This window comes from Ciconia boyciana, chromosome 1 (genome assembly GCF_034638445.1).
Source record: "Ciconia boyciana chromosome 1, ASM3463844v1, whole genome shotgun sequence".
Lineage (NCBI taxonomy): Eukaryota > Metazoa > Chordata > Aves > Ciconiiformes > Ciconiidae > Ciconia > Ciconia boyciana.
The window spans coordinates 37,132,219-37,276,397 of NC_132934.1; the positions used below are offsets into that span (position 1 = coordinate 37,132,219).

General features: G+C 38.5%; 1 protein-coding gene across 1 annotated transcript; it reads right to left on the reverse strand.

The window, feature by feature from the left end:
• Nucleotides 1-4,563: 4,563 nt before the first annotated feature.
• On the reverse strand, nt 4,564-84,111 carry TAFA2 (TAFA chemokine like family member 2). Its single transcript, XM_072850610.1, is given in 6 exon segments — nt 4,564-4,657; nt 7,066-7,109; nt 7,111-7,179; nt 50,224-50,348; nt 51,397-51,549; nt 84,003-84,111. Coding segments are annotated over 6 exon segments (591 nt in total). The 5' UTR covers nt 84,109-84,111.
• Nucleotides 84,112-144,179: the final 60,068 nt, after the last annotated feature.

The following is a 144,179-nucleotide window of genomic DNA, read 5'->3' on the forward strand; positions in this document are numbered from 1 at the left end:
TTTAATTAGGGAAACTAAATTAAAATGAGAAATCTGGATTCTCAGTATAATTGTAATCAGCTGTGCTTAAGAAAGATACATTCAAACTAGAACTGTTGCTGAGCGTGGTCACTAGGATGATGAGGGAAAAGGAGATTTGTTTAGCCTAGCCTAACAGAGGCTATAATGATATGCATTAGCAGAACAGAAGGATAACAAATGAGTATAAAGTGACTGACTAAATTTAGGGCGGAAAGAAAAAAAAAGCCTATCACAAAGTAGAGTGCTATAGCAGAAAACTGTAGAGCTAATTAAATCTACCACGTGGTAGACTGCAATAGCAGGAACTTTTGAATTAATTTTCCTGCATCCGGAGACAATTCCTCTTATTATTTTTCCTAAAGGTGATATCCACCTGGCACTCAAAAGGAACTCCTAAACCTGCAAATCTTCACCAAATGGATTACGTGGATGAAGGGCTTTTAGGTCTTATATATTTCAGAATTTTTCTGTATTCACAGGATTAGGAAATGCATTCAACATAATCATTTGTGAGGTGATGTTATATCATTCCTGAATTGTCTTTGGAAGGTTTTGTTTAGGTAGGTGAGTTCATACAACCCTGAGACTGAGAAAAATTCCTTGGACAAAAGAAGCAGTCATGAGGAGTCATGTAAAAATCATAGGAGGAGATAATTTAGTTAAGCCTAATTTAGTTTCTGCTTCAAAACTCATGTCTGAGCGTGCTTTATGACTCCTCTGCTACTTAAATGTATGGTGTGTTACTATAAATATGAGAGCATTTCAAAAAATGTTCATTTATGGCTAACTGTTTTAGTGGCTTAGTGAAAGTCAAGTGGATTATTTTTGCAATATGTTCCCCCCTATTAAGCCTTCTGTCCCAGCCTGACAAGAACCAAGAGCGTCCCAGAAGAGTGCACTCTAAACTGTAGTTTAGGGAAGTCACTAACACTGTGTTGCTTTCTTTTATTAGCCACCTTCACTAGCTAAAAACATTAGCAAGGAACTTGGGTTTTGTTCTTGGCTGCAATTCTGTGACAAGTGTTTCCAATCTAGGGTATTAATTTTTGACCTGCTAAACCAGAAGGATTCCCCTGGTGGCAAAAGGGGAAATTCAGCCTGACATCTATGAAGCTTCATTTAGTTCTGTCCTAAATGTTGTCCAGACAGAAGTTAGGAAGGTCAAGAGAAATCCAGAAAGCAGAGAAATGTATTATTTCCTCAGTTAAAATCTGTATGGTGAGCTCAACAGGCAGCAGTAAACCTTCCTCTGTGCTCTGGTTTTAATCAAGGATTGTCAGTGATCCTAGTTTCAGAGGTAGCCTGGGGTGTAACTGGCTGCTTTTGAGGAGTAAATGTACCACCTGTGGCCCTCTACTTTAGGCTTCAGGGCATTATGGATGAAGACGGTGGTAACACTGAGGTTTGCTAGATGCTTTTTAATCACCCTTGTGCATACAGATACCACGGAGCTTGCTAAGATATCACAGCCCCATGTGCAGGTTGAGCTACACGAGTTACATCTGTTTAGCTTCTCCCATAATAAGTTGTCTGCTTCTATCAACTGCCTTGGAAAGTTCGTAGCAGAAATTTTGAAATCACACAATAAATTGTTAGAACTGAAAGCAAAACTGGCACAGTCTCCACTTGGGCTAATAGCCCCAAATAATTGATCCATCACCCAGACAGGGAAGAAACATCAGAAACCAGTCTCCAAGAGAAACTTCTGTTAGCCAGATGCCCTTCCCAAGATTTAGGGACTGTTATCTAGTCTCTTTCCAGCTGTGTAATGTTTTCCTGTTTTAGAGTCTCCCTCTCAGTTTGATGCCATTCACTGTTACAGTGAGTTAGTGCTTCTTATTAACTCTGCGTTGATTGATATGAGCTTTGTATAACCCATTACAGGAGACAATTTATTTGTATAAGAATTATGGTAGTAATATATGAAGTAGTAAACAGAAGAGTAGCCATCTTATTCCTGGATGATTTTCATGGCCAAAGGCAAGATGAGAAGTGGTAACAAACTCCTCAGTAAATGAGGATTCAGGGTTTTTCATCCTCTTTTTAGTGAATATTTTAGAAATGCATTTTGCTGCTGCCAAAAACTGCAGCATGTGCTAAAATTTCTAGCTCCATTGCTGCAGAAAGTAGAGAATAACATAGAAAATATCCTTAAAAATTGCCCATGACATGACACAGTATTTCCATCTCACCCTGAGTCAGCATGTGTAGGTCTGCTGCAAGCAGTCAGACTTTTGGGGGGGGTTTCCATATCCACACATATAGCTGCTAATAATATTCTAACCTCTGATTTCTTAATTATTACACCATTCACCAACTCAGTATTAAGACCCTGTTAACATATTATAAGATATTAATAGACCTTTTATTAGCAATTATATTTCAGGATTGCTTTTCATATAAATGCCCTATTACTAAGTGTATGTCATCTCATTGATTCTACTCCAATGTACCGAATGCAGTAGTTAAAAACGGCTAATAACTCACTCACGTAATGTTACAGGTACATTTGGTACTTTTCTCTCCTCTGATTATAGACATATCAGCTCATTAAACACTAGTGTCAGAACACTAGCTGAGCCCTGCCTTTTAACAAACTACCAGTGTGAAACTAGAGGCTAAGCCCTTCTCTTTTAATGAATCAGCAGTACTGCCTTCATAATCGGGGGAGGCTGGGAAGAGATGGAAGGAGAGCACACAGTGTTTCAACCAGCATTTATAGCTACAGAGGTGGTGTTTTTTCATGTCTGATTTCAAGTATTTTTTAAAATGTCCTCTTGTGCCCTTTTCTGGTTGCTTCTTTTATTAAAAATGTTGATGTTCGTTATCAGAAAGGTTGCTGTACTTGTGTAGATGCCACATTGAACAGAATTACTCCAAACAATCATTTAGAAACTGAATAGTACTACAGACATAACGGCAAACTAGTATAACTGGTAAACATGCATATACTAAATAATATATAAATATGTACAACAATGTATCTTATAAATCAGACTCTAATTTGGAACCATTAGAGGTCAGGGAGACGTTTGTTTCTACAAAGGATATGACAGCATTTCTTGTGGTTGCCTTGATGAATAAAATCAGACATTTTTTGCTCCCAGTCCGATTGCATACTAACTTGCCGTGGTTTAACCTTAGCCAGCAACTAAGCACCACACAGCCACTCGCTCACTCCCCCCCGGTGGGATGGGGGAGAGAATCAGAAGGGTCAAAGTGAGAAAACTCATGGGCTGAGATAAAGACAGTTTAATAGGGAAAGCAAAAACCGCACATGCAAGCAAAGCAAAACAAGGAATTCATTCACTCCTTCCCATGGGCAGGCAGGTGTTCAGCCATCTCCAGGAAAGCAGGGCTCCATCACACGTAACAGTGACTTGGGAAGACAAATGCCATCACTCTGAACTTCTCCCCCTTCCTTCTTCTTCCCCCAGCTCTATATGCTGAGCATGACGCCATATGGTGTGGGGTATCCCTTTGGTCAGTTGGGGTCAGCTGTCCCAGCTGTGTCCCCTCCCAGCTTCTTGTGCACCCCCAGCCTCCTCGCTGGTGGGGTGGGGTGAGGAGCAGCAAAGGCCTTGACTGTGTGTAAGCACTGCTCAGCAGTAACGAAAACATGCCTGTATTATCAACACTGTTTTCAGCACAAATCCATACAAGAAGAAAATTAACTCTATCCCAGCCAAAACCAGCACAAACTGTAAATTGTTTCACAGCTCTGATGGGTTTTCTCTCTTGAAGCTTTTAAGGGATAAAAAGGCTTTATCTTCACCCAGAATTGAGCCTGCAGCATCTGGAAGGTCCTCTACACTTACCGTAGGAAGCTTAGCCCTCCATCTATTGACATGGAAGTCCTTTCTTTCTGGGTTTATCAGTGATCAGAAGGAAAAACAGATGCAGAACTAAACACAGAGTGAAATACTTGTCCCTTAGATATTCCCTGGTGGAACTCTCCACCCAAAACATGGATCAGGTCACAGGGCTCCTCCTCCCTCTGCAAAAGCACACAAGAAAACAGTCACTGCAGAGACAGTTGTTTTACACAGTCCTCCCTAGGCACAGAGGACTCTTGAGCCTGTGCGCTCCCCTGTTCCACTTGCTCATGGTTTCTCTTTTCTTTTCCCTTCCCTTAATTCTGATTTTCTTACTGGTATGTTGGGGTAGAACTGCTTGATCTCACCACAGCTCATTAACCCTGTGTTTACCAGTAGCATGTCTGCATAACTGTTCACATGGCACCATTGAAAGGTATAAGAAACATTTCAGCAGATATATATGCAGTAGCAATATGGTAGTGCCCATCTGACTCTTGGCTGATTTTCATGGCCAAAGGCAAGATGAGAAGTAATAACTAATTCTACAGTAGATGAGGATTTAAGGTTTCTCATCTTTTCTTTGCTGAATATTTAGATAAAATGCATTTTATAGCTGCCAAAAAAATTATAGCACATGCCACAATTTGCAGTTCCATTACCCAAGATAAATTAATACAGTATGACAAAGTGATTCAACAGACTTGCTTTGTTATTATTACCTGTTTCAGAACTCCCAAATAAAATCAGTCAGCTGCAATGTATGCTGTGTCTCCCAGAGCTCCATTAGTTCTCTTGGTACCTTAAACATAAATAACTGCTGGAAAGGGAAAGGTTATATTAATGCCTCTAAATATCGTACCAAATAATTAAGTTGTCTAAAACAGAGGTAACAAACTTATTTTAGGACCCTCCCTATACTAGCAATTTGGTAATACTAGTAGTTAATAAAACACATGTCCTCAAGGGCTATTAAATTAGTTTACAAATGACAGTCCAGGAAATAGCATTATTTGCATTTTAAACTGAGGAAATTGAGGAATAGAAATGCTATTAGACCAAACATAAATGGTGAATCACATATAAGACACAAAAGAACAGAAATGGTGACACAGATTCATTTAACAGCACTTAACTAGGCCAAGCTAGGAGGATAGTCACACCACATTCCCTTCATTGAGATAGAGAGTAGCCCAGTAAATACAATTTTGCCATTATTGACAAAAGGCCACAGGCTTTTTATTGCCCTTACAGTGCTGGGTCTGAGGACTTGCCAGGCCTTGTCTTGGCATGGATTAGCCATGGCATCAATTGTCTAGGAGCGAGATAACTGTTGCCAAAATTTGCTTTAGCTTAGTTTTAGTTCATAATAACTAGTAGTTATTCTATGTGGATTGAACAATCTAGGACTCTAGATCAAAAATTGGAAGGATGATCTGAGGTCTCAGACTGTAAATACCAATGACGATAATCAACAAGCGGTCACTATACAAGTGCAGCCTCACGAGTAACGTGACACCAGTTGTAAAGAAAAAAGCAAACAGAAAAACTGAATAATCTGGAAACAATTAAAATAAGCAACGTCTAAGAAGTCTGTGTGAAGAAAACATATAAAAATAAATCCAAGCAGATGCAAGACTGAGGAAGAAACCCATCTCATGAACTTCACACTCCGTCTGACAAAGACCTCAGGAGTCTGATGACTTGTTATAGACCTCCCTTCTCCATTCTTTTTCAGAAGTACTGCAGGGTTAACCTTGGACCCAGAGGGACATTGAAAGGGTGAGCACACCACCAATGAACAAAGGAGAGATACTAGGAAGGCTTAGTATAAAAATGTTAAGAATACTATTGATGAAGATTCTCTGTGTTAGTTTGGACTATTAGACTGTTAAAACATTAACTGGGCTAGCAATAAATTCTTAGCTCTATATATATGATGTTACTGCCTTTTGCTCATAACTGAATTTTGAGCATAGTGAGGCAGAAAGCCTGATCAGATCCTAAGGCAAGTGGACTGCCATAAGCTACATGGTCCTCTCTTAACCCTTCAATTCTATTCCCAGAGTGAACCACTAGAAATTCTCCAGGAGCTCATACCTTCCCTGCCAGCAATAATACCCCTATTTACAGACTCAGTTATGAATTCTTACTCTACATTAAGAGGAAATTACACTGCTTTCAACATATAATAATTATGGTACATTTGAATGCAAAATTCATTTTCTAATATGAATTATCAATAAATAATATCCATTTTCAGAAGGAGGAGCTGAACTCCTGGTCAGTTTCAAAGATAATAATCTGTGAATTGCAAATAACACTTTTCCACAAAAGGGATTTCATCCTTCCTGATAAAGCCTCTACTGCTTTCAGTCTTAAAATAAATGGTATTGTTGCATTCTGCCCACTCTGGAATGGTTGCATTTCAATAAGAGGTGAAATAATATTCTTCCTAATACATATGCCAAAAAAACTACCATATAAATAGAATGTCATTTTTATTATTAGTCCCTTTCCAAACCATTCTTAATAATCCAGAGTTAGCACTTTTCAGCTGACAATCACATTGTAGAGTATCATCTTTCTCTCTTATGCTTGGTATCGCAAAATACCATGGTAGATTAATCCTGTTCAGTAGCAAGATACCCCAGCAGGAAAACTGAAAAAAAAAACCACTCCAGCTTTTTCAAAACCATAGTTCCTGCAACACTAGCTTTCATTTCTTTAGAATTCATGATTTCTCAGTAAGCAAGAGTAAGAGTAGGAAATTATTGACAATGAGCCTAAAACAAAAGCAGACTTAAATAAACTCAGCATTTAAGAAATAAAGTCCCGGGCAAGAGAATAATGGGGAAAATTATTTTTGGGACTGCAACCAGTTCAAAACCAAACAATATTGAAGTTAAACTATTCCAAAAAGGAAATGTGGTAAGACTCCTTTTGGCTCACAGGGAACTCTCTGAGTATTTTGGAATCAAAAAAGGATTGTCCAAAAAAGTATAAACAGAAAAATTGCTTAGGGTGATTAAGAAAGTAGTACAGAAGCACAAACAGACAAAACCAGGAGTGGGTAAGTGTAAATGTGTAAAATCCAGCAGTGGATAAGCTAGCAAAGTATAGTCAAAAAAGAAGACAATATATAAAACATTAGAGGGCATGGAAAAGCCAAGTAAAATGTCTTGAGCTTTTTGGAGAAGGTGAGCTATTATCAGATGACATACATAGTAAAGGCAGAAATGTCCCAGGGTTTTTCATTTCCTTTTTCACATAAAAGGTTAATAGTGATCAGATGCTTCACAAGATTGCTGTTAACAACAAAGGGATGTGAACATAGGCCAGACTAGAATGAGAATACATCAGAGAATATTTAGGTATTCAGGAAAGTTATATATATTCAAGTCACAAGGCTTGAGAAAATTTACCATAGAGCAAAGCAATCTTTGAATTGTTAGTGATTATCTTCTAGACTTCATGGAGAATAGATGAAATCTGAAAGGGATGGAGAAGGATAAATATTGATTTTACCTTTAAGAAAAGGAAAAACAAACACCTGGGGAATTAAAGATCAGAAAACATAACTTTGTTATGTGGAATGATACTGAAGCAAATGATTAAATAATCAATTTATAAGCTCCTAAAAACAATGAAGTAACATTAAGCATCCACTATCCATTTCTTGAAACAAAACCTTTTCAATGACTAACCTGTTTGCCTTTTCTGGCTGTCTGTCCCTCAGTAACAGAGAAGAAGCACGAGCCAAGCTGTGTATGGAACTAGAGAATGTTTTTGGTACAGTCACTCTCAGGAGAAAAAGCAGGAGGAAATGGTCTGCCATGACCACCCCAGGCACTGAAAGAGTTAATGAGAATGATCAGTGTCTGGCATTTTGCTTCTGCCTGAACACAGATGCATAGCAGGTAAAAGAGCCATTTTTAAGGCAATTATCACTAGGTTGCATCACACTGGAAGATCATATCAGGTGGGGATGACAGAAGGCTGCACTACGTGTAATACTAGTCAGTGTTTTCATGAACAATATCAATAGTGGAAAAGCTTCTTATAACATTTGTGGATAATTGAGCTGGGAGGGGCTGCAAGTACTTTGGAGAGTAGGTTTAGAATTCAAAATAATCTTGATAAATTGGTAAAATGGGCTGAGATTAATAGGGCAAAGTTCAATAACAACACCTGTGAAGTACTATAGGAAACTCAAGTGCACACATATAACATGGGAAACAAGTGACTAGGTAGCTACACTGCAAAAAAGGACCTGGAGTATATAAGAACTGGATACAAGTCAACAGTGTGCTGCTGCTGCAAGAAGGTAAATATTTTGGGATGTATTAGTAGGAGTATAGCATATAAGAAACAGAAGGCAACCATCCTGTTGTACAAGGCACTAGAGTGGCATCCACTGGAGTCCAGCTTTCAGCAGCACACTTTCAGAAAGATACAAATAAGCCAAAGAAAATGCAGAAGACATTTTCTGCAGATCTTCTTCTGCAGAAAATGCAGAAGAAACCAGAACCGGTTTAGAAAACACAAACTGTAAAATGAGGTTGAAAGAACAGAGTATTTTTAGGCTAGAAAAGTCAAAAGGGAAGGCAAGATCCAATCCATCATTGCCACTCCGTGGTCTGTCACTATCTTCATGGCTCAGCTGACTCTTCCTGAGTATGCCTCTTTTCCTTGTCAGTTTAAAAAAAAAAAAGAATCTAGACTAAATTCTTCCATATTACCAGCAAACCAATAGCTGGGTGAATTAAAACTGAAACAGCCTATTTACTTTGACAAGCCTTTTGTCCCATCTTTAGACTTCCCCACCTAAATCCTGATTTCTTTCAGCTTTTCCTAATAATCCTGTGCCTGCAGTATGTACATTAATCTGCCTTTGAAAAAGTGCAACTAGACATTACGGACTAGATTTAGTTCAGTGCATGATTTATTAATTGGGACATTTATGAGCAAAAATGGATCTGTCGTTTTTAGGACCAGATACTTGATAATATGCATAATCCTTAAAATATGCAAGATAAAGATAAAAATACAGTCTGTTATCAGGAAGCCATTCTAAATCAGCTCCAAAATCATATCAATGACACTTCTCAGCTGATTTCCACTTCCTTGATGCTCCCATAGTACCATAGTACCTTGCTCCCATAGTACCATAAAAAAATTACCATTTTCACAGAAGAAACTTAGCTCATCTGTGACACTTGAGCACAGCAAAGTTCCTTATAAGACTCGAGGTACATGATAATAACCCTTACTTCTTATCAACTGGCTCAGTAAGTAAAGAATTTCAGCTGGAAGATCAAGCTCCCTTGTTTATGTTGGAAGATGAAGCTGGAGAAATGGTACCACATTACATCATCCTGTATGGCATGACCTAGATGTAGCACTGAACTTTTATTTGAGTAGGGAGAATGTCAAAAAGAACCTTCACTTTCTTGTTCAGGTAAGAATCAAATAAATGTTGGAAAATTTGCAGACCAAACCCCACTAGACATGGACAACCTACAAAACGGACTGTTCAGTCAGATAATGGTGTTTCTCTTCAGAGACTTTAGGGTAAGCTGATATTTCCTCTTCAGTTTTGGTTTTCCATTGCTGGAGAGAGCGTCTCCAGATTTCACAGCATATTTCCCTTGCAGACAAGTCTTCTTTCTCCCTTCCTGACATCTGACTAGGACAGAGTGGTGACCCACTACAACACATGAATAAGAGCTGGAAAGTTACTTTCCAGCTGGAAAGCTTCCAGCTGGAAAGTTTCAGCAGTGAATTTTGTTTTTCTAGTATTTTCTGTTTCCTCTTTGGGCTGCAATCTGACATGACAGCACAAGGTCTTAATTATTTGCTAAGGAATCACAGATAGATGGATAGATGAATAAAAAGAGAAAAGCAGTAAGGTAATTGCTTCTAATGGGAGGGGAGCAGGAGTGGTGATAAAGAAGGCAGAGATTATAAATGCTCCTAAATCAGAGTGTTTCTTTTCTTAGAGATTCTCCTATTGATAATTACCAATGCAGCAAGCTCCACATTTTATGAGAACTTGAAACATACCATCACAATGAAGGAGTGAGAAAGCTCTTGAAACAATGCAGTGTTATCAGCTCCCAAGCTTAAAGCCCGGAGTAAAAGGGAGAGTGTTAGGAGAAATCAGGACGGATCCGGCAGCCCAAGCGAGGTGAGGCTGCTGCAGCTCCACAGCCTGGGTCCAGCCAGTAGCAAGGCTGAGCATGTACTCCCAGTAGGCACACACAAAGCACATGTATGCACTGCCTATATACAAATATATGCAGCTGGCCACGCAGAAAACATGCACAGCACTCCATCTGCTGGAACATACCCACTCACACAGACACACACAGACACAGACACACACACACAAAATCTGGCCAGGTCTCCTATGGTCCCCAGCAGCCAACCCTGCTGTGGTCTCACCCTCTGTGCTCCATTTTGGGTGTGCAGACCAGCTTTTAACCACATAACCTAACAGAGAGAAGGCAGTCAGTGACTGGAAATCACATCCAGAGATGGGAAGGAGGTAGTCAATTAGGCAGGAGAGAAGCCCATTCAGGATTATAAAAGAAGGAAGGTAAATCTGCAGAAAATTGAGGCAAATTCTGAGCTGATGGGAGAGGGTTCTTCAATAAAAGCAGAAGAAAACAGATAAGGATTTATGGACTTGGTTTGGTTTTGAAAAAGAGAAAACATGTATCCCACTGAGAACAGTTATGGATTGAGTACATGCTCATTCACTACTGCTGTATCACAAAGCTGTCAAAACTGCAAATACAACAATGTGCAATACCAAGGACACGTTATTTTTTTTAATAAAAGGTTGCCAAAACACACAGTGGGCAGAAGCTCAAACTAGCATTTGGGAATGTTACTTACTCACCCCAGTGATTTACCCAAATATTTGATTGGGATTGTCAAAAGAACATAAAGAAAAATAAAATTCTCAACCATGACTTGAAAAGAAACTGTGGGACTGTGATATTTATACAACATGGGAGGTGCCCTACAGTTCACAACAAAGAAAGTCTGCCAGATGTTTGCCAATTTATGCGTGCCTCATGCCATGGCCCTTCACAGCATTTTGTATGTAATGGAAGAGAAGCCTGCACAAGAGGAAGGCAAACAAAAGAAAAGAGTAATAGAAATGGACATTTTGAGCAATAGAATAGGGAAAAGATGTCAAGCCCATTTTGTCACAAACTTTCTCTATACTAATGTTCCCTGCATAAAGATACAATAACAACCCTTTTTTATAATTAGACTTCTTATGAAAATACCAGCGAAAGGTTTATTTAACAAGTTGTGTGGCCTCCATCCTTGGAGATTTTTAAGACTAGTCTGGATGAAGCCCTGAGTAATCTGGTCTGATCTCAGAGATGACCCTGCTTTGTGTCAGAGGTTACACCAGAGATCTCCTGAAGTTTCTTCCAGCCTAAATTGTCCTGTGATTCTGTGATCCTAAAAAAAGTTCAGAAATCAGAAAGTTCATTTGCATATCTGAAAGCAGCCAAGGCGGCGGGCAGGTTCTGAAAAGTTTGTAAACATGTCATATCTACGGATGTCTCTTCCACAGGCTATCAGTTACAACTGTGGATAGAGGCATGGCATAGAAGTTTGGGGTGTTTTTACCTCCAGAACTTTTGAGTTCAAACCAAAGAGTCCATTGAGCCTGAACCCAAATTATCTTAGAATGTCATTTTTGTGACAACTGTCAGTATAAATGTCATCAAACTATGACATAAGAAGAGGGTGAGTTTCAGGGAGGAGCCATCAACTCAGAGGAGCTGTCAGCCTCTTTAGCTTGCAGGGATGAGGCAACAGATCTTGGACCTGTACCAATAGCTCCTCTCTTGACAATTGTCTATGAGCAGACTCTTGAAGTACTTGTTTTCTAGGTTGCCATAAGAGTGTTGCTGCAAAGTTCATGTTTGCATTATTTTTTTCAATTCATTGTGACCTTCTGGGATGGACTCTTCTGTCAGCTAAACCTACTTTCCACTGTTCAAGCATCATGAAGAGTATCACTGATAACTGGCAAGAATTATGCCTATGCCAAGGAGCTTTCCATTGGCAGAAAGATGGTGAAGGTGGAATTGCCACCTCCCATGGCATCCTATTTAATGTAATGGATAGGAAGGAAAAGTTCACTGTAACGGTGCTGAAACAGTGCTGAAATGGTGCATAAAGTCAGCTGATAAATATAAACTGGGGATGCTGCTTGGGAACTGTTTAACCAGCAATAGGAAGCAAAAATGAAAAGCTGTAAACACCTCGCTGCACCTGAGCAAAGCTCAGATGTAGTTAAAACTCTGCTTCTGCTGTCCCTGTTTAATTTGCTTAGCTCATACTGCTTGTGAATCGTTCATATTTTTATTTCAAGTTCCTTCAGTCCTACCTTAAAATTTCTGCAAATGAGGAAGAGAATGTAAAAGATACACAATAATGCAAGAATTGGGAGCAATCAGAACAATTACTGACAAAACGATGTCCCTTCCACAAATATAGTGTTATGAGTATTGACAACAACAACAAGAAGACTTACTATGTACAAGATTCTGATTTCTATTCAGGCAAGAAATTGATGTCCTTTAAAAGCAGTCATTCATAACACTAGGGAAAATTCTCACTATGCTGAACATGCAGCAGCTGGTGGGATGCTCAAATGTCATGCTTTCTCTGTGAGGACATGAAACTATTGAAGAGTAAATATGTTAAAAGTAAAATAGAGTTAAGGAGAGTTTGGTGGCATGGGAGATTTACACTTCCTAAATTGTCCTGAGAACAAGGTTGTTCTTTCCTTTTAAATTATGTCCATGTCAATTAAGAGCTACAAAGCAGTTGACAAAGCATTTGTTACTGGTGGACATATATGAACTGGTGGACATATATGAAGAAAGGATAAATAAACTAACTTACTTGGAAAGTCATATAAAAGTTGTGTATAGACTCTTTCTTGTATTATCAGTTGCCATCTCAATAAGATGGTTATAATGATATAGAACTTTCTTACAATGGTATGGTATGTCCTTATGTTTGCCTGTCAATGTGTGATTCTTATTTCCCTTCTTCCAAGAAAGTATATTATATATTACTACATACAGAAGAGTTTTTCGAAGACAAATACAGAATAGGGAGTTAAAAATATTAGCAGATGCACATACAGAACATTAAATACAGCTGGATGTTGATCATGAATCTATTTTCTGCACTGGTTTCCGGACTTTGTATATTAACTTACAATCAGAATCTGCTGCATGTGTTTCAAATCCTGTCAAATTAAACAAATTCACACCTTTCTGGAGGCTAATCTTTAGCTAGTCTAAAATTTATATTTCATACAAGTGGATCAAATAATGGCACATATTTTGTTTGTTGCTCAGATGTAATAATTGTTAATAATTTTAGCTGGTATGTTCCATTAACGTATATTAGATTACATCAGTTCACTTAATCTTGTGGACTGAGGAGATTAAACATTGTTGGGGAAAATGAACCCTCTTTGAGCCTCATTTCTTACGCTTTCATGAAGGGTAAACTGTAGTGGTGATGTAACCATAAAAAAAAAATCCCCATTTTTTTGCTGAGCATTTTAAGCGAAATCTGCCTTAATGCTTTTGGTTATACAAGCTGATTATTAACGGTCCTGGAATCTAAAAAGCTCTGCCAATCCACTAAAGAGCTAAGTAGCATTTAGTGCTAGAAAAATAGTGTCCACAGGTCACATTGTGTGCTTCTGTCCTACAATAAAGGGTCATCTTGAAAGTGAAGACTGAAGACTTCATGATCATTCTACCCTTACCCTTTGTGATAAAGCTGCCAGGAAAAGATGTAAATGATGATGACTTTGAAATATGACTTAGAAATGAGTGAAAGTGAACAGATTTGCAAGATCCACTGGGGAAAAAAATCCCCATGAAATGGAAACCACTTTCTCATTCAGAGACAGACTGCAAGGAATTAGTCTAATTTGTAATGGTTATTAGCTTTATAGTAGGCTTTTCTCTGGCCCAGGAAAGGCTTACTGGAACTACATCCAGCACACAGACAGTGAGCAAAATAATTCTACCGCATCCTCATAAATTTGTCTAAAAAGCACATAGCCCTGAGTACCCATATTCAAATATCCCTACTGATTCTCACTTGTAGCACGAGCACCATGCCACGTTTACTAGTAATGTATGGAACTGTACAAAGAATAGCTACATGATGCACAGTGGGGAAGGACTCGTCTTAGCATGATAGGGATTTTTGTTGCTTAAGCATTCATCAGTTCTGTGTCTCTGCTGTGAAGTCAAAAGCAGGATCCATTGGAAGAGCTTTCTGTAAGCATGCTCCAAGGCTAATCGTACAGAACCACCTTTCAGAGGGGCTGCACCAGCTCTCAGGCACCAAAGAAGCATCTGCATCACCAAGGATAGCAATTTTTCTTGTGGAGGGGGCTCCACATACTGCAGTGTACTCCACAGCACTATCACAGCACCTAGAAAGCACCCTAGAAGCAGTACAGTCCCTGAGTGAATGCAGGCAAGAAAACTCTGGCATCCATGTGAATGCTTACATTTATGGTACACATGGTGACTTAGATCAGTCATTGATTGCAAATGCAAAATACCTTAAAACCTGCTGTATTGATATGTTATCAGGTTTTTAAAGGACTGTGTGTTTAATTTATTTTCATTTCCATGGTGAGGGGACTGCTAGTCTGCACTTAGTATATTGCATCTGATAAATTTTATGGGTTTGACTGTATAAGGGTTGATTTCTTTGTCAAAGAAAGTATCAATTTAAGTGCAAGCCTCTATGCTTTCTACTTCAGGGACATAGAGTGCTATTTAATTGGCTTGTGTAGATTGCTTGCTGATTTTTGATACTTTAATAAAACCCTTTGGCATTGCTGTGGTTTCCCATTTCCTTACGATTAAGCAGAAAGCAAGTCCTTAATACAAATGCAGAGCTTTATTAAACTTACAAATATATGCAATAAAAAAATTCCAGAGCAGTGCAGTCCAACCTGCTGATGACTAACAAGGTATAAAAGTGCTTTTTTAAATTATCAAAAAATGTTTAGTCTTAAAAAAAAAAAAGTGTTAACTAAAAGTAAAGCACAGCTTGTAAATAACATTTTAAAACTTCCTACAGGAAAACTGAATGGCAGCGATCTCTGTTTTCTTCCCTGCAGCTACCTTTTCTCTTATGCACATGTTCAGCTCTTATGCTGAGCTGAACAAGTGGGGATTATTTGTCCTGTTCCTCCCACAGTTACTTGAGCCGTGCATTTCCTAAAATATGTGAATGTAGCTAGTAAATCCCATGTTTGGGTATTTGCTTGTTCCCTGCCTGATGGATTACCAATACTGTACAGCACCTTCCCTGATTCTCTCTGCTCATATTTTGAAACTTTGTGAGGAACCCACAGCTGGGGAAAATCCAATCCATCTGCAAAAACTGACACTTCATGATGTTGCACAGATAGAAAGACCATAGCAAAATCTCAGCCTGAGGTGGAAATGAACTGCGTTTTGTTGTGCCTTTCAGCTGCAGCAAGCTATATAGGTACATTCGGGCCATTTGGATGAGGCCATTTTTTTAGGCCAGAAGGATTAAACTGAGAGGCCTGATTTTGCAGTGTCATGGTGAAGGACTCCCACTCCACCACAAAGTCAGATGGGACAGTCGCATGCCTGTTCGATTGCTTGTGAAGACTGAATGGACCTGCAGATCTGGGAGCACCTGGGAACTGGGACACTGGGAGTTTGCATAGGTGCCACTACCAAATTTAAATCCTGATCAGCCAGAGAGGAGGAAGGGATTGGGCATGCATGCGGCTATGTGCATGCTTTGTGTGTGCTTCAGTAAGTGCTGATAAAGGCACTGGTATCTTGCCTGTGTTGATCTGTGTTGTATTGTGTGTGATATCTGCAGCTTCAAAGTGCATGCCCAGCCTTGCTACAGCCTGGGCCTGGAATCGGGACCAGCAGCGGCCATGTCTGCCAGACTGGAAGGAGAAACCCTTTGTGTCTTAAAGTCCTCAGGACCTAGCTTCCCCTAATATTACTAGAAGCTCAGCTTAAAAATACAAGTTCTTTGTATTTTTACATACAGGCCAGTCTTTCGTGCATACACCAATGGGACGCTGTGATAAGGAGAAACCTGGTGCTGCTGGGAATACTTTAGCATGAGCGTGAGTCACCGTAAGAGGAGTTCCCAATCTACAGGCAAGCTATCTTGTACCAGCTGGTCTGTGTGTGGCCAGAAGTGTTCTTCACTGATGGCGAGGCTGGTCATCTGTCCCTGTAGTGGTTGCCTCATAGTAAGGAACATGGATGTGACTAGAAGTTCTTCCAGTTCTGCTGCTAATATGAGGACTCCTTCCCTTCCTCGCAGAAGAAAAAGCAGTGCAGTCTAGTTTTGTTACAACTGTAAAGCATATGTAGTCAATGAAAGGTTTATTGCAAATAAAATATTATTCCTCTGTTAAAAAAAAAAAACAAAACAAAACAAAAACCAAAAAAACAAAAACAGAGGAGAGCACAGCACAGAGACACATCCCAGGGTAGATTTCAAAAAAGCAGGGCTGCATGTTAGCATATTATTGATGGGAGTACAGCATCGCATGGCACTGCAACTCCCCTGTTACATGGTCCGGACCACAGACCCCATTACACCTACTCCTGCTCAGATCTCCGAAAATTAAATCAGCTCATGCTGCTGGGCAGATTACTGCTCCTGCTCGCACTAGCTCATTGCAAGCTGGCTCAGGCATCTCTGCAGTCTGCTGTGTGGATGCCCCAAAGTGCACACAGATCAGCAGACTCTGCAATATTAAACTCCTCAGCTCACACTCTTAGGCATTCACACAGCATTTTTTGTTGTAACTGTGAATGAAGCATGTTGAAATTCTAAGCCTACAAGCACCAATATTTCAACCAAACTCATTTGTGCACTTAGTGGTTGATCCACAGCCCACTAGAGACAATGGGAAGACTGCCATTAACTTCACATCAGGCTCATAAAAAATGAGGCAGATAACTCCCATTAATGTTAATGAGAGTCATGTATATAAATCACCTAACCGCTGATGGAAAAAGAAACCTTTTTCTGTTCCACTTTTTACACAGCTTCCACAGTCTGTGATGTTCATCCTCCTCCAATAGCATTGTGAAGACAAAAGGTTTTTCAACAGCCACGTCTTTCTAATGCTTTTGCTTTCTGTCAACATGAGTCAAGCTTCATGTAGACAGAATACATTTAATCATACAGTCATGAAATAATTACGTTTTAACATGGTAGCGAACAGACTTAAAATTACAGCAAAATTATTTCCTAGAAGGCAAATTATTATTATTTCTCAATTATTGTTGAGAAAGTACAGTAACAACCCTTGTTTTTCAATTAACTTTAAAAAAAAAAATTCCTAAATTTGCATTTTAACTAACAAAGATAACTATTTCCCTTTTTTTATCCCTCTGCCCCCCAAAAGATGGGGTTTTCACTTCCTTCTATGATTGCTTCATGTTGCCTTTACATCATACAAAATCCCTCGTCCTACAATGAAGACATGCAGAGACATACATATGCAGAATTAGAGAGTGGTGTACAACAGGTCCTATTTGCTTTAGCTTACCTTTCCTCTTTACACAGTGGGTATGTCCTGGGTAGGCAAGATAATATTAAACCACGTGGTGTATCACTAATTCTGGTCTAGTATATTAGTCCCTAGTAGGCTTTTGTATAGTTTAAAAGATTTTTAACACTCATTATTTCTACACCAAAAAAAAGAGCTTTCAGATATTCAGTATTTTCTAACTCTTTGTATTTGTATAAACATATATGTAAAAACTTTAAAATAAATAGAAGTTAATTCTCTCTTTTTTAACTAGAAGGTAAAAATGTAATATGGCATTAACCTCACTAATATTTAAATTTGAGAGGAATTTTAATAGCATTCCAGAGGCTGCATTTTCCTGTACATTTCAATAATGATGGATGGTCAAGACACAGTGCAGGAAAAATGAGCTACCATTAACGACTTGTCCCCAGCAGGAGATATTAGGATTCTAGAAAGCATTGCAAATGGATTTTTAGTTTTCAAGACTAGACTGTAGCTGCTTTGCTCCACCAGGTTTAGTCTTCTTTGGCTGCTTATCCTTAACTCCTTAATGTGGCACATTAATTATAGCCCCTCTTATGTTCCATTCTTTCAGGTCCCTGTGTCTAGAAATGTTGCCACTCAAATAGCAAAGTGCAAGCTTTCCATCATTCTAATAGTTAAATAATGGCAAGGCTATGCAATTGAAACAGCATGAAAGGTCACCTTGACAATACTCTGACTGGTAAAAAGTAGCTTAAGGCATCACAGTTCTTTATTATGAATGAGTCAACTGAGTTTATGACTATTCAGGATATTTTAATAATTTCCAAGTTTGACACAAAGTAAGAAATGTTGGAATTGCTGCAGATGGTCAAATACGTCAAATGTAAAGAGAATATTTACAAAGCATATTTTTGACTATTTTGACCAACAACAAAGTGGGGACAGGTAGGAGTTTGAACCAATGATAAAGTTTTTGGAACAGCTGGCACAGGTAGTCAGTGTGAAATTTAAACCTGAGCAGAAGTCCATAAGAAGCTTAAGTCACCAGCAAGGTTCTCAGAAAGCTCTATTTTCAGGATTTAAGGAGCACAGCCTTGAACCAAGGCTTTGAGAGGAAAAGTTTTATGCCAAATGCCTTTCATAAATTGCCTTTGGTATGTGTTTTATGGCAGGACTAAGAGCAGGACTGAATTTCACATATTTCTCTGTTGGAGGTGGGACCGGGACCATATAACTTCCACAATTATACAGTAATATGATATCTGGTGAAACTGTAAAGGGTATCCAAATTTTTTGTCACCTGCATTTTGTTCTTACCCAAGCCTTTGATGTTTAATATGCCCTTTCATCTAGGTGTTCAAATTAACTGCAGCTTAATTTTCTAAATAATTTGGCTAGAATGCTTAAGACCAGATTTACACAGAGAAAAACTTCATTAAAGACAGTGGAGCTAACCAAGGCGGAAACTGCCTTGTACTTCCTTTTGTGTTTCCTCTCAGAACTGCTAATTCCAGAAATTGATTAGTTTAAGATCTTTATGTCACATGCTTTAACAAAATGTGAGGTAAGATCCAAGCTATATGGACTTGGGCAATAAACACATCATTAAGTGAAGTCCAGTCAGCACTTTAGCTCCCAGTCTTCTTGTTTATCTATATTTCCTTCCAAAGACATAAAAATGGGGAAAATACTTGCTACTTTCCTTATCCATTAGGAACACTAGGTAAAGCCCTGAATTTGAGATGTCCTGGATACTTCATTGCATACATCAATACTTAAGGATCCATCTTTCATGAAGCTATTAATCTTTTATATTAATATTACTACTGCACAAATTTCTGTATAATCAAATTTGAATCAAAGCAGAGGGCTGGATATTCTGAACGATGGAACACAGTCTTACACATAGGAACTATAACTTCCTTCACTGAGCAAGGTCTAGCTGTGTGCCTGGGAGTAACTAAATCAGTACATCTTCAAGGCTCTTTTACTACTTCATCATCTAGTTTCTAATGCTGGTACTGACAGAATGAAAAAACCACAACATGCTAATGAAAGACTTACTTACAACCCAAAGAGCATTTTCCTGCAGTGACTAAAAAGTCACTAACCAATGACACTATTTTAAAAGGTGCCACCAGTAGCTGACAGAGAGGCTAATACATATATAGCACAAATGAATAAATTGTAATAGGATGAACAAATAAGAAGCTGCAAAATAAATCTTTTAAGTGCATTGTTCAGACTGGTGCAAAATAATACATTTTAAACTGTCACCTAATAATAAACATTTTTCTGTAGCTGTCAGAAGAGAACATATAGAACAATCAGGGTTGTCAGTATAAGACAAAAGCATGTATGGTAATGCATGTTTTGCTTCCTGATGAGGCTTGTCAGAGGTACTATTCTGCTCTGAAAGGTGCAGGGCAAGTGGTGCAGCTTGCCAGCAGCATACTGTGCAACTCTGACTTAGAAGAACAGTATAGTAACACAGTCCAATTTCAATAGTAATGGAGGAGGCTTGGATCTGAATTTCTGGAGGCCCTCTCTCAAGACATGACACCAAATCTTGGATTTAGACAGCAATATTTGCCAGCAAATACACACACAGCTCCACTGCAAATGCTACCTAAACAGCCATTTTGTGTCTCCTTTTAGAAAGGCAATGACCTAGATGGAACATCCTGTGGACATATCTGACATTTTTAAGGCCTGTAGAGCCACACTGTAAGAGATGTCCACAGATGTCCGATATTCATTTAGGTATGACATTTGATTCAGCTCTATGCAATGAGATACCCTGTCTGAATTGTTTCTTTAGGAGCTGGGCAACAATGATGTCTGCAGAAGTGTTTCTCTAGGTGACAAGCCATATTTCACCAGCCACTGCAGTGAAGTCAGGGTGTTCCCAGACATGAGTCTAGCCACCTCCCGCCTGTCCACTAGTGCCCACCTCCGCCACTGGGACTCTTTATAGTACCCCAAATGCTCCCTGTTGAAACCAGCTTCATGGTCAGCATTGATTAAAAAATAATAAGAGAAAAAAATTACCTTAAAACAGGAAAGAGTCATAAGTGTAATTAAAAAAGCATCACAAATGTCAGCATATAATATTCTGAATTAATGTATGATTAGCTTATTTTTGCTTTATTTAACTATAAGAAAGGATAAAAAATTAATTATTAATATTCAGTAGTCATTAAGAGAGCTCTACACTGGATATGATCCCCATCCATCAGTCAGCTGAGCTGGATGAAAGAAACTTCTATCTCTTTTTTTTGTGAAACACAAGCAAGGTATTCCTAAAAGTCATAGTATTGACACTGAAATCAGAAACCCACAGCCAAAGGCCTGATCCTGCCAACAGATTTGTATGGGTGGAACTTTGACTTCTGGTCATTCCTATCAGTGAAAAGATCTTTCATATCACAGCTATAGCTTAACTAAATATTTGGAAAAATAATGTAGGAAATACAGAGTTGACCTCAAATTAGCAGCAAAATTCCCACTAGTATCACTAAAGCCAGGCTTTAACCCGTCATCTGTAAGTGGCTTTGAATGCACTGAGATAACAGCTCCATAAATGTCGATTTCCTTATGAAGTGGGAAGAAAGGGTTTGAACTTTCTCCACTAAGTTTTCCGGTGCACAGAGGTCTTTTATAATATAAATTTAAATACACAATCTGTTTTACAATGTTTTCCATCATCTCTCTTCTCCATATGTTCTCCCACTAGGAATCTAATGAGTTCTACATATGAGGGATGACAAGGGAATATGCCTAAGAAATAATTCCAGCAATTATGGCATATGGAGGCTTTGTTTTTGAGTCGCTTTTGCCATGAACATTAGGCAGAGCATCTGGGACCAAATTCTGTCTACCTGCCCATGGACATTAGCAAAATCATCATCTTCCATTTGTAAATTCTGCTGAGGTAATCTGCCATACAGAGAGGACCATTTCATCAGCTTTATGATCAGAGAGCATATTGAAACACAGACCATTTATAGTTAGGAAAAAATGCTTCTATTCAGACAGAAGAGTTTAAGGTGGAAACCATTTTAAGAGAAAATGACAGAGACACATCATCTCTCTCTTTCCCTTCTCTCCAAGAAGAACTACAAAGAACCTGTGTTCAGTTCCAGGCCACTATTTATTAAAAAAATTTTCTCATCGCTACTGAAGTTTTGCAAGGAGTGACTGGATCCCAGGTAAAGAGAAAATGACCAAAGAAAAGTAAAAAGAACAACAAAAAAGAAGAGACCCAAACTCTAAATCAGTAATAGGAAGGATTATATTCTCTACACCCAAATATTGGCAAGGCATCCAGAATTAATCATAAATAGAGAAACAGACTAAAAAAACTCTTTTATATGGAGACATAGTGACTAAACAACTAGCGTACATTTTGCGAGTTCTGGATATCAGATCTAAATACTAAGACATAAGGCTGGAGAATTCAAGTTCAGTTTTTGTCACGTTTGTTATGACAGTAAGAAGAAAAGAGATCAAGAGATTCAACAAATATGCTGATATGGGGTAAACTTGCAACTCCACCTATTCATCATATTCAAGAAAAATGTCTCAGCAATGCGAGTAACATCAGTATTTTTACATGTTGTTTTCCCAGCTGTGCCATTGAAGCAGTGAAAGCGAAGCCATAAATCCCAAACTACAGGGTCTTTAGGTTACCTCAGTGTTATACAGAAAAAAAGAATGGCCCTGCTGTTATAGAGGATCTAAACAGAATTTTACAGTTATGAATATAAACATAATTTAAAGAGCTAACATAGAACTTTTACAGTTAGTGTTACATATGGGCAATATTTCTATTACACAATTTCTTGAACTTAGTTGGGCAATAAACTGGTTTTCAGAACTGAAAAACAGATATACTTCAAGTCTTTCAATCATGGCTAATATTGATGTGATTAGCAATATTTAATCAAGAAAATCTATTATCAAGGAATAACTGGATTTCACTTCCCATTGCCACACAGAATTGGCTGCATAGTAGCCAGGAGGGATTGAAAATGGAGGGAAGGTTCTTTAACCATTAACCTGAATAGGGACAGGCATGTGAACTTTAATGAACTTGCTCATTCAGAATTTTCTGAGCAAAATGCTGAACACTCTCAACTGCAGCTGAAGGCCTTACCCAAACCCCACCGAAATCACCAAGGCACCTTGTCATTTCTGTGGTCTGGCTTTGGAGCAAATCCCAGAGACACATGAGACAGACCTTTCCACCACTCCGGAGAACAGGCCCGGGGTCCTGCTGTCACCACCACAGCCCCAGCTTCGGGAGGCCAACTGTAGCCCAGCGCTCCCATGCAGGATCCACATCCCCAGAACCTATATCTCTGGTGATGAAACCATACTACAATGGTTTTGCGTAGCCTGGCATCCCACTAACAGCAGTCTGAGAAAGAAGAACAGTCATTCCCTTATACAATAGTTGCCAGCTGTCACTGTCAGTGGTCCTCCTGCCAGATGGTCTTAAGTTAGTTTTGGATTAAGAGATGTTGGCAACACTTGTCATCACCTATCAAAACAAAGTTGTGGGAAATTCAGCCTTTTCATATACTACCCCTTGTAATCACCACATAAGCAGTGCAGATGAATACAGTAGATGCAAAACAAACAGACATGGAAGACATTTTTGCTAAAATATTTGCAATGACTGACTGTAAAGTGGTATCAGAAAGTTACACAATGTCTTACAGAAACAAGATCAAAGATGTAATTTGGAAATGTTTTCTTACCCTATAAAAGAATAAACAGAAAAGTTTCTCAGGATACAAACTATGTTATAAAGATTAACAAAGTTATTAGGTAATTCTCATTCAGTTTAATATCACTGAAATCATAAGCAATCACTTAATACCATCAGATTGTCCAGGTGTGACATGTTTGATACAGAGCTATCTAACTATTGGCAAAAATAAACCAGAGATTAAGGCAACACTTCTATTACAAACCAAAACTGTGATCCTTTTCCTTGCCAATATATTGGTTAACAACAGATGTGTAAAATTCAAGGCATGAAGGAGGAGGCAGTAAATCAACAGAAAAGGATGCCAATCACATCCTTCTGTTTTGTTGTTATAGACATCCATGCATTACCTGAAAACTATAAAAGCCAGCTGTACAATCATAATGAGCAAAAAACCGCTGCATATATTTTTATGAAACCTAACAAAATAACATGCTTTATAGTAGATTTTTAGTTTCAAAACAAATCTATCTGAGGCACTCTGTCTCTAGTTTTAAAGCATATAAATTCTACAAAAAACAGAGCTGCATTGGCTTGGTGAAGTACTGAAAACCTACAACAGTAATGTTCTTGAGCAGAGCTGGAGGAGACAAGATTTAAAAGATACAGGATAGATAGAAAGATTTAAAGGATATAGGATAATAGGTGGATTTCAAGGTAGTAACAGTGGTATCTGCAGCAGTGCTGTTTCAAAGGTTAGCACTTACTTATGACCAATAAGCCAGATACAACCAAGATATAGTCTTGAATGTTTTTAAGCTCTATTTTAGATTTACCAGATCTGATTTGGAAATTTTTTTCATTAAGACTCATATCAGGATTTCCTTTTTGTTTTGTTGAACTGATCCCATACATTTAATTTTGAAAGGTTTGAACAAAGAAGTGAGTTTTCTTCCCCTGGTGATGCACTGCCATATGGAAGTGCAGAATAGGAACCCATATTCTCCTGCAGTTCAGAGTTCCTGATGATTACTGAATTCAAAGGGTAACATGGATTTCCCTCTGATCATAATGTTTGATCATCTTTGTAATTGGATGAAGCTGGGTATATCAAATAATCTGGGAACTAGTACATAAGAAATAAAGGAGTAACTGAAGCAGGATTCATCTTCGCATGCCTACAACATGAATACCCATAGCTGATCTAGTCACCTGTACTCCATTTCCAAAGGTAGCACTAAAACAGGCACTATGGACAGCTGAACTATGGTTCCCAGCTTGCTTTGGGATGCACAAGCAGAATTCAATGTTGAACTGGTTTTTTTTTTCTTTTAAACAGTTCAACAAATTAACCTGAAACATTACCTTTTCAGGAATGTCTGCCATGTTCTGTTGCTACTGAAAAGGTCTAAATGAGAATTTTTCAGGATTCCCATTTTGTGAAGAAAAAAAATTTTTACTCAGTCTGGCCTGAAAACAACAGTATGCCCACCAGAATTTCCCATGACAATGCTAGAACTGTTGTGCTACATATCAGATTCCTTTGGAAAAGGACCTTTCAAAGTGGTAGGAGATATTCCCAGCTCTACTGAAGAAATACAAAATTAATATAACCCTTGAGATTCTTATTCACTGAAAAAAAATTATTTTGTACCATGGGTAAACAGAATCTCCAAAGCGCACATCCATACAGGGAACTCTAATTTATATTACAATTTTATTCACTTATTATGAATATTCACAACATTAATCTACTGCAGATAATCTATTCAGTATATTTGAAAATCCATTTATTTTCACTTATTGATATGCATGTGTTACACTTGTCTATAATACAGTATTTTCAGTGTTGGTTTAAGAACAAAGAAACAAAGAAAACAAATATCGAGAAGGATTATGTAGATTTTTGACCAAAGAGAGGCCATATTCAGATTTTACAAAACAGCACATTTACACTTTGCACTGCCCCAATCTCTTTAAGATGCTACCTTCTGTCCTGCACCTGTTAGCACAAATCCATACAACATTAATCCGTCCTAAAATACTGAGATACCTAGTTGTTGCTACAAACAGTTTATCCTAATTAAATTTTAATCAGAAAAGAATATCTTTCCCTGGCAACATTTTTTATTATTTCTCAGCAGAATGACAGAATATACTTCTCAATTTTATTCCCAACAGTCATTTATTTTATTTAAGCTCTCCTGTGCAATAATACAGCAGAGGTAATGAAATGGTTTTGGAACAGCAGGGGCTACTGTGACAGGCAGAGCACTCCAGGGTGTTCATCCATCATGGAACTTAATATATAACTACCTAGCCATGTCAATGGCTTGTAATGATACAATCATTTCCCTCTTTTTCTGGGAGTCTGATAACCACACAGGACTTTTAAATAAGCTTGCCCCTATATATTTTTGACTACCATTAAGTGTGTGTGGTTTTCATTTCAATGCACCAAAGCATACAGTCAGAACTTCCTCACCCTCTCCAGTCAGCATGCTTATGCAGTGTCACTAAAAGGAATTGCCAAATTTCTGTTGTATCAATATTACAGATGGTACAATATACATTAAATGGAGTATAAAATTATACATTCTGTAGTAACTTAGGAAAAAAAGCTCATAGATGCTTAAGGCCTTTAAATATTGAAGATTTTTTTCATGTAACAGCACATCACAAAGTTCAAAAATTGCTACTGAAATAGAAAATAAAAAAGTAAATGTGATTTTGGCAAGGATCAGATCTGAATTGGATGACTGTAAGCAAGCAAAATACCTACGAATTGTAAATCTGGGAGGGCACTACAAGTTTTTTCCTTTATAGCAAACAGACATCTACATAAGCATCCAACAGTACTTAGGTTCAAGCAAGAGATTTTATTTTTTAATAAAAAGACAAAAATTCTGAATTATTTCCATCCAATTTCATAATTGCAAAACTCATTTACATCCCTGCCTACCTTTATAAAAAGGGATGAAATACTGTCATTGACTGCTTACCATGAATTTCAATGAATTAAAGGTTGGGAAAGTAAAGTACATATCAGGAACACCCATCTCCTTCAAACTAAATGGAAATGTATATCTTAAAGGTATAAAATGCCTTATAATGGAAGTGGTAATTGAGTTTTGACCACTACTTTTTTAACTGCCAAAGAGCTGCAGTAGTTGGTTAGCCTTAGGGAAACATGTCAACCTGACTATACATTCTAATATGACGGATGTATTCAGATAACTATTACTTGTCAACAATAATTATTAACAATGGATATATATTTCCATTCCTATAACAAAAGCAACTTCAAGATGTTGAAATATGTACCTTTGAGAGCTCCAAGATTAGAATACAAATAAAAATGTCTAAAACTGCGCCATGCCAGAGGACAATTTCTGCAACAGAAATTTAATTAAAGCAGTGTGCAGTCCCACCAGCAATCTGACTGGTGGACCAGGGATCATTTTAGAGAGAAGGAACCAATATATTTTGGAGGTTGACTTCATCAAGATGAAAAGCCACCAGTCTGGAATGGAGAATCCGAAAGATTGCTGCTTTTCTGCACCTTTTGAATATCAGCTCTTGTGACTACAGCTGCAAATTCCTCAGCAAGTGCAATTTTACAAGTGTACACAGTTCAATCAGTTGAAATCTTTGTGACACAGAAGTTCAAAATAACTTTCCAGTAGTTTTGATTTCAAGGCTCTTGCTGATTACAAGCCAGGTTCTCATTGAAACAATTGATTCTGAAGGATACACCCCAGCAATATAAAATTTCACTTCAAGGATTGCCTGGAGGAATGAAATTCCTATGTGTTGTATTTAATGTTATCAGCCTTGAGACAGACTTGATTTGTCTTTAGCTATCGGGTTACCTGTAACAAAAAAGAAAATCAGAAAATCAAAACTGTACATAGAGAACCTACTTCCGAAGTACTGGAAACTGAGACTGAAATATAAGATCTCTGTCCAGCAAAGCTCTTTCAATTGTTTTTAATAAGTGAATAATTCCCAATGGTAATAGATGGGATTGCTCCCCAACTTAAATTGTGTGTTTAAGTGCTTTGTTGGAATTGGACCTGACAAGGAGAAATTGAAATGTGACCATGCTTAAAACTATAATTAAAAAACCTGAAGGTCACATATTAGCAACCCACAAATGTCAAAAGCATTGGTTTCAAGGAAAAATTCTGTATTTTGTTCATCCTTTTCAATGTTAGAACTTCTGCATGGTAACAACTATGCTTTTAAAATGTTAGCCATTGAGTATAACAGTGACTGATACCGGAGATGTATTCTTCTGTTCTTTGCATGCTACTTTAAAATGCAATGATGTCCTGTTAAGAGCTAAATGCATCTTACCAAGCAATAATCACTTCATGAAGAAACAGGACAAAAATCATGCATACATAAACAAGAGATAGATATATCCTGTTATTCACAAAGTATAAAATAACTACCAAGGAGTTCACTTAGAGTGGTTTCACCCAGCCTAACATGAAACAAGAGTGGAACAGAAGGACCAGAGAGAAAGAGTGGGAGACAAAGCATTTCACAGTAATTGGACTTTCCCTGTGTCTGATTTGGATTGTAAACATTAAAAGAAAAAAAACAAAAACATCATATCAAAGAAACATAACTTTGAGGAATATTTCTGCTGTGTCAGTGGATACAATTAATGATCATGTAATATTTTAATATCAAATTGTGTCAGGGGACAACATCCCAACTCTTGAGGAACAACCCATCGGAATGGTCACAATAACACTTTGTGACATCAAGGGGCTATGCTTTTCATTTTGATCACAGAGAGAAGGGTCATGCTCCTTAATGATGAAACATTCTTTTGCCCTCAGCAAAACTGTTTGCATACAGCTCTCGTCGGCTCTGCAGAGCACGAATGTAGAGAAGAATATTAAAAGGACTGTTCAAGGAGTTCATTACTTCGGTCTGCCTTCTCCACCAAGTTGTTTCTAGGAACTGCACTTAAGAAGGCAATAATAAAATTGTGCTTTGTGATTTTTATGATACATGGGTTTATTTATTACACTGCTTTTATTTTGTTTTGTTCTTGCTGTTGGAAACAGCCTCATGTGGCCCCTTCTATAGTGGAAGATTGCCTGAAAAAATAATGAAGAATTAATTTAAAAGTCAGGCAACATATTTCTATGCCCTGCACCAAAGCTCAAAAGGCTGACACAGCATCTTATTGTTATTTCTTTTTTGCTTTATTGTAACAAGCAGGAATTCTACTCATGGACCCAGGTGCCACTGAGCTACATAATGTAAAATACATATCTTCTAATCCTATCCACAGGTGGATTTTTATTAGCTTCACTTGATATACAGATATATATATGTATATATATATATATATAAAACAGTGGTAAATCAACTGATGCAAAGCACACTGAAGACACATCAAAGGATGTGAGACTCCCAAAGAGGCCATGTAGATGCAGGGTCAAAGCTTCTTACTTTTCCAAACAACAGAGTAGACCAAAACCAAAGCACCATGAGAGAATGGTTTCCTCAGAGGCACAATTGGACAGGCACAGTCACTGGAACTCAGTTGAATTCTCTATTCTGCCTACATACCCACAGAGCAGACCTTTCCTATTAAAAAGAGAGGGTGTCAACTGACTTTTGAGAGACCAAGTTGACCGTGACCCAGCAATGTACCCTTGCCGCAAAGAAAGCTAATGGTATGCTGGACTGCATTAGACAAAGTATTGTCCGCAGGTTGAGGGAGGTGATCCTTCACCTCTGTTCAGTAGTGGTGAGGCCACACCTGCAGTAGTGTGTCCAGTTTTGAGCTCCCCTGTACAAGACAGATATAGCTACCGGAGAGAGCCCAGTAAAGGGCCACTAAAGCAAATAAGGGACTGGAGCATCTTCATATGAGGAAAGGCTGAGAGAGCTGGGACTGTTCAGCCTGCAGAAGAGGAGGCTCAGGGGGATCTCATCAATGTGTACAAATACCTGAAGGGAGGGTGCAAAGAAGATGGAGCCAGGCTCTTGTCAAGTGATGCCAAGTGACAGGACAAGAGGCAATGGGCACAAACTGAAACACATGAGGTTCCCCCTCAGGAAACACTTTTTACTGTGAGGGTGACTGACTACTGGCACAGATTGCCCAGGGAGGTAGTGGAATCTCCATCCCTGAAGATATTCAAAAGCCATCTGGTCCTGGGCAACCGGCTCTATGTGACTCTGCTTAAGCAGGGGGGTTGGACTTCCAGAGGTCCCTTCCAACCTTAACCATTTTGTGATTTATTATTTCTATTACATCCAGCTCTGCCAGTGCATGGGCTAAGGTGATATACTGAAGGTAGCAAAAAGAGTATTTTCACACATACATGACTGCTCAGTTACATGGCTGTTTGGAAGTGCAAATGTGTTCTCTTCAGTCACAAAGAAACTCAGTAAAATCATAATCTGCAGGCCTATCTGCTGCCCCCCATCTAGCTCTACAACTGTGTGATGAAAATATCCCTATAAAAGCAACACACACCGTTACGTAGAATAAATAGGTGATATAAAGAAGAAAAAAATCAGACAGGCATTCAAATCTCTGCTCTATAACAGGTGGCTAATCATATACAAAGGTCATTTTGTTTATACAGACTGCACAGGAAGTCAAGATGCATATTCCTAGTTTTTACAATTACATGATTGGAGTTTTTAACTGCTTTTCCTTGCCAGAATTTTTATTATTCCGCCTGCCCTCTTTTTTTTTTTTTTTTTCTTTTTTTCTGTTAACTTCCAGGTCACACAATGCTACTCTGACTAACATGCATATTGGTCCACATTTGCCTCTATATAAGAAGGTAATACTTGCTATGTGCAAGCACAGACCAGCCATTAACATTAATGGAAGCTATATATCCATACACATTAGGGAGAGAATAGGCCTCTCAAATGCTAAAGGCAGTTTGATAAAGAAGCAATTAAATTTTAGTTAATATCTAGTGATGGTATTCCCAGAAATGCTTAATTTTGGATATAGTAAAAGCTATTTGGTTTGAGTGGCTGGGAAGCAAGGTATTGTGCCAAAGGTCTTTATAGGTAAAGGGGGACTGATAGCAGTACGTGTCTGATCTTTAAAATCCTAAGAGAACAGTAACACACTGAATGGGTGCAAATCAAGTCTAATCAATTTTTCAGTTAATAATTAATATGTATGGAAAATCATCTTTGCTTCTGTTTAACAATACAAATAAAAAAAGGACATAAAACCTTTAGGTGTTGATTTGAATTAATTTGTTCATTCTTGGAACATAATTACTCCCTTTATGCTAATATATTTTTTCACATGGTTGTTATATGATAAATACAATGCATTAGACTCTCTTCACTTTCTTGTACTAAATGTGCAATTAAAGTATAATTACTCTGCAGTTGCAGACTTTTTAATTTAAATTAGTGAGTGGCTGCTGTAAATTGGCTGTAATTGTATGTGAACTCACTTATTTTATTTTAAAACAACAATATATAATTAAATGCAACTGAAGTTTTCCACGTTTCTTCTGCTCACTAAATGTTCAAAACAGATTCAGTCTTTGGGCAGAACATTTTTGCCAGGGTAACCCAGAATGGACCAGAGATGAAAAGACCTCAAAGGCAGCGCATCAGAAAAGCTACCAGCTCAAGAGGTTTTCTGGAAGCCTCCATTCCAGTGCTGTTGACAATGGGTGAAAAATGTCCTCACTTGCGAAATCCCCACAGCTGATGAATACAGGAGATAATACCATCTATTCCATAAGAATAGATTCCCAATAAAAACACAGCCTGATACTTTTACTCAAGACTTCCTTCTGCCTTAGAAGAGGGAGGAAAATCAAGGCTATAGGATGTAAAGAATGGCTGAGTGAATATTCTCTGAATAGTAAAGCACTTTTCCTTACTTTCATGCACCTAAGCATCCAAGTTACAGGATCACAATTAGGTATAGTACAAATCTTCTGTTTCTTCAGAGAAACAAATGTATCACTAATTGTTTGCTAACTACAGAATAGTTTATACATGCAAATGAGGCATGTAATTAATTATTACTTAATAATGTTAGAAGAGAATAGATAACAATATACGGTATATTGAAATAAGCGTGTGCTGGAACATTTCATAACACAACTTTGTACTTTATTATTTTTTTGACTGGCAGCTCTTTCCATTTTTTTCTATGTTTATTGCAAACCATACACAAAATCCATATTAAAAACAGATTCTTGAGTTTGCAAAGCCAAGCACTTTAAAGTTAGCAGCTTGCCTTTCTATGGGTGGCCTTGCAACTCCAGTTCTATCTCTTTTCCATCGTGCACAGTAAACAACAGAATTTAGTCGGGGAGGAGTGTTGGAGGGAAGCCTATTACAATGTCATCAGGACTATGTATCAATGCAAATGCAGAAAGGGCAAATTTTTAAGCCAGTGTTTCTTCCCTCCACAGATGATTCAGCAGTATGATGGACCTTCTCTTCCAGGTTTTTGCCAAAGAATATAAATAAACACAAGAAACAGAAAGAACTTAATACTGGGGGTTTTCTTTTTAATTAGAACTGTTCCATCAACTGTATAGCATTGTTCGTGTGGTCATAGCTTGAGTGTCATCTGAGCATACTCAAGCATCATCAAGCTATCTTTTTTTTTTCCCCCCTGAGATATGTAAGACAGAGAAAGGAAATTATTTTTTAAAAAACAATAAATAGCTCACCCTGAGCTAAATGGAATATCATGAGACAAAGAAAAGCCATCTTGGCACCGTTAGCATTCTTCTGTAAAATATTAAAGGCCCATGGGAAACAAAAATGGTGTGGGGATTTCTTTAAAAAATAAAAATGGTCTCACTAATATATTTAATGAACAACACGAGATAAGCTAAATACAGGGAATGCCACAAGAATCCCTTAAATAAATGCTTGAAGAAAGAGGCCTAAGAAATGCCTTGAAGAAATGCCTAGCTATGGATTGTCCTCCAAGACATGGAGATAAGACAGAGATCTCGTACCAAGACAGCCCTTATTTGTATGCAGTACATTTCCATCCATTTTGTGTCCTTATTTTTATATTCTTTCTTATACTGTCCCTAAACAGACCACAAAAAAAAATTAATAAAACACGGTCAACAAAGTGATTCTTTAGCAAACCTTTCCTAATAAGGAATGGACTTGAAGAGGGCTATATCAGTCATATTTTTCCATGACATAAATAACTTTGTTTTGGTAGTGAAAACCTAATATGAATATTACAATGCAGAACAGAAGGGCCCATACAACCAGAAACAAACATCTGCCAATGCATTTTTTCCACTTACGCCCTCTGTGAGTGAGGTTGAGGTTGGAAATGAATCTTTTGAACAGATGGACGCGCACTATTTCCTGGAACTTCAAAATCCATACAGTGTGTTTGCCATGCACTATCATTCATACGTGGCTTATGAAAGCAAATGACAGTTTGCATTGCCACTTGTGCATGTTTATTCACTGAAACAGTTCAACTTGTAAGCTTGGAATGTGCTCCTGATCTAATACCTTGTACCAGTGATACTCAAAAGTACTTTGCAAATGTTAACAAAGGACAGGCTCACAATTTCCTCACAGCTTGAGAATCCTGTAATTTATTTTCCAAAGAAGTGGGGAAGCTGGACAAAAAGAGCTGTTAAGGGCATTTTTGCAATAGGGCACCTATATGCACATGTGCTTAACAGTAGGTAGGTGTGGATTTGGGTGTTTATGCTAGATAACTAAGTTTCTGGGTGCACAAGGACCATTACAAAAGTCTGAGAAATGTTAAGGTGATTCAACCATATTTCAAGGGTGTGCTTCATAAAGTAACTGCAGCAGAAAACTGTGAGTTAAGAAGCAGGCTCTTGTTTCAATCTCACAGACCGCTATTTGCCTTGGGCTAATGACAAAAGGCAAAATTTGAGTGACTTGTGAGCAGTTTGGAAAACAGATGTTTAATGACAACTATATGGAGTCCTTTACCTTCAGTGAGGATTACATATTGATAGACTTTTTTTCAAGCCTTCACATGTTTCATTCCAGCTCATATAACTTTGGCACTACCTAACTTTTGATATCAAGACTCAAGAGCTTTAAATTTTTCCCTTAACTTTATTTTAGGCACTGCAGTATGAAAAGTGTTAGTCAAAACATGTTCCAAAGCCTGTAATAGAGCAATTTAGAATTCTAGATCCTCAGGTCTGTCCTTTGGCAAACATCTCTAACTCATTTTATTAATTAAACAGAACATTTCCCAGTACACTTAAATGGCTCAAAAGTTTCCAATGTCTTTGATAACTACCAGACTCTAAAGCTTTTAATTCTTTCATACTTTTATTGCACTGTGACTAATCAGAATTGCATTTGTGATAATTCTTGTGCTTAGGACATTCCATTAGAAAGAAATAAACACGTTGAAAACTCATTTCACACAATGCCATTTAAGGCATAATTCTGTATTTCATGTTTTCCCACTGTTCTTAATGATTTCAGCAGGAGATTTTTGGTGTTAAAATGAAGACCTGGACAATCAGTATTAAAAATTGTAATTAAAACTAAAAGGGTTTGGAAATCTTTCACATGTAAATTGAGCTTTCCACTTGCGCCAAATAATCTTAAAGTTAGGATTAGAAAAATAGGTAAAGGAAAAATACTATAGAGCATGGCATCCATTCCTGAAAATGGCAGAGTTCTTCATCTTAAATGTGGTTTTAAGACTAAACAGATAACATCTATCATATCTGAGGAATATAGTGGAAATACTCATTTCCCAACTTTTTCTGAATTTTAAGTAATCCAGTATGGGATGCTGAGCTTTCAACTACAAAGTGACACCTAACTGAATGTACCAAGGCATACTTCCTTTTTAAGTGCTGTTCTCTTCTCCAGAGCACCTGTTGCTTTCACATGATAGTGAGTAACTTAAGTTTATTAATTGGGTCTACCTTTGAAAGGAGAGTGAGTGAAGAAAGACGTTTAAAGGCTCCCAGAAGCATCTGACTGACACACTCAGGCTGCTTAGGAATGCAATGCAGAGTCTCTCCAACCACCCTCCTGAAGCTCTGCCCAAATAAGCCACGATTCCTGGGCATCTGCAGCAAACTAAGCAACTACAATGAGGAGTAAGGTACAACAATTCCTGTTAATACTGTGTAAACCTGTATTTGTACACACCTGCTGCTCTGTGAGTAATAAACCAGGGCTGGAACACATTTTCTGGAGTGGTTTGACTCTTTATTCCTCAGCGAACGTTCTGGCCCTTCCTTAGAATCCGACCAAGACTAGGATTCATCACAACTAGTGCTCCAACGTGGAGCCAGAATATTTTGTGTGTGTGGAAAAATCAAAAATTGTCATCAGGCACAGCAGAAACCTCCTTTCTCTACTTCTCCATTCGGACTTGAGGACTTTTACACGTTTGCCTAAGAAACAAACACATGTCAAGTACTACACTGTTATGGAATTAGTTACAGAAAACAAAACTGGGATAGATGGAATTTTCTTTAACTTACACGGAAAAGTACAAAATTACAGGAAAAAAAACATATTTCGGCATCAGAGCAACTTCTCTTAGCAAAAGAGCATGGTCTCAACAACACCCCCAAGTAATAACAGTAACCCCAAAGGTTTAAATATACTCAAATTCAAACTCATTGATTTGTCACCAAAAAACAATAGAAACTGACAGATAACACTCATTTTTGCAGGTATATCAGCAATCTTTAACTATGATAAAACAGTAATTGAAAAGTTCTTGGAAAATAAGTCCATGGATAGACCTGTGGTGCAGAAAAGAGCCATGAAGTCAGAATACAATTCCTTCTAAATGAAAGATTTGAGTGTGTTCTTCCCATATATGTTTAAAGTTAAAAAAAAAAAAACAAAACAAACAAAACCAAAACCAAAAAAAACCCCAAAAGTTTAAAGTTTGAAAAATGCGAGTATTCTGAGAACTCTACTTACAGTCATTTCTATGGTTAGTAGGTTAGAGGAAACACCATAAAATAACAGATGACACATTTCAAAAGACAATATTCAATTCAGACAGCTAGTTACTTATCTAGATATTTGAGATAGTTTTTGGACCTGCTGATAAGGAGGACCTGGGGAACTACAGGCCTGTCAGCCTGACCTCCGTACCGGGGAAGCTGATGGAGCAGATCATCCTGAGTGCCATCACACAGCATGCAGAGGATAACCAAGGGATCAAGCCCAGCCAGCATGGGTTCAGGAAAGGCAGGTCCTGCTTGACCAACCTGATCTCCTTCTACGACAAGGTGACCAGCCTAGTGGATGAGGGAAAGGCTGTGGATGTTGTCTATTTAGACTTTACTAAAGCCTTTGACACTGTTTCCCACAGCATTCTCCTGGACAAACTGGCTGCTCATGGCTTGGATGGGTGTACTCTTCGCTGGGTAAAGAACTGGCTGGATGGCTGGGCCCAAAGAGTGGTGGTGAATGGAGTTAAATCCAGTTGGCGGCCAGTCACAAGTGGTGTTCCCCAGGGCTCTGTGCTGGGGCCAGTTCTGTTTAATATCTTTATCAATGATCTGGATGAAGGGATCGAGTGCACCCTCAGTAAGTTTGCAGATGACACCAAGTTGTGCGGGAGTGTTGATCTGCTTGAGGGTAGGAAGGCTCTGCAGAGGGACCTGGACAGGCTGCATCGATGGGCCGAGGTCAATTGTATGAGGTTCAACAAGGCCAAGTGCTGGGTCCTGCACTTGGGTCACAACAACCCCATGCAACGCTACAGGCTTGGGGAAGAGTGGCTGGAAAGCTGCCTGGCAGAAAAGGACCTGGGCGTGTTGGTTGACAGCTGGCTTAATATGAGCCAGCAGTGTGCCCAGGTGGCCAAGAAAGCCAATGGCATCCTGGCTTGTATCAAAAATAGTATGGCCAGCAGGACTAGGGAAATGATCATGCCCCTGTACTCGGCACTGGTGAGGCCGCACCTCGAATACTGTGTTCAGTTTTGGGCCCACCACTACAAGAGAGACATTGAGGTGCTGGAGCGTGTCCAGAGAAGGGCAACGAAGCTGATGAAGGGTCTAGAGCACAAGTCTTATGAGGAGCGGCTGAGGGAACTGGGGTTGTTTAGCCTGGAGAAGCAGAGGCTGAGGGGAGACCTTTTCGCTCTCTCCAACTACCTGAAAGGAGGTTGTAGAGAGGTGGGGGTCGGTCTCTTCTCCCAGGTAACAAGCAATAGGACAAGAGGAAATGGCCTCAAGTTGTGCCAGGGGAGGTTTAGACTGGATATTAGGAAATTTTACTTCACTGAAAGGGTTATCAAGCATTGGAACAGGCTGCCCAGTGAAGTGGTTGAGTCGCCATCCCTGGAAGTATTTAAAAGACATTTGGATGAGGTGCTTAGGGACATGGTGTAGTGGTGGTCTTGGTAGTGTTAGGTTTACGGTTGGACTTGGTGATCTTAAAGGTCTTTTCCAACCTATATGATTCTGTGATTCTGTGATTCTGTGATAATGATTGCTTTTGAAAATGGTTGCACAGCACGTCAAAAGATCACCTAAATTTCTTTAAATAATGCTTACAAAAAGGTTATTATTTTCCTTTTTTTTTCTTTAGGCTTTTTAACTTAAATGTCATGCTGCAGATCATTAGAAACATACATTACAAGATTAAACTCATAACTTTGATAACTTGTTACTTTAATAAAATCTGTACACATTTAAATACTATGAAACAAATTATTATGGCTCTGTATTCATATTTCCTTGAACTTGATAGTTTACAAAATAAACTTAATTGATACAACTCACTGGGACAATTATCATAGTGTATATCTGATGAAGACATATGAGTTATGTCAAGGCTAAATCTATTTCATTAGTCTTTCAAATGTACTTCATTATTATTCTCCTTCAAAAGGTAATGCCACTACAATGTACATACCTAAACTTTCTCAATGTTTCTGCAACTCAGCAGAGAAATTAAGTTTATGGTAGAATTGTTTTAACTTCACAAACAACTTGTTTTAACTTCACAAACAACTTGTTTTAACTTCACAAATTGTTTTAACTTCACAAACATTTACAGACAACAGTTTTATATTAAAAGAAGACTTAAACATAAACCTTATTTTACTTTCTGTAACAGATAATAACTGTAGCAATTCAGACAAGGATATATCCTCTTGAGGTTTTTGTGGTGATCACAACTCCATAGTGGGACTGCAGCATGGCGGCATAAAAGACTGCAAGACAATTAATTAAATAAATGTAATTTTCTTCTCTTTTACACCACTTATTCCATCTAGTTATCTCAAGTGGGAGATAAAAACAACCTCCTTCCTTTTTACAGATGAGGAAAGGTATTTTCCAACCTATACGATTCTGTGATTCTGTGATTCTGTGAAACTGAAGCATAATAGAGTCATGCTACCCTTCCAACTGTGAGAAAGTAAATGGAGAAGGAGGGATGGCAACAGAGTCCTTCTGTCTTTGGCTTTATCTAACGTCACTTACCTAAAGAAAAGCCTACTGTTGTTCTTGATTGGAAAGGAAAACTTGTAACAAGCACTTTCCTGTGTTTAATATTCTAAAAATGAAAAAAAACAAAATAAAAAAAACCCCAGCCTTGTTTTAAAACTAGTTTGAGATTTTAAATAGCCTAATAGGTATAATGGATTTTCATCTTTTAATATATTTTTCCAGAAATTGGGTAAGATTGAACTTCAAATTATCCCCACTAAAAAATCAGGTAGTCTAAATTAATTGCATTTGTTATCTTTTTCTTCTTCAGATGTTTATGGCGTGTTATTTTTTCTGGGATTTTGAATGGAGAGTAACAAGCCATTTGGATGAGATCAAAATAGAAATGTAAATTATTTCCTTACCTGTGATTTTATCTTCTCTATGAGGGTACCTGCTGCTCTGTTAGTGCAGTACTGATGTGTTTTCTGCCTTTGTCCCAAGCTTCAGAGATTCCTCTGGTGATTTTCCCCCACTTGCTTACCAGCTTCCACTGCTGGCATTTTGAGGTAGTGCACTCACATTTGGCTCCAGGAATACTGCCACAGCTGAGGGAATATAAGACAACTAAAAAACAAGTTAGAAAACAGCAGAGCAATATCCAGGCAGGAAAAAAAAATGTTTAAAAACAATGAATCAGTCATCAACTTGAAACCCTTCGATCATTTTCCTCTCTCTTTCCATCCATTTAGGATCTCCACATGAAGAAAAGACTTTGCCATGCTTAGAGAAATTTTAGCCAAAGAAATGGGTGCTGACAGAGTAGTGGGTACCCATTCAGAGAATATAAAATTATTCTAAGGGAATCTAATTTTAACTTTCTCCAGTATGAGTACCCATCACGCCATCACTCTAATACAGATAAGAAACAGAAGAAAGGTGGTAGATTTGGAGGATTTCAGAAAAATCCCTGTCACCCTGTCTCAAGTCTTAATAGAACCGGGGAAAAGGAAGACTCAAGGGCTTTTCACCTAAAAGCTGTCATAGATGAACAATTAGAAGGATTTCTCACTGTCCAGGAAAAAATACATAAAGCCTGGTTCACTAAGAATTAGTCAAGATTATGGTTGCCGATTCCCAACTAATAGTTGTAGTCATCTTGGTCAGCAGAGAAAAATAAGAGAAAAGGGAAACTAGTACTGTCAAGTTAATAAGTAAATAAATTCAACACAAAACAGAGACCATATCCACCATCCATGCTTGAAGTTGTGTGTAGACAACAAAATTTCACTGTCTTTCTCTTGCGTATTTTACATGTAATGGCCACAGGTTCCTGTGGCATCCTTGGAAGAAGACAGCATAACACACTGGTATTAATTCCAGAAAATTATGGCTTTGATGCTTTCCCCTGGCATTTGCCCTGAACTCATGATAAACTGATGCACGTTACTAGCATCATTCCTGAACTGATTAGAAGTGTCTTCTTGCTTGAGTATTGTGGAGATTTCCAAGTGCAAGTTACAACTTCCTATAACTCCTCTGTACTGGGATCATCTTGATACTGTTTTTGAACTTCACAGTAGACAGAAAAGATGTATCCTGTCAAAAGAAAAAATGAACTCTAGAAATTTAACTAAGAACTTGCTTTGGTATTCAATTTAATTTGTCTTTCTTAAAGAACATGTCCAGTTGTCTTCACACCTGCATTTTCTCATTATCTTCTGACTAGTATGTGACCCAAGACAAGGTAAGTATGAATGAATTAGAGTAGCTAATCACAATTAGACACTGATATTCTAAAATTTCACGTGATGAAGGAAAGACCAAAAGGCTCTGAAGAGGTTGTTGCCTTCCAATTTCAGGAATGTAAGTATCAATGATGTGCTTTAAGGTCAAGAGAGAGAAAAAGGACTCGTGTAATTTCTCGAATGACCCTCCAAAAAGAAATTGGCTTTGCAACTAATCAGCTTCACATTTGCCAAGTTGCATTCTAGGAGAAAGTCTCCTATTCCTTTTTTGAACTTTGAAAATGTTGAACAATAATTATTAACAACTAGGATTAGAATGCCTTTAAGATGATAAATTTGCTATGCTCTTTTTTTCCAAGGTCACTCTGAAGAGATGACAAGGAGGCAGAACAGAGGGATCTCAGAATTCTAGAAGGACAACTACTCTGATTTTTCAGTGCATTTGCCTGAATTGGTAACAGCACAAGCAGAGGTAAAGTCCTTTGGTCTTCTTTTGGCAGGGACATGTTCCTGAGCCACAAAGCTTGAATTCAAGATGAAGGAACATGACATTGTTCTTCTGGCTGGCATCAGTAAGATATTTTCTGGCATTCTTGAAGCTGAAGAGGCAAATCTGTTTTGGACCTCTTAAAATATGCAGCTCCATTAAAATTCTCAAATCTTCTGTTACTACCAAGTTTGTAGATACATGTTGGTTAGACACAATCCATTGTTTCCTTGAGATCATATCCATCTTCATAAACTGGAGACACACTCGTGTTCACTTCTGGTTTTAGAGGTCTTCCCAATATAATTCTACAGGTCACATCATACAAATAAATCATGGCAAACTGGATATTTTGTACCTTCACCCAGAATCTCCACTTCAGAGCTCTATGAAATTTCTCAGTGCACATATAGAAGGGGATGAATGATAGTCAGGACTGTAAGATCTGAGAAGGAATCATCTGTGTATGCTAATAATGCAGTAGAAGAAAGCTCAAAGTCCATTTTATAGAACATATAAAGTCCTTTGGAGTCTTTTCTCCATACACAGCAGTAGCGTCTTTCCTAAGTTGAACCTAGTGTTCACCAAGGTGGAAAAAGGAGTAAACTACAAGCTATGAAAAAAATGATCAATTTTTAAATTCTTATGGAAATTAATTCTATGTTGGTCCTCTTCTTTTTTAATTTAGTCCTAGACATCAGTCTTCCACTTATTCTTTCCTGAAATACATTTTTATTTCATTTTGAACAGTTCTCAGGTGGGACAGGGCTATCTTCATTATTCTTATGGAGAAATAAGTAAGATTTACAACCATGCTAACTTTGCTCTGCAAGGGAATAATATCTGTGTAATCTAATTTCAACTGGTTTGAGAGTTGTTCGCTCCTCCAACAGTGACTGTGCATAATGCTCTGTATGACTGACTTTCTCCGCTTGATATTGATTATTATCTGTTTCCTTCCTTCCCTATTAGAAGGCAGAAAAGCAGAGCTGCGACAGGGCAGTACTTCTGAGGTTTTCTATAACCAGTCCTAATGAGTAAGGAAATACCTCAAGAAAACTGTGGGATTTTTGAGAATTGAAAGTAATACCTTTTGGACAGTTCGGGGCCACTTTTCCAGTCCCTCATATCAGTTCTGCAACTAAGCAGTGATGCACTGTTTTTGAAGCCTGTGCCAAATACCCATGGAAAGAGGCAAGAGTTCTGCCTGCAGCTATTTAGGTAGTAGGTTTCAGAACACTCCAGTCCCTCTGAGCTGAAATGTATCGTTTCTGACTTGCAGAAATGATCCAAAGAAGCCCTTACAGATGGCAAACGAGGGTGAGACAGGGAAGAAGCACTAGTTTTAGAGCATGACAGCATGACTCATATGTTACTGGCATTTGAATATCATCTTCCTATATGGTAACTTGTGAGGTAGTAGAAGCTGACAAAGATTTTCCAGGAAAACTAAAAAGCACTGCTAGATATTCAAAGACCCCTTCTTGCACAGCTGTGAAAGGGCAAAGAGACTGGCAGAATGGAGCTGCAAATGAGAGTGGAAACATCTTTGATTTCAGTGTCAGGACTTTTCCACTTCACGGAGAAGTGGAGAAAAACAGTAATTTACATACAGCCTTCAGAATTCATTCTTATTTTCCATCACAGAGGCAAAAGTTATTCTTCAGACATGAGGTCTCATGAGTATCTCAAACATGCCAGCAAAGGACAAATTGGGGGAAAAAAAGAAAAGAAAGAAAAATAAATCACAAGTCGAATCTTTTGGGACAAAGGCAGAAAACCTCTTGGCTGGACTGATGGAGTGGAGGATTCCCACGTGGAAGAAAGTAATGCTTGCAGAAATCACTGATTAGTTAATTAATGACATGAAACTGAAACCATTTGCATTTTTCTTTAAATATTGCAGAAATATTTTCCTTTGATTTCAGAGTAATTCTGTCAGTTTTCAGGTTCTGCAGAAGCTAAAGTCATGCTTTACAATGCATGCTAGCTGCAGTCTTACCTTAGGAAGAACTATTCCCTCATAAAAATGTATAAACCACAGCATATATTACTAACATTCTGCAAGTGTAATGAAGGGATTGCAAAAGATTTCATTTCTCATGATTTGTACAGTGTGTCTACTCACAAAAAAATTAGAGTAATGCTTCTGAATAGCTAGAGACAAGACTCAGTGTATTCACAAGGAGATGCAGCAAGGGATTGAAAAAAAATAAGGAAAAATTGCAAACCTTCTAGGCAAAAGCTGCTAATAAAAAAATAAAAATGCTATTCTGTTTTTAGAACTTATTTTCTTTCAAGTAATGCATTACCAGGCTCCCTCTTTGCAAAAGAGCTGTAACTATGAATATTACCTTTAACCCATTCTCTCTTTTGGTGTTCCTCACTTTCAGTTCTTGATATCAGTATCCATAGGACTCAAAGTCAGAACAGAACTAAACAAAATTTGAGACTGAAAATGTCTTGGGAGATGAATGTTTGGATTATCTTCACCTGCCCAACAAGTTTTACTGACCTTTCAGTCTATGACTTTGCTTATAACATTTCACACCACAACACTTCTTCCTTTAATCTTTTTCATCATAACTTGTGTTTTGTGGGTATTTTAAAGTACATTTGCCTTTGGGGAAAGGACTATGACTTGTCTAGATTTCTGTGACCTACAAATGAACATCATCAAGCCGTAGGCCTAAACTCATGTCAAATGTAGACTTGCAATAGGAACCTTTTCATAGGGTAAAACTAGCCACGTCAACTTCACATTAAAGAAGAAAATTTGGTATATAGCAGCTATTTTTAAGAAAATCAGTGAATTGCATAGCCCCGAATACTGATGATTCCTTGTAACATGTGTTGGCTGGAATGCTAACTATTTTCATCAAAATGTCTATGTGTCCCAAAAGGTTAGTGTTTAGGTGCCCCACAAAAAATACAGAGCTTCAATATGAAAGAATTGTGATGCTAGATCAAAACAATAATTACTGACTAATACAAAAAGCAAGCTTGGCCCCAGAAAATGTCATCCTATTTCCATTACCAGCTCATTTGCCCCCTGAAACTTGTATGTATTTTTAGGAAAATGTGTACATACCACTTATTACTATTTTAATGACAGATTAGATACAGTGGGCCTCTGAGTTAGCAATGAGAAACATGCTGAGACAGCTGCAAATTTCTCCTAGTGACAGATTAGCCAAAGGCATGGAAAGAGATACCATAGCAACAAAGAGGCTGTCACAAGTGCAATCACTCTTTTCCATGGGTAATATTTTGCTACAGTCTGTGCACTTACTTATATTGTAATCACATCCTTTTTATGAACCACAAGGTATTGCTAGTCACTGTATATATGTGTATTACTCCTATAAATCTTCACCTGAAATTAAGGTAGATGGTGACGAGTATATCGACAGAGGCTCTGAAGTGAGGCAGGGGTATAGAGCAGTTTTACAGTGAGGTTGTTTCTTAATTTATTCATACAGCTCTTTAAATAATATTAGGAAAAGCCCTTTCTGTCATTATTTACTACTGACACATGGCAGATCATTGATTTAGCCTGTAAGTATTTCACGTTTCACAGTGGTCAAAGCAAAAGGCAAACTGTTTCATGTGATGGAAGTTAGTAGCAGTTTTACACTGAAAAAATGTCATGTGAGAATTACATTGCCTTATTAGCACTGACTGACCACAACTACCATATGTCCAGCCTATTGGAAACATCCTAGAATAACTTATACACAATGTTTATATGACGAATTTCTGCTTTTTCTAATTATGCATCATTACTACTGCTGTTTTTGAAAAGCCTGGAGGAGGAAGAGGAATAAAGACATGAGGGAAGAGGCTATCACAATGGCAATATTTCTTTTCAACTTTGGCAGAAAAAACAGTAATACTTGTTCCATTTTCTTCCACTCTGCTGCTTAAAGAGCCTATGCATCTGTTGCTCATGCGGAGAAGCACAGATCAACAACTAACATAGCTGCATTGCTAACACTGATGTCAGGCTCAGTTACAAGAAAAATGCCGTTTTCTTCTCATATCCAGGGACACATTTTAGCTCTCTTGTATTATGTTGTCTTACTCAAGCAGTGGTTATGACAGCACTGGTAGTAGTTAAGTCACTGCTAATGCTGCCTCCTGATCCTGGGAATCTCAGTAGCCCACTGCAAAGCATTACTACATAAGGGTACCTAACAGAGGTCCTTTCTTTCCTTGTGCTGAAAGGGTTATGAACAGCATATTTTATAAATTGAAATATAAATAAAATTACTGCCTCTCCTTTCAGCAGCTGTAATTAATTTAGAAACAATCCAGCATCTGCAAGTGAGAAAGAGGAGACAGAGTAAAAATGTAAGCGGTGTTTATAGATAGCAACAGAACTGCATTGATTCAGAGTATTGGAATGCACATACTGAACACCATTTGGCTTCATGTGCAGCCAGTTGGTGTGTTTGGATGGTACACTTTCTCCTCTTCCAAGAATGTTATTCAGGTTTTTAGTTTCTTTTAAACTCTGGATGCCATAATGTAAAATTAGATTAAATGGAATATTACAAATATCTGACTTCAGGCTCTCTCCAATATTGTTTTGGAATGTAGATAAACACTCTCAATATGGATTTCTCTCCATCCTGGCAATATTTCTGTTCTTTTCACACTAGTCGTCTGTCTCTGGTATTGATTTGGAAAGCAGATTTGGATTTGGAATGTAGATAAATATACTCACCATGGATTTATTTTTGGTCCTGTAATATCTCTCTTTTATTTCTCTCTGTCCTTGGAATATTTATTTTATTTTTTTACAGTACTTTATTTCTAATATTGGTTTGGCATACAGTTACATAGTAATATATTAGATATTGATTTCTTTCTCTTCTGCAGTGTGCTTTTCCCCACATATTAAAAATAATAGCCAGTTTTCAGAGTGACAATTGCAGTTCCTTCTGCCCCTCATAAAAGTGTGGGTGCTCAGCTATTCCAGAAGTTGGATGCTCATTTCCAAAAGATGGCTCTTTATGACCCGTCTGAAAATACTACTTTCACTTGTTTATAGGAAAACATTGTTCAATTTCACCTTCTAGAGATTTTCAGATGTTAGTAATCAATACCTGCTATGGATTACATCTGATCTTTTTGGTTAATTTATGGTGGTAGCAGTAGTAGTAGTAGTAGTAGTAGTAGTAGTAGTAGTAGTAGTAGTAGTATACCAACAAGTCAATGCTAAAAGGACATGCACTGGTTGCCAATTTTTGCTGAATAACAGATACTGGACATGTTGCTCATCATAGTATGATTCACCGATTTAGCTCATAGCTGTGTATCCTCAGAACATGAACATTTTTGAAACTTCTCTTATATTATATTGCATTTGATAGTGGTCAAAGTCCAAAGCTTTCCAAACTGACAAAGAATGAAGGGACTTTTTTGATCATCTTCCTACTGAAGATAAGTAAAGTCTCCGAGCCAGCATCTTCCTATTCAACATTAAATACCTAAATGTTAGGCACTAAGCTAGTAATCATAGCTTTTCTTTAGAGTTATTAATTAGAGACATAAGCACCTCTAGAAGATAATTCATCTGACTTATCTTAGGACAAAATGATTTGTCCTCTGGAATTGAACAATTCTCTCCAATACTAAAAAGACAGCCTAGAGCTTAGGCTAGTCTTCTCACTCTAGAGAGTCCTAACCAAGCAAAGTCCAGTAAATTCCACTCCACTTATTTTAACCAGAACTTAGTACTTAGCGTTAAACTATGCCTTATTCCACAAGCAGTTCTACCAAATCACACTAAAAGCTTAGGGACGAGGTACCATTTCATTACTGTACAATGGTTCAAAGCTGCACCACGGGAGGTTTAGACTGGACACTAGGAAGCATTTCTTTACTGAGACAGTGGTCAAATACTGGAACAGGCTTCCTAGAAAGGTGGTCGATGCCCCAAGCCTGTCAGTGTTTAAGAGGCATTTGGACAATGCCCTTAACAATATGCTTTAACTTTTGGTCAGCCCTGAATTGGTCAGGCAGTTGGACTACATGATCACTGTAGGTCCCTTCCAACTAAAATAGTCTAGTCTATTCTAGTCTATTTCACATGAAAAATATCAATGCATATTTCTCTAAATCTTCATCAAATATCAGCCCAGGGACAATTCCCCACTCCTGGGCACAAGTGCACACTTCTTCAGTTACATGGCAGCTCCAGGATCTCGAGATGAGATCCAGCATGCAACACTTTTTACCTGTGTTCCTGTGCTCTAGTTTCTGCAGGAAAGACACACGGGTTTATGGGCTGCCCAGGAGCCACAACATGCTCCAGGCTAGTCCCAGGGTGGATGCCTGGGGAACCAGGACCCCAGGAGGCATTGCAGCACGCACTTTCATACAGGTTACATGGAGCTTCTGGTGCTCTTATTTAAAGTCAGCCTCTACTATAAAGATAACAGACAATGTACTGTTCTTCAAAATACAAGTAAAGCCTGGCATCTGGATCTGCACTTGAAAAACCCCTATCCAGAGACCTCTAGTATGGAATACACCCCATAACTGAGAGAATATGAAATTCCTTCTCCTCAGCTCTTACCTGACTGGAAAATGTTGTTTTCCAGTCTTTGTAAAGGGCTCCTTTGTTTAATACAAACTCATAGCATTTTTTTAATGTCATTGTCAATTTTATACATAATACTGCTATATTTTAGAGTTTTCAACTGATGGGAAAATTCCACTGTTTTAAACAGACATTTCCCTTATTTTGCAAAAAGGAAAGGAAACACAACCAAGAGAGCTCTTTGAATGAAAATAATTATATTAGAAAAAGGCTGTAAGAAGAAAAAATGTTTCAAAGGTAACAAAAAATTCTTTGCATTTTCCCCTTTTTTTAACACTTTTGTCATCTTTTAAAGAGGGTAACGTGACAAAATTTTTGTGTTTATTTATCAAAACATTGAGACTAGCCATACAGAAAAAAATTCAATTGCTTCCTTCACAACAGTTTCTCAGTCTAGAGGAGAATGCCACAATGTGCCTTGTAAATCTCAGCTATGGACATAATAATTTCATAATTCTCCTAATGTGTTCCTGAACATCCTCTTTTGTTGTAGTGTAATGCTCAGGAACACAAACATGCATTTCTTTATATGAAGTCAAAAAATGTACTGTTTTAGCTAAATCGTCATTGCCTTTTCTTCCCTTCCCCTCCTGCAGGCTACATAGATCCCAAAATAGCCAATTCTAAACCAGCACAAGTTAACTCAGTACTCAGCTTATTCGTACACACTTTCCCCCCGTATTCATTCCTTTTCCATGGTTAACTCCTAATGTCAGCCCTCTCCCACTAATATGCAGACAAATTAGCAAAAACCGTTTAATCTTTCCATAATATCTGGTTTTGCATTCTGAAGGTAAATAATTTCCACCTGACTTTTCTTAACATTTGAATTCTGAGTGCCATAACATTCATGCTATTTCTAATTCATTATTCATGTATTACCTTATTAGAACCCCATATCTGAACAAAATGCAAAACCTCAAGTAGACCGCATTTTTAAAAATCAATTCATTTTCTCTCATTTTTCACTTGGTCTTTTTGCTTAGTGACTGGTACCATAAGTATTAAGAAGTTGATATCATCATTTTTTACAACAGTGTGATTAAATATGCTAACAGAGGTGGACTAGCAAAATACCTCCTTCCTCCACTAGTTTTATCTCTAACATAATGCTTAACTATTAACAGCTTGAGATGTGGAAATGCAGGTGCTGCTTTTGAACTTGGTATCTTGTAGAAAAGAAGGTAGTACTTCAGCGGTTAATTGGGTTACTTTTTCTGCACATGAAGGAGGCAAACTTACAGAAAATGTTTGGAGGTGAATATAGACTTTCTTAGACCTTTCAGGAAAGCCTTCACAAGGCTTTTCTGCAATACACTTAAATCACCCAAGCTGTTCAGTTCCCTTTGTTTCTTTATGCTTTTACATTATACATGATAATCACATATGGGTTATTTCATTCGACAATCAGAAACTTATTATTCATGACTTCTTAATACTGACTCTCTGTACAGTTCTTTTTATTTTTCTCAAAAAAGGGGGCTTTGAAACCACAGAGAACTTTAGAATTTTTGCTTTTATTTATATAGACTTTGGGGAGCAGAAAGAGGAGCTACAAAAATATTGTAGTCACTACATATTAGGGAAAAGTACTTACTTTTTGATAATAAGCTACTCTCTCAACACAAAGAATCGCTCACATTTCCAATAGCAATGTATATTTTTCTGGGCATCAGAATGACATCTGTTAAAATCTCAGCCTCCTGCGTCTGGAAAGACAGAGACCTTCATTCACCTGTCACCTGGTTTCAATAACTGAGACCAACTCTGTCAGAAATTTGAATTCAAGTTTGCTATTGTCTCAAAAGAGCTTTGCAGCTGTGTGGAAAATGAAGTAAGAAGGGGGCACACATATAGTATCTGGACAAACTAGAAGGTAGAACAAATAGTGGGGGATTTAAGGAGATTCGTATTTTCCTTTTAGTGGTGGTAGGTCTGCAAGCAGGTTATGGTAGCCGTTGTACTGAATCAATGCATATGACAGCAAATAGAGAAAAGGACTGGCTTTCTCATAGCTTCACTTCTGAAGAGGTATGAAATGAGTCCAGAGGATTCCCACTATCCATGGAGGACAAGAAAAGTCCAACTCCTCCAAAGAGCTAGACCTACAAGTCTGCAACAGAGGCATAAGCCCTGGAGGGCAAGAGCCTTGGGCTTCTGTAGACTCCTAACAGTTGACAGAACTTCATAACCTTGACTAATGTAGAAAAAACTATCTTCTGACAAAATGTTAGGAAGAATTCTCCTCAAGGTGATTCTAATTGGTATTTCCCCCCTTTTGTGACCTCTTTTTTCCTACAGAAATGTAATCCAGACCCACATTTTTACCTACTGCTTGTTAAACACTCACATTAAACGTAAAATGGCATGTGTTCTTTAACACTAATAGTGCCATGCAGTAGTAGCCAGGACAAATTGCAAAACACACAAACACATAATTCTTTTTCTGTTTCTATTACTATTATTAAATTCTGTCTACTTTGTTTTGATTATAATATACACGCACACACATTTTACATGCATATAATCAGATCTGCATTGGCATGTACAAAGTTAAGTGTGGGCAGCATTCAAGCAAGGTTAGCTTCAGAAGAAATACATTTGAAAGAGGACTCAAGAGTGTAAGTGTATATCAAATGTTTAGGAAGTATCCTTCCTTCAAAGAATGTCAAAATGTTTTAAAGACTTATACATACAGAAACTGAGACACGTAGAGCTGTCTGTAGAACAGAAGGAATATAATTCACTCAGTGCACAACTACATTTCACTACAGCCAAGGTGTACCAGAAATTTAGTGCCTATGCAAGGAGGATTTCAATCAAATGACATAGACACTCAAACACCTGCACAGAGTAAACACCACACTAGCAAATTATGGCCTGACACTGCAAACAATTATGAAATACTTACAAGGAAAACCAGTCATCAGTATGTGTGGTGGTGTGTAGGGATGAAGGTGTTTATGCTTACACACATGCAAGTGTGTCTTCAGAGTGTGTTTTAATCTGTTTTAGGTTGATGAAGAACTCTGTTGAGTTCCGTATAGAGAACCCTAGAGAGATACCACACTGTAGTATTAGGAAGTTTGAGTGCTTAATGGTTATCTGAAGAATTTGTTATTCTTCTGTTTCTGTTAGCCACTAAACTCTGAGATGACAGCAGGTTTACTTTGTTTTCAGGCATTGTATATGATGAATGCTAGATGTATTTCTGTTAGTGTGATTTTGAACCAATAATATAAAAAGTGTCAAAACAAGAAAAGGAACTCACTGAAACTCTGTCAAAATTTTTTAGTAAATCCCAGTCATACAAGACAGAAAGAACCCTAAGATCCTACTGTCATGACACATCAAATGCTTACCATACTCAGCAGTTTCTATGTAGGAACATGGTAATTCCATGTTATAGATAAAAATGCACTTGTTTGCTATCCTGTGAATGAAGAGCTTAGCAGGGTGTATAGACTTTGTGCAACTGGTTTCAGAGAGAAACACATATCAGATTATAATACTTTTGATCATTACTGGTAGCTGAAAAAGGGGTCAACTCTACTATCTCCACTGCTTACCTGAGAAGGTCTGGCACACTGCTTACCATGTTCAAGCAATTGCAAAGTGTGCTGAGAAAAGTGTGCAGGACCAGGAAGTCCAATCCCAGTATGAGTCTCTTCCCACACTTCTTTAGTCTTCTCAACTGATGTCTTCTATGTGCACCCAATTTCCTGTGCACATTTTTTTTACCTGTTGGTAACATGTAAGGTTGGTATCATACCTACCCTAGTTGTTTTCACTTTATTCCCAGAGGAACAGCTCCATCCCTTACGATCTGGAAGAACTTTACACTCCTCCCCTTCAAGGCATGGTTGCATGTGGCACCACCATTTCTGCTCCACTATTGAAGCTACAAGAGAAGAACACAAACACATTTGCATGTTCTTGAAATTGACACTTTAATATGTCATTATGTTGCAACATTTCTTTTACTTTCCAGGAAAATGTTAGAAATATATTGACTGACAGCTAGTCTGTGATTTTCAGCCAGCTTAGAATCTTCATAAGAAATTAGGTCTCAAATTGCACAGGGTGCTACGTGCTTCAAAGTCAATCTCTTTACTGCATTTTTTTTTTTAATTTACTGCAGTTCAGGAACTAATTTCACAGCATTTCTTTCCAACCCTCATTTTTTCTTGCTCAGCCAGATTTCAAAGTTTTAAGTAGAATGTCTTCTTTTGAGTTAGTGTATTTTGCCTGATCTACTATATAGTCTAGCATAGCCTGATTAAATTTATTCCCCGGTGATGACATATTTACAGCTTCTCTGACAGCCAACAACATATCAACAGTAAAGAGATCATGTAAAGGGTGAATCCATCCTGCTCCTCTTTCAGAGGAAGAGATATGAAAAAAATCAGCTAATATTTTCCCAAATAAAACATATGAGCCTATGCCAGATTTGTTAAGTAAAACATTAATATTGCACTGTGAATAGGAAAAATAGTGTTGGTCTAAAAAGAATAAAAAACAGCCAGAATTGTGTTCTGTTTGTTTGCTTGTTTTTTTCCTGTATGATAAAAATAAATATACAAATAAAATGTAAGACTGCAGCACATGAAAATTATATGCTCATGTAGATTTTGCATAAACACTTTTAATTAAGTGAATTTCATACAACTCTGAGGGCACTCTGTTAGTTAGATCAAATTTAGCTTCTCAAGAGGTCTCTTTCACCAGCATCTAATAATTTTGCTTTGCATTTCCACAGAGTAATAGCAAATAATTCATTTTTCCCATCTTCCTCCCATTCACCTTGGGCATGACCTTCAAAATGCAGAAGGCTTCCTAGTCTTATTTTAATAGCTAACTGTAATGGTGTGGTTCTCATTGATGACGCTGAGCCAGCAAAACCCCCTAGGAACATGCAATGAGAGGAAGCAATAGAGTAGTCGCACCATCAACACAAGAAGGAGCTGCCCGTGTGGTACCTGCTACCTGCCCAGGGAAGCAGGAGCACTTCACCGTCTGTGATCTTTCTTCTATCTTGTTCTTATTGCAACATCTGTGGAGTGCCACCACTTCACAGGTCCCAGTTTTAACATGGTGAGCTGTGAAAATAAGACGATGAGCAATTTGATAACATTGTGAGGTAGAATGATAGTTTGGGGTTTTTTTGTAATTAGAAATGCATTAAACTTGGTTCTGTAAGGCAATCTGCGATGCATGAAACTACAATTACAATGGTACTAACACTAGAGTGTAAAGCTGATTCTTTTACAAATGTAGTATAACTATCTCAGGCAGAAAACAGTGGCTAAAGAAGAACAAATGGAGAAGGCTGCATATGGGACTGTTCCCGTGAAGCAGGAAGCAGAAACATTATAAAACTACCCTAGAAACCACATTAATTTCTGGACTCCCATAAACAGCTGTGTATCTTTACCAAGATTTTTTTTTCCTTTCCCTAAGGGAGAAATCTTGAAATTGAATTGTATCAATGTTAAAATACCCATACATGCATATGTTTTCAGAATCTATGACTCCAGACTTTATGTCCAGGGCAGATGAAGTTCTTGGTATGATATCCCAGAACCTTCCTACAGATGGGCAGAGAAGAACTGGCAGGATACAGGGACAGCCCTCAAACAAAACCCAGAAATAAAATTTACTAAGGAATCACATTTTAAATCTTTCTGCCTGGCACTGCAAAGAAAGTCTGGAAACATGGAGAACCAAATTTTTCAAACACAGGGAGGCAACAGGACAATCTTCATTATCCCATATCCAGTACCCATCACCCCCACTCGTGCTGCTCTAACTGATCACCAGAATCATGCTACTGGAGTCCTATGAGAGGACCAATTTGGTAAGAGGAGAACTGCCAAACTACCCGTTCTGGTTCAGCAGCCAGTTACCAAAGGATCTGGAGTTCAGAAAAGTCATTTTAACTGAACTTTCAGTGGTGACTGATACAAGACCAGATATTTCTGAGGATAGTTCATTTCCATCAGAAGGAAGAGAGAAAGAAATCTGAACTTTTAGCTGGTATTGACCTACAACCTTGTACAGGGAGGAATATTAATTATGCAAAGCAATATGTGTTTTAACAGTACCCCTAAGTCCTCTATTTTTTCTGCTGTTTAACTTTATGTATGCTTTATGCAAAGCCTATGTACTGAATGCTTCAGCTACCTTTTATATTCCTAATGGCAAACAATAAATGAGAGCTTCCACAAGGAGAAGGCCCTGCTAGCAGGCTTTCAGGAGCCCAACATTGATCCCTGGATCCACTCAGTTGTTATTGCACAGTATCAACTCCCAAAAGGGCTGAGGAAGGAGAACAAACTTGATGTAGGCTATGGACACCAAGAATGTGCCTAGAGGCAAAAGCCACAGGCAGCAATTAGACTCTGGGTCTTCATCAGCAAAACATAAACTACTAAAAATTTCATGCAGGCAATTATGTGCTTTTCAGTAGAACAAAGTCCACTGAACAGTCTGTGATCTTTGTTGTCACTCACTGCATCATACTATGTGAAGTTCAATTATAATCTATCACATCATGCTATGAAATGATATAACACAATGCGAACAATTAACCCATGATCCATCATATTGTGATACACTGAAATGTTACATATAAATCAGAAATCTAGGAGAAAAAAAATCTTTTTTGCATAAAAATACTTTTCTTCGTTTTTTAATTTTAATCACTTTTAATTCAATAGAGGATGAGGAAAGCAATTCATACTATCTGTGTGAACTTTGCAGTCTCTGATATTTTCATACCTTTGATGATGAGCAAATATTTTTACAGCTACCAGCACAGTCTGCTGTAAAAATTACTTTTAACTATTTTCCAAACAATTTCATTGGTATATATGCCAATAAAACAATTTAAATAAATACATTCATTTTTCTCAATAAAACTGTTATAAGTTTTTTTAATTTGTGAATATGCTAAAAAATTATTCTAGGATATATTTCTAATGTATAATATATAGTAGAACAAACACATGCTGCTTTGGTAAGTTCATATTAATTTTTATTTTGATAGGCAACTACACATCTTATACCCACACATGTTAACACAAATTCATTTATTTGTATTTTATGAAAGGTGCATAAAAAACCCAGACACTGAATCTAAAAAAGAAAGTAAATTTAGTGGTAGGATGTGAACTTCATCCCACTTAATTTTTCAGTATATTAGTTTTCAGTCCATATTTGTATTCTGATGTGTATCACTGACCCTGAAATTTTGTCTCCTCGCTCTCTTATTAAATAGCTTTACACAGCTCTACCAGGTCTACAGAAATGCCATAATATACCTGCTAAGAGAAAATAAAGTACAATGTGCACCAATAGCCATCTGGAATGGAAGCCAGTTAAAAGAGCTGTTGTAAAATGCTGTGAGGGAAATGTTCATACTGAAACAAAACTTTTGAAAGACTTGGTTTGTAGTAATTAGGGAGATAAAATCGGGCATTTTAAGACTTTTATGGGAAAAGAGTGTAATTAAATAACAGTCACATTCATGTGCAATACAGAAAAGCATTTCAAAGGGTGAAAGATATGTGAAAATAGGAGAGAACAAGAAATAATCACATAATATTGATAGTATTTGGGGGAATCTTTAATAAAGCTGCTTTGAAAATTTCTAGATATAAAACCAAAACAACCTAGAAAAGTACACAAAGATATTTCAAACACTGAAAATCTAGGCCAACCATCCTCTAGTTTCTCTTTACCATCTAGAGTATGCAATGAATATTCCTTGAGACGAAATGTAGGGATTTCAGTTCTTTATGCTATCAAATAATTAAGTTCCAGTGCAGTAAGTACAGTATCTGTCACATTCATGTGAAATGAAAGCCTCTATACAGTAGATAAAGGATTTCCCACAACCTAATACAAATTAACCTCATTAAGCCACTGAACCATTCCACGAAAGGAGGATAGTACTTTAGGAGATTCGCATTTTGGTTTTGTTTCTTTTTCTCCTAGCACAGACTTCAAAGTATGCTGCTTGCTTTACAGAAAATGTTTGAGGAACTGAATGTCATTTCTGGAATCCTACAGAAATTCATTATTCAAAACCACTGCAAACGCTCAGTCCTGCATTCTCTGCTAATGCAAGTAATCCTTCCTGAAATCAATGTGAAGAAGGACTGAAGAAAGAGACTCAGAGATATCTATGTGTACAGACTGTGAAGTTTTCCTGATGATTATGCATAACATAATATATGTATATTATTATGTTCCAGAAGATGTAACACTTATGAGACCGTAACTTGGAAAACAGACATAACCATATCTCACCCATTAACAGTATATCCTGTAATTAACCTGCCACTTTTATAGCATTTTTCATGTAGTGAAATCATCAATAGCTATCTCATAAATCACTATGATATTGGTACACCAAAAACTTAAGCGTTCATAATCATGCTCCTGGAAAAAATAAAGCTAAGTAATTATTATTCCTCATTTTACATAAAATTGAATGCACTTAAAGAGTATGTTTAAACATACAGAGCAAAGACCTTTAAATATATATAAATTCTACCTGTTCTTCTTCCTTCATGGCAACTTTAAATTTCATTCCTTCAGGTGAAGGAAATTTCAGTCATATTTGCACAGTGCATCTGGCACTAAGTTAATGGCCCTTACTCCTTTACTTCTGTGGGAAGTTTGTTCCAGGCAAGAAGGCAAGTTACTGTTCAAGATTATTATTTTGCAACTCACAAATATGAATATAACATATTTAGCGTAGATGCAGTGTTATACACAGACCTAGCATTAAATCAGGGAAAGTCTTCTGAATTCCAGTTTGTTATGATCGCCACTTCCTAACGTCGCCGCTTAAACATTCATGTTCAATTCTGACACCCATTGGCTTGGCTGTTTGAACCTTTTCTTTCCTGAAAGTTGCACAGGTCATGCATTAACACATAGACTGGCCATTAACAAAGAGGAAGAAATCATATTGCGATGGACTAGATGAAATAAAGTCACAGGGTGTTTCTGTCCTCAGGTTCCCCATCATTGCAGTAGCCATGTACAAACAGTGAAAAAAACCCATCAAAAGAGCTCTATTATATGCTCTCTGCAAAAACACTGGCATAACTGGGTGATACAGCTAAATCAACCTAATGATTAACAGCTACTGGAAGAAAAAGAAGATCCCTTGTCCCTTTTCCTGCACTCTTTCATCCCTTGCTTACATGAACACCATCATTTGATGGTGACGACAGTAAGCCAGGGATTTAGACGGGCAGAACAATATCCCCCTTTTTTGTAGGGTTAGGTCTCCACTGGTTTAGCTCATACAACTGGGTGCAGAGACTAGTGAGAAGCAGTTTCAGCCACAGGGAAGCAGCAGGAGCAGGCAGCCACGGACACCTGATTACCTCCTTCTGCAGAAACCAGTTCCTATATCAGCTTACAAGCACTGCAGCTCTGCACTCTTGCATGGAATAAATGTATCTTATTTCATTCCATCTCAGGTAACTCCTCTGAGGTCAGAGAGACTATGTAAAGCGTGCAAAGCTTTGTTTGCTTGTGTCTGTGTGGTTTTCAAAGCTTTTCACAAAAACAAAGCTTTAGTTGAAACAAAAAGCAACAGATCAGCAATAAGGAGAGGAATGGAAATTATTCTTAGGCATGACTTTCAATCAATATTACATCTCATATTATAGAAACTTTGGCCTTTTTGTCATCTTCAGTATAATCAGGAAGATGTCCCATATGAAATACTATAGTGACCCAGTCTTTCAAAGTAGGCACATAAGCAGTCTTTATTCATGTAAACCATATCCACGTGAGTAATTGCATTAAGGACCATAATGGAACTACTTTTTTTAATAACCATCTGCAAGGAAAAACAAACAATATTTCAGCAGATTATCAACCTGCTTTATCCGTTTCCCTGAGCGATTAGTCACTATTCTATACCACAATATTCAAACAAGTATGTGAGGGGGGGTTATTAATATCAGAAAAATAAATAAAATTAGTGGTTATAATGTACCACTTTCCATATTAGGCTCTTGTGCTGGTTTTGGCTAGGATAGAGTTAATTTTCTTCATAGGAGCCAGTATGGGGCTATGGTTTGGATTTGTGCTGGAAACTGTTGATAATACAGGGATGTTTTCGTTATTGCTGAGCAGTGCTTACACACAGTCAAGGCCTTTGCTGCTCCTCACCCCACCCCACCAGTGAGTAGGCTGGGGGTGCACAAGAAGCTGGGAGGGGACGCAGCTGGGACAGCTGACCCCAACTGACCAAAGGGATACCCCACACCATATGGGGTCACGCTCAGCATATAGAGCTGGGGGAAGAAGAAGGAAGGGGGGGACATTCAGAGTGATGGCGTTTGTCTTCCCAAGTAACTGTTATGCGTGATGGAGCCCTGCTTTCCAGGAGATGGCTGAACACCTGCCTGCCCATGGGAAGGAGTGAATTAATTCCTTGTTTTGCTTCACTTGCGTGCGCGGCTTTTGCTTTCCCTTTTAAACTGTCTTTATCTCAACCCACGAGTTTTCTCACTTTTACTCTTCTGATTCTCTCCCTCATCCCACCAGGGGGGAGTGAGTGAGCGGCTGGGTGGGGCTTAGCTGCCGGCTGGGGTTAAACCACGACAGCTCTAAATCACTGTCCTACTCTTAAGTGACCAGGAAAAAAGTGGGTTTTCTTGTTCACATAGTCTATTTGCTTTGTTCATACTGATTGACATGGAAACCAAATGTAGGTTATCTTTCTGCTACACTTCAGCAATTTCAATATGTCATATCAGTCTCAGTGTGTCACTGTAGATAGGAAGGATACAAATAAACTTGCAAAATCTCTCACACACAAAAACGCACACTCACACACAGTATTGTTGCATTTTTTTAATAGTTTAATAAGTGGTAGTAGCTGCCACATCTAAGCAATCAAAATCTGATACAATGACAGCTAAGCCAGGATTTCCATTTAAGCTTTCTCTGTTTAAATGTCAGACAAAAACATAGGAAAAGATACACAATGTCCACTTCCTTCATTCAATTAATTTCAATATTTTTCAATATTTTCTGTTATATCCACCGAACAGCTGGTAGGGAAAAACCTAAATTTGGTTTATTCATACTCTATCTGCATTGGTGCTGATCTTGTTGCAGTTGTGTGATCTAAGAACATAAGCAATGTGAAGGTTTCTGTTAAAGATAAAATATTGGATTTGACCAGTCATTAGTGTAATTGGGAAAAAAGCAGACAAGATTTTGGGAACAGAAGCTTCAGTTTGCTTGTGTGAACACAAAACAAAGCACACCTTCATTTCAGCTCCATGGGTCAGAGGGAGAACTAGCAGCACAGGCATCAGGAGAAGCAGGGGCATCTCCCATACCAGTCCTAATCTTGTTACCTCTGGCATGCAGCAAGCCACTGACTCTCAAAGAAGCACCGGTAGATATACGTTGACAGGAACCTTACTGAACACAACCTTTAAAGATCGGATTCAAAACCCTTTTAAATCAATGGTTTTTGTTTGATCAGTAGTTTTGGATCAGAATTTCAATGATAGAGTTAAAATTTTTTATTTTCAATAAAGGTGACATCGGGATCTGCAACTGAGAATTTATCCTGATGATTGCATACATAGCACCTATTACAGAGATTGAGCAAATGATGACATACAGTCTAGATATGTGACTCAAAAGTATGATGAATTAAGATCATTAAACCATGTTTTAAACCATCATTAGAGTTGTCAGGAGTTTTTCATTGAACAGTCAATTTACTAAAAGTACAGTATCCAAGCTTTGTAACTATTTTTGAAATCTAGTCAAATTTGGTTACATATTGAATCTAAAAGTAGGCATCCTCAGAGGGGGGCAAAAAAAAATTGTTTCCACATGGTATTTTAATTTTTTTTTTACAATTTTTTTATTTCTATGACAAACTTAAGGGATATTTAAAATTGTAAAAATTCTCAAAACAAAGCAAAATATTTTATTTTATTTGGAAAAAACCTGATCGGTATTTTTCTTTTTTTTTTCCTGTTTGGCCAGTGAACTGAAAAATCAATTACAGGCACAGCAGTAATTCCTGTGTCCTCAGTGGTGACAATGAGGCATGCCACAGTTGTGGTGCATCTCAGGAAAGGCACTCATGCTGCTTTATTTTCCAGATGACACATGGTGTTGTGCTATAGAATCAGCAGGAAAAAATGATAATTTTGTGCTGTCTTATTCTACACCATCATTACATTTCACATGGCTACTTAAAAACTTACTTAGCTATCTATTCCACTGATGCCACGTGCATTTAAAACATTCACGTAATTCAAAAGTACTGTACAACTAAAAACAAATACCAAATTTCACTTTGAAAGAGAAAATTTTCTGTAGGGAAAAGCTTCTCTCTAAGTCTCTTGAGGATCCCTTTTCCAAATACCTTGAACTGAGGATGTGCCAAACAGCCCTCACCTTGGCACAGCAATTGGCTAAAGACGGAGACCCTGGAGGACAGAGGAGCCCCAGGACACTAATGAGCACCAACAGAGCACCCTGACCTGCTGCTCCCAGCGCCATCCACGGCAGTGATCAGCCCCCGGGCCTTGTAGAAAACTCACGAGATGAAGCAACCCAGGAAAGTGCCTCCCCAGAAAGCCTTGCAGACTAGAGGGAGTCACTGCCTACAAGGGTATAGGACCTGTTATCTCATGAAGGGGGAACAGAATTTTGGGATTGTGTAAAAATTGCCATCAGACATTTTGTGGAAATGTGTGAGACTCATCATGCGATGCTTAGTGGAAGGACCAAGGGCAGGGAATGGGAGGGGGTCAGGGTGGACTGGGGAGGAACAAGCATGAGTCAATAAAGGGGACAGGATAAGAGGGGCCAGTGAAGTATAAACAGCAACTGATCAGTACACTTGCCTGGCTGAGCCTGGTGCCCAAACACTGCAAGCTATCCTACATTCTCATTAAATCCCATTTCAATCTTTTTTGTGGGTGAGCTCTCTTCTCTGAGTGGCTATGTGTAAATGCTAGGGAAATTTAAGCCAGACTAGTTGGCGATAGAGTAAGAGATCTGATTACCTGCAACTGGCATGAGATCACAAACCTCATGGGCTCATGAATCCAGCTGAAAGCAACTGGCAATATGGGGGCACCTCAGACCAGCTACCATTCAGGCTGAGTGTCTAAGACAGGCTATTGGAGTGATCCATTTTGTGTATTTGTATATATATGTATCTCCCTCCTAATTGCAGACTTCAACCCTAATCAGCCAGGGAAGAGGAAGAGGATTGGGCCATCCATTGTGTGATTGCTGTGTGCTTTAATGTAGGTGCCAGGAGAAGTGTTCTGTTTTGTCTGCATCAATTTGTGTGGCTGGCTCTGTGTGTACTGTGCATGTGTGAGTCTGTGTGTCTATGTGCCTGTGTGTCTATGAGTCTGTGTGTCTGTGTGTTCATCCATATGTGTCTAAGGAGCATACATGCTCAGCCTCACCATTGGCAGAACCTGGCGATAAGGAGCCGCAGCAGCTTCACACCTACTCAGCTATTGTATTCACCAACCTCTAACAGATGCGAGCATTAGAAACCTTCTGGAAAGAAAAGATAAGCAAGGAAGACAGAGGCAGCATTTGGCAAAATCACATTTAACACTCAACCTTTGCTTCTAAGAAATGTACACAGACTGTCAAGATAATTCTCTCATATTAGGCAGGTTACCCGCTAGATCAGCAGATCAATAGCTGTTGAGAGGCACGTGCCAAAACACTGCAGTAAGTCAAGCAAGAAGAGTTGCCCTGTTTGATCAGAACAGTCCCCCCCACGCCAGAGGCCATGCAGACCTCTTTTTTGCTTGATTTGGGTAATGCTGTGATGTGGACAACTCCTTCCCACGCAAATATCTCCTAAACCCCTACAAACACACCTTATTGACAGGGCTTTGAGGTCTTACTTACTGCATTCACATTTCCATGCCTTGCACCTCAGCTATAGCTATTCAAAGTCACTTGGTCACCTTGGGCACTGAAAAAGTCCAGATAGACAGAGCACACACTATGCTCTGCTTACACCAGGAGAGAATCAGTTTAACTTAAAAGTACAGCATTGCTTTTCATTTCTCTTTTGTTCTGATGTCTCTTGCATCCTGGGACAGGTTCTCAGGTGAATTGTTAAAAAACAGAGCTGATTGATTGCTTGGACTGATTATTTTTGCAGTGCCACCTGTAGGCAACACATACACAAAAGATCCTGCTAACTTGCAGCCCCTCCCAGACTTCTTGGATTCAATGTGTTTTCTCTCCTGAGAGAACCACTTTAAAATAACAAGAGTAATTCTTGATAAGTGTTTATTCTGCAGATGTTAGCCCAAGCTCCTCTCATCGGTCTGCCTCTACCATGCAATTAACTGGGTTAGTCCACTTGGGTGAAGGATGGTAAGCAGAGTTCATATGATAACATTATGCAGACAGCATCTCTGGTACCCTTTAAAAACTGAGCTAATGAATGGTTTGCCACAGTCACACTGCCAAGCATACTTTTCTGCACAGTGCCAAAGAAAAATCTCATCCATCAGCTTGTCTGCCAGCCACCAGTTATAGCCATCTGTGTGGGAAGACTTTTTCCCTTTTGGAAAAAAATCAAGGAAAACTATAATGTAAGCATTCCCCCGAGAAGAGCCCACTAATGATGCTGTGAGATCAAGCCTCAGATATTCCCATAGCAAAACCTATGCACTGAAATGGACTGAAGGATTGAGTTATCTCCACTAAGAGAGAAAAAGACTGGAATAACACAGCAAGCTGGCACGGTCCCAGCTGGTCACACAATCTTTACAAGCATAAAACCACAGATGGAGCACTTCATGTAGGATCTCTTGGACCTGGAGAGCTCACAGCCATCTGACTTTATCCTCCTGGCCTTACTGAGGCTAATTTTATTCAATCAGTCCTTTGGCAGGAGTGAGCCAGTGTTACTCAAATAAGCTTATCTCCTCTCTCACAAAAGTCAGAGCCTTTTTATGGCAATGGCTACAAATGATGCCTTCACGCCAAACTTTTAGCCAAAGACACAGGAACTCAAAACACAACTAATTTTCAAGTAGCCTGAAGGATAATTTCCTCTTTTTCATATGGCACCCTCTCTTGTGTTGCCCTCCCTAGGTCCTGCTTTCAATTTTGAAATCAGATGATCACTAGGCTCACAAAACCACAGAGTGTTCAGAGACAAGATCACTAGCAGTGGGATCTTGCAACTCTTTATATGGCAGAGGAGGAGAAGAAGAGGCCTCTGCACATTCTCCCAGTCCTCACAATAAGCTCAGCTCTCCAGCTGCAGCCAGCCCACTAGGTCTCCCGCTGCGTCCCACCACAGGTGCCCAGGGTGGAACCACTGCGCTGTAGCCACCTCGTTTCCTGAGCAGTGGAGCAGACAGGGGAGGACACGGACAGCAGCGAAGGCTGCGTGTTTCCCTCCGGGCAAGAAATGGAGCCGCTTTGCTTTTTGCAGGCAAAACGCTTCCCGTGTTTCTTCTCTAGCGGCTGCAGGCTGACACCATCCACGAGACGAGCCTGGCAGAGAAACTGGCAGAGAAACACCCAGGGCGAGGCGCAGTTTATAAATACTACAAGAAGTCAAAAGCCCCAGTATCTCTGAGGTTGTTACCAAACATGTTAAGCAAACGATATATTAAAGTGTGCAGACATTTTGTAAATTAACAGGCTGAGGTTTGAGATTACTAATTATATGATTTCACAGAGAAAAAAGACCAATCCAGCTCTCAGGCACTCAAAAGAACATTTGGCACAAAGACTTTTTATTCTCTCCTACTCTCTCTGTGGGCCTTCTGCCAAATAGCTCGACTCAGCAAGAAGCAGTAGCACATGTCTCAGAGCAGCCTTCAGCATCTGACAGAATACAAAAAACCCCCCATTTTTTCCTCAGTCTCAAGGCTTCAGAAGCCTGTAGTTTACACAGTTTATGGGGAATATGTTTCCCCTGTTTCCTTAGATGACTCTCATTATTAATTTTCTTTTCTTTCCAGCTGACCCAAATGGTCTCAGGGCACATTGTACTAGATGACAAATTAACATGTTCCCAGGGACGCATCAGAAAAAAAAGAAACAAAAGGTTTTTTCTAACCCCACGTATTTGAATGACCCTCTGGCACACAACCCTCACCTGAAGTAACGTCTTAAGAAAAGTGCTGCGTATGGGAGTCTGTATGAAATAGGATTAGTGTAACGAGGTGAAGAGGTAAATTCAATAAAACCTTTTGAACAGCCTGCTTTCAGGCTTCTCATGCTTATTAGAAAATAGCTCAAGCACCTCAGTGGACTTTAGGTGCCTCTACGGAGACAGCAGCTGAAGCCAAGGGAAGGACAGCCATGGTTTCCCCAAAGAAGGATGCAGCTGGGTCCCCGTGCTCTATTTCCATCTCAACACACATCTAGCTCCTTATGTGTGATCTTGCTTCCACAGTTAAGGTATTTATTTATTAAGGTGCAGAAACTTATTTAGGTAATAGATCTTGGTAATAAGAAGGTCGATTCATATTTAAGCACTTCAATGTCACCATGAATCCCATTATCAAAGTCTTTATGTTTTATTCCGCTTTTCTTCTTAAAAAATTATGCTTAGTGTCCCTTATTCACCCCATTCTAAGATTCTTCAAGGTTAGAAAAGCAACAGCCCCCCCAAATTTATTTGGAAAGTCTTTAATAAAGTCAACCGAAAAAAGAAGAGTAAAGAGAAAGCAATGACTTTCAACGTAAGAAGCACAAAGATTTTTTTTCTAAGGATGAATATGAACATTGCTTGTTTAATATCTGTATTGAAGAACTATTAAGCTGATCAAACCTAGAATACACACTATGACAGAAGCACGCTGGGACTTCAGTGATGACCTGTGTGGACTTCAAAAAATTCTGCAAACTTCAAGATTCCCATTGTGCAGAATTTTTCCAAACATAGTATTCATAATACTGAGTCTCTCTATATCCCTATTCTATAGAGAAAGGCAGTTACGTACACCTGTGCACCTATTCATCTAGAAAGGATATTTAAATAAAAATATACCGTAAGATTCTGAAAATACTTTTTTACATTAATATGTGTGCATACTACATTCATCACATAAACATGTGATGAAATTTAACATATCTCTAAAAAGCATTTAATTTTTGAAATTCCACAATTTAAAAACTCTCCAAGATTTTTGCTTGCTTGCTTGCTTGGCTAGTTGTTTTTTACAGATAGAGTTGTAGTCTGTGTGTCAATTTTTTTCTTTTAGGGTTTGTTTTGCTTTGCCTTACCTATTTTCATTACTGGATAGAATGGTATCTCTGTACTAATTTAAAGTTTCTTTAATTCTGTAACATATTTTTGTAATACATAACATTCCATTTCGCAGCTCTGTAATGCATTTTTACTTAATCTATCAACTAAACCAAATTATCAAATATACCTTGAAATATTCCTCCCACAAACTGCAGGCACATGTATGCATACTCGCCTTTCTGAAAACTACATAACTGGTTTTTTTGTTTTTCCTTTTCCACCCCTGCCTTCTAGGACTTCCCTACAGTGCTTCAGATTCCCCCACATCTGTTAAGAGAAACTCCGTAGGATGTCCCAGCATACAGTTCACCGTCTGAAAGAAAGATCTTAATTTTAAGTTTCAGCTTGCTTCTGTAGAGCCCCAGGCAAGCTCTTTGAAGTGCAGAGTCAGGGGAGGAACTTAACTCAGGCCTTTAGAAAAAAATTGCTAACAAGGCACATGTCTAGTCCTGTGAAATCCCCTCTTTTAGACTGATCTCCCCTGCTACAACCTTCCCACTACATTATTGATTCCATATAAATAGCAAGTCTCTAAGCCATGGGCATGATGAATCAATAAGTATCTAGACAGAGTCTATGAACTGAAACTGGATGGCCTGGGAAGAGGCTGGCTATTCTTCAAGACAGAGAAAGAGAAAGCACATTTCAACAAGCAAAATAAAAGAGGAGAAACTGCCAGGAGAACCATTCGGAGCTGTGCAATCAAGCATATTTTTGCTCAAGGATTCTCAGAAGATAATAGTGTCAGATATCTCTTCTTGCTGAAAAGGTATCTTTTAAGATGCTCCTAAAAGACTCCCTGGCACTTTTTTCTGAAGCTGTTGATAGGAAACATATACACCACTCTCATTGCTATCCAAAGTCAGAAGCTGCAAAAATATCACAGTTCCTAGAACTCCAGAAGCCTGCTTTTTAAAAACTGTCAGGTAACAAAAGCATCTGAAGTAATGCACACCTTCAAAAGAAACCTATTAAAAACCAAGATATAGGAAAAAAATTCATAATTATTCAGGGACTTTTTCAGAGAATGAGGACATGGCTTCACGCTTGGCATTTTACTGTGTATGTCTATGGAAGCTCATACAGTGAATCCGGGGATGCTAGAGGCAATGCCAGGCCACCTCATGGTCCCTTTTCATTACTGTCCATCCATGAAATAAGCCAGGCACCTTGTGTACCTAGACCACTGCTGAGATGCAAGTGCAAAGCACAGCAGAGCTCACTGGGCAGCTCTTGGGCATGAGCTTGCCAGGACCATAAAAAGCACACCTGGAGCAGGATGTAAGTAAATTACTAGTAAACTAATTTTACATTACCCCAGACTGGTCAAGCTTCCTGCATTAAACATGACACTCACAGACCAGCCAAGCAACCATGCTTCCTACCATGGAGCAGAAGGAAGGCTACAGTGCTGTGCTGCTGCTGCTGAAAGGGGTGGTGAAGGGCCGCTGTTCAAGGGAAGCTTCCCACCCCTCGCCAGGTCCAGCTCCCACAGCTCCTCCTCTGCTGTGTTACAGAATCACAGAATCACAGAATCATATAGGATGGAAAAGACCTTTAAGATCATCGAGTCCAACCGTAAACCTAACACTACCAAGCCCACCACTACACCATGTCCCTAAGCACCTCATCTACACGTCTTTTAAATACCTCCAGGGATGGCGACTCAACCACTTCACTGGGCAGCCTGTTCCAATGCTTGATAACCCTTTCAGTGAAGTACAATTTCCTAATATCCAGTCTAAACCTCCCCTGGCACAACTTGAGGCCATTTCCTCTCGTCCTATCACTTGCTACCTGGGAGAAGAGACCGACCCCCACCTCTCTACAACCTCCTGTCAGGTAGTTGTAGAGAACGATAAGGTCTCCCCTCAGCCTCCGCTTCTCCAGGCTAAACAACCCCAGTTCCCTCAGCTGCTCCTCATAAGACTTGTTCTCCAGACCCTTCACCAGCTTCGATGCCCTTCTCTGGACACGCTCCAGCACCTCAATGTCTCTCTTGTAGTGGTGGGCCCAAAACTGAACACAGTATTCGAGGTGCGGCCTCACCAGTGCCAACACCCAGATCCATCCTTCCCCCATAAGAGCCGGAGCAATGCTCCCTCAGCCCCCCGGGAATGAGGCACCCTCCAAGGTGTCGTGTCAGTGCCAGAGACTGCTCGTGCCAAAGGGAGAGTCTGAAGTGGCATCCACGTTCTCACATCTTTCTCACCACTGTGAAAAGGTGAGGGGGGAAAAGGAGAGGGGTGGTCCCTCGGGGAGCAATGAAAATTTTAAAAAAAAAAAAAAAAGTCAGTTTTTAATTCAAATGTTGCTAATAGGAACTTGCAAGGAAGCATTTAATGTATAGGCAAATGACCCTCTGCAATAAAATGATAGTATCCATATACCGGCTGTATACATTTTTATAGCTGCATATTCTTTGACCTTTTTGCTACTTTAACGTAGGATTTTCTTCACAGAGGTCAACATTAGAACCTCAAAACTTCAACCCTCCTATCACTTTGAAGAGTGAATTTTAGTTAAATAACTGAAAAATCAGTAGACTGAGAAGCAGTTACCTGTGGGCTAGTTTGCATATACTCTTCCAAAAGTCCCAAGTGCAAAGCTGAACACCATGTACAATACAGAGTAACACAGTGTATTTGTCTTCCAGTGCCTAACAATGTGTCAAAAATGACAACAGACGAGTGGCCATTTATAAATATCCATAGGGCCATGCCTCTTTTCAAGGTTAGATGAAATTGTTATGAGGAAATAACCAACTACCCACAGTTCCTTAGGAGTATGTACACTGACTCATGACAAATGGTTTTACTGCTTTAGTTCTAAAATGCACACCAGAAAAAATAGATCAGAGTTAAATAACTGTCCAGGTCCGCGGCACTTATATGTTGTGAAGGGAGCCAAGCGTAATCTGCTTTAGCGTGTGGGAGACTGTCACAAAACAAGAATTGCCTTCCCCTTTGATTCGCCACCTTAAAAGCTGAACAGCAAGGGAATACACTGTAGGATTTGACAAAACGTCATTCATGAGATACCTTGTCTGATTGCATACACAAATCTAGGGGGAGTTTTATCTTCACAGGGCTCACAAGTGAGGGAAATCTTGAGAATAATCCTAGCACATATCCTCCAAGTGCAGCTGTAGTTAGCAGAGCATTGTAAAACAAAATAAAAAGATGGGGAAATCAGAAACTGAAGATGCAGCAGAGTGAGCCAGCCTTTCCTGACTTCAGTGGTACAGCCTCGCTTTAACAACTAATTCGTAATGTGAAAGTACTGCATTGCCTAAGAGTTATATTTGGCTGAGCACCTATAAGTTCTAAGGAACAAGACCCACAATATAAAAGTAAACATGGACACTGTGAATTTCCTTTTATTTCACACACGACTACTCTGATATTTGTGGTTAGTGACTTCTCTTTGCTTGGATTTTTACTTTAGCAAATATGCTGCATAGTACAGATGCTATCTGATGATTTCTGATCCTCTGTCTCACCTCCTCAAGGGAGTGGCATGTTCATCCACATTTCCTTTCCTGTACAGTTGTTTCTAGAGTCTAGCAACATACATATTACATGAATATGTTGTCAGCTGAATGAACAGAAACCAAATTTCAGTAGTGCATGCATGGTTCAGAGCCCCAAAAGCAATTCACAGCAGTGTCTGAAACTGCAAACTGGAGAGACTTGCTGAAGTTTTGTCCCTGCTTATTTTTTTCAAGTATTATACATACACATACATACATACCTACCCATACAGTCAAGGACATATAAGAAATTATCTCTAAATAGAAGGATCCAAAACTTTAACACAGCAATGCATCTTGACATTTTATTCACTTTCTGAATCTTTACACCATCATTTATTACATTATTATAACAATAAAGAAAGTGGGGTTTCTACTGTTCTCTACAAAAGCAAAGACACATGTCACCATATGTTGGATACCTACAGCTTTGACATCTAATCTAAGCTAGACATCCCTGTATAATCAATGCAGAGCTAGAAAAAGAAGCACCCCTAGGAGATAATACCCGAATTATAAGAAGGCAAGATTAGATCCCTCCCTAAGGGAAAGAGCTACATCAGCAGAGACATGACTTGGTCCCTGGCTAGTCATTTCTTTTGGGAGATTGCCCTCATGAGAATCTGACATTACCACAATACTGAAACAGGCCTAACAGAAGGTCAGTGCTCTACGACCACGTCTGCTCTAGGACTGATAATATATGTGTATAACTAAAGCAAGCTAAAATATATCCACTGATTTATCCTCCACTGTAAAGCTGACCTCTAAGATCTCAGACATTTGCCAGGACTCAGCAGAGGAGTGACTTTCAGGTCCAAATATAACACTAAAGTCAGAGGAAGAAGCAAAAGGACTTTTGAGGAACATACTCCCCTAGCTATTATTTCAGGAGATTTTAAAATGTTACTAGTTATGGGAGCAGCATATCTAGACTGATATTCAAAGCTCTCTTTAAACAGTGAACTTTCTCCTTCAAAGAAAAAAAAATCTGAAACTTAGAGGACCCAGACAGACTTCCTGGATTTAAAATACATCATTGATTTATTTCCTCGTTGTAGACAATTCACTTTATTAAAGGGACACAAAATAGTCTGAAGCTTGTAAATCCCACTCTATAGTTGTAAAATAACACTTCCACGTTTTTCTGCAGGTTGTCTGTAAGAAAGAAATCTCATGTGTCCCATCTATCTCCTCCTTAATTATTCATTTTTGCTATGCATGAACCTAGGAGAGTTTTCCATAAAATAAATAAAGCACAAAATATGTGCCAAACATAAAAACATCACTAAAAACTATTGAAATTGTTACCTCCCAGTGATCATTGTTATGAAAAATGGATTGATATTTTATAGTTTAACACTCCTCTCCTACAATGACTCTGTTAGGATAAGCCTTAATTTGGCATTTTCTCATATTTTTAGTGTGGGTCATAATGCTGCTTAAGTGCAGATTGTTGTATTCCTAGCACCCAGCAGAAGAGCAAATTAGTTTATAATCACTCCTACAGATCTGTTCAGACAATAGAACAGATTTTTAGGAGAGCTTTTCTGGCAGCCAAGATCAGTTTGATAAGTGGGGCTTTTAATATTATTTTCCTTACACCACTGTTTGGTGTGATAGTTTAAAATGTGAGTTCTTCACAGGTTTTATTGCATATACAGGTTAAAAATGCTCATTAGACTAAGTTATATTTGAAAATAGAAGCAAGAACTAGACTTGAGAAAGGTATTTGCTTCAAAAAATTCATTATTTTTAGAAGTACTTTCAGTACTTACTGTCAATAGTACTCAACAGACTAGCAATGTTTATTTCAAAAAGGTGAAAAAAGAATGAGGGTAAAATATCACTTGTGATGAAATAAATGACATGAACTGCAAAAAATATTATTTCCATGTGCCATTCAGACTGCTCTAATTTCGTTTTGCTCTGACTTTCAGCAAAAAACTCAAGTTTTAAATGCCTATAACATGAACATAAAATGTTGATAATCTATTAATGGAGGTCTTAGTCCAAAATAATTAAAAGATTTTTGTGTTTTGCTATTTCCAAAAATAGCTGATTGATTGATTCTGAACAGGTTTTGGGTACTTCTATAACTAAACAACAGCTGTTTTAGAATATAGCATTTTTACAGGCAATAATATGCAGTGGTCCTTCTGGTTTAGTTTGGTTTTTTTAAAAGAAAATTTAAAATGACACCAGTTTAAAAATTGTTTATTTTTCTCTAACATTTAGGTTTTACTACAGATTTGTGAAGTACAATATACCTAACCCCTCTCTGGTAGCTACATTCTTTTCTTCAGTTATTTTCCTCTACACAAGCTGTTTTTCAGAGTAAACTCAGGAAAATGTAACAACAGTAATGTTGTGACAGAGGGAGGGTGGGAAATACATACTGTCCTTAAATCGCTTAGCTGAAAGCACATCTAATGATGAAGGGCACAAACTGAAAAGTCAAGAAAAGCATGAGATGAGACTGGTGACCACTGTCCTTGCACCGGCGTAATGAGGATCCTCCTAATTCCCCACTTTTTAGCTGTTTACATCCCATCCCATCTTCTTCTTTAACATTACGCAGGGGGCCTGACTGTGCTTCATTCCTGCAGTCCCCAAAGAGCAGCTTCCAGGGCTGGTGTGACAGCAAAGAGTAAAGAAGCCTTTGTGCTCATCTAAACTATCCTATAAACAGGAGTGGCATAAGTAGGATGAAAGGTTAATTCTTTTCTCAGATGTTTCCAGGGCATAACCTCTGCAGGATGCCCTTTGTCTTCTGCAACCCAGCTTTCTAGTATACAATGTATTGTTATGATAAGGGACAAAAGATGCAAAAATAGGGATTATTTACTTATCATAAATGAGATTTTCTGGATTTTCCTATGTTCTGAGGCATGGAAACTGTGTTTTATTCTCCTAAGGTGTTTTTGAACCAAAACTAGAAGGAGAAGAGAGATTTACACAGACTTCATATGCACAGCATGCAGCAGTGTAACAAGATGGCACAATATTACTCTTCCTCCTTCCTTACTTAAACTTGTATCTTCTCTCAGATACAGTTATATTTGCTCTTAATATCTCTGGCAGATGTTCTGGGGTGAATGATGCAATTAAGAATCCAAAATTCCCATTTCTTCCAGATGCTTATTTTCTCAATATTCACTCACTGGAAATATATTTACTTTCCACTCTGCGGTGTCTAGCAGTTAGCACACCTTCTGGGTTCCATTTCACAAAATTTCCACAGTTAATCTGACACATGCCAATGCATCTTAGATAGAAGTTTAGCACCAGTAATCTTTTTTTTTCTATCGGTAGTAAATTTACATAACAACAAAACTGAGCAAAGTTTTAAATAAGTATTTTACTTTAAAAATCTTTCTACTGTGCTGTTCATAGGTACAATACTTTCTGCTATCTGTCAACTTCTTAAAACTTAACTTTGGTTTTCCTTAGTCTTCCAGCTCACTGAAGGAATCTAATGATGATTTCAGTCTTTTGTATGATTCATTCTTTTCAGTGAGATTGAATTACAGGCTTAACTGCTTCATCCTTGCTCTCCTCCCATCAGACACATACATAGTCTTGGGTTCAAATTCTGGATCCAGAACAATTCTGACCTTCCCAGCAACTCAGCCAGCCTCCTACAAGCCCTAGCTCTCCTCTCACACATGGTCCTGGAGCACAGACTCAGCTGAAGCAATTCTAATAACTTGCGCCCAAAAATACAACGGCACAATGCACTCAAGATTTGTGTTGGTCTTAACAGAACACTTTTCTCGGGCATATCCTTTCCGCAGCTCTGCATTCACCTAGAATAACCCATGCATTCAGCTTTATACTTCAGTCATTCAAGGACACTTGATATTGAAGCCAGAAGTATTTTGCAAAAAGAATTCTAAGCCTACTGCCTTTACTTGAGAACAATTTGAGTACCAGAGTTATACAAATCTATGGGGAAAAAAAGAACAAGACAGACTTGGCAGCTCCTGCCTCAGCCTCCTCATCACTACAGACAGAATTCTTGCTCAGCCTGGTAAAAGAAAGCTGCACAAAGCAGACTGCTCTTTTATGATTTGCCTGCTTTCTGTCATCTAAACCCCCAAGCCAGCCTCCATTCTCCAGTAAGTATGCCATGGCTTTGTCCCCATCTATGTGGAGAAGTGGGTTTTTCTTGGTCACAGCCACCTCTTTATCAAATGGTACTTTCACACTTTAATGGGAAGGTCAAAATTTCAGTATTATCCCTCTGCAAATTTCAAGAATTCTTCCTGACTTTCGGTGTATTTTAGCTCAACAAGGAGAAATGGAGCAAACGCCAAATCCAGGTTTTACAACCAAACCTTTTTTAACACAACAGAATGACATTTGCAGAATGATATGCAGATATAAATGAATCTGTCACAGACCAAATTTCACTGGCTCCTGAACTGCAACATGAGACTCCATTTGAACAGTAGAAATAAAATAAGACCTTTACAATTTTATTGGGGCATTATGACCCTGATATAGGAGAAGAATTGTCAGGTAGATAAAAGAACAATATCCAAACTGAGTCCTCCCGTTAAGAGACTTTCCAAAAGTTCCAAAAGGTTTCCAGCAGGTTGCAGCTCCCTGGTATATGAATTCAGGGAAGTATTCACACCTACACTGAAAGCTTGAGTTCCCACTTTGTGAAAGGAATGAGCTCTGAAGGGTGTTTCAGAGCGCCTAAAGCTGGATGTTGTGGAAAATTCCCTGAGTTTTCAGTTACGTTTGAAAAGCACCTAGTATTTTGTGAAGCTCCCATAAATAAATTATAAGCATTTTAAAAACGCTAAAGTGGTCCACGTAAGCTATTTCATCAGTGATGACCTTGCATTTTTCTCTTTCATCCAAGTCTCTCATATCTCTGCATGCATATGCATGCACATATGCATGCATACAGACATAAGCTTTGCTGCTTTGGAGCTGTTGGTTTGTGCAGCTTGGGCTCAGATCAATTCCCTGGTCTTCCAAAAAGATGAGATTCTTCTACAAATCTCTACTACCATTGTGGTTTAACCCCAGACAGCAACTAAGCACCACACAACCGCTCTCACTCCCCCCTGGTGGGATGGGGGAGAGAATCAGAAGGGTCAAAGTGAGAAAACTCGTGGGTTGAGATAAAGACAGTTTAATAGGGAAAGCAAAAGCCACACACGCAAGCAAAGCAAAACAAGGAATTCATTCACTCCTTCCCATGGGCAGGCAGGTGTTCAGCCATCTCCTGGAAAGCAGGGCCCCATCACACGTAACGGTGACTTGGGAAGACAAACGCCATCGCTCCGAACATCTCCCCCTTCCTTCTTCTTCCCCCAGCTTTATATGCTGAGCATGATGTCATATGGTGTGGGGTATCCCTTTGGTCAGTTGGGGTCAGCTTTCCCAGCTGTGTCCCCTCCCAACTCCTTGTGCACCCCAGCCTACTCACTGGTGGGGTGGGGTGAGAAGCAGCAAAGGCCTTGACTGTGTGTAAGCACTGTTCAGCAATAACTAAAACATCTCTGTATTATCAACACTGTTTTCAGCACAAATCCAGACCATAGCCCCATACTAGCTACTGTGAAGAAAATTAACTCTATCCTAGCCAAAGCCAGCACAACTACAGTGGAAGACTGCCCCAGTGAGCCTTAAAATGGTAAATCTCCCTCAGCCTCCCAAAGAACAGAACTAAAAATTTTGGTTCAGGAAAAAACTTTATAAATTGCTATCCAAAACCACATGAAGTATTTTTCTCCTGCTATTCCCCAGAGTAGCTGAGTGTTTCTGAACATTTCCTTGGCACTTGTACAACTAAAGAACAGCTGTTCTAAAATACGACATTGTACAAGCAATCACTTAACACTGCTATAGAGTAAATTCAGTGAAGAGTGTCAAGAGAGAAGGGCATAGTCTTTAGACAGCAGCAGCAGAAAATTAATGCAGATGAAAGTTAGGTTAACATATCCCCTGAATGCTATAGAAATAATCTCCACATGGGATGAGATTTTCCAGGCACAAACCTCCCAGCCTGAGTACGTGAAATCCCCTGAGCAGGGTAACAGGGGTGTGCAGTAGATACCAGCAGAAGCATGGGGCAGTCATCACTGCACGTACAGGATGTATGTTGGATGTGTGGAATGTATATTGGAAATCCGGAAGGGCAGTGCAGAAAACCCTAAGACCAGCACTGGGATATATGACCTCCATACCTGAAACCAGATCTAGACTTTGAAGATAGAATTGGCCCTAATCCTGCCATTACAGTAAGTTTACATATCTGGATACTGTTAAGGATCAGACTCTAATTATAATGTGATATTGACCCATTGTATTTGACACGATCTTAACATGTTGAATTTGGAGAAAACATAATGTAACGGAAACTGTAAACTATTCAGATTTTCTTTTCAATTATATTCTTGTTTGGTAGTCCCAGACATTAATAAAATTTTATGAGCGATTCTCTGAGGAAAAAGGGGAAAAAAAAGTTGTCATACCAATGGAGAAAAATCTACTTGGTTTCTCTACCAAAGAAAGCTGTTTTCAAGGTCTTGGACATAAACTTTCTACTAGTCATGACCTTCCAATATACCTCAAGGTCATGCTACCATCTGAGCTCCAAAGCCGCCAAAAGATTCGGACACAGCTCTTCTACAATGCATGGCAAATTCCAAGGCTGGAAACCTGCACATAAGGATTCACACTTTTGGAATAACTCAGTAGTCTCTTGTTATCAGCATTAAGTATTTATATAAAAATAGAGAATGGCATTTCCTCAAAAGGTTTTATTTGTGTAAACTGACTCTGATATTGACAATTAAAATTTTGCAATCATTTTCCCATTTACAGCTCCTATACTATCTGTCTGTACTGGAAGGATCCTCCTTAAAGACAGTGTAGCCAATATAGTCCATGAGTTAAAATGTTTCCAGAAAGAGAGAAGGGGCTGGGGAGTGGGTACAGGCAGCTGCAGGGACCCCATCAGCTCACCTTGGCGTAGGACCCTGCTTCATGGTGTAAGACAGGAGTCTCCAGGTCACTAAACAGTCCTTCTCTTCCTTTTGTCTTCCTCCCTGACCACAAATGCATCTAACATCCATTGCTTTCCTTTTCTACTCTAAGGAAAAGTTTATTTAAGACATTATCTATGACACAATGTACATTTAGTCAAATGAAAAATTCAGAATAAAATTGTAAGCCCAGAAAATAATATTTTAAAGCTGGAAATGCTAACAATAACTTACTACTATATGCTACATTTAATTGAGCACTTAACAAGTTAATGAAACAACAAGGAAAATTCTGATCAACACATCCAAGAGCGTGGTACTATTAAACCAAGACTAATTGAATAAAGATGACTATCTAGGGGGCTAACAATTTCTTTCATATTATTTTTATGGGTTTAGTCAAAACTGTGGCATGCAAATGTAAGCACGCTGTTTTCCTAGGTGTAAGGATAAAGGAATCTAGCAGAATGCATTACGTAGTATACACGACAAATCAACAGGACTAATTTGAAGGAATATGAAACTGGAAAAGTAGATCTTATTCCAGTATTAGGGAAATGTCAACATTTACTCATGGTAGGAAAAAGTAGCAGCAGGGTAAGCATACTATCAATGTTTTTTCAGTCCTAACATCTTACAATATTTTCCTAACAAAAAAGCAAGGGAGAGCTTAATCTTCCAAAACAGAAATGGGCTAAAAAAACAGCTGATTGGTGGGCCAGCTATCCAAGGGAAGATAACATTACTAATAAATTAAAGGGCTGAAAATGTTAAAAATTTTTGCATTTCTAACTGTAAAATCAACTAAGTATGTAACTTTTACAAGAATATAATCTTTTGTGCAATGATCTCCTTTCCACCACAACACAAATTCTGAATGTATTTAAGGAAAAGATCCTGGGTACTCACTCATGGAAAGTTAATAAAAATTTGGCATTGGGATTACAAGATCAGGCCCAAAACAAATAACTGTTATGCACTTCCCTTTTACTTGTCTTAGAAAAATATCAAGAAACCATAATACTTCCCAAATATAAACAGAAATATTTTTAAGATATCAATATAAAGGAAAACGCATGCTATCTGATTGTAACTCTCCAACTTCTCTCTCCATGGCTGCCTCAAGGACAGCCAAGTTTCATCATCAAGGTGGTGGTGCGAATGGGGGCAAAAATGAAGGCAGCCATTTGCTGTGATGGAGCTGGCAGCACAGAGAATAAATAGGCATAACTCTGTTATTGCCATGATTTCTGCACCCATGTCCTAGTGAACCATCAGAACTATTGGCATCTTGGCAATCAGAGAAAATTACTTTCCTTTATACCGTGGCAGAAGGCGATGGAATGTTATCTACTGAATTCCAACAGATATTGTATTAACATTTTAGATTGCAGTGACAGATACTGATATGAAAGTGTTTGACTGACTGTTCTATTTTATCTTCAAGCAAATGGCAATTTTGGGATCAGGTTCTGATCCTGATATAACTGAAACTTTCGATTAATGCCCAAGCTAGATAACAACATCTAATATCTTTCTTCCCCATGTCTGCTAAAATGACGATCATCTTCCTTTGTTCCTATATTTAAACATTAATTACACTCAGAATTAAGTTAGTGAAAGCTGCACACAAAGCATTCTCATTTAGGAGAATCTATCTCTGGGACAAACTTCCACAAGAGATAAGATTATCCATGTTTGAGACATTTAGCAAACATGACAAAAGAGTTCGATGGCACAGGACTGACAGATTGACAACAGACGAGTGGATGCCTCCATCTAATATTTTGATAGACCCCACTAACATTGTCCAACCTCCCCTGGTAGCTCCTAAGGCATCTACACACATCTCTCTGTGTGCTTGCAACTTCCTTCGTCTAAATATTAGGCAGCTTTCTCCTACCTAATTCCAGTCAAGAACCTGGGAGTATGCAGAACAACTCTTACACCCTTTGACAGGCCCACACATCTAGAAGGTGCATGTTGAACACATACAATTTACCCACAGGGTCAGTTCCCTCACCAAACGTTATGGTACAGGCACTTCAAAAAAGTGCAAACTGAGGTGTGACAGGTATGCTTCACCCTCCCCCTCCGATAAAGATCGGGGCTTTTGGCATGGCGATCACCGGCTTTCCACGCCTCATTTTCGCGCCTGTTGTGCTGTGCGGTGCCCAGGCACGCACACTCCACGGGAGGGGCAGCAGGAGAGGCGGGACCCCTTGGTCACCAGACGGGGTCCACAGCCAGTGAGGCACCTTGGCTTGGAGAAGCTTCTAGACCATGACCAATTATGACCACAGCTCAGATCTGACCCAGGGTACAAAGGGGGCACTGCCGGAGACCCCCTTTGAGTGTGGTCTTCTCGGAGCAGCGGGCCTGAGTTCGGGATCTCTCCCCTTGGGTCGGGATGCTGCCTGAGGAAACTTCCCGGGACTGAGTGCCCTCGCCTCCTGTGGTGAGTGATTTCTTCTGGATGTATGTCCTTGAGTGAGCCCTCACCCTGCCTCCCCCCTCCAGGTGACGGATTATATCTTCTGGGTACCCACGAGAGAGAGAGCGTTTCCCCCTTTGTGAGTGAGTGGGTGCGCACTTTGGGTCATCATTCTTGTGTGGAATTCTTGCCATGTGGTAACAAGACCCTGACTGACACCTCGAAACTGTTATATGTTAAATGTTGTGGGGGTATTGATTGGTTTTGGTCTACCCCTGTTTCTCATTGGTTTCTGTTGTGTGGTTTTGGCTGTTTTGTGAAATAAAGTTGTTTGAGCTTGTCCCTCATTTGAGTTAGTTTTAGTGTACCTCCATGACATGAGAAAAAGATGATACTGCTGCTGCTTACCCTTCATATTACAGCCTATATCATGGAACTGGGACGTCTGCATTCGGTGCCCTCTTCAGCTCAAAAGAGATTCAAACCACGTATCTTATGTCCCCAAAGAATGCCATTACCTCCAGCAGGACTCCTTCAGGAAGGAAGGAGAACAAGAGGGAGCATGTGGCTATCTAGTGGTTACTTAGCTGGAAGAAGGGATGTCTTTGATCTAGTTTCTGTCCTCTGCACTAAGGATACTTACTGCTTTTAAAATTGAATACAAGCATCCTCTATTTCTGCATTATGAGTGCTGTCTTCTACACAGTGTAAAATCCTCAACAGAAAGGACAGAGGTACCTTCATACTAAAATACTATAACTTCATGATGAAGGCACTTGTACAAAAAGTCAAAGGTTTGAATACCTCAGAGGTCTTCCATGTATCAGTTAGGGCTATTCCTATCTAGACACTGTGACTCTAAACACTAGGAGTGTAGATCTCAAACACCAAAATGAGAGGGAACCCCCTAATTTGCCTGAATAAAGTAAACTAGACAGCATTATTTAGCTGCAATGTGTTTTAGGTATTTACCCAAGCTTCTGAACATTGTTGTCAGTAACCTGCACAGTCTTAATGCAGTAACAACACACCACAGTGAAGGACTGATACAGTCCTTCACCAGCCCTTCTGAATTATTGTAACCTCCAGTGTGATTCCCAGTAGTAGAACCAGTTACATATATTCTGCAATGTTCCAGTTGTTATAACGTTCAAGAACTTTTTATATGATTTTTCATACAAAACGCAATGAGAAGTTCATCAGGGGTCTGTGGTGGACCTTTTCTTATAGAGTACACTAAAACTTCAGCAGGACTAATAATTCAAAGTCATTATTATAAACTAGACACAAACATATTTTAAAACAGAGAAAACTCAATGGTGCTGAGTAAAACTGAACAGAAATAAAAGAGCTTATAACAAATCTGCCCTTGGTGGGATGGATTCTTCTTTCCAAGTCTGCCCTCAGACCAGAACCCCTCGACACAGTCACAGCTGGCTCCTTAAGTCCCTTTCTTTCCATCACCTCAAAAGGCTAGCTGTTTGTCTCTTCATCAACCTTCTCAGCTCTCCCGCAGTCTTTACTCCTTCTGTAGGCTTCCTGCAAGCTAGGCTCTCTCCTTTTTTAACTGACCACCCATGTCCTCTGGAGGCTTTCTCCCAGCCCACTCAAGACAGTTTCATTTGGTCTGTAGCAAGCAGTCAGCACAAGAAAAACAATGTCTTCTGCCCTGCTGCTTCAGATTTAAACATACAGCAAATCAGGAAGACAAATAAGCAGAACTAATCATCAGCGCTCAGAAGCATTTCTACTTAGGCATTGTCTTTAGTAAACTTCAAGGTACATTTACCCATGTCCATAATATATGATACTTTTGATGACAAAGTTTTGTCCTGGGAGTCCAGGGAGTGCAAGCCAGTGCTAGAATTTAAATACTGACATCTGGAGTCACACGTATGCTAATGGAGTTACACGTAGGCAACTAGATAAGTATCAGTCAGTGGATAACTGTAAGGAGAAAGTTTGGCTAGGAGAAAATCTATTGCAAGGATCAGAGGATCAACGGTATCTTTAAGGCACAATTCACAACACTAAGAGTTTGCAAAGCATTGCACAAGATTCACCAGCATGCCTCAAGTCCCTTGCACTGCCCTAGTGATACAAAATCATAAATATGACATACATCACCCATTAAGGCATCTAAACAGCTGTCCTAACTCACCAGGGAATTTCACCCCTCGTGCATGAAACAGACATGAGGGCATTGAGGCAATGCACACAGGCCATTACCATAGCTTTTAACGAAGTGCTATATTATCTCTCCTCAGAACAAATCAATTCCACAGCCCCGGGGTCAGGCAGAGCCAGGAGCCTGTCACATGCTGATTCAGTGCAGCATTAGCATTACTGCGCTTGCTAACAGAGCCCTGCTGAATGCTAGAAGCCAAAAGAACGAACTTGCAACACCCATCTGTCTGCAAGGGCTACAAGTCCTTCCACTCCCTCTCCAGAACCAGGCATAGTACTGCCCATACTGGCCTATGGTATCACATTTGATTGAATTTGTTCATTACTATGAGATTTTGTCCCCTAAAAAAAGTTTACATTCTCAAAGATACACACATGTGGGACTTGTATTAGAGTATATGGAGCCCTTTTGAGGGCTTGACACCTTTTTGTTCATTTTCCTAACAGAAAACATGACAAATCTAGACATGACTTAAAAGGTCTTGCACAGCAAACAGAAATTATGAGTTATCCAAAGAAAATAAGATACCTGGGGACAATTATTACAATTAAGCTGCATTTCTAACTCAGTTCCACAAAGACTTAAAATTTACAGCCAGTTCCTTAGGCTTTCCAGGACTGTCCCGCACATTTTATTTGTACTCTTTTCACAAAACAAAAGGAAAGAAACCTGGTGACCAAGGAAGAGGATGACCACTAATGAAAGTCCATCCATGTCAAAAAAACACATCAGCATCACCTGAAAGCGTGCTGCTGCTACCACTGGCTTTCTTCCTTCTCATAGTCACGCCCATTCCCAAACTCCAGGCGCGTGTGTGGCACAGGCTATATCCTACATCACAACACTGGTGCCAGCAGTGCTTCTGCCCTGGCAACGCAGCTCAGAAAGGCAGACTCATCCAGGAAGGGTGATCTGACTAGCAGCTTTAGAGGTTCAGTGACTCCTTCATTCAGCTGGGCTTCAGAACTGCTACTCCTCTGCAAGGAGAAACCAAGATTCATTTTCTCCTTGTGAGTAGCAAGACATTCCCTCAGACTTCTAATTTAGTGCAAATTCAGACAAGTAGGAGCAGCAATTCTGCATCACAAATGATAAAGAGTTTAGTTTATTTTAACTGTATGATATGCATCAGATGAGTAAGTTCAGCCTCTGAGTGAAACTTTTTAAATGAAAATAATTTATCATGCCTTTTCATCTAGTAAGTCCAAAAATACTCAATTACTTTATTTATCTACCTGGAGTGTTTTCTGATTCCATAAAAAATTCCTTCTGGCAAGCAAGCATTCATGATTAGCCATATCTTTAAGTAGCTTTTTATTTTGTCCAGGGATTTGAAATTTAACATAAAGTTTATTGTTTTGTATTTTGAGGAATATTAAACTATGCTCAGATTCAAAAGCACCCTTAATTTATTTAGATTACCTTACCACATTATCAATGTAAAAAAACTTAGTAATCATAAAAAGCTCAAAGAAATCCGAATTTTGAAAGAGTTCTTAGTTTTAGCGTAAAAACTGTGTCTCACAGTAGCCTCTTGTCTACAAAGGAGTGCTTGTAAGGGGCTATCAGTATATTTCTTTCTCAAAAGGACCAGTCCAACACTTGAAACCTTAAACACGGGCTGTGATACAATGGTCACCAAATCAATTCATGTTCCCTATGACAGAAATAGCAAACAGGCAGTGATGCTGAACTGATGCCTGCCTGCCATATCTGTCAGTGAACACTATACGTTTGCACAGGTTTATTTGTTTTCCAAGGGCTAGCAATGAGTAGGAGGATCAGGATCAATCTTATAATAAAATACCCTTATGGATTTCTTTCAGCCACCCTCAAGGTATATCAGTTTTTAGACTCATAACCTTGACAACATCCTTTTGGAGATTGATATGCCACTCTTTACTTGTCTTCTCATACTCCGCTGCTGCAGCACAAATGGATCTGGTGCTGCGCACTGATTCACAGGTGCATGTGCTCGGGTAAGGCAGAGATCACCATAGTATCAGGGTCCCCAGCAAAATGAAAAGAAAAAGCAGAGTTCCTGTTTCTCTCCAGAAGACAGGATAAATGGAATATAAGTATGTGCACACCCAGGAACTACGCAGGAGAACTCATAACCCTGTGTGGGGAAAAAAAAGTAAGCTTTGTGTTTTGTTTTAAACACTGTGAGCGCTTATCTCTTTTAGCTCTTGGACTTTCTGCCCAGACTGATGAAACTTTAACAATCAGCCAAGACAAAGGGAGCAGAGATGTCCTCAAACCAGTCTTCTCAAGAGAAAGAAGGATGGACTTGGTGCCCACACACCTGACACTGAAAAACTGTAATCTGAAATCCCAGTTTGTAACCTTGGTTGTTGCTCAACTGGACCTCAGAGCCTGGTTCCCTATGCCCTGCCTCAGTCTCTGGGTTTTTTTGCTACTGTTTTGGGATTTCTCATTTGTGCCGTATCCCTGAAATAAGCGCAACAAGCCTAGAGATGGCATGTCAGAGTCAGCTGTTTATGTCCCTGCTGAAGTCTGTCTGGAGAACAGAATGCTCATTAAACAATTTTTCAAATATTGATGATCTTTCCTGCTTCTTGCTTTCTTTTCTTTTACAAAGCCTTCAGAAAAAGAGATAGGTTTAAGAGTTGGTGCAACTGATGCATAATATGACTAAGTCAATAGGAAAGTAAAGATTTTTTAAAATGTAGATTATCAAGCTTTGAAATTGTAAGGACTCCTTCAAAGTCATTAGGGTTTGTCATGTCAATATGTCAGTAAGGACTCCTATAAATGAAGATTAATGATGCTAGGAATAATTATAGCTAAAGAAACTCACATGTTTCTCAGTATTTGGAAACTCTATGCAAAGGTGAACAGTGTCAAGTTTTCCTTGACTTCACCTTAGCTCCATTTCTGCTATTAGAGCAGGGGGAAGATTTTTTTTTATACTATGGGAAGTTAAACTCCCAGTTTCTTTGGAAATCAGTGGTAGCTGAGCTGCGTAATTCTGATTTGTGCTTTTTAAAATAATCCCCCAGTGAGCGAGCTGATTTGCAGATCTACTAAATTCACAAACCAAAATCCTTCTGAATATTTTTTCTTTCCAAAAGAATCTGAACATGTACAATAGTTGCTTTACTAAATTAAACACTAAAGTCATGCTTCTTCTTATTATTGTTCCCTGCAAGACTTCATACATTTTGCTAAAGGGGTGAAAAGTTACAACTTAAAGAAAAAGAACCAAAGCTTTTTGTTAACTTGCAGGAATGTAAAGTCCCTACAGCTAATAACCTGATTTGCAGGAGGCTCATGTGCATATTTTTTTATCTAAAAACATCAAATTCAATATTTCTCAAGTTATTTCTGCTCTAAGGCTGGGGCTCAAAAGCCAAGTACTGTCCAGATAATTAATGGTATAGCTCTGCTGGGGTTTCCTTTGCATGAATATATCTGGAAAGCTAAAATTGGTGGAGGATCATTTGATTCTCAGTTATGAAGCACTAATTCCCCAAATAGTCCTTAGGGTTATAATTTGTTTCCATGAAATACTTGGTGACAGGTTTTACTCATCATTTTTTCAAAAACACTAGCAAGCATACTTTGGCAAACTTTGAATTGGATTGAGGCAAACACAGCTTGACCAGCTTTTGTGGATGGAATCAAAATGATCTGGAGATGGGCTTTTTGATTTTTAAAGAAAGATAATCAAAGACAAAAGAATTCTGAACCCAGGTTAGGATATCTTGGCTCTTTTCCAATAGACGACTAAACTGGCAAGCCACTGCACTAATCCATATTCTGGTTCGGAGGGGGAACAAAGGCTGAGCAAAGGGTGTCAGCATGGTTCCTGTCTGGCATGATGCCCATCTTTGGTGGCCTGCAGGACCACATCAGAATCTGTTTTGTCTGCAGCCAAACTGCAACTCACAAAAGACTTTGCAGAAAGTGGCTCTGCATCCTGAAGTCCTCAATCAGTGAGGTATTTTGAAGAAAGGTATCTTCACACAGCAGAAAAATATCTAGCAGCTAGATATATAAAATACCTGCTCATGAAATCCTGTCATCAGAGAGAACATTATAAAACGTACATGATCATAGAGAGATGAACTGACTGGTGTTATTGGAATCCTTCCCCAGTATTTAACTCCTTAGCTCTCAATAATGTTCATGTCTCATCCTTACTTTACCCAAGTTGTTAGAGTTTATTCTGATCTTGAATAAGAAAATAAACAGCCAACAGACACTATATGAAGATGAGAAGTGGGCTTCAAAATCATATTATACTGCAGATCACATTTCAAGTTATATTAGCCTATAAGAAGATATTGGTACATGAATCCGGAGAGCTTGTTCCTTCCATTAGAGGTTTACAGAAACACACACACACAAAAAAAAGAGACCTTTTTACAAGCTTCAATAAACCATCATAGCTCCTGCTGGTGTGTATACATTTTAAGGGCTAGAATGACCAAGAGGAAACAAATCTCACATTGTCGCAAGCTACTAAAGTTCCTGGTCCGCTATTAGGAATGCAGCATAGAAGACTGAGAACACTGCAAAGCAATGGTCTTTTTTTGGTGATGAAACAATCACATTCAGCACACATTATCCATGAAGTTAGACTTGACAGATAACTGCACACAGTAGCAGCATACATGTTACTAAAAATTGTTTCTTTCTAAGGTTCATTCCAGGAATTCATTTGCAGCACACATATGTGCTATCTGATATATCTATTTTTATGAGACAAGCAGCATTCATTATTTGTTTTTTTTACTTTACCATCTTTTTTTACCTTACCATCTTTTTTTACCATCTTTTCAACTGTACCATCATTACAAAAATGACCTAAAATCAGAGAATGCTGAAAATGGGACTGAAATACTTAAATTCTCAAGAAATTAATAAAAGTCTATCCATTGAAAACTCTCCTCCTTTGGTACTGAGTATTGGACCAATGCCAGGAGACACAGATATGCATAAGGAAAAAAGGTCGCATAGACTGGACACTTCTGAATTTGTTGACAGAGGCCACAGATACAACAGTATAATAGAACAGAACAGAATTTCTTACCTTTATGATGATTTGCCCCAGATGCTAATTTCCCCCACAGCGTTACAACAAATATTATTATTAGCAGCCTTCCTTTTGTTGCTTTCTGTAAGTATCTCTTATTCATCCTGAAAACAAAAATACACAAAAATAAGTATTTATCTTAAGACTTCTTTAAAAAACACTTTTTGTCTTAATTTAAGGAGAATTCAAGAAGTTTTTATAAGTGTCTGGCTGACAACTCTTAAGTCTTAAATTCTGCTTAGCTCTAAGTGAGGTACATCATAGAGAGCATCAGTATAATCTCCCTCCCTGGTCTGCCAGCGTTCCTCCACCCTGGTCAGTACCAGGAGAATTCCACACCTCTGCTCATCACGTTTCTCTCAAGGCACAAGCAATGTTCATAACCACAGCAGACTCTAAAGCTGGCAAGAAGGATGAATCCATGCAGCTATGCAGCAGGTTTTGATTAAAAGAGCAGTTCCACTGGTGTGTTTGGGGACAGTCATGGTCATTGTGGTCATTCTCTCTGACCGTGCAGTGGCATTTTTAGCTTTTGGGATTGCAACTCTTTTTGGATTGTGCTCACAAGTCATAAGGTGATAACAGATTTGAATAGACCTCCAGCACATGTACCAACCCTCCCACAGAGAAATCCTGTTAGGAAGACATGAGTGGTTTGGAAACATGGACTCGAGCAGGGAGGATTCACTAGTCTCTCTCCTGTCTATCTTTGGGTAATGAAAAGATCTGATTTACTGCACCAAGGGAAATTGCACATAGCTACTCTCATCTTGCTCAGTGATGTTTTCACTGTGACAGCAAGCCACCGTGGTGGTTCAAGCACAAAGTAACACATGACTTATTTCTCAGTAACCTCCTCCAAAGACAAAATACCCCTCCACCTGCCAGAAAGACAAGTTCAAGAACATAAGCTCTAGTGCTTAAGGATTACAGTTGTGCAGAGAGTGGCAAGAGGTATAATAATGAAACCTTCTCTCACTTTTCATTCTCTGTAGAAGAGCTCTAGGGAGCTGGCTAAGAAACAGCTCTGCATGATGGTCATGTTTCTGCTGATAGGTCAATAGGATGATGATGCTTATTTCAAATCACTTATACTACAAAAGCTGCAAATTTGATCACTTGAACAAAATTATTGCTGTTTTGTAATGCCTGGAAATAGGTTGCCTTTCTGAGCAGAAAAAACTGCATTGCTTCAGTATGGTTGCACATTTGTCTCCTATTATGTTCATAAGAAGCCCAAAGGAATTTAGGAGCATCTCTTTTGCTCTGTTCATGTACAACGCTATCTTGGGCAACCACAACTCTGTGAAAGGCAGACTGCTCTAATACAGAATTAACCAGTAGCCTGTTCAAAGTCCCAAATCTCGTTCCATTCCTTCAAAGCAATTCCTTTCCTCTGAGCAAATTGCTTTCTAACAGAACATCACATGCTGATAAGGCAACCCCACACACACCCCACAACTCCACTTATGATTTCCAGACTTGTAACCAGACCAATTCCCCCAAAACTGCCAATCTTGCTCTCCAGGAGATTGAAGAGATCTTGTTAAGCACCGGTAAGTTTCCACACCAGGCTGTGTGTGACAAAACACTACAACAGAAATTAAGAGCCCACTGAGGAGTGTACCAAACCCTTTTAAACCTGAATTCAGAGCAAACAGAACTCAGCATCCTTTGATAGAAGTCACACATCTATAGTGTGTTTCCCAGAGGTTCAGATATCACATTTATCAAGGAAAAAGAGAGAGGAGTAAGCAAGTGTTATAGCTAGGATGGTGGATGTGCTCCTGAAAGCCTGACTGATTGATAATCACAGTGGAGGTCACAGTGTGCTGTGAACCACACCAAGCTCTGCCTTCTTGCACTGATTCTAGTGCCTTTGGAGTGTAAACTGCATATTCATCATCAGCTCCAGGTTTATGAAGCACTCAAAGCTAAAGGGAAATATATTATTTGTCACTGTAAATGAGAACAAAAAAATGAAACTGGAATGCACATTCAGCATATGCTCTTTCACAGCTATCTCTGTGAACAGAATACAAATTAACTCTTTCACTCCTGGATTCTCATACTGCACCTGTTATGATGCTGGTGCCATCTCTCATTAAAATCGAATCTTTCTTCCTTACCTACCCAACACTGCTCAAAACCCAGTGGGACTTGCACCATTAAGCAAAGTTGAACCTAATACAGTTCCTTCCTGTACTCTGCTGATGCCAGATTCACTCGTTGTGCTGCAAGGCTGGCAGCAAATGCACAGCAGCAAATGCAAATACATAAGGAAAAACAGTAAAAACAGTAGGGGCAGGGGGAAAGAGAGAAAACCAACCTATCTGCCTGTGAACAGCAGCCCCTCAGGACAGGCGGCAGAGTAAAGATGCAAACCTCTGCCCACAGCCCAGCACACCAAAGCGGAGTAAGCCAGCATTGAATATAGAAGAGACTGTTCTGCAAAGTAAAGGAAGGATTTCGGCTTTGACGCAGAAAATCTGGGCTCAATGCCACTGCCAGGTTTTCCAGTCATGAGAAAAACAATATACCATTTCTGTACCACAAGCCTATTACACTATTCTGCATTACTTATTTGTGGTATTCACCTTTAGAACGACAAAAATCATAACTTTGTCTTATAGCAGTCCCATAACAGGCACAATTAACAGAAAAGTCAGTGCAAGCAGCAGTTCTAGCTTGGGACTAATAGTTCAGAGGCCATCAGCAGAAGTACAAAGAAAAAATCTCAGCAGTTAAAGCATTCATAACATACAGCAGCTCAAATAACAAAAAGTTGGAAGATGATGTGAAGTTTCAAACTAATTATGCAGTATAACACTAGACCTGCAGTTGTGTGCATTGGCCACTAACAATGGTCAGTCCAAGGACAAACAAGTGGTTGCATAAGCACAAAAAGGTACGAAGCACCCTGTTCCCAGCAGTCCTGCTACCCACACAGAAGCCACACTGTAACAATACAGCCCTAGAAATAAAAAACGAAGGGTTTGTAGTCCAAGAAACTCAAGGGGTTGGGATGGATGCACCTCATCAGCAAAGCAGGCAAACAGCTAGATAACAAGGAGAGGCCATGAGATATGCTCAGTTTCTGAGTGCATGCGTTATCACCTGGGCTCAGAAACTGTGATGCTGGTTATTTTTTGTGGATTTGCAAAACAGCCCATGATATAGCACTGAGAAGACACTGGAACTAGGCAGCATTTGACCTCAGCTCTGAAACGTAACTATTAGCCTCTTGCAACCCTGATCCATGTCAAGTAAGTGCATGCAGGAAATAAAATTCAGTCCATTACCGTACTTTTATTACACTAACATAACAGGCTGTGTTAAATAGAACAAATGAGCTCTGAAATGAGGTCTACTTTTACTAGAGGTGACGCAGAGCTCCACAGCCAAACTATAGCTATTAACCTGAATGGTTTTCTCTGTGAGACATTTTCCTCTTCTATTTACCTTCCTTTCTGCAGAACCTCTCCCTCGCTGTGATCCTTACAGCCTTCAATAATGCCACATAAGCCAAAGGTGATCGAAACTGAGAATAGCCATGCTATAGGAGATGCCTACATTTGAAAATCAATTTCACACAAAAATAGAAACTTTATGTGTAACAAAAATTGCCTTTAGTTTCTAACCCCAACATATTGGAAATAAACCCAAGGAATTCTCAGCACTTTCATGCAAAAGAGGACATGAAAGGCTGCCATGTTTGAGTTCATTTTTCAATGTGCTTAGAGGCAAGGAAAAAGAAAGATAGCTCCTTTTGTGGTTCCAGGGACACTTTAAAAATAAAACAAAAAGATGTTACCTACATAATTCAAGCAGGCAGTGGCTGAGTGTCAGATGACTCTGCCATGACCAGCTCTTCACTAACACCATAACACAATGAATAAATTCATAGGATTTGTTATTTTGCTCCATAAGATTCCTTTTCCCTGAAACACACTCGATGGGACCATCACCAGTCTGCTATCATGGACTCAAGAATAGACTGTTTTGGTGATTAGTGACAAAAATAGGTTACAAATTGCAGGATTTTTTTTCTCAGGGTGAAACCACATCTGATGCTGCAGAGAAGCTTCACAAACTGCTGTGTCAGGAGCAGTCCTTCTCCCTGGCCTCCGTGGCTCATCAGAAGCAAACTGTGAATACACTAACAGGTTGCACAGGCTCTCCTCATTGCTGCTGCACCTCAGTGTCAGCCCCCTCCCAACAGCACATGTGGCCCAACTATTTGGCTGTACTGAAACTGCCATGCACAGATGTGTATTTTCAATTTCACTGCAGCAATGTAGCATCCATAAGCTTTTGAGTTTCTGCTTTCTTCCTTTGCTTCTCGGCTTGAGATCAGCCACCTTTCCAACAGTTCAGAAATAGAGGAGAATCACATGGGAATTACCTTACATTGTATGGCCAGTGCTAAATTGCCTTGCTTTCCTATTTTTAAGTGACGTGTAACCTCATGTAATCTTTATTGTTGAGGAGAAAAAAATGTAAGGAAATAATAGCTTTCATTCTTCCCTTAAGAGCTTATACACAAATAAAATTCTCATCTGTTTCCTAGGAGTAACAGCATTTTTCTCTGTTGCTCCTTTTCTTTCTTTTCTTTACAAACATCAGCTTCTGTGAAGCTGTTCAAAATTCATTTGCTCCTGCTTTACATATGTAGAAACTTTCAGTGTCAGTAAGATCTATTTGTCTTCTGCAAACACATACACCCTGTGAATGCAAGTGTTCATAAAGAGAAGCGTAAGCCTGTTTCTCTACTGAATCCTGATGAAATATTTGAGACAAAAACCTGATAGAAAATTAGTCCTACATTCTCTTACTTCTCTTTTTAGAACAAATATTTTATTTGCTACTTCAGAGAAACCCTAAATGAGCAGTAGAAATCACTTCTGACCCCAAGTCTCTTGTACAGAAATAATGTAGCCATTTAAATTATGTTCCGTACTGTGTTGAATCTTACATTATTTATTAGTTGTGTTAGTTTCTACATCCCACGCAATGCAGGTATTTGCAGTTTTATTTAGCCTTTCCTGTGTAAGCTAATGCAGATTTAAAAATGCCCCTCTGGTGGATAAGGTCACTTTGTAAAAGTAACACCGATGTGACCCTTGTGTGTGTGCATATATATAAATTCCCTCTATGACATTCCTGTCATGTTTGCTCAGTGAACAAGTAATTTGCCACTCTCATTACTTCAGGTACAAGGTAGCTTGTGAAAATCAATCTTCTTTCTGCTTCATACATCACAGCCTGTAACAGACACAAAGTGCATTCTGATTCTGAAATGAAGCTGGGGGAAAAACACAGACCTGTTCTCATAAGGTACTTTCTTTGATCTAGGTGGGCAAGGAGAGAAAGAGAATAGGCATTTATCCTAGCAAAGCATGCAGGTCTTACGTAGGAGTCACACGGGAAATCTCTGTATGCAATGAAAAGGGGTGGGTTTTGTTGTTTTGGTTTGGTTTTTTTTTCCCAAAAAGTTGTTGCTTACCAGTGTGCATCTTTTAATGGCAGAATAAGTAGTCCTAACAAGCTTAGCCCCACTATTGAGAAATATTTGGAAATAGTTAAAGCATTGTTGGCAGATCAATACAGTAAGGTTGTCACTGTTACTTTCAGCTGAAGTGTACCAGTGGAAGCAGATTGAAGAATTTTAGGCTTAATGCCATAAGGAGAGCTTTTGAAAGGCTACTGTGCTAAGACTTAAGACACTGAGGCAAATGAATTTTTCTTCCCAAAAGTATTTAAGTGTATGATTGACATGCATGCCCATACTTGTCTTTTATTTAAATCAGTGTGACTTAAACACATACTTAAATTTAAGCACATACTTTCCCAAACAGAGATGTACGTACACAACATGAATTCTTGAAAAACAATTAGCAAGTGAGCTTTTATAAGAGACAGTTTCAAGAAAATAAAATATCTCAAATAACTGAAAAATAAAGAGTTATGGAATATATGAAAATACGCAATAAACCCAAAAACGTTTTCTTTACATACTGCAATTAGTTTCCCCGTAGCGAGAAAGCAGAGACAGATGCACATACAGGTAATTACATTTGCCGACAGTATCTCATAGCATTGGGATGTGAAATTTACATAAATATTATTGTTTCCAAAATCTGATAAGCATGGATGCTTAAACTGCTGGAGGCATAAAATGCTTTAGCCACCTAGCTCTATGCCACCTCACAGCTAGAAACCCTGAGAGATTATGGGGAAAACTTTTTTATTCCAAAAGGGTATGTATGGTTGTGATGATATTGCCTTGAAAACTCAGATGATACTGATGAATGGCCTTCCCTCTAAACTGCTATCAGCGTTTATCTCCCCTGCTTCCAGATTAACACCAGTTTTTTGTAGGCACAATTGATTGTAATTTTCACCTTCATTAATTTTCAGATGCAACACCTAACTGAAAGCAATAAAGAAAGCAAAAAGTAAACAATAAATGCACAGTCCTCCTAGCCAGCTTCAACTCAAACAATACAGATGTATTTAACTGTGTATATATTAAATTTCTTTCTTGGTCATTTCATCAGGACCAGCAAAAGAGCGTTCACCTGATGAACATTGATGCTGACACATTACTAAGAACACAGAAAGAAAATGTCACGAATTTTTGTGGGGTTAGATTCTGTACTTCTATGTATTTATGAAAATATAAAACTAGTAGTAATAATCTAGCATTAGACCTGCACATGCCATTCACTGTGTTTTTAAGTGCTAACATAAAACATTACCCAATGTTTAAACATCCAAGATATTCTAATATCTTTAATCTGATGCCCAATGATGTCCTACACCCTTGTGAAATGAGCTCTCACAGTTAAGTGTTCAGTATTAGAAGGTACTTAGGCACCAATTCACATCATTTGCTCTGATATTATTATGCCACTTTAAACTCTTTCTCTCCCAGTTTCTGTGCTTAAGGGAGCTTTAAGTTGTAGGGGGTACTATCTATTCACTTAATCATCACGGCAGTAGTATTTGCTTATATCTTACATGTGATCCTCTTGCAGATGGTTATTTAAATTTTCTTTATTCATATCTCACTAACCAATCAAAATTTTAACTGAAAAAAAAAGGATAACAGTTCAATGGGCTTTCAACAAAATGTCTCACTGAGACCTGAATCACTAGGTATACTGTGATTTCATAAAGGCCATTGCAGTAGCAGAGATAAGCCTCCAAAGCTATCAAGGCAGAGAAAGCATCAAATATTAGTGGAGAATGGCAACTGAAGTGCCCATATTTAAAAGCAAGGACAAAAATGATCTGGGCAAGCATAAGCCTATTAGTCTGACCTCTTCAGTTTGCAAGAGCTTAGAACAGGCTTTGAAGAAAAAGATAAATTAAAGACAGAGAAGGAAATAGAACATAGGATAAAATGTAGCAGTGTTACCAAGGGTAGATTGTGCCAGACTAACTTGGCAGCTTTTTTGATAAGATAACTGATTTTCCAGACAAAGAAGTGAAGTAGATATAATTTGTCTGGATTTAGATAAAGCATTTTCTACAGTGTCATTCCGGAACTTACACATTAAGCCAAAGACTCTGTGGATTACTACAAGAATTGAAAGGTGGATTCAGGTGCGATAACAGCAAGTAGTACTGGAAGGGAGTATCAGGGATTAATAGCATTTCTGCTACAAAATGGGAATTCATCATTTGAAACAACACATGTAAAAAACAACTAGTTTATTTTAGTTGATCACCAAGAGCACATCAGTATCAATATGACATGAGATGGCTATGAAAAGGGCAAATCCTACAAATTACTAAATTTCTAATAAAGGCACAGGAGGACAAGTATGAATTTTCTTAAGCTATTGTTCAGAATAATCCATACAATTCTGGCCAACCATCTTCACAAAAGAAAAACTGAACCCACAAAACATATGGAGACAGTCTTCTATGATGGTCACAGGAATGAAGACTCTACCACAGGAGGAGTTTGAAAGAACTTGGCTTGTGGAGCAAAGCAAAGGCTGAAGGGAAAGAGAGAAATCAAGGAAAGAAAATAAACACAGTGAGAGCAAGAAACATATCCATGAGAAATGGATTAGATGATATCTTGCCAGCAGGCAGGATCAGGATGCTCAGCTCAGTGATTCAGGAAGTCTCTTCCAATCTTGTCTCTCCATCAGTATCATGATTCCTTTTTTGTACATTAGTACAGGAAGTCAAGTGCTAGTTTTTTCATTAAGAAAACCCTAAGCAAGTTCTTTCCAAGTGCGTTAGTGTAGAGGTTTTTTCCAAGTCATTTCATTCCCCTCAAAAAACCAAAAGTCACAGCATTTCTCACTCTGATATCCTACGTGAAAAAAAACTGTGAGGCTCCTCTTTAATGAGCTGAACCCATGCTGGGTTCCATCCAAAAATTTGCCATGCTGATGAACATCTGATTAAGATTACTATTCCTCCTTATTTTTCAACATCTTCAAGGCATAACTGCCATCTCTGTGTCATCATGTTTAAGATGACCCAAACAGTCACAGTACTGTATTGGTGGACCATTCAGTATTAAAATTGCTTTTTGACTAACTTCAGTGAATTAAAGTCATACTGTTGAGCATGGGTGACTATTCCATGATTAAGACTCCCTCACTTCTTTTAGAACTCACTCTCTTTTCTATCACTCTTGCTTTAAATTTAAAATCTTCCTATTGTCATCCTGTTTTTAACACTGACATCATGGAAACATAAAACTGGCAAGCATCACAACTGTCAAGATATGAAGGAGTCTTGTTTTCTTCAAGTAGAAAACAAAGAAAAACAATTATGTACTTTCAAAAATTAATTAAGCATTTTACGATAAAAACAGAAGAAATAATACCATTAGAAGTATTTTAAAAGTGTGAATACATGAATTTAAAAATTTCTGTTATTATTAAATCAATTTAAAGTGACTACCATCTTAAACATAATGTCTTTCAAGCAATACTGGAGGACTAATTCTGGGATTCTTACATGGATGTAAGAATATGGATGAAGTGCTATGGTTATATTACACGATCTCACCAGACCTGAAATTTAGTATGTTCACAGGAACCATACAGATCCTATAGCATGACTTCCCTACTGAAGGTTAAAATCGTTTTTCCAAAGAATTCTTCTGGCAAATAACACTGTGACAGACCTCTGCAGCTGAACAGGGAAGCAAGACTCAGACTAAGTTCCCCCCTGCTATTTTCATGACAATTATATCTGTCAATGGGCATGGTAGCACTTCTGACAAATAATAGGTAAGTCTGAGCCCAATCTATGTTTTATACCTGCTTTCTACACATTTTGGGCTACACTTGAAGGCAAGGGTTCAAGTGTAAATAAAAAATGACAGATTGCTCAAATCACAGAAAAATATAAAGTTTGCTTGTGCAATGACCAAAATAGCTCTAAGAGCTGACATAACACACTAGGAAGACAGGAGAGTTGTTGACTGGGAGTAAACCTAGTTGAAACACAGTTGGAACACATTCCTCCACTCTTTTAATGTCAAGTCCTAACACATGCTCATTCGTCACAGCCACCATAGGCACCACTTCCAGGGAAAAAAAGAGTGAGACCAAAGTTAGCTCAGGCTCCTCCAAAATATAGACCTGGTACATAATGCAAATCTCTGTTCCTGAGCTAGTGCATAGGAAAAGACTTCCTGAGAGATGCTAAAGAAAGGAACCCAGGCTGCACAACCAACCTTCAGCTACCAGCTGAGAAGTAGAACATGAAGTCCAGCAGCTAATCAAGATACAGGGCCTTGTACTCAGCAGAGGTATGCCCACATAGACACACAAGGAATATCTGAATTTATAACTTACTCATAGAAAAGTACAGCAGCTTTTCTGTTTATGCACAGGGTTTTATCAAATATTGGTGGTTTTTTGGCCCTGGCATGCTATCTAATCTGTCACATAGACTATAATAACTAATGCTGTCTTGAGAATCATGCTATATGCCACACAATTTTGAAGTCTCCTCTCAGTCTCTATTTCCTTATCAGTGTTCTGAAACAGTAAGAAATTATTAATAACCAGCTCATACTGAAAAATATTCAGAGTATTCCTGTGATGGCTTGCTAGGAATGGATTCAAGTCAGGTCAGGATTTGCTTAATGATGGCGGGAGTATCTAAATGGCACCCAATCTTCCTTGAAAAATCAAATCAATTTCCCAGAGCTTTTTCAAACACCCACTTTTGAAGGGTACCAGCAGCTATACAAGAGCCATATTGACCATACAGTCCTGAGTTTCATCCAAGTGAGTCTACCTCGACGAACAATGCACTCACTTTGGCATATACTATGCCAGCCTTGCAACGGCATTTTAATATGACAGGAGCTCATTAAATAGCCAGTCATAACCTGCACTTCCTAAAAGTCTATACCCAGCTTCCTGCTGCACGATATGTAGCTTGGGATTTGCAGGTAGAGCACAACAGGAGGGTGAATGACAAAACAAACCAATAGCATTCTGTTCTGCTAGTGCCCTGGATCAGAGACTCTTACAAGGTGCATTTATGTTACCATTTCAGTTTGGACCTGGACTTTACTTTTCAAATAAATTTTTGAGTTGTCTCCATTTACTATGATCTGGATCACATCATGGAATGATTCTGGAGGACACGAAATTAATCCCTTTTAGAAGAAAATAAAGCAGAAGATGAGCCTGACAGCGCACTTAATGCACTCCAACACTTTAGGTGTGTTCAGTTCAGGGGACAAGAGCTAGTAGAAAACAACCTCATTCTCCACTAAATGAATATAATGTGGACATCGTGCCCTCAGCAACAACAGTTTGGGTCTACAAAACCACATCTGTAGGGATAAACTATTTGCTAATGTAGACGCAGCCCTATAATCTCATGAGGAAGGAGATAATTATCATCATTATTTTATACTTGGATAAGATGCCCTTTTGGTTGTGATTAATCTGAAAAGCATTTTCAGCAATTCCTCAGCAAACCTCAACGGCATGTTGAAAGGGACCTGTCACTCAGGATGCCCTCAGACAAGTTCTGATCTGCATTTTAGGGCCATTATTCCTACTGTGACACCACAGCAGTGGGAAGAACAGCTTGTGTGCCAAAATCAGGGAACAGCTACCTGCAGTACACCCCCCCTAATTTAGAGCATAGAGTACAGAATAAATTACTTCAAATTACTCAGTGAATTGTTCCTTTTTGTGAAACAGCAAAACCCTTGTCTTTCAATGCAGAAAATTAAAGACAAGAGCTTTGCTGTCTTTTTTCATACTGAGTACTACCTAATCTACAAGCAGCTCTACTGTCGAAGGAAAGTACAACTCATTGTAAGACTGTCAAACTGGATGATTTACTGGCTCCATACCTGCCATTCTCAGCCATTGAATTATTGACAGTTTTTCCCTGAGTCTGGTAGCCAAGCTACCAATAACCACACTTTTAAGATGCATAGGTTGACCCTTTTAGGTGAACAACAGAAAACGATGGGCCAAAAGGGAAAGCCTAAGAAATTACTGACTGGAGGTGGGACAGGCCCAGGCCAGCAAGGACCTGCCCTGCCCACCCGACTGCGTCCCCTGGCCGAGGGAAGGCACTGGCTTTATGTTGCCCTGGCAGACAGGACTTGAGTTAAGGACCAAACCCAAGTACATTTCAGTTGACTTTATCCAAAAAAAATAAAGGTCATATTCATAATTAGATTAAAATTCTTTTATTCCAGTCTAGCAATGTCAAATGTCCTTAAATTAGAAGTTTATTAGAGTAAATTAGATCTGACTTAAGAGGTTTTTTGTTCCCTAATACAGATTTGGCAGAGAAAATCCTCCATATTTACAACAGGATTAACTGTTTCTAACAAACTCTGCATTTGCATTCTTATGCATGCTCAGTGGAACAAAAAAAATATTTACTTTCATTTGTATTTCATTATTAAAGAGGGTCATAACAATTTTTCATAACAATTGCATTAACAGCACCAGTATTAGACACAAGGATGTTCAGGATTCCATGCATCTTGTTTCAAAAGAAAGGGTTACAGCCAGTTTTTGTAGTATTTATGATTAAAGAGAGCTTTTTTTTTTCTTTTCATTCTTCATTTTATAATAATTAATTGGAACTGTCTAGGAACTAAGCCAAGTAATGCCTATTCCAATGTCAGTAACAATCTAAATTTGGTAACATACAAGAGAAGTACAGTCCACTGCGATTCTTTTAGTGCTGTCTTAGAAAGGCTTTCCATGGGTCTCCTGTACTAAAAGCATTATTCTCTAAATGTGCAAGACTTGAAAAGGGTCTTTAGATAAGAATGAGAATTAGCTAGTACAACATAAGGAAGAGCCATAAATGAAAGACAGCAGAAAATTACCCAAACTTCTAAAGATAAGTGGTGAGATAGAAAGGTTTAGAATGTTGTTTCTGTGAAATCACGATTTAATTTTAATAAGGGAGCATTAACATTTACTGAAGCACAGGTATAATACTGTATATATGTTACTTACTAAGAAAAAACAGATATAATAATATTTCCATACCATTTCAATCACAATTATAGATATTGCACTGCCATCATCATCAAAGGAAATGATTATGTGTTTGCCAGACTTGCAGGAAACTATATGTATGATACTGAGATCAGCAGTTCATTATATGTTGTTTTAATTTTGGAAAATCACTGCAGCTTTCATAACTTGAAGAGAAACAAAATACAGTCTAAGCCGACACTTGTATTTCCTTCTGCATCAGTTAATTCTATTTCATTTTAACCGCTATCTGCTTTGCATTTTCCATAATCCTTGCCAGTAAAAGGTGAAAACTCTTCTTATGACACTGATGCAAGAAAGGATGTTTTCTGTTTTTATATTCCTCCTTGCATAATTTGCAGTTGTGATTGCTGACAATGGGCCTCCATTTCAGTACCCTATTGCACAGTGAAGCAAGCACATCTCCCCCACTGTTTTCTTTAGTCCTTTGATATTTGGTGTTTGTCTAAAAGCTCCCAGAGTCCAATAATTAGATAAGAACTGCAATTTTAATTATCCTTTGTAGTTGCAGAGAAAATGTGATTTCTAAAGGCAACAAAACAAAAGGATCCATTTTCATGTATTAAAGCCTTGAAAACTTGAGAAAGATGAACCTAAATTTCTGGACCATCAGATTTGGCAAGTATTGCCAAATTTTTTGTTTGGAAATAATCAGTGGAGGTTACATATTTATTTTATGCTTCTTTTTTCAAATTATCTACAGATGCTGTATGGAAATTTATTCTGAATAGCTACATTAACGATGATAAATTCACTTACATCATTGTCATTCATGTCTAATTAATATAAATGCCCAACTGGGAATATAAAGGATTTGCATAAAACAAGTCACAAATTCTGGAAAGGGGAATTTTCCCCTCATTTCCCAATGTAAGTTTTGAAATTTCACAGAGAAAAATGAAATTGAAATTTCAAGGTCAAGATGGGTTAGCCCACAAGTGAATTAAAAAATGCTGCCTAAACAATGAAAATTACTTACCACAGAAATGCATACATTTAACATAAAGCCATTAAGATAAATGGAAATAAGACTGCTTCTTTTGTTTTCTTCTGTTTTTTAATAGGTAATAGTAGGTGCCTCTTCCTGTTTTGCTGGTATCACAGCAATGCATATTTTGTTTTTACTGTTAAACCCAAATGGTGCTAAGACTGTCTACTGTGAATGGCAGGAATGAGGATGAATTCTCATGGACATATTTCTGGAAAAAAAGAAGAGCCACGAATTTGTAAAGTTATCGTCTTCAGGTATTTTCAGTGGTAGCTGGGTTGCTTTTGTACATCCAGTCTAATATATTGTATTTGATGGCGATTCAAGCTTCTTCAGTAGAACAAGGAGGACCAAAATCTATCTGAAAGACAGTAAGTGTCTAAGGGACACTTCTTTGCACACTAAATGAGACCAGTGCCATTTTCCAATCCTATGTTTTCATTGTACTTCATCCATGGTAAAATACAGCTGATGAACCTAGGCTGCATGCCACGACCTGAAAGTTTAGCAGTCATCTCGAACTATTCATCATCTCATTAACTGCAAGACGTGCAAAGCATTTACATGAACAAACAATGGAATGTAGTGGGAAAGCAACTCACCCAAAATGTATTGCTCCCATAAATATAAACCACTATATATTTGCAGTGTACTGTCAGCCAGATTAAGCACATCAAATACCAATCCTTTGTTCAGCTATAATGAAAATCTTTTACGTGACGCAAAAGATAAATGGGACATTTCTCATGATTGCTGTAACTCAGAAATTCTCATCCACAGGCAGCATGAGAAGGAGCCTCCACATCAAAAAAAGTTCTTCTCTGAGCCTCAGTATAACTATTTTTTATATATTTTGGCCTGTTCCTCTAAATATGATCGTTGCCAAATACTATTTAAAAGTGAAAATGCTATGTTTTATTATTGTTGTCTTCTAGCTTGAGTGATGCCAATAGGTATATATGCATTAATGATCTGAAAAATAGGGGATAAAAATAAAGATGAGCCCACATTAAAACTTGAGATCAGAGAACCACAGTGCTTTAGCAAAGTTCAAATCCAGAAGAGAATTTTAGTTCAAACTAACTTAAAAAACACCCTAGCTCTTCTTTTCAGCTTGTGAAATGCATTAAAAGAGGGATGCAATTTATTTCTTTATAGTAGGAGGCAAGTTCTATAGTTTATTTGCTGAGAAAATAGAGTTTCATTGATTAAAAATTATGCAGAAATTTGCACTGAGGTCACCTAGACAGCTGTGGGAAGGAAAAAAATAAATAAAACTAAATACACAAAATGAAGGACAGGGCAGTAGAACTTTTCATTTAATAATACTGCATAAGTCATTCATTCAGAACATGGAAAATCCATGTTCAGGTCCTTGAAGGTAGCTGAAGGAATATGAACCTTCATCTTCCAGAAAAATATCCCAATGAGTATGCACTAGTGCATGGTACTCTCAGATTCTTTAGCTAATGCTGCCCCTAGAAACCTTTATTATTCACTGCAACATCAAAAATATGTATTTCACCTCCTAGGTGAATGTCCCACCCACTAGACTGCAGTCACTCTTTCTCTGAATAATTATGTTTGATACAAAACAGAAAAAGCATCAAGGGATAATCTTTGGAGCAAGCCATTCACACCTTCACTGCATGATCAAATTTCTCAAGGTAAAAAGAGAGATCTAAACACAGGTGACCTATGTCTTAAAGGACTTTTGTACAGAAGCAGTTTCTTCTCATTTTTGAGGACTAAGACTAGGCCTTTGTTTTGCTATTTTATACTGTCTGTAAAAGAAATAAGGTGTTTTCTTTTGCTCAAATATTTTGTTCAATGCAAACACAAAATGCATCAAACCCCAAAAAAAGTATTCCAGCAACAGCAAAACAGACACTTTCATTTAGGTTTTATCAAATGAAAATTGGATGAAAATCAAATAATATCTTGAGATCTTGAGCTTCCCCAGAACCTCACTTTTTCTGCCCTTTCCCCTGTATATATCTACATTTACATCACCCTGGGAGTGTAGTGGTCACTGCTTCCACCACCACATTATCCTTTGGACTCTGGCAATTGGAGATAGAATATTCCCACAAGGCGTAATGATTGTTCAGTCCCACGGAAACAGTGTAATGCAGGTAGGGAGAAAAAGTGCAAATCAGAGGGTAGAATGGAAGCCACATTGAGACAGGAACAGTCTCAATGTGGCAATATAACTGTTGAGGCAAGTAGATAGACTGCCAACAACCTGAAACTGTCTCAGTATTTCCACTTTTTATTTTAATCCGATTGCACCTAAATCCTTGATTCTGGAAATTATCTAAATACAATACGTTAAGCTCTTATAACCCCAAAAGTAGTATTTTTCCATGCAGGTGAAATGAATCGTTAAGGCCATTTCTGAAAACCACATTATCTGAAATCTACACAGACAAAGTGATAATAAAATATTGTCGTAGAAGCTGTGCCTTAGTTTCAGTTAGTTGGAGTCATATGTGAATGTCCTGACATACTGCAGAATATGGTTTCTACATATTGGAATAGGTGAGTTTTACAAATAAAACACGGGTTTACTTCATGTTCAGCTTTTGGTCACAATCTGTTCTTGAATTATAGCAGTTTTGTAAGTTCTCTGGTTGAAGGTGTTCCAGTTTGAGGAGATGACCAAATATTCATCAGAACAGAGAGAAAAGACTTTCAGTATTCCACTGAAAGCTGAAGGATCTGAGTGAGGCAGCCATCACACTAAAAAGTCATTCCCTGATTCAAAGACTGTTTAATATGTATGTAGTGTACTAGCACCATGAGGACATACTGCAGGAGACTTACCTCAGAAGACCCTCTGCTCTGGTGGTTACATTGACCTCAGGTAAAAGACTTGGTTCAACTCTGCCTTGTGCAAGACAAAAGTGAAAACAATATGCTGCAGTCATTAAGATAATGACATAATCATGCAAAAGTTAATCCAAATCCCTTCAAGGAGAAGAGGAAAGTGGTCCTGCATAATTGGAGAAAAACCTTAGTCTGTATGGTGCAACCAGGGAGCTTTATGATGAATCTGTCTTGCAGGATTCTTTAGCGGTCCTACTTTTATCTGTCCTACTTCCTTTTCTCAGCACTTCTGGGGACCATTCTACTGTCTACAGATAACCATAGCTATGGCCATTGTATCTGAGCATGTGTGAAGGAAGAAGGTGGGACATACCCATGCCAGGAAAGCACTAGATAGTGCTGAAAGAAGCCACTGCAACCTCTCAGAATGAGACCCAAAGACTAAGTTCCAGCTGCTAATTTTTGACCAATCTACCCCAAACAGTGAGTGATACTATATACATGTTAATCTAGTCCCTGTAAAATCCCATATGCAGTTTCCCCTGTTTTTGCAGAGTTCTAGGGTACCTAGGGTACTCTAGGGTAGAATTATGAATTACAGCTAAATTATGAATTACAGCCAAATTATGAATTTGGCTACAGCTAAAGCAAATTTTGGAGATACAATTTAAAGTCAGTGCACAGCATATTTCAAGTACTAAGAAAAGATGTTACAGCTACACGGTAAAAAAAAAAAGTGTGAAAAATATCCCTTAACTACATGTTCAATAATGCATGCCAAGAAATCAAAGTATCAGAATGATTTGAAATTATTCAAATTGACATTCCCAGAAGTACTATTTTTCTATCAATAGAAGAATCAGTAGAAAGCAACTGCCTACCTCACAGTTCATCAGAAAAAGAATCACCTAGCTACATTTCATCAAAAAAGACACCACACCAAAATGCCATTATAATCCAAGAATCAAGGAAATAATTTCTCTGTCTATTTATGAGCCTATGATGTAGCTGGTGTGCTGTGCAATGCTGATTTAAAATCTACTCAATGTCTCTTCAAACTCTGATTCTTGAAAAATATTCAGTGTGATTACAAGAAGTATTTAAGTTTATAATGGCCATCATATTAAAAAAGTGAGAGAAACCATATTTCTTATCCCTCTAGCATTTTTTTCAATTGCATGAGAGGAAAGATCTATGGGGTTTTTTTTAATAACGGCTTTCCAGAAGCGATCGAAGTAAGGTGAGCCAAGTGTTTACTTACTAAAAGAAATCTGAGCCATGCATATCTACCTACCCTCTTAAATGTACCCACTACTTCAGTACAATGCAGAATGGCTCAGAATTTATGAACAACATAACCAGAAAAGAGTAGAACATCGATCCTGCTTCCACCATAGTAACTACCAGGGTGTACAGGACATGGAGAAAATGAGACTTTTCTTCATGGACTTAAAGAGTCCTCATTAACCAGATATTCTGTTCACATCAGTTGACATCTTGTAATGTAAACCTCTGATGACCATGCCATGCAGAATTCTGGTATCTCTCATGTTAAAGTTTTAACTGCATACATAGCCTTTGTTTGGCAGGCAAAATTTAATTTTGAGACAAAATACTGGATTTTCACAATTTGAAGAAGAGAACGTTCAATTCTATGATCCTTTATTTCTCCAGGATAATACATAAGCACTGTCAATATGCTTTACATAAATCTGAACTTTTAAACTTTTCTGCAAATGCCTTGACTTGATTTTACTCTTAAATTTTGTTCTGTACATCCGTTGAGCAAGGAGAGGGTATTTACAACAAATCTTTGAATGTGCCATAATGCTTGATGCATATGTTTATCATTTCTCTGAAAGTCCATCCAGATATTTTGTAGAGAGTAGTTTGGAGGAAAGTAGTTTGGGTTTGGGAAATGGAATCACTGCTTTTCATTGTGCCATTGAGTGTCAGAGTAGTATTAACATAAATTGAAAACCTACCCAGTGACTACAAGCCTGTCACCTTTTTATGAAAATTGCAGAAATTCTCAACACTTCATGAGACGAGAGACAAATTACTGTCCAGAAGGCTGCATAGAACCTACATGGCAGACACACACTGAACGTTTGAAATAGGCACCCAGACATTACTTGCAAGTTTATTCCCCTGAAAGCAGCTCTTTAAAGATTATTAAAGATCTAGTTGAGCTTCATGGCTGTGACCTCCTATGCCCAGGATATCAAACAACATGGAAGCAGTCACTTTTAAAATATCTAAATTTTCAGTGTGTCTTCACTAAAGCAGGCTGATGCTATGTTTGTAAATATGCAATTAGATGTATTTATAAGACATTTGGCTCAGCTAAACTGAAGAGCTAACCACAGAGTAATCCCAAAAACACTGAAGAAATCCTCTCTAAGTAAAGAAATTAGATCTGTTGCTGATTGTGGGCAACAAAATCATTTTTTAATCCAATGAGAAAATGCAGATAATCTCTAAAACACAAGATATATTATCAGGGGACTTTTTCAGTCCAGTAGCTGACACACTTGACTATGATGTGCAACAACATTTTGACTGCAAAGATTGCCACTCTCTCCTAGCCAAGTCAGGGTCAAGGATTTGCTCTCAGTGTCACATCAGAATTTGTTAAGTCAGAGGGAAGGCAGGCCTATAACTGCGGACACATCTGGCACTCCAGAGACTGCAGAAGCATATTTCAAGGGCTGAACATCCAGAAGAAAAGCTGAGTTTAATAACAGATTCCTCCACCTGCTTCCCCAAAGGACAAAAGACTATGAGTGTCACACCACCAAAAAAGATCAGTAGCTTAGAATTGGCAAGAACACCTTCAGACAAACTGGTTCAGAACACTTAAGGACATGTCACCAAGCTGAGCTATGTACAAGTAACCTTTGCCCTATTAATCATAGCAATTAAACATTATCCAGGAAAGAAAAGTTTGGAAAGGGCATTTGGAAACAGTCTGCAAGCACAGTGCTAGAAAGGTAGCTGCAGCCTCAGCCACTCCCTTGTCTGGTCTTAGTACAGAGCCAACATTGTTTTATCCACATAAGCTGGGATTCACCTGTTCTAGCTAAAACATTTTAAAGATTAAGTATCTAAATGTCTAAGTTTATAGTTGATGGAGGGGAAAAGACAGACTCAGGAGCTGGTTCACAGCAGCTTAACACAGGTATCTAAGGGCTGCTGAATCATGTCTGCAATTGCAAGTTTCCCTCCATCCATTATAAAAGGAGTTAGAGAAACTAGCATGGACAGACAGATCTGCCTTTTAGAAGTCTAAGGCTAGATGAGATGAAGCTCACTCATGGAGTCCTTTACTTACCCAGCAAGAGTATATTAAACAGCTGTGATCGCCTGCTTTCACACAGTTAAAACAACTACCTCCTCCTGGTAGGAGCAGCAGCAATAAACTGCACACCTATGCCAGCTACTGAGATGTATTTGTTTGAGAGCACTATGTTCACTGTATTCTTCCTCTGCCATACACAGAGTTCTCCACTGAAATTATTCTTGATGGAACAGCCCAAGGCACTGACTCTGGAAATTGAACACCCCACTGAGATTTAGAGGCGAGTCTATTCCTCAACACCATTTTCCAGAATATCTGAATTCCTGACATAACCTTAAAAGGTATTCTATGTTTGCTAGCTTTCCTTTGTTACTGTAAGGAGCAGAAATGACATTTCACTCAGTGAAAGCTGTGATTTCATTATTCTGAGAGCTGGAGCACTAAGTCTACTGTGTCTCTGTGCAGATCTCAATCTGTGTAAGATCAGAGAACTGCTGAAATTTCTGCAGTTTTTGCTGTCCTCTTTAGAGCCAGAAAAACACAGTCTAAATAAAAGAGCACATAATATACATCCTTACATATTTTACAGCTTTTAAAGACTTGAAATAAGAAATTTGCTTTTCTAATCAGAATTTAACTCCTGTTGCTTTAAAATTCCTCACTAAAAATCTACTCCAATGAGGGTGTTTTACAAGTATCAAGAGTTTTGTTTTTACCTGGTAACCAGATGGCAGCTCTTTGTCTGAGGTTTTGGAGTTATTTAGCTGGATTTTAGTTTTTGTTCTTAATAGGTATGGCAAACATTTTATCCTGCTACTACTATTTTTTAGCATATTTAATTGCCAAGTTCACAAGAAACCGACCCACTGTTTTTCCCAAGCAGATGGTGGAAGTTGTTTTTAAAACTGTAGTGAGACTTATTTTCCAAAATGCTTGCATAGCTTTATGAAGTCTAATCGCTGTTCAGTATACACATAGATCAGCTCCTGAGCTTGTATGCAGTTAGGGGCCAAATATGCAATGTGTTGAGCACTCTAGCCTAGAACTCTGCACTGGAACAACTTTTTGTATCTAAAACTCAGCACATGTTCCAGTATCTGTGGAATTGGGACTACACCTTCAGTTCCTGGGAGACACGAGGTCTTAATAAACACTGGTGTCCATTTTGGACTTTATTATTTACCCTTTCATTATACGTATCTTCTGTTATTAGTTTTAAATATGGGTAATTTACAGCAATACAAGTCAGAAAAGTACACAATAAAAACTCATTTTTAAATGAATTCTACTTTAACTGCCAAGCTAAATCTATGGGTGCTGCAAAATGAAGAGTGATCTAAAACAACGAAATAAAGAATTTACATAAGCTCGTTTTTTGTAGCTTGGCAAATAAGAAATATGAAAAAGCACATAGGTGACATAAATCAGAAATGTAGTTCCAAACATATTCCAGCACTCTCTGAAGTTCAAATCTGGATCTGAACCCAAACACCATGACTTGCCAATCATTAATAACTGTAAAGTAGTATTTTAGAATAACTTGTGTGCAAATAAAAAAAAATAAAAAGCAGTAGAACCACCTCTTGCCAACCTACATACAGCACAGGAATACAGCTAGGGACATGAGTTGGAGCAGCCTGTCTGCCCTGACCTGATCTCAGAGCTCTGTCCGCCAGCAAAGCGAGCTCCTGCCACCCCACCGAGGCACGGGCTGCCGTCAGCCAAGGCTACATCAGCAGCTACAGCCCACGAGGTGCACTCTGCTGGAAAAGAACTGCCAGAAGCAAAGTGCCCTGGTAACAGCCTCCTAAACCTCCCCTTACCTCGAAGGACCTGGCCCATATATTTTATAAGAGAAAGTATTAAATACAATTGTTTCACATAAATATAACCCTATTCACACAGAAGCCTTATATAAATGTCCACTGGTTGTTAACAAATCACTCTTATTTTCAGTGAGTTTGCAATATTTTTGAGACTGTCAGTCCACGGCTCTTGCACCGCGCTTAGCACAGTACTAACTCTAACAGCTCATGCCCAGAGAAATAAACAAGAGCTATAACAAATAATGCCCAAGTAACATAAAATCCTACCAACAACTGAACCATCAAATTAACAGGTCACTGATATTAATTGGGATCTTTGAATATTGCAAAATGTTATTCATTTGGACAGTGAAAGTCTGATTCCTTACATAGTTACACAAAGACTAGGAGAGAATAAATATAATGGATTAATGAATAATATGAGAGAATGAATAGTATGCATTATGCTATGGGAAGATAATGATGTGCCATTAAATAGATAGGCTATTATGCTTCCTAAATTTCAATAATGTAGTTAAGAAAGAGCAAATAGGGCAAAAAGGAGGAGTAAAAGAAATGTAATGTTGTTATTTAAAATGTGTGCCTAAGGACCTTGTGCGTATACTCCTTCACAATTTAATCTGATTAACAAAGAGTAATAATTTTCTGCTCAGTGCTACTTGTGAAAAAACCAAGTTTTCATCTTATATAAGATTTTGTATAAAATGCTTTTCAGCCTCAAGATAGCTAACAAGTTAGTTATTAGAGAGCCTGCATAATTTTATGACACAAAGTAGGGCTTATCACACATTTCACATCTAGACTGTATTGTAAAAAAATTGTATCCAGTCATTGCTGGTTTTGACTGACTGGAACTAAACATGGTGGGAATAAAATGCACATTCTTTTCCAAATGCAAGAAGAAAGGACATTCTCATTAAAATGATTTGCTGATACGACTTAAAACAATTTATTTAATCTTCACCTTTTTTATGTAAATATCCTTCAACTGAGAATTTAAAAAGTATAATTTAAAATAGATTTTGTAAAGTATAATGAGATGCTCTGTCAGATGGGAAGACAAATTAAAAGTGCAATTCACACTGTTATAGCAGCATTGCCACCACAGAGCTACTAATCTTTTGCACAATGCTCACAGTAGAATGTACTCCAGTCTCTGTAGGGCACGTGATTATAGACTTGCAGGGAGACTGGGATTTAAATTATTCATCAATGCGGATTTCCTTTTGCAGAAAAATTAGTGTGCCACATAAATAGCAAAGCTGTTAATTCTTGGCCTTTTGCAAATTAACTGCCTGGTAGTAGCATCAGTTATTACCGGTTAGTTTCCCTAGCAGTTACAATAGCAATATCCTGTCAAACAGAAAGCTGAATACGAAAATAATACTAAAGACGGAACATCCGCACAGCCAATTAAATGTTCAGAATGCATTAGGTCCCGTAAATGTAGACAGCTGTAAACATAAGCCTGTCAGGAGATCTGACGATGTGCCTGGATTATGGCCACGACCTATATGTCCAGAGAACAATGCCATCTTAGCTATGGCACGTCTTTACGTATGAACATCCAGAGGGAAAAGGGTATCAAAATAATTTGCCTGAAAAAGACTTGCAACCTTCAAAACTGTCAGGTATGGATTTCAAGTGAAGTGATATGTGCTTTCATCTGCCTGTTAACCACAGAACACTACAAGCCCATTATTTACAAAGTCAAACTCCATTGTCATCTAAACAGTATTACTAAAGTTTCGCACAAGTGGTACCTGCCCCAGTTGGGCAGTAGAGGATGGCAGCGTTTGTGACATGCCAGCTCCGTTAGCCCTTCAGCGCAGCAATACCAGAGGTTGGTTTCTTCTACATTTGGGGGAACTGCCAGAGAATTTCCAGCCTATGGGATGGATTTTAATAACCAGTTCTCAGCAGCTTCGCTGAAGGTATTCTTTGGGCACAAAGTTAAGCAGATGCCTAAAATTTGTCCATTACTACAAAACAGGCAGAGCAAAGCAGTGAAAGGACTGTACTAGTTCCTTCCTAAGTGCCTAGAATGGTTCTTTGGACTTGTGGCTGGCTCAAGAAATTGTAACCTACAAAAAATTATTAAAAATGAAGGGCTTCATAAAAGAATAATTTTGACAGTTAAATAAAAAAAGCAAATATCCTTGATTTTAATACATAACTGAATTCACTGCTTCTGCATTAGGAATGAAACATTCAAAAGTAAGAATTAGTATCAAAGAGGAAAATATCAACCTCAGCGAAATCTAGGTGAAATGCCAACATTAAAATTAGAGGGAAAAAGAATCAAAGACGCTACCTAAATAATTAACTGCAAAGAAATCCACGCAGGTTGATACTGGGCCAAAATACACCATCTCCAGTTCAAAATGTGAAATCTTTACCTCTGCAGCCTAAATGGGAAACAAAAACATATCTTCTGCTTAGACTCAGATCTCCTCTAGTTACACAGAAATCAAAGCTGTCCATGGTGTGACACAACACAGAAAATTAGTCTGTTATATCAGATTTCAATTCAAACTTCAGTCCACAGTTTTGAGAATTCATATGACAATACTTTGGTCTCACAGGGCAAATTGCATTCTCATTTTCAGTATTGTTCTTTTGGTACCACCATAACACTGCGATGGAGCTATAATGGATGTGGACCAGTCCTATGTCTGACCAATAAATCTGAACATTTCAGTTAGTCTTGATCATTCTCTCCTGGAAGGCCAAAAACATGACATCCAAAAAGTTTAGGGAATGCAATCCATTCTCTCCAGAAATGCAGTTCGATCTAGTCAGCCTCCTCTCCTGCCCTCTGAAGGACACACAGAGAATAAGCAGACCAGACAGGACTCCTCCATTTCTCATGGCTATCAATGGAGGCAGTCTGGCAGGTAACACTTTCTTTTTATTTCCCACAATATTGATCACAATACAAATGCTTACAGCTCAAGGAGATCTGTCTACAGGACCTGAAAATATAATTTGGGACACAAACCACACACTTCTAGAGAGAGGACTCAGTCACTTATACGTTGCTTTTCTTAAATGTTGACTTTTTTTTATTTTGCAAAGATATTCAACATACTAAAGGAAGATGTATTTTACTCCGTAAGAATAAGGTTGATCTTATTCACTAAGCTAGTAAACATCACTGATTCTACCTTCACAAAATCCATGAGGAGCAAGTTGCCACTGCCAGCAAGTTCTACAGACTGAGATACTCCTTCCAGGAATATAAACTTGAACCTAATCCAAGAATAAAAATGCACTGCAATATTCTTCCCAGGTTTTAGGCCAGATAACATTATGATTTAAAAATACAGCAGGTTTCATTATCTAGAAGGAGTTCATTTGCTACTATAAACAATTCTGTTTTTTTCAAGAACAGTATTCAATTAATTCACCTTCCCTCTTACTCAGAGACAGAAGCAATGCAAAATAGCGCCCACATGGAAATCAGTCCTGGTTCCTAGATATTTTATCACAATTTGTAACACTGACAGATGCAGATGCAGTTTTTATTTCACTTAGGTTTCAGGTGTGAAGTTAAGCATCTTCTTTCACCAGCGTGTATGAATTGGAAATTTTGATTCTGAAATTATTATTAGGAAAAAACAATTGTAAATAAGATTCATGGAAATCTCTTTCACATAATCTATCTTATAAAACTCCTATTCAAATTAATCTAACTACCTGCACATGGATACAGCAGGCATATTTGACTTCTAATGGTCAAAACCCCACATAGTGGTGGTGACCTGAAGCATTCCTCCTGCATGTTCCCCTCCTTCCAGCCTCTTATCCCTTCTTTGCTTGGAATGTGCAATTTAGATATCCTTTCAGGAGAGCTCCAGAATGCCAAAGCTTTGGACACATGTAAGAATAAAAGACTGAAATACTTTCATTTAAATACAGTTGGTTCTTTTCCTTTTAAATGTCATGTATTTCCAAATATGTATCTCGGTGATGATTCCTATAATTTAAAAGCAACGTAGTGAAAACCTTGCTCTGCTGAAGCAGCACTCAAAAAAGATTATTACCTTGCCTATAGTCTCACTTGTCTCTCTGGAACTAGCAATCCCAGTGCTTGGGATAGACCTGTACATTGTATGGGTACCTGTACATTAATGGAGCAGCCAGCCTAAATATAGCTCCATGTCACTGCAGCTGGACTGCTTCTGTTACTCCAGTTAGTTCATTTAGCAGGAGATTAAGTATCTCTACATTGCACAAAGGAGACTGAAGGCCAAATCCCTTGGTAACTTTAAAGACAGTTCAAGCACAGAGGAAATTCCTTGCAGATAAAATACAGCTGTCAGAATACAAACTTTCCAGTTTTTCTATTCCCTTCCTTTCCTCAAAGGGAGGAGAGGGCTGAGCCTGGATAATTACATTGTCCTTTCAGCATAATTACCCAGCTTTGTCACTGCTTCACACATAATTAAGTATTAATATTACCCTACAAGTAAACAATACGTACATGATACCTCTGCAATGTGCAAGAAAGCATTGCCTTATATACACTGTTAGCTGGACTAAAATTGTACAATGCATGCTGAATCTGAACCTATACTATGCTGTCAGATATTTTTGGTTAAAATGAATTTGTTTGCTCTTCAGTACAATGAGCCATTAAAAAATAATTTGCACAGTGCTAAAAGGATTCATTATTGAAGGGATTCCTATGCAATGAGCAATGTATCTAAATACCTGAATCATCACAGAAAACAAGATACTGGACTCAAGACTGCTGTTTGGAAACATCATTACATGTGTGGCAGTACTGTAAAACTGCCTGTGGCGGCTTAACCTCAGCCAGCAGCTCAGCCCCACCCAGCCACTCACTCCCCCCCAGTAGGATGGGAAAGAGGATCAGAAGGGTAAAAGGGAGAAAACTCATAGGCTGAGATAAAGACAGTTAGGTAAAGCAAAAGCTGCATGCACAAGCAAAGCAAAGCAAGGAATTCATTCACTCCTTCCCATGGGCAGGCAGGTGTTCAGCCATCTCCAGGAAAGCAGGGCTCCATCACACGTAACAGTGACTTGGGAAGACAAACGCCATCACTGCAAACATCTCCCCCTTCCTTCTTCCTCCCCCAGCTCTATATGCTGAGCGTGACCCCATATGGTGTGGGGTATCCCTTTGGTCAGTTGGGGTCAGCTGTCCCAGCTGTGTCCCCTCCCAGCTTCTTGTGCACCCCCAGCCTCCTCGCTGGTGGGGTGGGGTGAGAAGCCCAAAAGCCTTGACATTGTGTAAGCACTGTTCAGCAATAACTAAAACATCCCTGTGTTATCAACACTGTTTTCATCACAAATCCAAAACACAGCAACTTACAAGCTACTGTGGAGAAAATTAACACTATTCCAGCCAAAAAAAGTACACTTCCAAAGAAGAGTGGCACTATATTAGATGTTCTTTGCATAAGTGCTGATGACTGTATGGGGAAGGGTGTACAAAGCTGTTGAGAATGAGGTCCTCTATGTTCATTTGTGAACTTTGAGACAAGTCAACTTTAGAACTGCTCAGTTTGGCCACTGTCCTGTATTGCAAAATCACCAGCAGAGGACAGAGTTCACACAGAATGTTCCCAGCACTGTAGGGACTCACTGGGTCTGATGTTGTACCAAGACCATTAAAAATAATAACTATAAATGCCCTATTTTCCATAATTTAGTTTCATCACTTTCAGAAATCATCTCTGTGTTTGCCTTTCAAAATATCTTATAGCGGTGAGTTTTAGAATTTACTTATCAATTGCAGGAAAAAGCACTTCCATTTATTTGTCTTAAACTGCTAAATTAAGTTGGTGCTCCTTAGTTGTAGTGTAACAAGAAAGAGTGATCATTTATGATTTTGTACATATTTTCACATTTCTTCACAGCTGTCTGTTTTCCAGAGGAAAGAGTCCTAATGTACATTGTCTTTTCTAACAGCACAGCTGCTCCATGCCTCTGCTTCATATTTGGGTAAATTCCCTGTACCCTTTCTAGTTCTGCTACACCTTTCTGTGATAGAATGAATTAATCTTGTATGTAGTATTCAGAGGAGCTTGTGCAACATGTAACTGTAGTAGGTTAATGAAGTTCTGGTGTTTGTTCTCAAAACCTTACCTCTAAATTTTCAACATCTACTTCTCCTTTTCAGTGTTCAACACTGAGGTGACATTCGGTATGAAATATCTGCTGTGATTCTAATATTGCTAAATGATAATAGCAATGGTAATTTTGAGGTCATTACTCTGTATGTGTAGTTAAGACCATTTCCTCTGCATGCATCACTTGGTATTTATTGACATTGAATTTCATTTGCCATTTTATTACCTAGTAACTCAGTATTGTACCATCAGAATCTCATCACAGATTGTTTTAAATACTAGGCATTACTTTGTTTTGTCTGCAAACTTTGTCGCTACAATACTCATCTCGTTTTCTGAATAATTTATGAGTTTGTGAAATTCAAATTTATGAATATGCTGAACAGCACAGGCTCAGCATAGACTTCTGCAGGACTTCATTTGTAACTACACTCCATTATAAGAACAAGCCATTGATTTCTAACTAGCTGTCTTTTAATAAGGAGGCAATATGGGTCTTTGTTGAAGGAATTTGTCATAATCTCTTTCACGGTTCTAACTACATTATATCATCTGGATCATCTTTATCCCATGTTTCACATGTTTCACACATTCAAAGAACTCTAGATTTTTGACTCATGACATTCCTCTAGTTTCCAAGCCATTTTGGTGCTTCTTGCATATATTTATCTATGTGTCCGCTAATTCTTCTCTTTATAATAATGTCTATCAAATTGCTTAATCCAAATGTCAGATTTCTTGGATTTCTTGGTATGTAATTCACAGGATCATCCTGAGACCCCATTTTAAACACTGGGATCACATTTTCCACCTTTCCACCTTGCATATTACTATTAGTAGCTCAGGACCTTAATATTTAAGCTCCTTAGCACATTTGGATGAAAGCCATTAGATCATGGTCATTTGTTACTATTCATTTTATTGACTTGCTCCAAAATGTCTTTTATTGACACTTTAATTTGAGACAGTGCCTCAGATTTATCATCCATAAACAATGACTCTGGAGTAGGTATTTTCCTGACCTTCTCTGTAGTGAACATAAATGCATACAATTAATTCAGATTTTCTGCACAATGGCCTTATTACACTCAATGACTTTGATTATCTACCTACCTAGCTATTGCCGACATTTTCTGTCAGACTTCCCAATTCCGATGTGTTGGAGGGGCAGGCAGGGGTTATTTGTAGGTTTCCGTTAGCAAGTTGTCCCTCAAAATGTTTTTGGCTTGTTTCATTGCAATTTTACATTTAAACTGCCAAGTTTACATTTATTTCCACTTTCCTCATTTGGACATGCATGCATGTCTGTGAGTTCTAACAGTTTCTCTCTGGTTGCTATTTAACATGTTTTCAGTATTTTGAAAGTATTCTCCAATTAGTACTTAAGTTTATAGTTTATTTAAATGTATAAAGGTTACCTGCAAGCATTTTTGTCCTTGTTGCTGCTCCCTTCTATTAGCTTCTTTACACTTTCTCTTTCTCACAATCCATCTTTTTAATGTTAAAAGGTACAGTGGAATTTTTAAAATTTTTTTGTACAACATATGTGGAGGCAACTGAAATCTCTAAACATTATTGTGTTTTCTGCTTTTACAAATTCTCTAGTCTAGAATTTCACAAATTCTCTAGGAATTTTACAAATTCCTAGATTATTCATCGAGGGAATGATCATTTACTGTCTCTTTCAGTACAAGAACTACAGCCATCCATGTGAAATTGTCAAGTAGAAACTTGACAACAGGCAATGGGAAGGACCCTCTTCATCCAGTATTTCTTCAGACTATGGAATTCACTGTCAACATTCAATAATGCAGTATAATAAACCTTTCCCTACTTAGGCATGCCACGTCAGCCTCTAGCAAATCTGTGATTTATTTTAACAAAGATCATAGAATCATAGAATCATTAAGGTTGGAAAAGACCTCTAGGGTCACCTAGTCCAACCGTCAACCCAACACCTCCATGCCTACTAAACCATGTCCTGAAGTACCACATCTACAGGTTTTTTGAACTCCTCCAGGGATGGTGACTCCACCACCTCTCTGGCAGCCTGTTCCAATACTTGATAACCCTTTCAGTCAAGAAATTTTTCCTAATATCCAATCTGAACCTCTCCTGACGTAACTTGAGGCCATTTCCTCTCATGCTATCATTTGTTACTTGGGAGAAGAGACCGACCCCCACCTCACTACAACCTCCTTTCAGGTAGTTACAGAGAGCAATAAGGTCTCCCCTCAGCCTCCTTTTCTCCAGACTAAACAACCCCAGTTCCCTCACCCGCTCCTCATAAGACTTGGTCTCCAGATCCTTCATCAGCTTCGTTGCCCTTCTCTGGACACGCTCTACACCTCAATGTCTCTCTTGTAGTGAGGGGCCCAAAACTGAACACAGTATTTGAGGTGTGGCCTCACCAGTGCTGAGTACAGGGGCACGATCACTTCCCTAGTCCTGCTGGCCACACTATTCCTGATACAAGCCAGGATGCTGTTGACTTTCTTGGCCACCTGGGCACACTGCTGGCTCATGTTCAGCCAGCTGTCAACCAGCACCCCCAGGTCCTTTTCTGCCAGGCAGCTTTCCAGCCACTCTTCCCCAAGCCTGTAGCGTTGCATGGGGTTGTTGTGACCCAAGTGCAGGACCTGGCACTTGGCCTTGTTAAACCCCGTACAATTGACCTGGGCTCATCGATCCAGCCTGTCCAGGTCCCTCTGCAGAGCCTTCCTACCCTCAAGCAGATCAACACTCCCACCCAATTTGGTGTCATCTACAAACTTACTGAGGGTGCACTCTATTCCCTCATCCAGATCATTGATAAAGATATTAAACAGAACTGGCCCCAATACTGAGCCCTGGGGAACACCACTTGTGACCGGCCGCCAAATGGATTTAACTCCGTTCACCACAACTCTTTGGGCCTGGCCATCCAGCCAGTTCTTTACCCAGCAAAGAGTACACCCGCCTAAGCCATGAGCTGCCAGCTTCTCCAGGAGAATGCTGTGGGAGACAGTGTCAAAGGCTTTACTGAAGTCCAGGCAGATAACATCCACAGCCTTTCCCTCATCCACTAGGTGGGTCACCTGGTTGTAAAGGAGATCAGGTTGGTCAAGCAGGACCTGCCTTTCATGAACCCATGCTGGCTGGGCCTGATCCCCTAGTTGGCCTGCACATGCCTGTTAAGCGCACTCAGGATGAACCGCTCCATAATTTTCCCCAGTACCGAGGTCAGGCTGACAGGCCTGTAGTTCCCTGGATCCTCCTTCTGGCCCTTCTTGTAGATGGGTGTCACATTGGCAAGCCTCCAGTGATCTGGGACCTCCCCTGTTAACCAGGACTGCTGATAAATGATGGAGAGTGGCTTGGCAAGCTCCTCTGCCAGCTCCCTCAGTGCTCTCGGGTGGATCCCATCCATCCCCATAGACTTGTGAGTGTCCAGGTGGCATAGCAGGTGGTTAGCTGCTTCCTCCTGGATCATGGGGGGTTTATTCTGCTCTCCATCCCTGTCTTCCAGCTCAGGGGGCTGAATTCCCTGGGGATAACTGGTCAGACCATTAAAGACTGAAGCAAAGAAGGCATTAAGTACCTCAGCCTTTTCCTCATCCTTGGTGGCAAAGTTCCCCCCCCCCCATCCAATAAAGGAGGGAGATTCTCCTTGGGTCTCTTTTTGTTGTTAATGTATTCGTAAAAACATTTTTTATTGTCTCTTACAACAGTGGCCAGATGGGCTTTTGCCTTTCTAATCTTCTCTCTACATGACTTGATGAGATCCCTGTACTCTTCTTGAGTTGCTTGCCCCTTCTTCCAAAAGTGGTAAACTCTCCTTTTTTTCCTGAGTCCCAGCAAAAGCTCCCTGTTCAGCCAGGCCGGTCATCTTCCCCACTGGTTCATCTTACGGCACATGGGGACAGCCTGCTCCTGTGCCTTTAAGACTTCCTTCTTAACGAATGCCCAGCCTGGACCCCTTTGCCCTTCAGGACTGTCTCCCAAGACTGTAAGATACTTTACATGGCATAATACTCCCAGGCATCCACATCATGATTTAGTGTGTCATTTCTATTTACTTTCTACTCCAGCAATACATGTCTCTCTGATTATCTTCTCTCCATTTTATTTCAGATATGCCTTTTATAACAGTACGCTCATTTAAAACTAGCCATTATCATTTCTCCGTTTGGGGTTCAGACTTGAAATGTAAAGATGGAACTGAACCTGGAAGACATACACAGGGAGGTATATGGAATATCACTGTATTGCTGATTACTCATGATAAGTGCAAGACTATTAAACAGTTATTCCAAAAGCTAGGAACAAACATTAACTGGGAAAAGGTGTTTATTTACAAGATATTAACTATATCAGATTAATTCCATGTGTGGATCTTCTTATTCTAAAACAAGAAGAACTTATTACAAAATAGTTTATTTCCAAAAGAGTGTGTGTGTGTATATATATATATATATGGCATTAATCAGAAAGACTGCACTGCAAACAACTTTTCAGAAATACCTCTCATCAGCCAAATTCTTCATTTTCTTAGGTCATAAATATTCAATGACAACTTTTTTTACTTTTCTCTAAGAATTTATACAAATTAAACAGTGTTACTCATTTCATGTAACTAAACATTTTATTGAGACTAAAATAGGCTTTGTATAGACTGCTCTGTACTTGCAAAAAATTAAGGCTGTGTGAGTATCTCCTTTGTCCTCTTCCTAATTCAAGTTGTGCAATATTAATTTATGTTGAATCTTCTAATTGAATGGAAATCTCAAATGCAAATCTCAATTGCAACAGTGAGCTGGTCAAACTGCAACTAATCATATACAATAGTGAAGTGGTAGGCAAACAAAATGGAAGTGTAGGTTTATAGTATGAACACCACATTTCAAACTGTCTTCCAGAGGTTGAGTAAAATATAAAAATTATACATGCACTTCATTAGCTTTCAGTGCCTAGTATGTGCTATTATCATGTCATACTTGGAGGATAAAAGTCTCCCTTTCAAGAATACAACAGATGATACTGATTATACAGATTATATGTCAAGGTCAAGGTAACTATTGTGCAGATATATAGACAGAGAGACAGATAGAAAGACATATAAATTTTTTTCAGTCCAGAAATTCTGGTCCACTCTTAGTTGACAAGTGAACACGGCATCACAAGAAAATGTTTCATCTTGTTTGTCTTCATAGTAACAAGACATAACAAAAGGAGAAGAGGCATATATGTCAGATCAAACGTTCATATAACTCAATATCCTGTCTCTGGCAATGGTGAATAATGATACCGAAGGAACAGTATAAAATAAAGCACATAATGGTAATTCTGTCATAAACTCTCCCTACCTATAGAAAACTTCAGCACAGGGCTGGTCAAACGTCTCTTTTTCAGGTTGAAGTCCATTGGCATAGAAAGTCACTCTTCATGTATACAAAGAAGTTATTACACACCTTTCATGAGTCACATCTTCTTTCTCTTTATGTTTTCTGATTCTTCTATATGGTTTTCAGGACTAGAACCCTAGAAGTGTACAAATTATTAAGGATGAAGACAGACCAGAGATTTGTACAATGCCATAATGATGTTGCCTGCTTTGTTCTCTATTCCTTTCCTAGCAATTATTTTCATTTTATGTGCCGCCTTTGTGCACTGTTGAATCATTGGCTATTTCTAAGCCCTAAGCTGACTTTTTCATAGAACGATCTATTATAATTCCAAGATTTCTTCCTTGAGTGGAAATAACTCATTCAGAGCCCATCATTATGTATGTAAAGTTAGGTTTTTCTCCCAGTGTGCATCACTGTCAACACTGAATTTCATCCAGCACTTTATAACACAGTCCCTCTGCATTGTGAAATCTTTTGCAACTCTTCTCAGTTAATTTCCATTTTCACTTCACTGAATAGATTAGTATCAGCACACTTTGTCACCTCACTATTCACCTCTTTTTCCAGATCATTTATGAACATCTTGAACAGACAGGCTTAGCACAGATTCTTCTGGACTCCACCAATGATCTTTCCCTACTGAAAAACAATTAGAGTTTCTTTTTTTTTTCCCCTACCATTTAACCATTTATTATTCTAAGAGAAGACCTTCCCTCTTATCTCATTGCAGTTTAATTTTTCACTAGCTTTGGTGAAAAATCTTCCTAGAAACCTCTCTTCAGAATGCAACTGAGAAATAATTTGCAAATATTTTCTGTGATCTTGGTGAAAGCAAATGTATTTGTGAATTTGAATTTAATTTTCTGATTTTTTTACCAAATGAATTTTCCATAAAGTTACATAAATCGATTAAATATTTTTTATTATCATTTCCATTTCTGTTTTCTTTTTGCTTACTTTGCTGCCTCAGAATGATCTTCTGGTATAGTTTTGTGCCTTGGGGCATTAGGACATCTAAACAATTCAAAATACAGGATCAAATAATCCTGTCTGATTTCATTACGTACTAATAAGAATAATAATTTTCTGTTAATATTTTCCAATTCCTAGATAGAAATCTTATGTCAGTTAGACATTTTCTGTTTCTTTCTTATGATGGCCAAGTAATAGAACTACTTGGAAGTAAATGACTGAATCACACTGGCCAATAGTTGAGCTGGCCGAATATGACAGAAATTACTTATGGGTCTTTTTGTACCCTAGCAATTCATTTCAATAGTATTACACCACTTTCCTTTTTCTTTTCTTTTCTTTTTTTTTTTTTGTTAAAATTTGGTAAGTAAAGCTTTCTTGTAATATTGAAGGCAAGTAGAAGCTACATTATGAATCGAAGGATAAAGCGACATTCATAATAGTATTTGCTCTGGAAGTGCTCCAGAGGCCTCTTTGAAAGCTCTCTGGTCTTCATTTGGCAAGGAGCTTAACTTTAAGTATATAAGTGGTTCTATTCAATTAAGACCTTCAAAAAAGTATTTCACAAGAATGAACTTTTTACGAATTGGGCCAAGCAGTGAGGTAATAAAAACCAAAACATGGGGTTTGCTTACATGGCAGTGGATGCAAGTTCTCAGTGCTTTCAGTTTCTACACATTGAAGTGACCACAGTCCATACAATATGATTATTTATAAGTCATTTACTAGTGAGATGATATATCATAGTTGAGGAGACTTTTTAAACTTTACCAAAGACAAAGGCATGGAATGGTCAAATCCCAGGACATCTAGAAGTACCAGATCAAGACCAAAGAATGCAGAACAGCTTACAAGCTTTAGCTTTAGCTAAGTTCTAAAAACAGCAATGCTCATGGCACTGGCCTCTATGTAACAGGAGGCATATCAGGATTTTTTTCACAGAATGTCGCTGTGAGCTACAGTTTACTGGAGAAAATGCCAAGTCAGCAGAGGATGGCAAGGATTCCAATACCAACAGGAATCCACATAGTCAAAAGGTATCACTAAGAAAGCAAGGCACCTTCATTACATGAGAATCCAAGAGGATGCTGGAAATGTAAAAGGATGGCATGTGCATACAGCACAGCAGCTCAAGGAAAGAGTCACAGCCAGCAATTATTCCCCTCTGGACTCATACCATTATAACCCTGGCTCTTTATGCATGGCAGATGCTGCTACATTAGGAGTTAGTAGTCTGTCCAAGTTCTAACATTCCTGTTATCTGCTAAAAATGGCAGTCGTGCTATAGAGGAAATCTGTCCTGAACTATTGGTTCAGTGGTTACTTAGCTATTTGCTAATCTTGGAAAACATATCATTGATAGGTCTCTCTCTTCCCTGTCCCACAATGTCATGCCTGCTTCTTGCGTTACATACTCATAATGTTGCCTTATCAAGGTGCTACTAATCTGTTTCCAGACTAACTCTCCATAATGAGAATATCACTCCTTCAACACCCACCCAAAAGACCATTTACTACCTATCTTAACATTTCAGTTTCTCAAAGCAGTGACACACTTTTTCTTTCTTCTTGTTTGAAATTAGGTGCAGTAAACCTTAGTAACAAATAAATAGTTTCTGAAATGCAAGAAAATTTACCATTAGTAATCTGCTAAAAAAATCAGAAGCATAGGTCAATGTTAGCTCCTATGACTTAAATGTTCACTAGTCCTATACCTTCAGGCTGTTTTATGCTAACCTTATTTTAATTCAGTACAATTCAAATATTTGTAAGACTATGCTGGCACATTATGAATGTGAACTCCACAACACTAAAGGATTTATATCAAGAGATTTAGCTGACCTTTCTATGACCATTATTCTTCCAGAGTTTTTAAAACTTGTTTAGTTTTTCCATTTTGTACTAGCCAGATGATTTGTACATCTTGTGCTTTCATATTTACCCTTTCAAGATTGCCAAACAGATACCAAACATGGATGATCTGTGAATGTAATACTTCTTCGTGCTTTTGCTTTTCAGATAAGCAGCTGAAGAAGGCTGGAAACTGTAGTGCTACATTTTATAAACAAGATCTAAATATGATTTATAAAACTGGATGCAGGGATTTCTCTGTTTCAGTCACTGAAGCATCACAAAGGAAAGATGAATTGGTAGTACAACTTTATGTCTCTACTTGGTCACAGTCTTTATAGTCCTAATCAATAAACAAATTGAGCTTAGTCAGCTTGCTGTCTTGCACTCTTCATAATTAAGCAAATATCTAACTTCAGCAGTTGCTGCAAGACAGTTCCTTCACAGTAACTTCAGGACTTTTAGGGATAGAAATTATTCTATAGTGCTTGAATCACTACTACAGGGCAAACTAACCTTGTCACTTAGTCCAGAACAGATAGTATTTCCAACTATGAAGGGAAGCTGGAAGAATTGTTCTGGTTAACAACATCAGTGTCCAAGCTTCCCTTTGCTTCCCTAGAGCGGTGCCTTCTTTGCTTTCAGACCACAGGGATTAGCTACACATTGTGCAAAATATAAAACACTGGAAGAGGTTCAAGTGCAATTATTCACCTGTTCCCCTCAAACCACCAGTGACCTTAACTGCTCAGTTTTCTCAATATAAAAATGAACCATGCACCTCAGAGTACTTTAGTTCAGAAAAAAAAAGCAGTAACTTACATGAACAAGGTTCAAAAGGGCATAGACAGTGGAAACTGAGGGTGTATACTAAAAAAAATGAGGGGGGGAGGATATTTTTAGTGACATGGAACAGAACAGAGAGCAAACTTGTTTCATTTCTGTTTCTCGTGCTTTCCAGAGGAACTGCAGTGAAGTAAGCCAGAACTCCAAAGAATGGCACCTAAACTCCCAGTATCCGGCCAGTTTTAGAAGAAGAAAGGGAAAAATAGAAAAGGAATGAAAAGAGGTGAACTCCTCAAATTCTCAAAGAAACAAGGCTAGACTATGCTGAAGCATGGAGAGGTAAGGATGGGGGGTACAGATGAAATTTTGAACAGTGTTGTCATGAACTGAAGGAACCTGTATCATTAAAGTTCACTATTCTGCTTTGTGCCAACACTGCTTTCAGGTCCTGTACTGCTGAATGCAGGGAACTTTCCAAAATATAATCAGTAACCTGTGCAGACCCCTCCAAGCAACACTCCTTAGCATCAGCAGCCATCCAACCTAAATGTATTTTGGACCTTCAGCTTCTCCAAAGGCAGTCAAGCACAAATCATATGGCAACTACTTGCTGTGAGATGAAAGTCTCGAGCCCTGCAAGTCCTATTCTGTCTCTGAGTGTCCAACTGCTAGTTTCAAACTTTTTTAGGAGACATTTGTTGTTTAAGTTGTAGCCCCATTGTCAGAGTTTTTTCTTTCTATTCTAATTCAGTATATTTGCATAGGTTCCTAAGGCAATAAAAGTATTTTCATTTTTACTTTTGGTTTAAATTTGATTTTAAAGAATAATAATCTAATAAAACTTCCATAAAATCTGTAAAAAGTGCCATTAAAAAATCCCCAAGAAGGAAAATACAATGCCATATTAAAGAATTTTCATTTAAAAATCATTTAAAGGTACATGAAATGTCCCTTGATTTTTTTCATGAAATATTCATGAGTAAAGCAAGAGAAACTATACAAAACATTCTAAAAATAGACAAAGTTTTAAGTGGGAAGATGAGCTTCTATCCCAAACTGTACAACATCTCATGATCAACTTTGGTTATTTTTCATGTCCTATAAAATGGTAAAGAGAATAGTATGAATACAGCCATTAAGTGTCAGCTATGCCAATTCCCATTCTATCATTGTGCTCTTACTTAAATATTTCAGTGACAACTGAACAATTTATGATATAGTCCATGAAGCATTCATGAACTTATCCCTGAAATTTTCAATAATCTGAACTATAAATGAAAGAAATTTTACTTCATTTTTAAAAATCATCTTATTTTCTCAAAATAGGAATACAAAATATCTCTGATGACATATCCCTAGAGATTGTAATTTTGCATCAATATCTCACTGGCCACTTGTAAATCTTGGAAAGTCTCCAAATACTATTTCTTAAATTGCAGTAAAGCTTTCTCTGCACTGCCAGATATTTCGCAGCACACATCAGACAGACGTAATTCCAGGAACTATTGTTCAGCAAACCCTATCTTTGTCAGGAGATAGCACCATTTCCCTTACAGTCTCCCAAATGCACAGTTGGTCAGGATGCCAGTAACAGTTAAACAACCCTTTATCTCAATCCAATTGTGTAACAAGAGAGGGTCTCTATTAGGATAGTGGAAGGTCAACTGAGTCTCCCAGGACAGCAGCAATAATTGCACCACTTTAATGTCCACCAAGCAAAGAATTGAGTTCCTTCCAAAAAAACCCAACAACAATCAGATAACAATTGCATTCTTCTACTGTGATCAGCTGGACCTTGGCAGCTCAATGGGAAACTATTTCTTTCGGTTAAAAAACTCAGAAGTCTGGGGCAGAAGCAAAGAGAAATATGGATTTTAGCAGCAGGTACTGTAATTTTGCAATCCCACATTCTCAAATCTACAAATGCCTGAGCCAGTGCCTGAGTACTGGGTTCTCTATCAGTATATATATATCCTTCCCAGGAGCTTAAACAGTCTATCTACCTATACTTCAACTGCTACCTACAGACTAATACAAATGGTAGCAATTCTGGACAGTGTTACCACATACTACTAAATAGTTTAAGAGCTCTCATAGTGGTATATGGCTTCCATAAATAACAAAGAAGTAGTCCTTGTTACTCTCAAGTCTGGAAGCCACTGCTAATCATTCCAGATCTGCACCATTACTGTCACCCACCAGTCCATGCTTGTCTCCAGGCCTGTATTTTGCTTTGAATAAAACTGATCTAAGACACAGACTTTCAGATACAGTTGTTCTGTGTGCTCCTCTTCCACACACTGTCCTTGCTCTCCATCACCATGTTGCTGCTTCAGCCACTACAAGCAGCTGCCAAAACTGCTGGAAAAGCTGTTCAATATTGGTAATAAACATTGTACTTAAGCCATCTGTGGGTAAACAGCAAGTATATCCCACAGATAGCTCCATAGTTGCAATAAACATTTGTCCATGCTGACCAGATACAAGTTAAAAGTAATGTTTGCTAGCAAAAATACATACTTGAAATAGCAAGAAGTCAATGGAAATTGTGTAATTTGGCCCCAAATTGCAGAATTCATATTGATTCTTGCAGATTTCCAGTTTTGCTAAACCTCTGCCTTAGCAGGGCATCCAGTAGCAGGGTAAAGAGACTGAGATAACTTGATCTGTTATCTTGCTTTCAGTATACAAATTTATGTAATTATGGAAATTGTATAACCAATTATGAATAATCTATAGAATGAAAATTGTTCACCTAAAAGCCCTGTACAACACACAATGAATTCATTTAGGGAAATAAATTATTCTAAGTCAGAAGTTATTTGCCAAATAAATTATTCACTGTGAATTGTTCACCCCCTAGTAATCAAGGGCTAATCTGCTGTTCCTCCAAAGACCAAGTCAGTGGAAGAATGCAAATTAATCTGGAAATTGTTATAACCATTGATTCATCTCTCTGGCATATATAACAATGCAACTTGATTCTGTTTCCTCTTTCTTTATGAAGACTGTCTTAATTCATTTGATGAAGATCAAATCTAAAAAGCAGAAATACTCAAAATAAAATAAAAAGCAGAAAGAAGGAAAAGTTCTTCTCTTGCAACAAACAGTAATATTCTGCCTAAGCAGAATTCATTCTAAATAGTATATGCCCTTACACTTCTGTAGTGGTATTATAATCCTCTTTGCTCTCTCAGTTATCCACTCAGATCACTTACACAGCTTAAATTCTCTAGGTATTATATTGAACAAGTACTCTTTCTCAAGATTTTTAGTGAAGGCATTTGATATCTGGTTTAATTTCACTTTCACTTGGAGAGATAATTTTGGAGGCTGCTGCAAGACAAGCAAAAACCAATGTCTGAAGGTAGTTATTCTATGCCTCTCCAAGGAGAAAGACCCCTGAGGCAATACAGTACTTGTTTAAATGATGCTGAATGCTTCTCATGAAATCATACCAGAAATAGTGTAAATTATTTAAGTATGCATGGTTAGGTAGTAACCTGGCACTGAAGCAGGGGTTTGGATTAGTAGACTTCTTTTGGTTCTTATTTTCTATTATTCTGTACTTAACTGAGTAGGTCTAGAGAGTTCTACCCTAGCTGTAATAGCTGTATTTCTCATTTCTCATCTCTCTCCCCTGCTACAGTGTCTCCACCTTCTTTATGTTCCTTACTCTCTCTATATTGCAATATGTCTGTCTCCTGGAATATCCTCTAGCTTCCCCCAATGGGAGATTTCTAACTTTCTACATTTCTATTTGTCCCTTCCTATCTCCCAAATTACACTGATTTATCATAAGTTCCTACTTTGTTTTCCCTCTACTGGCAGAGTACTTGTAATTCCCTAAGAGGGCCATCCTCTGCTCAGACCTCTTCCCATGGCATGCCAGAACATCATCTGGCAAATCCTCTGAAGGCAGTGGGCACAGACATGCTGTTTGTGGAGCAGTTCATAGATTCCTGATTCATGTGCCTTCACTGGCAAAAGGAAAACCCTGGCACACACGTACCTCAAGAGCTCCAGATCACTGTCCCCTTTCCAGCTCCTCCAGATCCTCTTGTTGATACTCTGGATGCACAGTTCTCCTCACTTCTTCTTATGTTCTCTCTGAGGCCCCACAAACTTATTGCACCTCCTCATCCACCTTCTCCTGGCTCTGGCATGCTGGCCATCAACACCACCAGGAGGAAGAAAATAATGGCAAGGATCCTTCATCAGCTCACCTATCTGAGCAAATCACCACCAGATGTCTTCTGGAAGCAATGGGCTCTCTCAGACATGTTCTGCTCCATGCCTTCTTACTGAGCTCACTCAATCCATTTTTGAGCCCCTGACCCTCAAACCCTGTGTTTTTTTTTTCCATTGGTTGTTTCCCATCATCAGTTGCCTATTCTCCTTATAATCGCTCAAGAGATATCTAAGCACTTTAAAACAGGAAGCATCAAGTACTTTGGGAAAGCCATCTGCTTTCTTGACCACATATGCCTCAAGCTCCACTCATACTTATGCACCCAGTGGATTCCTTAGGGTAGCTGCATGCTATCTCTTTTCATGTCCTGTAACAGTGGGAAATTGATTTCCTACCAGACAAAAATATTCATTACTTCAACAGCTTTCTTTTCCCATACACAGGAAAATACAGGCCAAAATTTCAAACCTTTTGCAACTTGAAAATGCCAACAGAAGACATACTTTGGCAAGTCAAAATATTTAATTTTTTAAATTCTCGTTCCATTGCTGATATTACTATACAACAAATACACATTTCAAAACAATTGTTTCTATTAAGAAAGACTAAAATCTTAATTTGCAAAATGGCAAAATGGGATGTTTCCACAGTTTTGAAACTTTTTCAAAACAATTTTAAACCAGGAAACTAATCAAAAAAGTTATTATTTCCCACAAACAATTTAAGTTCAGTCCCATCAATGTTTTCCAACTAAAAATGGTTGCATCAAAAATTACTCTGATCTACTCTATCTTGTACATTATTGATGATGTTTTGATATGTAAGTTGTCTTATGTGATTTTTTCCAGTTTGCTTGTTCCAAAAACTTTATATTAATTCAAGTGAAATATTTATTTTACTGATTAAAATCCAAATACTTTTTTTTTTATCACAGGCACAATCCATAAGCCAGAGTACAGTCATAACTGAGTCTCATATGTAATGTCATTGTCTTTCAGGTAATTAATTCTTATTTTGGTGTGTATAACACTTAAGCAACTGTTGGTATTTCTTGCTATGTATCAGAACACAATGTGAATCTTATATTAGGCTTCTAATTTCATAATTTCTCCAAGATAAGGTGATGTTCAAAGAGTTCAACATTTTCAAACCTTACCTCTAACACTAAAGGCAGTGAGCTCTATACTTAACAAAATACTGAGAAACAGTAAAAGATTCATTCTTTATTACATTTCACATCCCATGTTTGGTGAAAGCTTAGCAGGTAACACTAGTGCTTTGGAGAACTGAGCCATAAATTAAAGCTTAGTACTATAACAAATATTCTCCTGAAAATCAGATCCCACAAAGGGATCAACTCCAAATACAGACAATTCAGGAAGCTAGCACCATCCAATATCAGCTCTTTAGACTGTAAACTCTTGCTAATAGAGTCTGGACAGAATATATGAAGTGTGTGTGTGAGTGTGCATGTGTGAACACGTGTCTACAGAAGCACAATAAATGACAGCAGAAAATCTTTCTGACTAAGCAAATGGCAATTCCAACAAACCCTTTCATTGTTGAAATTTAATTTTGATAAAAACGGAATTTTTGCTGAGATAAGGGTATCTCATTTCTATTTTATATAATGAGTCATAGGTTTTCTCAAAATAAAGGAATAGACTGGTTTGTCTTTGTCTTTAATTCACGGGGGAGATTAAAAATTCACCTACATAGATATCTACAAAATTATGCAACCTTTCATATAAATAAAATTAATTTAAATTAAAGAAAAAATGTTAAGTGTGCAGTGCCAATTGCATTTAACATGATGTGTATTGACAAAGTCTTTTTCGAATGAAGTTGATTTCAAAAACAGTATGAAAACAATCTGAAGGAAACACTACTATAGTTCATAGCTACATATTGCTGGTTGCTTATGAGTTAATCTGGTCAACTGATCACTGAAAAATTGCATCAGTGCATCATTGAATACTAGGTTCAATGAACAGTGAGATGCAAGCTTATGATTATAACTTTTTTTGCTTTTTTCCTCTGCTCTGTAGGTAGATTGTCAAAGTTATTTGAGAAAGTTATTTACAAGCTAGACATTTGGAACATGAGCAAATAAACTCTGTATCCTCTAGTGCAAATCCATGCGATGGCATAACCTGTTTCCTAGGATTGTTCAAAAACATTACTAGATTAAAAGCCCACAAGATAAATCTAACCTATTACTTTGTTTTCTGAATTTCAGGACAGCAATCTACAAGTGATGAGCTCTTCTTTTATCAAAGCCAAAAGGCTTCTGAGCAGAGAGATTTTACGTAATAAAAAATAAAGCCGCCTTTTTTCCTAGCCTCTTGTTTTTTCATCCTGGCCTTTAGCGATAGCAGCTGAGGTTTCACAAGGATACAGGTGCCAAAGCCTTGTACTCACATTTCCCTGCAAAAAGAGCTGCAGTTCTTCACATAGCCCATAACACCTGTGGCACAGCTGCAAGGCTCTCTCCCACACCCCAACGCCTGCTCCAAGTGCCTTGCTGATTTCTTTGAGCAGCAAAAACCAGTGCCCACTGCGCTATATTGTTTTGCTTCTTTTATGACAGTGATAAGTGAGGCCTTGCAGCAGGAGGACCATTCATTCTGCACTATTAGAGACAGCCCTTATTTGGTGCCTAATGTTCCATGACCCATAAGCATTAAAGGAACTGCTAAGAAGTATTTGATCAGCTAAAAGGTATATTTTTGAGCCACAGGCATGCAAAAGAACATATTGGAGAACAAAAATGTTTCATATAATTAATAGAATACAGCACAGTCAGGTAATAAAACAACAGAACAAAAGCATAGCCTGACTTAGAGGCAAATTCTTGCACAGAAAAACCACCACCCTCTTTGTGGCAAAGCCACAGAGACAGTCAGTCCCAGGCACGAGAACAGCCGACCTCTCCTGGAAACGCTGCTTGACCTGAAGGCTGCAACACTGATGCAGGATAGAAGTAAAAAAATCATGTCATGTTTTATATTAGTCCACTAGTGCCTGGCTTCCTCTGGATTGTCAATAATTCTCTGAGAAACAGACTTTCACAGAACCAGCCGCAGGGTTAATCCCTTGTGAATGCATCGGTCTGGCAGACTAGCAGAACAGTCCAAGCCATAGGCAATGGCAATACTATGTCAAAGCCATATCTGGTGACCTAGCAAAAAAGATGGGATGTACAGGCACAGTTTCTCTCTTCATCCTCCTTCATCCACTTCCTTTCCCACAAGCAAAGGAAAGGTTATTTTAGTTAGGCAAGGCTGGAAGGGACATCAGGAGGCACGAGGTCTCTAGTGCAGCCCCCTGCTCAAAGCAGCATCACCTCTGAGCTCAGAACAGGTTGCTCAGGACTTTACCCAGTCAGGTCTTGAAAACCTCCAAGGACAGAGAGCACAACCACCCTGGGCAGCCTCATGGTGAAAAAAGGTTTTCCTTATGTCCAGTCTGTACTTCTCCTCTTTCAGCTTATGCCCATTATCTCTCAGTCTCCCAAAGAGCCTGGCTCCATCTTCTCATTAACGTCCATGTAGGTACCAGTAAGCTGATGTTAGGTCCCCCCAAAGCCACATTTTCAGCAGGCGGTGAACAAGCCCTGGTCCCTCAGGCTCCCCTTGCAGGGAAAATGCTCAAGCCTTGACCATTGTGGGGGCCCTCTGCTGAATGTGCTCCAGTTTGTGTCTTTCTTTGGGGGGCCCAAAACGGCACACAGTGAGACAAGGTCTAATGAGTGCTGAATAAGGGAGGATGATCCCTTCCCTCGATCTACTGCTTATGACTCTGTTTGTGCAGCCCAGGAGGCTGCTGGCCATCCTTGCTGCCATGGCACACGGCTGCCCCAGGCTCAGGTGCCCACCAGGGCCCCAGAGAGCTGCTCCCCAGCCAGTTCCCCCCAGCCTGGGCTGCTGCAGGGGTGCTTCCTTCCCAGGGACAGCACCGGGCATTTCTCCTCATTGAATTAATATGGCTCTAAACACCTTGCTAAAATGGATAACTGAGACCACCACCAAGAGGAGGAACTGAACCTCTTGCAATAGCTGTCTGCCCAACAAAATCACTCATTTTCAGCAGGGTCAGAGCAGTAGGAGCAGCCGCGGTGCCTGTCGGACTGGCACTGGCCCTGCTGCAGCTGCAGCAGCAGCACCTGCAGAACCAGCTCCAGTCACCGTCCCTGCACCTGCTGGTCCAAGCAAACCACAGATGGGTACTGACAACAACTCAAAGGCTTGCTTAAGGCTATCAAATGAAGTGGCAGTGGCAGTCTCAATAAGCAGAGTCGAATGAGTAGCTCAGGGAGAAAGCAATCATCTTGTTAGCCCTTAATCTGACAAAAGCAGCACAGAGCCCATCCTGAGAGCTGAACATGATTAACAGTTATTCTAAGGTACCTCTGTGTAATCAGGAAATGCTCTGACAACAACTCCAGGAGGAGATTAAGGTCTTTCCTCTGCCTGCAAAATAGGTAAGTCCTCCTTCAGTAAGGTCAGTAAGGGAAACACCTATTTTGCAAGCAGGCAAGGGCTGGCCCTGCTCATGCTCTATATTGCAGGCTCTCCAGCCAGAAGCTGTGGTCGGAGTTTTCCTAGTGACAAATCTTAACCAGCCCTATGGAGAAATGGGACATGTTGCTTCAGACCTAGTGTTACATCCTCCACATGCACACACAGAGCAGCTTGTGTCTGCTCAGCAAGCAGCAGGTAGGCAGTGGATCCCTCCTGCTTTAACAGAGCCATAGGATCACAGCCCTGCCCCTCCCTTACTCCGCTGCTCCCTCCAGCCCGTCCCAGGGCAGCCCAGACCGTGGGTGGCAGTGACAGCCCGGACATGGCCCCATAAGGAGGCAACTGCATGTGGGCGGCAGCAGCATAAGGAGGTGGCAACAGCACTGAGCCCAAGGAGCTGCCCCTCACCTGTGCAAACCAGTGCCCTGGGGAACTCACCCAACCCAGCTGCCTCTGAAATACAATTTACAGGAGCCCCAGCTGCCTGGCCAAGTTTATTTTGTTGCTGCAGCAACCATTTTCTCTAGCCCTACTTGGCCCTGCCACCTCCTGCATGGCCTCTAAAAAGAGGTTTCTCGGTGAGGAGAGTCCGAAAGCTTAGTATGGAAGAGGAAATCGGTGGGGGAAAATCCATTTAGATCTATACAAACTGTGCAGCCAAAAAGATCCTCGAGGCATCTTTAAATAAACAACCACTTGAGCATTCAACACTGAACCTGGAAGATACCAGAAAGGAAAAGAGAACCAAGGGCAACACAAACCACAGCATATTTCCCTTTGAGCTTTATTTTCTCCAGAAGACAATGCCATGTACTTTATCACTGCCCTACTCCAAGATAATTAGTTTCTTTTTTTTCTAGTATATTGCTATGCCAGCTGATCAAGCTAGTAACAGATTTCAGTAGCAAAATTTTGCAAATGTAGTAAGTTTTACTCACTAAAGGTTGAAACTACACTGTATAACTCCCTACAACTGCAGTAATCATTTAATGTCTTTTATTTAATGATACCAACAAACCAGCCTATGTTAAAAGCTGGCTTTCATAAAAATGAGGCAATTTGTTGACTTGGCAAATAAGAAAGATGAAGAAAAAATACCCAAATGAGGTAATAAACAATTAATCTCGAAGAACCAATCATCAATTTAGTAGCTTACACAATAAAAAGAGATGGTGATGTAAATATAGTGTAGCTGCATCTACAAGATGTGATTTAATTGGTAAAATGAATCAACTAGAGAAACAACTGTAAAATACCCAGGATTTTTCAAGTTTAGGCAGAAGGTCTCCTTTCTGGTTTGTAACGTAAGATATTATTGCTGTTCTGTTCCTATTCTACTAAAAAAATGTCACTGATGTCCACTGGAAGTCTGCCAAGTCCCAAATATGTAACCAATTCACCTTGCAGAGCACTAATGAGTTTTTTGCCCCAGACCTGTACTCAGTAATGCTCGCTATTCTTGTTCACAGTGTAAAAATCCCTTTCTATGTATCCCAAGCACATATAAAATTTAAAGCTAGACCTCTCAAAACTCTGCATTTTCATATTGTTTTCTCTATTTTGCCTTCTTGCCCAACAAAATTGATGTGTCCTGAACTGAAATATTATATTGAATGCAAATATTAAGTGGAATGCAAATATACATGAGAAAGCACCAGAGGAAACAGCAGAATAGGGTTAAAAGAAGAATGGCCTGTACTGACAACCAAGGACACAGACAACAGCAATGAAACACTCAGGGACGTGATGTTTCCATCAAGAGTGGAGCCTGTGCTCTGTTAAGACCACAGCACAGATGACTCAAGGGTGGAAGACCCTACACTTTGATAAAAGGAGGAGGACAGCAAGGTTACAGCACATCAGATGAGCTGTTCCTCTTCTTGCAAGCCCAACAGGAAGATAGGTTACAACTCTGAGATACCTAAAATCAGGAAACATAAATAATGTCCAGCAAACTTGCCTAAAATTTATGACAGCTGAAGTAAGCAAAATTCTGAGGCAAAAGAATCATGCCATAGTAACAAGTGAATCCTGAAGGATATAAAAGGCCTACTCAAAACCCTGTTTGTCATCACCAATCAAGAAAACCCAAATGCTGTGATGAGCATTCAGCAGCCAGCATCCCATGTCCTTTGTGTCACACCAAGACATCTTGGCCAAACCAGTTCGACAGACCTATCTCAGTGCTGTTGAGTATGTAAGGGTGAGAGTAGGAATGAGTGGAATCTGTGACAGAATGAATGTGAATTAAAACAGTGTTGTTTAAAACAAACCTACCTTACTCTTCCACAAGATCTCACACTGAGTCTTACTAATTTCCTACAAACAGTGAAGAGGACTGTGCAGCTACGTGGCCACAAGTACATAGGCTGGCATGTACTTTACTAGCAAGGATTAAGGAGGGCCTAGAGCTGCCATGATCTTACCAAAAAAAATGGATTAGCCTTTAATTATCTAGAGTCTTTTGCTTTTGTTAGATGATGCTTTAGGAACCCAAGGTCAAGGAGTCTCCTCCCTTCCTTTATGTATTTCAGAGAATCTTCCTGATTAATGCTTGTCCCTGGAAGACACTTTCGTCATTCCTGAGCCCTCAGATACCAGATGTGACTTATGCAGCTCCCATGGACACATAGCCCATTCCCTTTTGGATTTCCTCCAGCTGCACGTCCTGGGGATCTGTGTGCTTCCTGCTCTTGCAGCAGCTGGGCTTTAGGGATCACTGTCCTCTGGTCTGGGAACATCCTGACGTTTGAAACCACCCATTGCTCAGGTACCTGTTGCACTGTTTGACCATCCTTCTGGGGAAAAAAAATATAATAAAATAAAATTCCTCCTATCTAAGCTCAATTTCCCATGTTGTAAGTTGCATCCATTGCCTCTCATCCTACCACTGTGCATCTCCAGGAAGAGTCTGGCTCTGTCTTTTCTATAGCTAGGCAGTAACTACCCTTTCTCACAGAGTGCTCCAGTCAGAGTCCATTTCTCTCTCCCCAAGCTGATTCATATTTAGCAAATCCAGAACAAAGTTTTAATATTCCTCCCACTAAGTTATGAACTAGCTGGTACAAGATGCAAAGCCTTCTTCAGTGGGTCAGGTACTATTCTTGTATTTAATATTCTGCTTGGCCAATTTGGAGTAGAACTTTCCTATATTTCAGCATGAATTGCTTCTATCCAGTGAACCTTCTATTTTGCATCAGTCTGTAGTGTAGCAGATACAAAAATATAAATGTGATTCATGCATGCAACTTTTTACTGTTTCTTCCCTGAAATCAGACACATGATAATCAACCATTTGAGGTGACTGTGAGTTTGAGATTGCTGGTCCCCCAAGTCTTTGAGGAATACCAGTTTTCTATACAGTAGAAATTCTCATCCTGAACCTTTTCTATGGCTTTTTAAAGTTAGTGTTGTGGTTTGAGTCTTGAAGGTTTTTTCATTATTGATTAAACAGCTATTTGGCATGGTGACAGCAGCATCTGACTGTCAAGGATATCCTGACAAAGTGCCTTAACAAAGAAGATCACTCACCAGGGATACGAGTGAAGTTTTAATGTCTACTTAATCCTTGTCTCTTTATTGAAACTTGAAAGACCATAATTAGCGCAAAACAAGATGGTATTTTTGCAATTTGGACAGCTGTCCACTACAAATTTAAGACTTTCATTTCACATAGGCCAAACAAAAGCTGTCAAGTGATAACTCCATTCAGACAGTGACAACCTAGCCTGGGACATAAATCAATGCCCTAGAGGTCAAAGTCTTCAAATCCTGTTACTATTTCACTAAACAATCCATTCTCCCATCCTAAGGATCCTTGGGAGTTGTAAATACCAAGGGAATAACACAACCTAGATTGAGGAACACATTTTCACATATCCTTTAGTATCCTGTACTGGTCAGCTTATTAAGATTGTCTGCACGTATCAATACAGAAAGAAATATTTGGCCATCCAACTGCAAAAGGAGTTCACAAAAATTAATGGCAGCTATAAAAATCTCATCACTTTATTTAGACTGAGTCTATTCTTACCATGAGCTTCGGAATGTGACAGCTATATGTGCTGTACACAGGATGAAAAATGCACTGTAGCATAACTACAGCTCCATGAAACTTTCCAGGAAAACTTGTTTTTGCAGAGCATTCCCTAAGCAGAAAACCAACCAAGTTGTGAATTCATGTTCAATCAATACAAATGTTTTAAATAAACATCTGCTTCAATTTGTAACTTTTTAAAGACTATTTCACTTCAAACTGCATCTGCAAAAATATCTTTTTTTTAATGTTTAAAACATTCAAAAATAAAAGTGTTTTTTTTTTATTCCAAACACAATAGTTTTTACTTTTTAGTTCAAACCCACAATATTTTGGTTTGTGATTCTTCCAACACATTTTATATTTTCAGTAACCCTGGTCAACCAAGAACACACCTCTTGCCAAGCATTCCCCATTCCTCTGCATAGTCCAAATTATCCACCAGCCCATTTCTTCTTTGTTAAAGACTTTCTGCTTTGACAACCTCAAAGAACAACAGTCATCCAATCAAATAAAATAAAGGTAAGGAGCATTCACTAATTTGTGTGCCTTGTAAAAAAAAAGGTAAAGTGACTGTTTATATTTATATTATTTGTATAACATTTTAAAATATTATTACTAGTTCATTAAAAAGTGAAAGAACAATTGAAATATTGCAAAATAATTCCAGAAGTAGAATGTCAAATCAAATTGACTGTGTAACAGAAATTAGCCTTATTCCAGTATACAGTAAGGCATTCTTATTTATCAATATAATTAATGATTACGGTTTGCATTTAAAAGAATCTGCATGTTCAGACCTCAGCTGTAGCGACAGTCACTTGTGTGCTGCTGGCAGGGGTGGTCATGTAAGAGCTCAGAATTAGCTAGCAGCCTTCTAGCTTCCAGCTTGTTCCTCTCTGGTTCTTCAGGTCATGCCAAGAGCAAAACGCTCTGCAGGATCATGGAAAGAGCAGCCAGGGCACCTTGTGCACTGCCTTGCAGCAGGGTAGCTTTAGGGTAGCTTTTCTCCCTCTCACACTGGGACCCCCCAGAAAGCACAGCTGTTTTGCACATGCGATGGTGCAACTGTGCGTGCAGAAGCCGCACGTTTCAATTTTGTGCTACAACTTTTAATACTGCTTGAAGACACATCAGCATTCCCAAACCAGTTAATCAAAATTTATATATAAATAATTGCCTTTTATATATAAATAACTGCCTTGAATATTTAGGATACATCTATTAGGATAATGTCCTAGAAGACATTAAGATAGATAGGGTAGGATAAGTATTAAGATAAATTACTAAAAGGATAATACTTTTTGCAAGGAAGGGAGGATGCAGAAGCCCTAGAGAAAATAAGTGGATTTCAGTTGTATCAATGTGTGCTAGTGAATGTGAGACTACTGTTACCACATTACCTATAAGCTATGAATATAGAAAAACATTTTTAACAACCACTGGCATTTCCTTGATTGAGTTCAAAAGTGCTGTAAATGTTCTTAAAGACAAAGTGTATGCACAACAAAAGAAAATAAGAAAACTGCCCAGGTTTTCAGATATAAAACTCAAATCTCTGATTTTCATGTGTTCTTCTGAAAATCTCTTACTTCACTTAGAGTTTTATCACAAACCAGGCAATTTCCACACTTTTCATTTCACTTTAATACCACCCAAATGTTTTCAAACTGCAAAAAAAAAGTTGGAGTATCTTTGAATTTTTTTCAAAATATGTCATTTTGACAGCCATGCATTTAAGCCCCATATTAAGCAGCGCAGAAGATGTGGATTTGGGAAAATTTACAGGAAAATAATATGATTTGGTAACTATGCTTCTGAAATAATCCCATCACTGATGTTATCTTTTTTACCTCATCCATACTCATTTTATTAACTGTTTCCAGCATAATGCTGTGTCAAAAATGTAACTAAGTATATTAGGCAAATTCTAATAATGATGTATATCAGAGCCCTGATCATTTGTTACTATGGCTTGGTATATTGCTGTCAGCTGACTTATCCAAGCTGGGGAGCTGACTTTATGTTCTCACTGTTTGAGCCAAACAAAAATATTCAAGGACTGAAAGAACAGGAGACTTTTGGAGGATATCTTTTAAATGAATTCCTTGCACTAAGTTCCTCTTCATCAGAGTATTTGCATGTTCCATTAGTGTGAATCATAACACATGCAGATGGATCAAGCAGCAATCACCACTCTATCACATTCTTATGCATGGTGTGATGAAGCTGACTAATAGAAGTTGCCTTTTATTTGCTAAATGTGGAAATGCTCAGTCAGCATTAACATTTCTTCTTTTGCATGGAGGAAAAGAGGGAAAGCAGCAAAAGGGCAACTAAACTGAGCCCTCATTATTTTGGGATCACATTTTTGGGCCAATCTCCTCTGGCACCAAGTAGCTGAACTCTGCTGAATGAATGAATTTAAAAGTACTTTTTGTTAGATATATATGAAAAACTTTTAGGCCACAGCAAAATATCTTCATAGAAAAAGGTGTGGTTTATATGCCTAAATATTAGGAACCGAGATGCTAACATTACTCCATATTCACAAATTCTCAAACATCTTCTTCAAAAATTAGCCTGTTATCTGAACTAAAGATTTTATATATATATATATATTCTATCTATTCCACGCATACAGGCACTTAACAATCAGTTAAAATTAGGTCAGGTCACTGTTGTTTCCAGCTTACAGATATGGAGAAAAACTACATGTAAAGGGATTTCCTTTAATTTATGCTTTACCCTTTCAACTGCTTTCCTGTGTAGATTCATCTGGATGCCTCTCAAGCCAATGACTACAGCTTTCACTATACCAAAACCAATGACAGCCTTGCCTGTATTTTTCCTTTCCAAAACACTGCTGAAATAATCTTGTCTAAATACTGAAGTAGCCAAAACCTCAAATCATTATAAACATGAATCTTTACCCAGATCCCACTGGGAAATGTTCCATTTTTCACAGAAAAGACAAGACTAGAAAGTCACTAGATGTTCTCCCTGCCTAAAGAGGGAACCAGCTGTATTTATATCATTCTTCAGTGGCTCTACATCAGTCCCTTCTTCTTCAGCCTCCCTTAGATAAAATGCTTTACTGAAGACTATGAGAGGTTCCCCAACTAGTGAAAAATAAACAAAGACCCTGAGTTCTGTTTTAGAAAGATATTTTTAAATTCCTCTTCATCACATCCTTGAGAGTCTGAAAAAAATCCTTCAAATCTGTACTCTGAAGAGAGGATTGTACCTTCACTGCAGAACAGATTTGCAAGTATACTGCTGCAGACAGACACTGCAGTAAAATTTTCCCAGTTAACAAAAGAGCTGCATACCCTTGACACACACACTGCTTTTTTATTACAATGTTGAAAATTAATTCTTTGCCCAGGAGGCTTTCATGGCCCTACCGTTAAGTTATGCATGTTCTGAAAGGAAATGTTTAGATTATCTAAAGATGCTGTCAAGCAAATTAAGCCTATTGTTGAATGTTTGCATTTCACTGTCAGACACCTACTGGCTTCACTGGGACTATATGCTACAAATAGCAATGAAAATACAGGACAGTAAATTAACCAAGATTACAATTTGAATTAATTTGAACTTTTGAAATCTTGAGGAAGATACATTGATCTCTGAATGCACTAAGGAAATCAAGATTCATACTCCCACGTATCTTTTATTATATCCTCACAGTTCGACTTAATAGTGGAACAAGAATTTTTCATGGTAAAACATTTCTTAAGATATAAATTAGTTCAATAAATGTAAAGAATACAAAAAAAAGAGGTGTTCCCATTGTTAAAAACGTACCATTCCACTCTAAGGTACATGAATAGTAAAGTTAATGGAGAAAAAGTCAGGACTCTTAATTTCCTAGGCAAGGAACAACAGTTTGACATTTATTTGACAGAGGTCTCATCCCGAGAAGATCACACAGTCTGTTACACCTTACAGTTTTAAACAAAGTTATGAGCTCCAGTTTTATCTCAGCCCTGATAAGACCATCTCCCTTCACACCATCAATTTTGAAATAGAACAGTGCAAAGAAATCAATGGGGAGCCCTACTTAATAATTAATATGGCCAACCAAAATTCAAGCACTACACATTGTACAGCTGCCCTAAGACGTGCCATAAACGGCTGCTATTATCAATCACAGTAATTAGACTTCCACAGTATATCCCTATATCGAGTTGTGTAAAAGACCCAATGTGGTGTATTCATTGTTATTTGTTTTAGATAATTTTCATGATGTAGCCATTCCAAGCACACAAGGACACATAGCATCTGCTATTTGTTTTCATCAGTACTACAATGTAACATATGATTTATTTCATTCCTTAGTGCAAAATAACTACATGCATTAGTAAAAGTATGAAGATGATAGATATTTGATATTTCTTGAGTAGCTAAAAGTTGAGAACTCTGCCAGTTCAACAGGGAACAGATTTTGAAGACTGAAATTGAGAGTTTTATTCATATGTTCGTTACAGGAATGTTGTTCATGAGAAGAAAGGTGGTGCAGAGGGTTAAGTGCAAAAGCTCTTCGGTACTGACTTTAAGTCAGGACTGAAAATGAGCTTTACTGTTCTCATGCAGCTAATCCAAAGGAAGTCTGTGAGCTTCAGAAGAAAACATCAATTTGTCGCAACTGATAGCCTGATCTATATATATATCCTACTGAAATAAAAGAAGGTTATTCCAGGGCAAAACGATCAGTTACGTGGGAAACTCCTACACAAAAGAAACACCTCACAATTGTCAATAGGCTCTGTCTAATGAGTTACAAAAGGAACTAAAAAATGTTGTAAGGCATCTAAGATCAAGTGACTAAGTCTAACACTTTTTACACATATTTGTTTAAATTTGACAAATATTAAAGTATTTCTACCCCTTTTATATTTAGATTCTGTCATTATAAAAAAGCAAAGCGTATTAACATGGATATTGAAAATTTTGAATTCAAGGCGTAAGTTGATTATTCTACAAAAGCAAATTATTTGATAAGGAAGAGCAAGAATTTCAAAAAGCTTTTTTTTACATTTTACTACATTTTGAAATTTGCATAACTGGTTCCTAATCAAATTAAAAGAATAATTTGATCGAGCAATAGAAAAAAATAGTTTAACAATGCCAATGCATACCATAGGGAGAGAAGGAGTAGCACATATACTTTTCTGCAACTTATTATCATACCATAGAACTGTGATATTAAACACAAAACTATTATAAAGTTTTGAACATTTTGAACATTTATTGAAGTTAGTTTACCTTCAGGTATGTATTTGGGCCTTTTGAAATCTGCTGTCAGCTTCACCAAGTAGAACACAATGCTTATTCTCTGCCAGTGCCAACACTGGACATTACCCACAAACCTGAGGATTGCTATATGTTTCTTCCTCTTCTAAAACTGTTCTTGAGATCTCATTTTGCAATTTTTTTGTCTCATTTACATTTAATTTCATAAGGTAAAAGACAGAGTTTAATATTTTACAGAAACTAAGGACTGATCTGCTGCTGATCTGTGAAGAAAGTGTCTTCTCAATAACTGTGTTGAGCTGGCTGACATTTTACAGATACCTCCATGCATAAACACAAACATCAGGCTGAAATAAAATCCTAAGACAGTAAACATTTATCAGAGCTATAAGAAACTGAAAATGGGGCCCTACGACAGGACTTATTAGGGAATCTGACAACAGGCAGGGCTAGCAAGCCCATTAATAACATATACACATACACAGTGTATGACATGTTCATTGTTTATGATGACTAAAACTAGTTCATGGCAGCAGAGAATCAAGCTTTGTAACTTTAAAAGTCCTTTTCTGTATTCTTTCCTTAGCCTTCACAGAAACATTTAACTCTGCATGAGATGTGACATGTGAAATTTCACAGGGAATGGCTTGTTTTGGGGACAAGTGGTTGATGGGAGTTGTAGATCAGGCTTGTAATGGAAGCTAGCTTCAACCTTAACTGTGCAATAGCTATAACTGTTTCATAATAAGAAAAAAAGATTAAGTCTTGGTATATTGTTTTGTCACTCTGGCACCCCGGAGTCGGCAAGAACCATTTGCACAATCCAGTCAGGATAAGGCATGCTAAGAAAATTGAATGAATATAGGTTTCTAACCTTTCTAGGGCAAGGATTTGTCAGATGTTTCTTTTTTCTAGTTTTATTTTGGGAAAGGTATTTTAAACAATTGGGGTACAAAAGCAATATACAGTGCTGCAAAGGTGGCTAGTACAAACCAATCTCCATAGACACAGGAGAGCCATTTACAGGTTTACATAGAGGTCACAGTGCAGAGTTAAATAGAAGTACTGAAGATTGAATTACACTGTATATTCAGCAAATGGATTATGACATATTTGTCTCTTAGTTGTACTTCAGCAATGATTAAAGACTATTTTCTAGATATTTGACATTTTGAAGGAATTCTGACTTGTGTTTGCTTCTGTGTAAATGAAAATAAAAGGTCAACAGAAATAAACAACTCAAGAAAGACCAGGACATGCACCGTATATTCCTCTGCATGATTGTGGCTTCTGAGCAATTATTTTTCAGCAGACCAAAGCATTAATTCCACTCTACTACCAAGCACATTTTTTAAAAGTTTGCTTTAGTGGGATGACAAGATACCAAGCTGCCAACTATCGCTACTATACCTCCAAGAGATTGAGAGAAACAGAGGCTCTGAGAACTGCTCTCAAATGTGTAGGAAGGCATTATTAACATGCAAGAATTACCACTTTACTGATAAAAAACTACTATTACTAAGAGTCTCCTAAGTATTTTGGTCATACAAATTTTACATTTGCACAGCACAAGTTATCATGCTGTAGATCTCCTCCTGTGAAGTCATACCTGATGTCCTGTCCAACGCAACTTCAAGGTGGTCGAACAAGTGGTATATAGTCTTACAACAATAGTAAAAATATTTTTAGGAACAGTTTCTTCCATTATTATTTTTAGGTGGCATGGAATGAACAAATCAATTAGAAATGTGAGAGACTATTTGTATTTATTAGTAAAAGCTAAGCTGCTATCAGTTTACAGAGTTTATGAAACATTTGGATTTTGTACCATTTCAAACAATGTTTGAGAAAAGTAGCCATTTTCTTTTAGTTGCAGAGAGAAATGTGCATACAAATGACTGGGTTTCTCATGTCTCCAACTGGTAAATTCCACTCTTTTTTTTCTAAATAGTTTTCTTGTGCTATAAGATTAAGAGACAAGATAGTTTATTATCTCCTTTAACGTATTTTGTGTGTCAAAAGCTCACTTAAAAACTGCAGTAAGAAGTAAAGCTGCTCTTTGATTAGGGAAAACTGTTTCTGGCTATAAATAAATTAGTCTACATAAAATCTATTATTTTCTTCATTCTTATAAAATAATAATATTCACAGAAATTCTTTCAAAACATCTTTCTCAGGGGTTGTGATGTAAAAAATTAATCTAATTTACAGTTCTTTATAAAGAATCACCCCAGAAAAGTTCATGAGGATCTTATTTGTGTAATTAAAATGGGGTCAATAAAAATGAACAATTTAAAGATGGAGTAGCAGAATTACATTTTGTGTGAAGATAAATACATTTTGCTTTGCTGTTAGGAGTTACTATACTGACCTCAACATGTATACAGGTGCCCTGGCTATTTGGAAGGACAACTGGACCCCTTTTGTAAGTACTATTACTTTATTTCCAGAAACGCAGACTGGCTGACCCTGAGATGTCATGTCTGGATGCACAATCCTTTTGTTGTAAGAGCAAGTCAGTCATTAGAGGGTGGAGTTATACCTTTTATTGCATCAGTCAGAAGGTACTTGCAGGAAAATAGGTATTTGTAGCTAAGTATTCTTCTAGAAAATCTTTTGAATATACATCCACAACTGGATCAGAAAAAGCTGTATCGTGTACTAATTTCCCTATGAGTTGTAATGTAGGCATGTAAGATTTTAAGAAGATTAAGTACCTAAAAGTGAGACAGCCTGCAGGGAAATGCCTACTTGAATCTTCCAAAAAGGCTGGTGGCCATGTCAACAATAGGACTTAGGCACCATTTAATCAACTTAGTCAAAATGGGCCATCTACAAAATCCCTGCATCCAAATTCCTGCCATCCCTTAGCGAGCAAATAATCAGCAAGTACAAATTCTGGATTCCAGTCTCAGCTTCCAGTGCATATTATTCAGCAATAAGTTTATGTGTAAACTTTACAAGAAGCGGGGACTGGATCCTACAGTACCTCCCCTCTACTCAAGTGGGCTTCATTGCTGGGCTACTGACTTGGTCCTGGTCCTGTGATGCATCCCTTTCCACAGAGTAGCACAGATTCCCTGGAGAAGTAGATTCAGATCATGTAAAATACCCAAAAGACTGGAGAGACAAAAGGGTCAGTAACAGACAGCAGATGTAATCAAGATATAACCAACGAATCCAGCCAGTGGAGAAAAAGAGCCAGATCAGGGGGGAAATATACTTTCAAAATAGGCCAGATGATGAATCATTCTCTGGAGTTGCCCATTTTTCACCATTGACTAAAGGTAGGCTGGGATGACTAGGTTAGGCTACTTCAAAACCATGAGCTGGATTCTCCCAAGCCCAGGTCTGCAGAGCAGCGAGGTGCTTGCTCGGTAAGGCAGCAGCGACCCCCGCTACGGAGGAGGATGGGGCAGAATTATTGCATGTTCCTTGGTGGAGGATTCACTTTACCTTTTAGAAGTTCCTAAGACAGTATGATTTTATGTTTCCTTTTTGTCTCTAGCCAATAAAATACCGGTTGTACAAGCCTGTTTAATTTGGTAAGTGGGGAAATATGTCTCACCAAACACTTGCATAGTGTTACTCAGTTTCCCATGTCTCAGCATTGCATAGCTTTGTAGAGCACAAGGCAGTGCAGTGTTTTAACAACCCCTTGAATCTGGTCTTTGCTATGGCAAATCAGTACCTGGCTGAAGAGTCATATAAATAATTGTAATAATGGTGGTGTTTATTAATTATGTTGTAAATTTCACTTTGTAAACTTTCTTACAACTTCTGGGATTATCAAAGAACAGCAAACCACACCAGAATGGTGGCATAAATTGGTCAAACACTATTTACCCTTTTTTTTTTTCAGTGAGGCTGGACAGTGCCATACTTCCACCTATGACATGCCTACCATATCAGTAGTGAGATTTGTTTCGAAGGGACCAAAATTTTCTGCCATAAACAGTGAAAAGCTGAGCTCTCTCAAACTAATCTCCCAGTAATCTCTAATATTATAGAAAGTTGGAATTTATGATGGATTTGCCATTAATGAAAACTACTTTGTTTAATCAAACTCCCTGTAGATAAGGGAAATTAAATTATATGATATCAATAAGCACTATAATGATTTGAAGTTTCAGAAACATCATAAAGATCAATAAAATAACAAAGAATATTTTAAAACTTTTGTAGCTTTGGTGGCAAAAACATTTACATGGTAAAATTTTTAAAAAGCAGGAAAGCAGAATGCACTAGAGCCATCTACCTATTGCTCCTTTCCAAAATCAGGAAGAAATAAAATTATTTTGTGAAAGTTCTTTATGTAATCCGTTGAACAGAATACGGTAAAAACTCCAAGTATTTCAGTGACAAAACAGCAGAACCCTAAGAACACTGTAAATACAGACAGAAAAAATAATTTCCATTGCTAAAGTTAAGTGTTGATTTGAGTCTTAAAAGAACAAGTTACCTGGTTTTTAAAACATTTTACTTTATTTTATATATAATTACCTATGGATCGCTGATCTTATCTTATTAAAATACTTCATTCTTTGCTATGATTTTCACATTTCATCATTTTATCTCTGATATATTTAAAAATCTTATTTTCAGGGACATCCAGCATATAAAGTTATCCTTGTATAACCCCTTTCAATTTCATCACCTGCTGTTTCAACTCCACTAAAACTACCCTCAGTAAAATCCTTAATGACCTCCTCGAAGCCTATACTTAAAACCCATTGAATCCCTATCCTCCTTGATTTATCAAATTACTTCAAAGCATATATACCCTTTTCTTCTTCTTCTTAAAGCACTTAATTACAAAAACTTGACTGAGGAAAAAGTTGGCACTTGTATCAGAGAAGATGAGGACCAGAAGTTATCCCTTTTGGTTTTAATCTTTTTCTCTATGCCTTGGCAGAAGCTTGACACCACATAGCTCAAGTGGGATGCACTTATTTCTTCTGCAGAAAGGGAAATCAAAGAATGATTTTAAAAGTGTAAGTTTTGAGCTACTCAGACTAAATGATAAAAATAGATTTGGCAGAAGAAGATAAACAGTATTTCCCTGACACCCCTTTGAAAAACACAGTAGGAAAGGGCGAAAATCTAACGGCCTGTGGAGAAGTCCTCTGCTGAAGGACTCGGTGCTCAAGGGGGACATTAGCAAAGACAAGACCATTGAAGTGACAACATTTCGACACTGCTTGCAAAGGCCCTCAAGAACCGGAGCCCTGCCATGCCCTCCATTGGAGGCCTCTCCGTTCCGCAGCCCTCAAATCTGAACCGAATGTGACAGAAACTGCTCATTAGGTTGAAAGGACAAGGACAAGTCAACATCCAGGCTTCTCACATGCACTGTTAACTACTAGTGCACTCAAGCTGGGGAGTGAGGGCCTTTTCTTTGTATGCTTAAAGAAATTAATAAGAATTATGACTTTTAAATTGAGTTCCTCTGCACTAGTAGGCCTTAAGGGCCCATCAAACCTATGCTGAAAGCACAGACTTTTATTTTCTGTTTGTGGATTGAGAGAGCAAGGAGAAAACAGGACTTCAGAAAATAAACTAGGAGATATTGTACCACCAAGGGGAA